We start from the raw sequence: 142,586 nt of genomic DNA, 5'->3' as shown, positions 1-142,586 counted from the left end.
TCATATCCAAGAACATGTCCCAGGCGTATGTCCGGTCCCATATGAGGTCCAGTCTCTCCAGTGCTGTCTCTACTTCAAGGCGCAGCAAGCTAGGCACCAGTGCCTGTAGGCTTTGAAGACCCTGCAGTCCATGAGGGTAAAGAAGCAGAGGCTCCTCCACACACCCATCTGCTACACAGGATGAAAAGGACAAGGGAGAAATAACACATGCAAGCAAATTTTTCACCCATCTTACACAACATGATGAAGTAACCATCTGCCACCATCTGAGCACTAAATGCCAAATTCCATTTAGCAAACTGACTACATTTTATAACATCATTTTACTCAAACAATACATCACTTAACAACTATTGTCACCCTGATAGTTTTATATTAAGTGTAGAAACTGCAGTGATCTCCATATTCGGTGCATTCATTTGAAAGTCTGCGGTGAAACTACATTTGGTATTGATTACACTACCAACTGAGCGCGTTTCACTGTCTTCATGAAATCCCATGATGATGCCTTCGCTTGTTTGCGCCGATAACCTTCTTTCCTGCAGACAGACAACACCTTACACACATGCACGCGGAAGTAGGATTGTAATAGCCATGACAGAAAAAAAAACCATGCTTAATACTGATGTTAAATCAAGAGCCAAGATGAAATATACACTGTAAGTGTTGGATGAAGAGGACAAGCAGGAAAGAAGGCGTACCCATCGGTGTTCTGGCTCCATTTTGACAGGGGCCATCCTGGACTCCTCTACAGGCTGCCAGCGATCTATAGGCCCACAGGCATTAGACCAAGTTCTTAACGGGGCTCGCCTCTCATCCGCCTGCAGGGACAACAGAAAGTCTTACTGGTGTGATCATGGCCTACCCATTTTTTATTACCACAACTCAGGCAAAAAAATGAAAATTGTCTATTGCCTTTAATAGAGTTTGTAGGCGGCTGCCGTTCATTCTCTGTATAAACATCAGTTATCAGTGGACAGTAATGACTCAAAATGTGGTAGTAATAGTGGTTCACTTCAGGTCATCAACATTGCCATGGTCCAATTCCACCAATTTAATCAGCGACGGCTTGACACGTGGGCTCATGACAGGTGAAGGCAATTACTCTCCTGACAACACAAACACGGAGCGGGCCTGTATGTAGGTAAAACCGTAGGCAATGAAGCACTTAAAAAAAAATAAAAGTATGATAGTTTACATAAGTTGAACTGAATAGGCACGAGTTACCTTGGGAAATTCATGAGTGAGATAAAGGGCATTAAGGTTTAATTAATGAGTTTTCTTCTGTTAACTTCCCCCAACTCATTGCTCAATAAATAAGTTAGAAATAAAAGTAAAATGTGAATAATTTGTTGCACATCTCAGGTTAAGCACTTCATGTCTAAACCTTTTTATTTATTTTTTAAGAAAATATGATTAAGACTGGAACCGTTGAGCAGATGCTCACCTTCTTGTGTAAGTCCAACAGGGGCTTGGAGTCGCAGAAACCAGTCTTGGCCATGGTCACAGCCGGAGACAGGGTTCCTGTGCCGGGCCGCTGCAGCTACTTATCCACGGGTGTCGGCGGATGCCTGGAGCAGAGAGCAGCCATGCTGCCGCCCGGACAACCCCTAATAAAGACAGGTGGGCCACAAACAGCGCACACTGATTGGGGTGGGGACACCGGTGTCAAGGTAGACGGGTTAGGATAAGGACTTCCGGTTCAGGCGTTATGTTGTATATGAATTAGTGTGAAATAGCTTGCCGTGCATTATAATGCAGCAATATTTTTTTTAGGCCACTTTGCATTCAAGATTTGTACAGGGAACCTTTATGAAGAATCGCAAACAAAATACGTCACACTTCTGTGGTAGCCGGTAGCATATGACATTAATTGGCAAATTAATTGGAAATTCATGCAAGTTATCGGTAGGCCTACTGTCTAATACAATCCATGATCGCAATATCGTAAACTAACATTCAGATTATTTTTTTTTTTTTTTTGGTGTGCTGGATTGTTTTGTCCACCTTTATTTACATATTTGAGGGAGACAAAATGATGTAAATATTTTTCTATTTTATGCAATCCATTTAAACGCTACTTGCAGGGGGCTGTACCTAGGTTTTTAGAAACAGCCCCCAAGTGCAACCCTTATTTTAAGTCTATGGTGCAACCTGACCCAAAACGTTTGTTATTTCCCCCCACATTTTCTAAATTAATTTTACTGATAAAAAAAAAGTTCTTGAAAATCTTATCTTCATCTAAACCTTTGCCTAAATTCAGTTTTCAAAGCCTTTGTGTTTCTGGCCTAAAACTGTCTCCATTTAATGATTTTAAAAAAAAAAAAAAAAAAAACTAATCATGTAAAACTTTAAAACCCTCCAATTTCCTGACACAACATCCAGGCCCTGGCCTCTGTGTCCTTGATGGTAGCTAAGTCCCTCATATATTGAACACTGCTATACAAAAATTGCAGAGCTGTTGTAGTGGGTTGGATAAGACTGTGCGGGTGTACAGTGTACACTGTAAACATAGCACAAAAAAAGAAGACACACAGCATTATTCAGTAAAAATGTTTACTGGCACATTATAGTTGCAAATGTTATAAGCTACCATATTGTAGCAGGTATCACCCCTTACATTGTAAAGTCTTGCAAAGGGGGGGCTGAAATTGTCTACCAGGACAATGTCCTCCCCTTAAAGATTGCTTTTTTTTTTCCATTGCCCTCTGCGCCTCAACTAACAGCAAAAAGCAGACAAAATCTTGTTACACCAGCATCAGGTGTGACATTCGTGACTGTTAATCACATTCAAATATACAGAGAAGCAAGGTAACCATAGTAAAGCTGCAAATCAAATACTACAAAGCTGCAGGCCTCCCCCTCTACGAATGCTGCATTCACCATCAAGCTCTTTTTTTTTGGTATTTACACAATAGTGAGGAGGCACTTATTGTGCCTGTGTATGCCTACAGGAGAGGTCAGGGGTATCAACTTGCATGTTCAGCTGTGAAGCATTGCTTAAAGCGTGGCTAGCAGCGAGGTTCAGAGTATGGCTTCACAACCAATATTAAAAAAGTTCAGCAGCACCCCCATATGGCCATGATAGCAATAAAGGCAAATCCACAGTAGAGTCCATCAGTGCAGTGGTTCTGATATCCAATCCTGCACGTTCCAAAGCAGGACACTAGGCTAGAGCATGATGGCTGTGCCTGAGCCAGTGAGAAGATGTGCTGGAGTTGTGAACTGTAAATCAAAGCCATTTGATCACATTATCATCTGCAGGAACTGGGGCCACCTGGTGCCCAAAGATTAGTCAAAAACCTGCTGCTTTTCTGTGTCCTTATCACCACTTTCACGCAAACATCACGCTCGGTCACTCACACAAACTTAATAAAAACAAATGAATGTGACATGAGGGTTATCCCAGAGAATGCCGATAGTTTTTTAAACATTGCTGTAGAATAAGTGCTCTGCAGAGAATGGTAGAAAACTACCAATTTCATTATTCACACCCCTGCAGTCAACTTTGAAGCACTGTCTGCAAAATATATATTTAGAGTACAGCTTTAAAATATGTTCTGCATTGGGATTATTTTCTCTCTAGTTTAATAAAAGAATGATCAAACTGATGTGAATTTCCCTTGATATTACTTTCCTTTTAAATGCTCAATTAGTTCAGCCTAAGGAATGTGATAATGCAAACCAAAAATGAACTGCCCACTTAAAATCAAATTACTGATAGTTACCATCTTAGCTAAATAAGCATTCCTCCCATGGAAACCCGTGATGAATGAAGAACGCAATAAAAATGAAAGCGGTTTAGAAACTTTTAATATATAATTTTTTATATAATGTATACTTAAACAAGACAATGTGTCTTCCAGAATTTGAGAAATAGATCGAAAAAAAAAAAGGAAAAAAATAAACAAAACAATGAGAAACAAAAAGATCTCGATGTTTCTTTAGTGAAGCTCAAAGAGCAACCAACATCTCTTCCAGCAACATGGAATATAAAATGCTTGCATCAATATTAGCACTTGTGTGTGTTCTCGTGTGCCATCATGATTCAATGTATGCAGATTTTCAACTTAACAATACAGCTGATGTTTTGATTAGTTCGCCCTGTCTGCAGGCTGAAGGTTGGTGGACCAGCTCATGCAGCATTTATTTGGATTTTAAACCTGCAGACTGTTGCTCCAGATATACAACTACGCAGATTTAAGTGCTGCAACAAATCATTAAAAGGTCCCATGGCATGAAAATGTCACTTCATGAGTTTTTTTAACATTAATATGCATTGCCCTAGCCTGCCTATGGTCCCCCAGTATTAGGGGACCACTAAGGCTTATATAAAAGCATCCAAAGAGCACCATGTCATGGGACCTTTAAAAAAAAAAAAAAAAAGGTTCTAAACATCAATGTGGAATCATTTGAAGTGTTAAACGTCCACCAAGTCAGTCAATTTTTGGCCTCTTCATAAAGACCTAACAATGATTGAAATTGGAAAAAAAAAAAATTTAAATAGGGGAACATTAAAAAAATATCTTTAAAAACATACATAGATATTACAAATAGAAAATAAACAAAAGATTTGTGCCTAACTCTCCAACTAGGGAGAGAGAATTACTGGATCGAGGACAGCGGATGGCTGTGTGCGTCTACATTGGTCTCTCTAGACAGGTTGGGGAACAACTGTGCTGAAGCGTCTAGTCTCTATTCTCCTCTTTCCTTCTATTCTTACTCTCTTAAACACATAGTGACTGGCCTTAATGAAAACTCGCTGTTACACCTTCAACCAGGAGCTAGATGTAGCTTACCATTTCGGTAAGTCAGTTTGGACACAGTGACATGGACTCTAAGAGCCTGACTGCTGCATCACTTCGAGTTCAATTAATGCAGCTTTTAAAGCAAAAGGTTAGCCATGCAAGAGATCCCAGTTTCTGTTCCTGACGGAGTCAATTTAGCGCCAAGCCGGTCACATCAATCATAAATTACATGCTTGTTCCCTTTTTAAAAAAAAAAAAAAAAAAAAAAAAAAAAAGGCCATTGAGTGTGTCGTGTAGTGTCCTCTCGTCAATATTCCAGCAATTGTTCAGAGCTTCAAAACATGCATGAACAAAGACACAAATGGATGGCTGAGAATCAAAATGGTTGTTCATCCATCATATGCACGCACGCATACATTCACACATCCACTCGTCCATTCGCTTATACACACATGCAGTGCAAACACAGAAATGGCAACCCTCCCCCTCTTCCCTATTTCCCCCTACTGTAGGAACAGTCCCACACTTGATTTGTAACAGCAAGTTCCAGAAAGAGCACTTGTTTTAAAAAAAAAAAAAAAAAAAAAAAAGAAATCACAAAAAAATGCAGAAATATGGCTTTACATTTAAAACCGTAACAATCGATGAAATAAAAAAAAATTTCTTTTCCCCCAAATCTTTTCCATTTTCCTAATTTTGATTATGTTTTTTTTATTTTTTATTCTATCAAGTACATTTGTGTGTGTGTGTGTGTGTATATATATATATATATATATATATATATATATATATATATATATATATATATATATATGCAGTCTATGCATGGGTTGGTATGTGTGTGTAGCATGGGTACAGCTGGTAAAGAGGTGGTACTTGCTGGCATAACCTGGTTTTCAAAGTGTCAAGGCTTTGATGTGGTACCCCAGTGTAGTGCAGCAGAGGTCCTGCAGGGAAGCCTAAAGCCAACCCTGAGAGGACGCAGAGACAAAGCTGCCAGTCTATCCACATAAACCTGCTGAGGTCAGTCATTCACGGCCTGTGTGTTCATTTCATACTCGATGATCCCTGTCTTGTCTGAATAGCCAGGATGTGTGTGTGTGTGTACGTGTCTGCGTGTGTACGTGCTTTAAAGACCGAATGAAAATGTGTCTTGTGCCAGTTTGTGTTTGTGTCGTTCCCCAGCAGTGCAAGTGTGTATGTGGGATTGTGATCGTGTGTTAGCCTGCCTGCTTGTTCAAGAGTCTGAGTGATCATTCCCGTATGCTGGCAGAGTAGGAGAACTGAGGGAAGTGCGTGCGCTGATCTGAATCCTCGACATCTAAACTGTCATCTAGAGTATACATAAAAGGGAGAGAGGAAAAAAAATACATCCACCAGTTCAAAACAAGACATAAATGCATACAAAAACATGTATAAATCCAAATGACAGATGTCGATATACTTACACTTGTCAGGGGGAGTTATTGTTATGGTTTGTGCTGTGAACTCATCATCAAAGTAACGCGTGTCCGTCTCTGATGTTACCTGGGGCTTGAAGGGTGGAATAAGCTGAGGAGACAAAAGATATCAGTCATTTTACATTTTGAACATCACATTTTAAATGTCACGTCCCCCCCTATGGTGGGAATATTTATTCATAATTCAAATTGAAAGTCCAAAGAGAAAACCAGGCAAGATCAAATTAAAAATAGTATTATTTTAATTAAAAATAGTATTATTTTAATTAAAAATAGTATTATTTTAATTAAGTCCTTACCCCAAGTGAAGGAGTTCAAGTACCTTGGGGTTTTGTTCGCGAGTGAGGGGACAATGGAGCGGGAGATTGGTCGGAGAATCGGCGCAGCGGGTGCGGTATTGCATTCAATCTATCGCACCGTTGTGACGAAAAGAGAGCTGAGCCAGAAGGCAAAGCTCTCGATCTACCGGTCAGTTTTCGTTCCTACCCTCACCTATGGTCATGAAGGCTGGGTCATGACCGAAAGAACGAGATCCAGGGTACAAGCGGCGAAATGGGTTTCCTCAGGAGGGTGGCTGGCGTCTCCCTTAGAGATAGGGTGAGAAGCTCAGTCATCCGTGAGGAGCTCGGAGTAGAGCCGCTGCTCCTTTGCGTCGAAAGGAGCCAGTTGAGGTGGTTCGGGCATCTGGTAAGGATGCCCCCTGGGCGCCTCCCTAGGGAGGTGTTCCAGGCACGTCCAGCTGGGAGGAGGCCTCGGGGAAGACCCAGGACTAGGTGGAGGGATTATATCTCCAACCTGGCCTGGGGAACGCTCAGGATCCCCCAGTCGGAGCTGGTTAATGTTGCTCGGGAAAGGGAAGTTTGGGGTCCCCTGCTGGAGCTGCTCCCCCCGCGACCCGACACCGGATAAGCGGACGAAGATGGATGGATGGATTATTTTAATTAATACTGTATTATTTTAATTAAAAATCATGCCATAATTAAATGTGAAATGTAAAAGCTTAAATGGAAATACTTAAATTAAAATCTTAAATATAAAAAAGAAATTTTATTTTAGCCTTTTCCCTTTTATAATTTTCAATTTGACATTTTATCTTTTGAATTTTATGTTTTACACTTGACATTTTAAGATTCACCTTTTAGATTTCAATTTAACATTAAGCTTTTCATTTAGAAGTGACAGGTGTCAATTTAAATGAGGAGGCGTGGCCCAACGGCTGGTGGGAGGGTCTGAAACCACTTCCAGCTGACAGCGGTTGCTGTGAGTAGGGATGCACGATGATATCGGCACGACATCGGTATTGGCCGATAAAAGCTTAAAATGATCATCATCGCAGAAATCTGCCGACGAGCCTTGCCGATAGGGTGGCTTGTTTACTATGCGCACGACGACCATGAACGTAGCATGAGCGCCAGCAACTTAAACTTCCAACATGTCAGCTGTGTGGAGGTATTTCGAGATATGTAAAACAGATAACAAACTGGCTATTTGCAGCACTTGTAAAGTGAAAGTGATGCGAGGAGGCGTAAAACAACTCTCGTTCCACACTACAAATATGATTACGCATCTCAAGAGCCATCATTCTGAGCAGCACTGAGACTTTGAAAAGTAAGAAGAAAAAACGCCGGCAAAAACCCATCAGTTCCGCAGCCATTCCGCATCTAGTGGAAATCCGGGGTAAGACTGGAGCTTCCAAGTCTGACAACATATCGGAGAAAATGTGCAATTGGCCATCAATTTTTGCAAAACTGCCCATATTCAAACTGTACACCGTTAATTTCTCGCATAAAACAGTCTCAGAAATGAATTTAGTGGTAAATAGCAGACGAAAAAAGCAATCAATTCTAGAATCTTGTGGGTCTGCTGCAGCTCAGAGAGATTCGGCATGTCCCCTTTTTTTCGTCTAGCCGTCACACATCCAGGTAGCGATGTGAGCGGGGAAGGGAGGGAGCCTGGTTCAGCCTGCTGGAGAAGCCAGTCTCCTTCCCTTGCCAGGGGCTGGGGCACAACGCTATGGGCTGTAGCGGCGATGATGCCGAATCTCTAGATGAGCCGCAGCTGAGCATCGCATGATTGAACCGCGCTTATAGTTAGATAAAGTTATAGGGAAATGAGATATGAGAAATGAGAAATGAAATAGCAGATGAAAATTTTAAAAAAGTTTCCAGTTGTTGCCTGTTGCTACTACAGCAAACCCCCGATCAAGATTCTAGAATTGATTGCTTTTTTCGTCTGCTATTTCACCACTAAATTAATTTCTGAGACCTGTCACTTCTAAATGAAAAGCTTAATGTTAAATCGAAATCTAAAAGGTGAATCTTAAAATGTCAAATGTAAAACAGAAAATTCCAAAAGATAAAATGTCAAATTGAAAATTATAAAAAGGGGAAAGGCTATTTTTAAATAAAAAAAATACTATTTTTAATTTGATCTTGCTTCGTTTTCTCTTGGGACTTTTTTTTTTTATTTTAATTATGAATAAATATCCCTCCATACCCCCCGCCCGAGAACCTCACCTTTTTTTCAAGAACATCCTGCCAGTTGATAGATGTAAAGAACTTGTGGCTCATCACTTCTTTGGCATCGTCTGGACCGCCACCAAGCCTGTAAACAAAACCGAAACACCATCACCACCCACTCACCAGCTACCTTTTCTTTGTACAGATAATTGTGCAAACACTGTCATACATACAAAAGTACAACAAGCACTTATGTTGTGTTGTTCCCTTTTGACTTGTATTTACCAATTTCAAACAAGACAGACACATGTAGTCCTCATTTCCTTACTACTTTCAGGTGCATGTCTTAGTAATACAGGCAGTGCTCAATGTGCTAATATTAGCCGTTCTTCGACTGTTCCCAGAAACACTGGGGCTCGACCAAAACAACAATCAATTATGTTCTTGTTTATGGCCATTACCCCGTGACAAAACTAATCAAGAAGGAACAAAGGCTTAATAATGTGGTTACTTATTTTATAGCTGAATATGTGGTGCCCCCGAGCACAATGGAAGATTCAGAAAACTAATCAGGTGCTACGGACGTGTTTTTCTTGAGCTGTACTGCTGCATCTTCAGGAGCCAGTTATTCAGCTGAACTGCCATGTTTTCACTGTGAAACCATACATAAAGTAAGCATTTTTCATCTTAAATTGTGTTGTTTAATATTGAAAACATTGTACCACTCACAATTTTAGAGTTTTTGGATGTTGCTGTGCATGCAATAAAAAAAATATTTCAGAGAACATATCAAAGCAAGCTTATAAATAAAACCAGAAGGGCACTCGTGGAGAGTGCAGACCTCCACCAAAGCATGCCCTATCTGACAATGTTAATGCGGTGTGACACCACATGAATTTCGGCACAAAACGCCCCATCTCGCAATATTAACAAAAGTGTAAAAGGGTAACAAAATCAGTTATTATTTAATATCAGCTTGACTGATCAGTATAGCTGACATTAGTTTATTACAGATATAGCCGCATTTGCAGTACAGAAATGCCAAAGTATCACAATTTTTGTTATTTAACTCTTAAAGATGCAGTAGGTAAGATTCATAAAACTAACTTTCTGTCATATTTGCTGAAACTGACCCTATGTTCGGGGGGTAGGGGGGGTGTCTAACTGCGTTTCAATCACTGCTCAGGCACACGCATTTATCATTCTTCCTTGTGGGAGGAGGGGCTTAGGAGACCGTTTTGGGCTTTAGCTGAAAGGGGGGCGGAGAGATTGAGATCCTGGATCTTCACAATCCTACCTATAGCACCTTTAAATATCAATATTGACTTTGAAACACTGCTTGATACAGTGAAATGCTTTTTCATGTCTTTTATGTGGCTGCGGCGAAACAGTGTACTGAATGTTTACAAAAAACTGAACTATAAAATATGTTGAATTTCAAGCTTTTATCAAACACTTGTTTTCATTTTGGTTAAATCTCTCAAAATCTTTGGCCAATTTTCAACTACTGATAGAATTAGTGATACTTGCCATAAACAGATCACGAACCTTTGTTTGGGATCCTTTTTGAGCAGGCCGGCCAGCAGGGCCTTGGCTTCCGGAGCCAGGTTCTTGGGGAAGCGGATCTCCTCCATGAGGATAAGCTCAAAGAGACGCTCGTGGTCCTGGTTGTAGAAGGGCAACCGACCACACATCATCTCATACATGACCACGCCCAGTCCCCACCAGTCCACCGCTCGTCCGTAGTCATTGTCTTCTAGCACCTGACAGGGTAGTGATGAACAGAGTTCAGAGAGAAAGGAAAACAATAGGAATATCAGCACAGGAGGGATTGTTGCCCTTGTTTTCCCAACTGCAGATACATTTCTGCTATAGGACATTGCATTTTTAAAGAAAATTTTAGAGAGCCAACATTCCCATCCCAGGAACCTGTTGATTGTCCGTGTTCTATAGGTCAAGGCGGTAGCGAATGGTAGGCAACCAGCTCTACCAGCTGAACTACTGACTGCCCTTAATAGTTTCACATAATGTCCCCCAGTGAAATTAACAAAGTTGCTCCAAAATGTTTAGAGCTGAATCTACCAACTTATCAAAAGTAGTTTCCATCATGTGCTCATCCCGCCCGGTGGCATAAGCACTTATTTACATAATCTATGTCACAAAACATATCGATGTCAGAGTCTAAAGCCTTTGTGTTGTGAGTTACCTCTGGTGCCAGGTACTCCGGTGTTCCACAGAAGGTTTTCATAGTGGCACCATCTGTGATCCCCTCTTTACACAGCCCAAAGTCTGTTATCTTTATGTGGCCATCCTTATCTAACATGAGGTTCTCCAGCTGTGCAGGGAAAGATTTAAATTAGAGTCAAATTAGTTGACAGCTATTTTAGATCTGGATTGTATGACAATCTAAGGTTATAGTATATTCAAGAACACCCCTCCATCTTATTTACAATAAATGAATACTATACTGTCAGAGCAAGCAGACGCCTTACCTTTAAATCTCTGTAAACTACATTGCGTGAGTGTAGGTACTCCAGTGCTGATACTATTTCTGCACCATAGAATCTAGCTCTGTCTTCTGTGAACACTCTGTCCCGGGATAAGTGAAAGAAGAGCTGAAAAGGAGTAATTTACACAGGAATAAGAGACAGAACAATTCCTCATGCTCCTTAAATTGACTATATGTAACTTTTAAATGTTTCTGAAACTGTGTAATTTTCCATCTGATGATCATAAATGAACTGTAACAGCAAATGGGACTTAACAGTGAAAAGAACGCTATTTTTATAGTTTTTATTAGTGTCTTTGTCCGGGTCCGATTTTCCCCGCAAAGTCACAAATATGATTTATGGCAGGTAGATGGCGCTACAGAGCACACATTCTGAACCGTCACAGATTTCGATGTACCACAAGCCTGTTATTGTATCCAGCCAGGTGAAAGGTAGCAGCAATTTCTTCATATAGGCCTGTATTTTAATTTTATTTTAGAAGTTATTGCTGTAGTTATGGCTGATCCTGGGGCGGGGCCATCATAGAAAAGGAGGAAATCAAACAAAGAACAACTAAAAGCTAAAAGGGAAAGGGCGAAACACGAGTCGATCTTGGTCAGGCTTTCAAAAGATGGAGACAATTACCGGATTGTAAATGGTTAAAAAACATCCCAGAATTAGCCCTCAGGTATGTAATACCATGTCAATTTCATTCATAAAATAACTTTACAATGCGCGATGTGGTTGTATGTCAGTAGCCTAGACTAAATTACGTCCCCCTTCCATTTAGCGCGGATGTTTTATTCCTTTTAGTCCACGTTGGTGTTGACCTAATATTTTCTTTTCCCTTGTCCCCCTGTACCTGTGTAGAGCATCCTTGGGTTTCATGAAATGCGTTATATAAGTTATTAGTTATCCAAAGGATTAACACAAAGATATGCAGATCAATTCAGATCACTTATGGATCAGTTCACAATCAGCAGATGGATTTAAAAGTAATTTAGCTTTTCAAATCATGAGTCCGCAGTCTTGGTCCGCTTGTTTGATCGATTGACATCTTTCACACCCAAATGAACCGCACTAACTGGGCAAATGCATCAGGGTCAATTTTTTATCGGAACCAAACAGGTTAGGAGTGAGAGCACCCTTAAACTGTAGTATCACAATGTGCTGGGTATCTTAGTTACACTCCGACTACAATACTTCATCTTCAAAAAGGTCATACATGGGTATATTAACACATCAGACACAACTATACGCTATATGAAGTAAGAGAAAAACTTACTTCTCCTCCATTTGCATACTCCATTACAAAGCATAGCCGGTCATGTGTTTGAAATGCATATTTTAGTGTCTGTAGAGAAGGAAAACAAATATTAGGGTCTGTAATTTACTGATTAAATGGTCCCTTAATTTTAGAAGACAAAAACTGAGGAAACTATACGGGCACTGGTAACTCACCGTTAGAAAGGGATGCCGCGTATTTTGGAGAACTCTGCTTTCTGTAACTGTGTGTGCCACTTCATCCTAGAGGAATACACACATATACACATTCGGTACATGCAATGATAGCAGGATCACATACTAATAGATAGCAATGTTGTTCAAAAAAATGTATAGTCAAGTTTTTACTGTGATGTAATTAGCACTAACTTTAGCAATGATGACTTCCTTGCGGAGGATTTTCATGGCGTAGTACATCCCTGTGGCCTTCTCCTTCACCAGGATCACTTTACCAAATGTCCCCTTTCCCAGCAGCTTCAGATAGTCAAAGTCACTCATGGTCTGTAGGAAAAATGGTCATGCCGTGACAAAGGTGCATCCGTGAGTATTTGATGAGATATAAAAATTTCACACACGTCTCTTGCATGTGTGAGACATGACATGCTGCAATATTTCTCCTCAAATTACAGAACTAAGCCTTTAAATTAACACTTGTGAAACAGCAGCGAGGAAGTGGAACATGTTCTACACTGGACAAAAACTAAAAAATACATTTGCAGGCCTCTAGTGACAGGTATGTAGAAAAGGTAGACACTCACTGATCACTATTTGAATAATATCACATACAATGTAAAGCAGGGAAATTATATAAATAAGTACAAGAAAAATGTCCCCAAAATAATCAAACTACTATGAAGAACCACAAACTTTTACTTGATCAGTAAATGTAAAAAGTATGAAGAAATGCAGTACATATAGCTATTAAGGTGGATTTATGGTTGTACGTAGGGTCTACGCCATAGCCTACGCCATAGCATACGTAAGTGGCCTACACCGTTGTGAGGGTGTGTTTGCGTCGTTTTAGCATATCTCTTTAAGAGAATAGCAGAGCCGCTATGTGTGTATGCGTGGGGAGTGTGTGTGTGTTAGAAACAGTGAGACAGTGGCAGGATTAGCTTCGGAGAAAGTACAGACTCCGGCGGTGATGACGGAGAAACTAAGTGTCTGACCACAGTGGGAAAGCTGTAGCAGGAACAGTTAACCCTCTCCTTGATTTCATGTTGTTTACAGAGAAGGAGAACCCAGAAATGAGTAGGGGGAAATGCGACGCTACCAAGCCAAGCAAAGCCAAGCAGACCAATCACAGTTGCTGCAGTCTGCGTTGCCGAGACGTGTGGTTACATTTCTGGGGAGGTGCATGCCAGGCTACGGCATAGGGTCCGTATCTGTGCGTACATACGGCGTAGATTCAACGTAGAACCATAAATCAAGCTTTACAAATACTGCATCTCTACATACTTCTTACGCTGCATGACGAAGTCGGCAGTAAATAGACAAACTACGTCTCTAGAAACCAGAGCCATTAAAAATCACTTGAAGTGAATCGGCACTAGACAAAATATACACACAAATGTTGCCCTCCACTCAAAAGGTTGCTTCACCAAAAAAGCTTTGAGAAAGAGGCTTAAAGTTTAAACAACTTGCTCAATAAAGATGAGCTTAGCTGAACAAACACAGCAAACACTCAGCTGCCAGGCACTGCTTGTGCAAATACTGACCACTTTTGTGCGGGATTTGGACACAGCAATCTCCATCTCCTCTGTGCCACTGCTGTCACTTGGTGAGCCAAATTTAATCTCCATGGGCTCCTCATCCTGATGCTGACTCTTCAGGCTATTTGCCACTGCCTGGATCGATCGCATCCATTCCTCCCTGACCCAGAAGAAAACAAACATTACCTTTATTAAATCTAGCCAAAGCCATGTATACATTACTCTGAATCTATTCTATAAACATTCGAATTTGCAGAAGTTTTGCCTCAAGGCACAAATTGTAGTTAACAGCAACATGTTATTTGTAAACTCGTTCTATTCAGACAGATGGTTTGGATGCTGTGCCAAAAATATATCTTAAAGGAAATACAGTAGTCTACCAATTTCAATTTAGAAGGTAGAGGATAATCTGGGGGGCTGCTGGGATTTGGTACTTGGCAGAGCCCATGTAAACAAAAATCAATGATGATAGCTTAGGTTAGGGGTGCATAATCAGGTCTAATCTGGCACTGAATTCTATTTCAAGCATGATGGTCTTTCGTACTCTTGCAAACTAAAATGAATTTCATTGCCTGTAGTTAACAATCCAAACTTCAGTTTAATTTTGTAAAAATGTTGCTCCCTTTGTCTTTCTGTCCTTTCTATGTGTTGAGTTTATCTCATGCAAAAACAAATTTTCAAACACATTTATAGGTAAATATAAATACTTCGGTCATTTCCATTCTAATCTACATTAGAGACAGAAGGATAGGACTCTGAGACTATGTCCACACTAAACTGACAATTTTTTTTCTCATTTTCATTTATTTGGGCCTTCTATTTGCACTAAGACAGTGTTTTACATTGCCACAATATCCTTTCCAAAGTTGACACATCTGAATTCAACGCTTCGAGGTGTTATTGTTGACCTGTATCTATGTTTATGCTGTGTTGAATCACACGATACACGATTTGACTGAGGTTTCAGAGAAAGGCCCTCCAAAAGAACGCCTTGGTTAACATTTGCTTTTATAAGCTTTGATCAAAGGACTTTTTTTTTTTTTTTTTTTTACTTATTCAGTTGTCTGACAAAATAAAAATAAAAAAGTATATGTATTTATATATAATATATCTCAGAGAACAACTACATAGGGAGTTTGGCTATCCTGAAACACCATACTGTAATTGATGGCGAGCAAGAGGCAACAGAACAGAGCTATACTGGGCTCATCAGTCTGTCTGTTCAGCTCCTAACCAGATTTGTTGTTTAGTTTGAGGAGGAAGAAGAGATTTAGCTATTTTCATATTGTCCCGGTATTCAAGTTTAGACATACCTTTTTCCGCATGTAAATTGAATGTTCAGATGTACTGGTCGCACACACTACAGGTGGCACTCTCACATTGTTTTTTCTACCAAAATGACAGTTAACACAACTAAAAATAAAACCCTTGGAATGAATGTGTCTTACCTCTCCTCATTGCTGTCTACATGGAAGGTACGCTCAATAACAGAGGTCCATTGCAGGCAACGGATAACAAACGTATTGGGCCTTGGGCGCTCCGTTTTCATCAGCTGGCATTCTATAAGGCAGAGACACGTCATCAACCAACACTGGAGAACTGAAGGCACTAACAACAAAACATAAAAACACTTCTCGGATGTTATTCTGACTCTTGGAAATTTGCCAGCCAGAAGGGAAAACTGACCTGCGACAGAGAAGTTGTTGAGTGGTGGGAGGCTGTGGTCACTGGACACCTCAGGCTTCTCTTTGTAGCCGATGAAGGAGCCGTCGCTCTTTAAGATGAAGTAACGAGGCCTCCATGTTTTAATGTATTCACCTAAAAAACAGACACGTGAAGAATTTTGATCCAACTGACTTTTAATGTTTGATTATCCTCATGTGTTTCGACTTTACATAACATGATGCCTCCGTGTCATAATGTCATTACAATGGGAATCCATTGTAAGGGACTGAACTACGCACACATCTGTTCTCCATAAATGAGGAAACTATAAACTTGACAGATACCTTACCTTAACTACGGGGAAGGGGGTATTTAATACTTAAAACATAGATGGACTATCACTTTTAGGTAGACTCAGATGATGGCCAGTGAACAAAAGGGGCCCCCTTACCTCTCTTTTGGAGCCATCCTTCTCTCACAACACTGACTTCATTCATGCTGGGGCAGAGGACTGTCTGGGTTGGGAGGGGGCTGCAGACAAGCTGGTGGAAATTGTGCAAACTGTTCCTATTGGTCAAGTGTCTGACAGTGGCTCAGATCAAAAACAACTATATCATGTAATACCTGAAGGAAAAGAACATAACGAAATGCTGTTAATGCAGAAGGAACAATGAGTTACAAATTGTCCATAAAACACAAAACCAATGCTAATTGTAGCCTGGTGTTGCTTTAACATGTAATTACAATTCACAAAGATCATCAACGTTCATTCATATGAAAAGGGCTATAAACCACCTGTATCAGAAAAAAATAAAACATCACACAGAAATAACAGAATGTCAAGTGGACACTTATGTCGTAAAAACTATTTTCTATTTCCAATTCATGTCCTCACTTTGAATAAAAAGTCTTGGGTAATAGTTTTAACAAATACAAATATGTGAAATAGGGCCTAAAGGAAGTAACCCTTGAGCCAGGAAGGCAAAGGAGAAGGCATAGATTTCTCAAAAAAAGTGTATTGCTCTTGATGCCTATCTGAGTGTTGTCACCACAGCACTGCGCTTGAATAAATTCCTCACCTTTCTCAGGCATTCTGTTGCCTTGAAACACAATTCCACCACAAAGAAAACTGCTGAAATCTGCACGTCTGCTCACCACTTCATATCGGATTATCCGACACTTATGACAGAGACATCCAAAATGGAACTAGCATAATGACTATCATGACCACAAGCTAGATTATTAAAACTCCAGGCACCTCCATAATCTCATGCAACTCTCCCTGACACACAGTGTTTTAGTTTCAACATATATTTAAATACGGTAGATATTGTTACTCTGGTGTTGCCAAGTACAAATAATGTATAGAACATTCCAATGATCTAATAATTAGCTAAATGGCTGCAAATCTCTGTATTGTCAAATGTAATAGCCTCCTACAGCTCTTGCTGAATGTTTGTGGAGAGGCCTTGGTAAACCAGGGTCAGCCCTGAATCAACAGCTTATGTCAGATAATAGGTTTACCAGAATTTCACAGTATTTCAGTGAAAGTGATGGGGTTGAATATTACAGTGCATACAGTCACCAGAACACAAAGAGTGTTTGAACTGCTTTGTTTACAAAGATAAAAAAAAAAAAAAAAAAAACAGATAAGGCTGCCTGCAACGGCCATCAGAGGTGCATCCACGGCTTTATACATAACTTTACACCTACTAGGCTAATTTGAATGGTTAGAGTAATACTGGCTGCTCTTTGACATAACTGAACTAAATATGAAGCACAACAACTTCTCACTGTACCTCCTGTTTTTATGTTATTCTTTTTATCACTTGTTTTTATTGTGGGTTTAATTTTTAACAATTTTGCTCTTGTAAAGCATTTTGTGACTTTGTTCTTTCTGTAAAAGGTGCTATATTAAATAAACGTATAATTATTACAACCTTACGTACTTACACCACTTAAATGTCCAATGGTCTTGGCATCTAACGTTACAATAATATCTAACGTTAGCCAAGCGTTAAGGTACTTGGTTTACATGTAGCTAGCACCAGTTAGATTATTAGCTACAGTTAATCAATGTCTGAAAAACACTGCCTAGCGTAAACATTAACGTGAAAGGATGAGGATGTGTTAACGACACATCCTCATCCTTTCAGCGTAACGTTAGCTAGCTAACTGAGGCAAAGTCAACAAACGTTAGTGTTACCTTCCAAAGACAGGCACATCGTTGGCTTTTCTATCGTTACGTTAGCTTAACAGTAAACACGTTGCTGAAACACTTCAACTACCTATAGCTAGCTAATGGGCAGTTTGGCCAAGTGGCGCAACAGACAGCAGTTAGGACACTGACCATGACGACCAAACAAGGCAGCTAGCCAAAAGCTAACAGCTAGTTAGCATGCACAACCCCGGCTTTCCTTACCTCGACTTCAGCGACAAAATATTCCCAGCTGGTCGGTTATTGAAGAGGCTCGAAAGTACGCTGCACAAAGATCCCACCAGTTATCAATTGAAGCGTGTGTGTATTGAACTCTGTCAATGATCACACAGCTTACGGAGTGTTTGCCGAGCTTGTTTTCTTCTCTCACAACAACAACAGCGGCGGCAGCGGCGGCGGCGTGCTTGGTCTGTTGCTGCTGCAGTGGTTCACAGAAGCGTATGTGAGCCAGCGAGAGAATATAAGTCCACTGAGCTCCAACTTGATGGATAGTTATGTCGAATACGAGTACTAATAATTTCCAAATCCAGGACAGATAAAACTGCTTCCTTAAGGGTTAAATGTGGTTAGTCGCCTGCTAGCGTGGAAGCCCCCCTCCGTCCCAGCCAGACAGACAGTAAGCTACAGCAGCCCAGCAGACTCGCACAAAAGGAAGTGACGTACGAGGCCAGAGAGGGTCCACTGCACCTGAACAGAAAGTACATAAAGTACTACTGTTATTTTTTAAAAACAAGTTTGCAGTTCAGGACAGAGAAAAGCAGGCTACAGATTTAAAATATTTACACAAAACCTTAATCTCACCCCAACTGCACAACTGGTGTACAGATTGTGAGAGAGGCAGTGTAAAAGACTTTAAAATGAATGCAAACTGTCCCAGAATGTGTTTTTTTTTTTTTTTACCCAGTGTTCCCACCTCCTCTTTAAACCAAACATTTTATTTTAATCTACTTAGTTTAAGTAAAAAAACACAGATTTTCTTTATATGTGAAAATTGTCAAAAGACAGATGAAACCAACTACTGCTAAAGCATTGTGTGTAAAGTGGAGGCATTAAAGAAGAGAGAGGCAATGTTATAAATGTAACAAATATTTATTATTCAGATATCATTTCCAAAAATGCTCCTTTGTGATATATTATATGAACCATATCCTCAAAAACAATTGCTTTCTGTCAAAGAGCTTTATTTTTGTTGTCTTTGTTGCTTTCTTTGCAGGTAGCGAGCACGAGCATCGCTGACAGTGACATCGTTGTTTCGCTTCTCCAGCTTCTTCATGACATCTTCAGTAGAAACCTCTAAAAAAGGACAAAGTTATCATTTGGTTTGTTATACATGACTTCATTCACTCTGTAAAACAATTAACATCATCATGCCCAAGTGCCTTTTAAGTCATCCTGTTTTCGATCATTTCATTTATTTTCATAGACCATTAAGCTGTACAACATCACAATTTATATACATATATATATAAAATAAATCATTTTGCAAACCTGGTTGTCTTTTGGCAGCTTCCCTGGTCTCCCATTTTATCATCTCCTCATCAGTCACTTCTTCTCTCGCCACACCGCTCAGCTCATAGACATCCACCTCATGGAGTTTAGGTAATAAGTCCTTCACCCACTCGTATCGAATAGGACACACGGTCCTGATATACACCCGTGAGGTCACCAGCACATCGTGGAAAATGACCCAGTTCAGCTCATCCTCCTGGTCAAACAGCTTAGAGCAACAAGGGATTATGATCAAAGGAGAAATCAGAAAGTATGAAAGCTTTGGTTCCAAACAAAATTGTGTCCTCTATGAAAACTGTGTTTTATTATTGAACCCATTTTTTTTTTTTATGCAATTACCGATGATGATGGATGAAAGTGAACCATGGATCCATGGCCATCCATTGTGCAAAACACCTTTCCAACGGACCTATGTGGGGTGGGGAAAAAAATGGACTCAACAATTATTCACAACCAGCAATAATTGACATTACTATGAGATACAGTAATAAAGGAATCACAAACGAGAGTTGAATATGGACCATTTTAAATTAACCTTGGGGATACCTTCTGGCAACGTTGGTGAAGTATCCTGTACACAGGCATCGTCTGAAGAGTTCGCTCTTATTGCCATCAAATGTGTCCACAGGGAATTCTTTCTTCTGAAAGGAAAGAGGGTCACACTCAAATTAATGATCATAGCAGTGTGATGGCAAACAAAACAATAAATTAATAAATGACAGAGTTGAACATCTGAGCCCATTGATCTGCAAGAGGTCCATTACAGTTATTCAAGTACAACATTAGTGTGGGGAGCAAGCATGGTCTAAACAAGTTAATACTAAACAGGCAGCATGGTGCATTGCAGTTAGTTGTAATATTTACAGCAATATGAAGCATTTAACAGGGCATGGACACACACCACGCTTGACTTATTGATGTAAATTGCTATACCTGTTGGAGGCGGAGGAGGATCTCTCGCAACTGAGTCTCCACACTAAAGGCTGACTTCAGCGCCCTCCAGTGGATCCAATTATCCTTACACCAGGCTGAGGGTCTGTCACTGCAGGATGCAGGACAAAGGATGACACTTAATACTATATATATCTTCATGCAGTATAAAATCCTGAATAAATGGCAAGTGATAGACTAACACTGACATTTCTTTGCACACACATAAATAATATTGATGCATCTTGTAGCATTAATCAGTAAAGTTTTTTACCTGGATTTACATGACTGAAACACACTGAGGAGAGTGGCAAAGTCATTCATACTGCCGCTCTTGGCAGCCAGCGCTCTGTGCTTTTTATCTGCCTCTTTCTGCTTCTCAGGGTGGCCTGCAGGAAGGAAGAGAGGTCTTCACACAACACTTCTCGGCATGTGTCATTTCCTGACACACTCAATAAATAACTAAACCAACATGTCAGTAAATAATACAAAACTTCCTTGGCTCTATTTTTAAGTGACATGCTACTGCTATTCCTTTAATAATATAAACCAATTATTATGGATAACAAAATAAATGTTTATTTTTAAATGTTTTGTAAGCTCTATGTTTTTCTCCCTCATAGTTTTTAATTGAACAGATGCTTTTTGTTCCCCTTTGAAGCTACATTGCTGACCTGGCCTGATGAAAATGTTCTCTACAGACAGCATGGCGGCCACAGGGAGCAGCAGGTCCTCACAGCCGAGCGAGGCGGCTTTGAGCACGGCCCTGGTAAGGCCTGGGTGCAGGGGGAACTCCACCATCAGCTCCCCCAGCTGGGTCACTCTACCTCTCCTACAGCCAACACACCAGACAGATAAGAGCTCATGAAGTTTCACAAAGAATTACTTAAAGCCACTACTGATTGTGCTTGGAAGTCCACAGGTCAACAGGTATAATCGCTTACCTATCAATGGCATCAAATTGGTAGAGCTGTTTTAATGCCTCGAGAATAAACCGTTCCTCTGGACAGTCTAGATAAGGGAACCTTTAAAAAAAAAAACACAACTCAGAAGTTAAAGACAACATACATAATTTTTTGTAAATATAAGAACGCAAACAAACTCAGAATGGGCATCAGTGTACCTAATGACATCATGAACACCCAGGCACTTGAGTGTGAGTATCACCGCAGTCAGACTTGTCCTCTGGATTTCCGGAACTGTATATTCAGGCATGCTCTTCTCCCAGAATTCCTTAGTGTAGATTCGAAAGCACTTCCCGGCTGAAGTTCTTCCAGCTCGGCCTGCTCTCTGTTGAGCCTCGCTCCTAATCACACACACACAAAAAAAATCCAGTTCAAATCTTTGTTGGCATGCTTTTTACATGGCATGGGTGTTAGCAGGAAACTCACGTTAACAAACCTATTTGCAGGTTTCAAATGACATGGTAATTATTTCTTCAAGAACTCACTTTGAAATAGGCACCACCTCCAAGATATCCATGCCCACCCTTGAGTTGTGGTTGAGTTGTTTCACAAACCCGCTGTCTATGATGTACCTTTATGGGGGAAGAAATGGATGATATGTTTTGCGTGAAATATTTGAATGATGTCAATAGCACACAAGTCATTGTTGTATATCTGATAAATGCAGCCTAGCGGTCAGCCAATAACCACAGGCCTCACTCACTTTATGCCATTGATGGTGAGAGATGTTGCTGCAATGTTTGTGGCCACTACACACTTCCTTATTCCTGCAGGTGGAGGCTGAAAGATCTGCCTCTGTTGATCTGGGATGAGACCATAAATGATAGATGTTTTTGTTTTAACTTTTGTAGTATCCTCACAAAGAAAGAGATTGACTTAATCTGGAAAAAAACAATTAGAATCTTCTTAACAATGAATAAGATGTAACAGCTGTATGTATTTACCAGTGGGCATGGATCCATAAAGAGGCAAAATAAGAAGGCCCTCCACTGTTTGGTCCTGCACATCGTAGCGGTAATCAATAGACTCAGCTTTTTCATATAACAAGTCACAGGCCCGCTCAATCTCTGACTGACCTGTCAAATATGGAGGATTAATGTGACTGATTTTGTCAGGGTTAAAATATACTATAAGCTTCTTAATTACAGTCTTGCATGGCCAGACCTTCCTCCACAGCGCTGCACATGAGGGTCTGGCTAGTCCACACAGAATCAGAATCAGCTTTATTAGCCAGGTTTGCATAAACAAACAAGGAATTTGACTCTGGTTAATCTTTGCTCTCAAAGTACAACATTTATAATAATAAAAACAGAAAGGACATCAAGTAAGAAATATAAGAAAATACAGTTAAGTATGCAGTATAACAATACAATACACAGCATTCTGGGATGGGAGAAAAACGTGCTCTGGTTTATTGGCATTTCTTTAAAACAATCACAATCGTCAGGAACTTGTTTTGGTGGAACGTGTACGTTCAAAAGTTATTTTAGTCGTGCAAAAGAAAACTCAGATTGGACAGATAGTCTAGCTAGCTGTCACGATTTACCATGCAGAGATATGGGGAGTAGTTAACCATAGTCGTCATAAATCAACCTGAGTTTAAAATTCCAACACAAAGAAAGTGGAAGGAAACGGACATCAGCGAAAAGACACGCATCCGGTGGAATTTGCTGCAGCACCGGAGAAATCCCGGAAGTGAAACGTCGTGGATACAGACTATTAATTATAACTTACCTGTCAAAAACACAAGAATATCCCCAGCCATTTCACTGGTATGCACATCAAGGGCCACTTTGACAACCTAAGGAGTAAAAGATGAAGGGCAACAATAAGCATCAAGCTATAAACACATATATATACTTGATTAACGAGTAATGATTAAGATGTGAAACCGAGTTAAAGTAAATGTTTTTTGTTCCTGTAACATCCTAAGAATAAAAAATAAAAACACCTGAATCAAAGCTAAAACTCAGTACCTCTTTTGCATAACCAGTGCTCTCTATGTCTTTAGGTCCTACAGCAAAACCAAATGTGCAGGTGACAGGAAAAGCCCTGCCTGGAATAGCAAAGATGGGACAGCTGCCAAGAAAAGCTGAAAGTTTGTCCGTTTCCAAGGTGGCGGACATCACCACCACCTTCAAAGGGATGGATCGGCCCTTGGGGGTCTTAGCAGGGTTGGAGAACATTTTCTTCAGTAAACCCAGGAGAATATCCTGCAACAAATAAACACTTACTCAAAGTGTGCATTGAAAGATTGACAAAGAAGTACATTTTGTATGCTGGCAATCTGTGTGCATCTTACTACTACAGCACAGAAATTTTAAATGTTAATGATATTAGGTCAATGTCATATTGACTCACTGTGTTAAGGCTGCGTTCGTGGACTTCATCCAAGACTACAACACTGTACTGAGAAAGTACAGGATCTGCCAGGATCTCTCTGAGCAAACAGCCGTCTGTCATGTACTTCACCACAGTGCTCTGGCTCAAACACACAGTCACATCTTTATGTTAAACATTTACAATAAACGTGTTGTATTTTGTACAGGGGATGAATCCTCTTTGCCTCTCACCGGTGATGTGCAGTCATCAAAGCGTACTTGGTAGCCAACCTCTCTACCCAGATTGCACTGCATCTCCTGGGCTACCCTCTGGGCCACTGTGATGGCAGCCACCCGGCGGGGCTGGGTGATGCCAATTTTGCCATCTTTACAAAGACCTACACAAAAATAAAAAGTAGTGGCTCATATTAGAATCCAGTGGACCGTGGTGAAGTTGGTTTTATATTGGACATTGGATATTCGACACATTCGAAAAATGTATAATGCGGCTTGCCATTTTGACCTATTCATGTCAAAATACCTCTGATGAACTCAGCTAACCCCCCTACACATAACACAAAGCTTCTTTTTAAAAAAAAAACATCCTTTGATTTTTAAAATATTTTTAATATTAAATAAATGATATAAATCTATTATGCGTCTTGACCTTTTGACCTATTAATGTCAAACCACTTTTGATGAACTCAGCTAACTCCCCTACACATTGCACAAAGCTTCCTTTTTCAAAAAACCCATCCTTTGATTTTTTTAATATTTTTTAATGTAAAGAAATGCTATAAATCTATTATGCAGCTTGACCTTTTGACCAATCAATGACAGATAACTTCTGATGAACTCAGCTAACTCCCCTACACATAACACAAAGCTTCTTTAAAAAAAAAAAAAAATCCTTTCATTTTATAAATTTATTTTACTCGTCACCAATATCCGGAGTTTCCTGCGAATTCAACCAATCACAGCCAATGACCAAGCGGAAGTGAGAACGGGTTGACGAAACACATTTCATTTCCTTGTTTTTGAAGACGACACGCGTGTGACTCGAACATCTCACATGTACTAATAAAACGTACAGCAAAAGACCGTGCAAAACATTTCAGACTGTCCTGCCAACCTGTATTCATTTTAACATCAATGTAAGCTGCATTGTTTTTTCAATGTAAAGTCGCTGAAAGCTTCTGCTGTTTCAATCCTGTCAGCTCTCTGCAGCGGGCTGGGCGGCTGCTCAGTTACCCCCTCGACTGATGTGCGTGTGTCAAGCTGCATAATATATTTATATAATTTATTAATATTAAAAAATATTTTAAAATCAAAGGATGTTTTTTTTTTTTTTAAAGAAGCTTTGTGTTATGTGTAGGGGAGTTAGCTGAGTTCATCAAAGGTGGTTTGACATGAATAGGTCAAAAGGTCAAGCCGCATAATAGATTTATAGCATGTTTTTTATATAAAAAAATATTTTAAAAATTAAAGGATTTTTTTTTCAAAAAGAAGCTTTGTGTTATGTGTAGGGGAGTTAGCTGAGTTCATCAGAGGTATGTTGACATGAATAGGTCAAAATGGAAAGCCGCATAATAGATTTTTCGAATGTGTCGAATATCCAATGTCCAATATAAAACCAACTTTACCACGGTATCCAGTGGTCACATTTATCCGAACTATCCTAATCCACATAGGCCGGGTTTTATGGTTTAACCAACAAAATCGCATTAAATTGTATATAAATGTGTTAAGAGCACAAACGCGTGTCTCAGTGTAGTTCTGATCTATGCGGTTTGTGTTTAGCATTAACGTTAACTTCATATTAAAAGGGACAGGACATCAAAATGACAGTTTACCTGCTTGATGCAGGTACTTTGGAAGTTGTGTGGTTTTCCCGCTGCCAGTCTCGCCGGTAACAACCAGGAAAGTGCTGTCTTTGACAGCCTGAATCAGTTTGGCTTTGTGCTGATAGATCGGAAGGTGTTCGGACTCATTTTCTTTTGAATCCAATCTCGTTGATTTGGACATAACTGAGTAACGTTAGCTTTACCAGCAGATAACAGTGTGAGGAGCTGAACAGACGAAACAAATACCGACGTTAATCATGCAGAACACGGTTAAGTCGGTGTTTTTGTAGTGATGTTACCCGTGAACCCCCTGCTTCGAGGCATGTATCGAAAACATGAACCAATTTGGAATGAAGCTTTGTATCGGAGCTTGATTCGTTTTGGGATAATCACGTGACCAGTGACGTCCGAAGCTTCGTTTCACACACACCCACGTCACTGCTTCGAAGTTGAATTTAAAAGCAGCGCGACACGGGGCTGGGGTTTGTTGCCATTATGTCTATGGTTGTTGCAGTAGGAGAGTCAACAGAGTCAGGAGAGTTAGTGAATAGAGAGATTATTATAGCGAGTAGAAAGTGTTTAGCCAGTAGAAAGTTCATAGCGAGTAGCCTAGTTTATAGTGAGTAGAGAGTTTATAAAAGAGAGTTTAGAGCGCCTTCTGCACTGCCTACCTCACCTATTTGGCTGAGGAGACAATGTTGCTCTAGGCTACGTAGCCTACTCAATATAATCACAGAAATGTGTGTGCAATGTGTTCTTCATTCATTTCCCTCCCAAATTGATGTATTTGTTTACAAACACAAGACAGTTCACAACCAAAATCCTATAGGTCGATTATTGTTTTGGCGGAGACAGCAATTACATTTATATTTATGCAAGGTCCCACATAGGCTTATATTTCTGTCATTATTTATTTATCAATGAATTCATACTCAAAATGTATTAATCTTCAACTCTAAAGTAGAGTTTAGATTCTGTGCCCGAGCCCGAGGCCCCCCCCCCGACTATCGGGCCGGGCAGTTATTTTCCGCCACTATCCTGGGAGGAGCCGGGCCGGGCCCTTGATCAAGCATTTGTGTTTTTTACTATAGCCTAATTGGGTGGGGAGAAAGCTGTTATAATCAGAAATAGGAGAATTATCTTTGAGAAAGTTTGGAGGAAAGTCGGAGGTAGGCCTATGGAACCATTTTAAACAAGTCGTGGGCAGTGACAACGTAGGCATGTGTCGGCTTTGTTGAGTGCATTAAGTGCGGCACGCTGTCGCCTATAAAAGCAAAAAAACGGGGACGATGACCCATGAAGCAGGCTCGCCGTGGCAGGAAAGATAGTCAGCCTTCAACATCCTTTTTTGTTACTTCTCCAAGCGTGATGAGAGGCAAGCCCTCACAGAGAAATACATTTTTTTTTTTTACGTTTATTTATTCAGATCCATTTACGATTCGTTCCATTCTGAATAAACAAACAGCGCAGTTTACATGCTTCGCTCTTATTGCATTATTCATTAAAGTCATTTTAAACAGATTTCTGCCGTTCAAACAACTCTGAATTGTATGAGAACGAACGTCAGTTATAACGGCCCACGTATTAAAAAAGTGTCGGGGCTCGGGTTTACTCTAAAGACATTCAGGGATAATAATTGTGAAACAGTTTGTGACACAATGCTATCCTTAACTTTACTACCAGATGTCTTCATAGAGTTCTGAAGCTTCGAGTAGTGAACCTTTTTTCGATACAATTGGATTGAAAGCTTCACTGCTTCAGAAAGCTTCAGTTCGCCATCACTATGTTTTTGCCCGCACCCACCCACAGACGGGATTAAACTTTACAATTAGCGACTTCTTTCCTGTTTCTCTCTGTCGTTTCCAACATAGATAGTATATAGGTTTCCAACCATAGAAAGTATAAAACCAACACGCTCGCCCACTAACTTCCGCAAACTAACCCATTCAGCGTTTCTATTGGTCGAGCGGCGGCCACATGATCAAAGCTCTTCCACCACAATAAAAGTCTGGCTGGATTCTTTTTTTAAACAAGATTTATTTACACAGAAGAAGTTGTTAAATCGATTTGTTCACGTGTATACATAAAAAAAATATATTTATTCTAATGAACAAATCATGTTTACCATGGTTATGGTATCATCATTGGTGGATGTAAAAATGTTACTCAAGTTAATTAAATGTATTTTGAGGTCTTCACTTTGAGCCCACCAACCATAATACATTTTTTTTCACAACCACCCAAAATAAACAAGTGCAACATCTGAAAAGGACTAGATTTATTTTCATTACAAATCATTTATTGACTGAACCGTTCTCCTTTGTGCTTCCAAATATAACTTGGTTATTTACAGTAGATAAAGAAGAGGTCCACCAGAGATTACACTGTAAAGAATGCTTTGCCCTGGCGTGCTTCGTCTTAATTTACGCCTTCCTGAAAGACATGGAAATACAGAGACAATCGTTCACAGTTACATGTAAGAAAATGAATAAATCAATAACCCAATATTCATTAGACCGGACAATAGCCTGCAGCTTAACTTACTATTGCTGCAGGACTGTAAGCAATCTGGTCCTTTACAGAGCTCTATATCACAGTGGAAATATACCTGTAGGAGAACATCCAATTGTAAAACAAATCACCAAGGCCAAAATACAACAGAGAGATTCATAAAACATCTATTTTCTTTTTTCGTTTTGTTTTTACTTTGTCTTACATACCAGGTTTTCATTTGTTGGAGGCTTCACAAATGAGAACAGCTTGACCACAAACCATTTATGAAGAGTTGGGTATTTCAGCTCCTTACTAGGGACAACTGGCAACACAACAGTTCTGTGCCTATCACCACTGTAAGGACATCTGGATTTGATACAAAGAGGAGTTTTGGTTGATCAAAGTATAGCCCAAGATTTTTACACGTAAATTACCATTTGGATAATAAAACACTGGTAAAATGTCTGGTAATTTCATGTGAATCCACCCTTTAACAAGCAGGTTCCATCTTTGAGGGTCATGTGGGTTTTTAGTCGGTGTTGCCCAGCAGTCTTCTAGCAGCAGCACCAAATCCTTGTTTTCATGTTTGAGAACAAACACCTCCACATACACAGGCTGGCCAAGCTCAGTTACTGGTGGAGGACCTCGAGAGGAATAGAAAGACTTGTAATTGGAGTCTGTAGATTAAAAAAAAAAAAAAAAAAGTTTAAAAAACTGTCCTTTTAAAGTAAATGTGATGGATTAATATTTCATGTTTTAAACACATTTTGATGGTATTTTACATGGCTAATACATTTTGTTGAATAAAAACACACATTTCGATGGAGTAAGTTTCATGAACAATAAACGTAAAAATTAGGAATAAAAAGCAAAAACTTGACTAACTTGACCTTTGGCAAACCTCATTTCAGTCCTCAGTATTCCCTCGCTCTTCAGTGTTGACGTGTACTCAGATTTTTCTCCCTGAACCTCGATGCCCAGTTGAGTAATTTGGGTAAGCGCAAAGCTACAATGCACAGTACAACTAAAAAAAAAAAAAAAAGAAAACGTAAATGAGTGTCCATTACCTTCAAAAAGCAGGAGAAGTGGAACATTTTCATTTCTTACTGGAATGGAGTGTCACGAAATATAGAGCCTTTCCGCAGTTGTTGTTGTTTCACCTCAATGTTGACCCAGTAAGTTATACTCCCATCTGCTATCTGTATCACATAACCAAACTTGTTATGGTTAGTCACAAAAATAATGTCTCAAGACTGTGGATGTGATCTATTTATATTTACCACAGACTGAGTGCCACAATCAGTAAATGGAAAGCTGAAAGTGATGGCATCCTTTGATCGTGTTTTGGGTTTACAGTTGTGGCTTTGGCTGGAAGGGATCCAGACTGCATCCAGGTTCAGAGGTGGTACTGTGGCATTCTGAGGGATGGTAATGTTGAACCCATCCTTGTTGCAGAAAAGAATTCTAGATATCAGTGGATCATCATTTTTGTTCACCTCTGTAACAAAACAAACACTAAAGAATTATTAATAAACAACATACATACTGTCATGACATTTATCTATGCTCGTAGAATCGCTACCTTTCATTTTTCTTTCACAGATGAGAGGTATTGACTTGACAATTTCAACTCTTCCCCTGTCTGCAAGTGCCATGATGACAACAGTCAGATTTGTTGTGTATTTCTATTAAAACAAAGGGTAAGATTAGAATATGAAAAACTTTTGTATAAATATGCATTAAAAATAGCTGAAGATATTTTTCAGCTTACTTGTCTTCTCACAAAACATCCGTGGGAAGCAACTTTTAGGAAAATAAAGGTGTCATTTCCTCCAAGAAAGTAGTGGCACTGTTTTGCTATAGCGATGGCTTGGTAATATCCGCTGTGATCATCTGTGTGTAATTTTGGGCACAAACAAGAGCATAGAAAACACCTCAAAGCTATCTGTCATCATCGATCATCATCATTTATTTTTAGCGTCTGACTTACCTTGAACATAAATGGTGAAAGGAAGACCAGCAAATTGCACCTTTGATATGTAAACAGACATGAACCCATCGTGGCAAATCGACGTATCATTACTCATAGTGTTAGCAACTGCTGCTTCAAATAGTTTTGAAGCAGCATGGGCTTCACGTTTCAAAAGAAGCAGTGCTAACAAAACAAATGTCACCAAAATGCAGTGTGTACTGTGGATCCTCATCTTTGGATACGGAGGACTATGACAGGTGGAGGTCATTTGGCTTAATTGGCACAACTCTCATGAGAGTAAAAGCAACTCTCTGTTGCCTCACAGCACGAGGGTACTGTGTTTAAATCAGTTTCTGGGGCCTTTCTCCCTGTATCCTCCCACAGTTAAAAGTTGACCTGTGGCCCTTTGCTGCTGGTCATTCCCCTTCTCTCTCCCCTTTCAAGTCTGAGCTGTCCTATTCATATAAAGGCCTGAAAATGCCCAAAAAATAATAATAATAAAAGACATGCAGGTGAACCTGAGACTCTAAACTGTCTGTAGATGTGAATGTAGTGTGGTTTATGGAATATTACTTTCATTTTGTCTGCAAGTCAAACTGAAAGTATAAAGCAATTTATATGGTCAAAAAAGTAGACCTACTGTTTTGCTTCTCACATGCATTCAGTGCATCTTGCATACACCGGTTTGTCTCATTTAACACATATATATCTTGATTTGTCTGTGAAGATCTTTATTTGATAGTCTTTACCAAACAGCATCACTCATTGTCTACTACATGTACATGAAATGCAGTGCAATTATACAGCAAACAAATATAATATAGGTATCAGGTATAATATGTAAATTGAAAAATCAATAACTGTCATTGGAAAGGATGTTGATACTGAAAATATCTCAACAGCTGTTTAAATTCTCCTTTACTCTATAGGCGGTTGAGCTGGTCTGTGCTCCTGTTGTAAATCGGGTTTTTGTATTCAGCATCTGACAGGGAAACAACGGAGAAATGTTGGGAAAGGGAAAAGCGGTTGAGCGCACAGTATGATTTCATCCCGAAAGATCTCCACAGATGAAGTCAGCACTCACTTTCTTTGGCTTTCTTCTTCCCCAGACCTGATGCAAAACAAAATACGTGATTAATAAGTGATTAATGTAAGAGATTTCTTTTTGCATTAGGCTATTTATTCTGACACACAGATAGGCTAAATCATTTTGACAAATTAAATTAAATCAAAATACCTTTGCGATGATTCTTTGCCTGAGTTGCCATGGCTTGTTGCTGGCTGATTTCACTTTGGTTAGCTGTATAATGAAATGAATAAGTGAAATTCCTTGAAATTGAAATGATGAAAAAAAAAGATGAATACATTACCGTAATAATGCCGACTGAGACTTGCTTGCCGTATTCTGCTGAAGAGTTCTGAAGAGGTGAGAGATAAGACTGAGTTTGTCAAGATAATAAGAGTAACCAGTAGTACAAAGAGCAGTAATTCTGCTCAATATTAAGCACCTTGATGAAATCTCTGTTTCTTTTTCTGACTTTCCATCCTCTCAAACTGGTTCAAGTTTGGATAAATCCCACTGGCACTTTGAATGGGTTGAGCCCCTTGCGGATCAGGCAGAACTTCTGATACTGGACTGCAATAATTTCTGATGGGGTCATCCTGCTGGTTGGATGGGCCTTGGTCATCATTTTCTGATATTTAGAAAAGATAAGCTTAAATATTGACTCAGACAATTGTGATGTTTTAGGTGGGATAACAAAGACATTAGCTTTTTAACAAGGTGAATCAATAGATGACACAAGAGCTGTGTGAACGCACCATAAACAAGTTGATCATTGCCTGCTCCTGTAGGAAAAGGAAACACTATGACACAGGTTTCTTGTCAATAAAACACAACAGACATATTACTTGTCCTCATCACATATATATAGTACCAGTTACATGACTGTGTGTGTTTTTGTGTTGTTATTGAGATAGATTACCTCTGTGCTGTTGCTCTACTGGTGCTCTGCCTGTTTCCGCGGGTGGAGCACTGGCACCTGCAGTGGGACAATATATGAAGCAACTTAAAGGAATAGTTGGGGTGTTGGGGGAAATATGTTTTGTCTCATATTAATCTTGTAAATACAATGCTACAGCTAGCAGCAGGTTAGCTCAGCTTAGCACAAAGACAGAAACTAGTCCTTTACAGCTCAGAAACAGGGGAAATAGCTAACCTGACTCTGTTCAAAGTCTTAAAAAATTTAACTAACAATTTTGCCAAATGAGAGATATCATCACTGTTAGAAATTTAGATTATCTCGCAATTACATCTCCAAGGCTAATGTGAATGGTTTTCCCGACTATAGGTTGCTCATAATTACAATTTAAACAACATGGCGTCACTGTGGCAAGAGCCAGGCAAGCTGTTTACCCGTTTCTAGTCTAATCGTCTCCTGGCTCTAGCTTCACGTTAAGTGTATGTACAGAGGGTGGTAATGATCTTCTCGGTAACGTGCACCCAAAAATAACTATTCATTTGAAAAAAGAATGTGCATCGTTGTGTATTTGCTATACTATTCATCACTGAATTTGCCAATGTGCTCTGTTGTGTGCATTTTCAGTGTCCTGTGCATATTAATATCTTCTTAAATAACTTTAACAGATGCAACTCCTTATAATTTAATTTGGATTTAAGATGCCTTAACTGGCTATAATGTACAGTACTGTAGGCCTATTGTACAGTATATTCCTGTGCTCTAATGGAAAAGTATTTGTGTACCGAGAAAGATTCTACAGAAGATGAATCTAAGGTAAATGGTAAATTGTGAAATTATTGCTTACTCTCAGTACCTGCACCTTCAGGATTATCCTGCTTTCTGTTATTGCAGCACACTGAAATAAAAAGTTTAATAATAAAGTTATTATTTTTTTTTTTTAAATAACCACCAAATCCATCAAATGAACTAACAAAACACAAACTTTTATCCTATCATCTGTGTGGTCTGAGAGTGCAAGACTGAGCAAATACTTACATTTGCACTTGGTGCAGCAGTAGCCACCGACGCTCAGCAGGATCAAAGCAGCCACGCCAACACAGATGAAAATCAGTAGCCTCATCTCTTCACTCAGAGCATCTGCATTATAAGTTGTGGTTTTACAAATATGTATTTCACAGGAAACTCTAGCTCATTCACTTGTCCTCTCTCATGGGGGAGGTTTGTGACCATGGAAAGGAAGGATGCCGCATGTTTCCGCACAGGCTGCTGCTCAGTATTGAGAAAGCATTACTTTAAAGGTCCCATGGCATGAAAATGTCACTTTATGAGGTTTTTAACATTAATATGAGTTCCCCCAGCCTGCCTATGGTCCCCCAGTGGCTAGAAATGGCGATATATGTAAACCAAGCTCTGGGTATCCTGCTCTGCCTTTGAGAAAAGGAAAGCTCAGATGGGCCAATTTGGAATCTTGCTCCTTATGAGGTCATAAGGAGCAAGGTTACCTCCCCTTTCTCTGCTTTGCCCGCCCAGAGAATTTGGCCCACCCATGAGAGAGAGACATCATGGCTTTCAAACGAGCAAAGTGGCAGTTGGTCAAGGCCACACCCCCACCCTCCACCTTGCCCCCCCCCTCCTCAATAGCTACAGACACAGAATGACACATACTAAGGAAAGCTCATTGTGGGACTGGCTATAGTGCGTGTAATTCTGCACCACGGCAGAATTTCAGCGAGCGGGCACATGCACCACTCGGCGGAAAAGGGAGAGAAAGAAAAAAAGAGACTGAGCTCACACACAGCTCCTTTGTCTTTCGTAAAAAATTAATCATTTATACATTTTTTAACATCATTTATTCATGAATAACGGAGGCTATAGGCCACTTGGAAGTTGGAATATAGAAATTAATTAAAGGAACACGCCGACTTATTGAGAATTTAGCTTATTCACCGTAACCCCCGGAGTTAGACAAGTCGATACATACCCTTCTCATCTCCGTGCGTGCTGTAACGCTGTCTGACGGCTCCAGCATTAGCTTAGCCCAGCACAGATCCTGCAGGTAACTGGTTCCAACTAGCCTACTGCTCCGAATTGTGACAAAAGTGACAAAATAACTCCATCATGTTCCTATTTACATGTTGTGATTTGTAGAGTCACAGCGTGTACACAAAACAATGTAACATGAGACACAGCCATCTTCTAACAGTAAACAAACCGGGAACTATATTCTCAGACAGGCTTGCTGCGAGCATATCACTCCGCCAAAGTACTATATTCTTCCGCCTGAGAATATAGTTCCCGGTTTGTTTAGGGATAGAAGACGGCTGTGTCTCATGTTACGTTGTTTTTTGTACATGCTGTGACTATACAAATCACAACATGTAAATAGGAACATGTTGGCGTTATTTTGTCACTTATTCGGAGCAGTAGGATTACTGGAACCATTCACCTGCAGGTTCTGTGCTGGCCTGATGCCGCAGGCGGCGTCAGACAGCCTTACAGCACGCACGGAGATGAGAAGGGTATGTATCGACTTGTCTAACTCTGGGGGTTACGGTGAATATGATAAATTCCCAATAAGTCGGCGTGTTCCTTTAAGTCCTCCAGAGACCAGCCTCCGTTTCACCTCCTCAGGATCCATTTTCACGCTAATCGAAACGCATCACCTGACCGCTCATATACCATGCAGCCCGAAACGCGCAAGCCCGAGCCCGGCCCGAGCCCATGAAAAATAATAGAAATTAAGCCCGGACCCGTCGGGTCCCGTCGGGTCCCGTCGGGTTCAGGCAAAGATCTTCAGCTCTACTAAGGCCTATATAAAATCATCCAAAGAGCACCATGTGATGGGACCTTTCAAACTGAAATCACCTACCTCTTTCAGCAACCACGTTCACTTGAAGACAGTCATATTTATGGTTACAGCGATAACACCCGAGGTCAGAGTTGTTAAGTCCATCGATGAAGATGGAGTAGTTTCCCTCTGAGCCCTGGTTAGGAAAGACTCTCACCCGACCATGCCTGTGGTCCAGGAACTTAATACGACCTTCAGATTTGATATGGACCAGATTCCCCTTAAGAGTGTGGACCCAGGACACCAAGTTGCGTTGAATTGTTGCAAAGTTGCATGGCAGGAGCACAGAGGAGCCAAGCGGAGCGCTGAGTGTGTGTGTCTCACAAACATTGGAATGCTGCTCACAAGAGTTCTCAAAATAAGGCTCTTCTTAACAGGAAAAGAGAAATACAAGAACAAGTTTCAACTTTAGGTCGCTTATGTCATATTCAAATAACCAAGAGTACCAACAGTAAAAACTCGTCCTCCTTATTACCGTAAATATTTAAAACATTTGTATGGACATCTTTAAATTAATCGTCAGGGCTGGGAATACATTTATTAAATGTGACTGGTAATACTTAAGCAGAAAATTGAGCAGAAAAAAAATATAAAAATTACAACTTTTTTAAAGACACTGATTAAAAACATATATAACATTGAAACAGATTTAAAAAAAATAATCTATAATCTGCCCACAAATTCTTACAAATTAGCCCAATATTACTAGATAAATTAATAAACTGTGTTTTAAAGGGGGGTGGGGGAATAATGAATATGACATATCATTTAATACATTACGAACATCATAGTCCACAGTCCAAAGTCATATCTTGTCTTGCTGTCAACAAATTTGCCAAGCTCTAAGTATGTTAACTTAAATATTTAAGCACGAGACTTCAAAGATTGAGGAACTGAAATTGACTGAATTATGTACAGATCAAACAATTATAATGTAGCAAAACAGGGGGAGTTTTATTCATGGAATGTTTTATATAAATTATATTTTCATTCTCTAATTTTATTCACAAAAGGACTTACCATTTGAAGACACACAAATAAAGCACAGGGCTAAAAGGACGATCCACCTGTCAGCAGTCATTGTCAGCAACTTGTACAGTGTGAGCAGCAATGTGGTAAAGCTGCACACTAACCCCTCTAAGCATCACAGCACAAAACCACAAGACCATCACGGGTCATTTTCGAAAGTGCTTTGCTGTCTTTTAGTTTCACATGAACGACAGCCATAATGTTTGACATAACATTTTTTCTTCAACTTGTAAGGCGATCATGTCAACTATTTAAATTTAAATCAATAAATATTTATCTTTTACACAATGAACATGTAGATGATTGTGAGAAAAAGGCCTGAAATAACTCCTCCTCCAGATCACTTCCTGTTGATGCTTCCAGAGAAAGGGGTCTTGTGATGGCATATGTAAAGGTTAATAAAAAAAGTTCATCACCAAGGCTAAAAAGCACAAGGTCTAAAAGACAAGTAGCATATTCTTAAACCTATATTTTATGTTTAGCTAAGATCAAATCTGGGCTTTTTGTAGGCAACGTGTAACACTACCCAGTTACATTTAACATTTGTACTTACATACATTTTTTTCTTCATAATTGCTTCATCAAAGTTATTTATTGATATTTCTGTTACGTTTAAATTAGCTCAACCTTGACCATCTGAAACATTTAAAGGCCACCCCAACATGAAAATCAGTAGCCTCATCTCAGAGCACCTGCATGACATCCTAGTTAGTAGCTCAAAGTTTGTTGTTGACCCAAACCAAGGGATTTTGAGAACAGCAACACACAGAGAGCAGAAGTGGAAGCCGCGCAGGATATCCTGGAAGAGTACTACCGTTGATCCAGACTATGATGACAATTATGATGTATAGGTATCCAAGAGAATAGCGGATGAAGAAGAAACAATCTGTCATTTGTTCTTTCACCATGTGTATGTATACTAAAATATTTTGGGTTGATGTTCAACAGCTTAAGAAGGAAAACTGTGTAATCAATTAAATTTGAGGATAAGACATTATTATTTGTTTTGAAGGCAATGAAATGGACAAACATATTGTCTAGTTTGTACAGTTAATCTTGTTAATGGGAAAATTCCACATTCACAAGAACAAATGGGCAGACTCCAAACCAAACTTTCAACACTTTTTTCAAGAACTGCACCAATATGGCAATATTTCAAGAGACATTGAGAATAAGAATGCAATTAAGACTGATTTTCTGTTTGATACATTTCTCATGTAGGATGATACATTTGTTTTAATATGCATTACATTTTCTATTACCTTTATTTATATTTTACATACTGTATATTTTATATATACAGTATATGCACCTCTGGTATTGACTTTTTGTGTATGTACATACTGGCGATGTGCCTACACGTATGTTCTTTAAATAAAAAATAAAAATGTAAATTAAATTTAATAAAAAAAAGAGAATACCGGATGTCATTCCATGTCCAGTCTTATTTTGAAAATCCCACCCGGATATTGTGCTAGTTGATTCTGACTTGAGGCTGATGATAATGAGCAGTAGGGGGAGCGTGCCCCACCTATGCTGCTGCAATGAAACTCTCTGGTGTGGAACACTGACTCCCAACTGTCCGTGGACAGCTGCAGGATGGCCGGGAGCTTCTTCAAAGGATGCTTCCTCTCCTTGTTCGACTATAAAACGGAAAAATACATTGTCGCCAAAAATAAGAAAGTTGGAGTTTTGTACAGACTTATTCAGTTATCTTTCATCGGTTACATTATAGGGTAAGTCAATGAATTACGTCGTGGCTATGTAGTTTTCTCACCTCATTTCATATGTGATAAATTGGTAAAATTGGTATAAATGAATCAACCCTAAGCAAATGTCAAATGTCTGTAAGGAGAACAGTTGTCACACAAAGTTTTTCTAGTGTCTAGTGTAGCTACTGGACTCTTGTGGCTTGTTCAGTGTAGGCTAACCTGTAGCAAAACCCAGAAATAAAAAATAAGATGTAGGGTGAGTATTGTCAAAATGGGACACTGTCAAAAATGGCACAGTTAAGCTTTGCAATGAATTACATTTTCAAGGAATACAGAAATGATCCAATATGCTTAAAAGGTATATAAGAAAAAAAGGTCACGTGGATTTGACGTCATATGAGTAGGCGTGCACGTGCATTGACACCAGAGACAGTTCTCAGAGTATCTGAGAAATCTAAAACCCAATACTTACTGTTACATTTAGGGTTGAGCATCGTTTAGATTTTAACGATTCTGATTCCAATTCCAATTCCGATTCCGATTCTTCCTTTCAATTCCGGTTCTTATCGATTCTCGATTCTAATTCTTTGAGTGGTGGAGTTGAAATGGGAGGAAAATAAGTGGAAAGTTTTATTTTGATTCAAAGGTGCGTTGCAGTTTGACGGGGCTTTTTCTATGTAAAATAAAGCCAGACTAGAGCACCGCTTACTGTGCTCCAAGGCTGCAACACAAGAAGTGCCTGGCCGCTACGGAAACCAAAACTTGCGCATGTTAAATTTGGAACCCATGATCAGATTTGAAACCAAATCCTCCAAACGATTCCAAACAATTCCAATAAAGAAACGATTCTGATGGAATCGGAATTTTTGAAACGATTCCAAGTAGGAATCGGTTCTCGATGCCCTAGTTACATTCCAGTATAGTTTCTAGTGTAATTCCAAAAGCCTTTTTTACCTTTTGGAAAACTCTTATTTTGATATTGTCCCATTTTGCCAGTTGCCTACTGTTAGAATGGGACACTCTATTATTGTCAAAATGGGACACTGCTCTTTGTCATTTTGACAGGGGAAAACTCCCCTGAGGATCATAAAATACTTGCCGTCTTCAGATAAATCATTTTCTAAACTAGATCAAATATAATTTCTCTAAATAGCTCATATGCAAAGAGGCATTTCAATACAAAAAGCTGTAGCTAGCTATTTTCCCTATAAAAGGGAAAGGCAGTAATTCCCAGAGTACAGAACTGAGATGTATAATATTGTAAACAAATATTACATAAATTATACTTTTAAATAAAAAGGTATATGAATAGTTTAAAACCCTCAGAATCTAAGGTAAGGGAACATGGAAAGGCAGGAGAAGAGAAGCAAGAGCAAGTAAAAAAGAATGGAAAAAAAAGATGTTCTAGAGATGCTATACTGTACTTTTGCTGTTGTATTTTATTAGGCTATGTGTGTTATTTGAAGACATTAAATGTTGAAATTGTTCCTCTTCTTCAATGTTCAGTCTTTTGTATCATAAAATAAGGTGTCCTATTTTGACAATGACAGTGTCCCATTTATTTTGTATCATTTTTTGTATCTCAATATAAGGTGTCCAGTTTTGCCAGTAGCACCTGTAAAAAAGTCTTAGGACACATTGTGTTTGAGATGGAATAATTGATTTTATTTTAAATTATTCTTATTTTTTTCTTTTGCATTTTTTAGTAAGGGGTTGATGTTTATATAAATGTATCATATTTGGAGCTTAGACATATGGAAAATTATGTAAATTGTTCAAGAATTCAAATTTTCAAAAAATGTCCCAATTTAACAGTACTCACCCTAGTAAGCCTGATCTAGCAAACACATTTGACGTATGTAGTAACAAAGTGCTTAATTATAAAAACAACAGGTATCAAATACAGTCAACATAAGAGTAAACAATAATTGTCTTATGGTACAGTGTTTCTGTAATAGTGTAGGCCACCATTTTAGTCCTAGACCCAAAAGTATCATAGCAATTAGTTGTAACTCCATATAGCCTAAGAATCTTATATGATAATGGCAACGACATACTAAATAAGATGCTTTAAACACACCTTTCAGCCATTACATTTTTCCTCTCACCCACAGGTGGGTTTTCGTAAGCAAGAAGGGCTACCAGGAGACAGACGAGGCCATCCAGAGCTCGATTATAACTAAACTGAAGGGAGTCTCAGTGACTAACACCACTGAGTCTGGTCTGCTGGTCTGGGGACCGGAGGACTATGTCATCCCACCACAGGTGAAAACATTTCCACAACAGTACAAGTATGTAGTACACACTTTAAAAATATGTAAAAGACACACACTTGCTACAGGCTCGACTAAGTTAACAAAATCATCCTTTCTAAGCGTTTGTTCCCTATGCCTGCTTGAATTAATGGATGAAGCAGGATTTAACTGAACTGCACCAGTAGTAACATGCATCAGTGCCGGCTGACATGATGTGGGACTGTTCAGGTAGTCTCACATTGACAGACCTTCCTTCACTGCGCCGCTGAGGAGGGTCTGGCTAGTCCACACCGCCTTCCATGATGGGAGAAAAACGTGCTCTGGTTTATTGGCATTTCTTTAAACCAATCACAATCGTCTTGGGCGGTGCTAAGCGCCGAGCGGAGCCACGGTGCCACTGCAAAATAGCCTCGGGAAGGAACTTGTTTTGGTGGAATGTGTGTACGTTCAAAGGTTGTTTTAGTTGTGCTGGAGAAAACCCAGATTGGACAGATAGTCTAGCTAGCTGTCTGGACTTACACTGCAGAGATCTAAGGAGCAGTTAACCATAGTCCTCATAAATCGACTAGAGTTTAAAATTACAACACAAAGAAAGTTGAAGGTAACGGACATTCGGCCAAAAAGAGTGAAATCCGGTGGATTTTCCAGCGGCAATCCTGGAAGTGGAACGTGGTGGATACAGACGGCTGTTCAGGCAGCAGGATTAGGACCCAAATACAGACAGCCACTCACACAGGAGTGGTTGAGTTAAAGAGTAGTTTGACATTTTGGGAACGAGAGGCGACACAGGGAGGTTTATATCAACATAAAACAGGTTTCTGGGAGGAATAGTTAGAACATGACAACTAACATAATGTAGCAAAAACGGTGTTGGTAAAATGGCTGGTACAGTATCACTGAGAGGGACAGGTCTGCAGGGTCAAGGGATGACCTGAAGAGTCAGTAGCATGTCCATTCATCGTTGTTTTTCCCATCCAAAGATGCACTTTATGTTTTGCTCTAAAGATCATCTTTGACTAAATTGTAAACAAGCTTAGTTGTAGTGTTTGACTGTGTTTCAATTCAAACCTAAATCTGATTCTGATTCCTTTTTAGTTTAGATTATTTAAATTTTGTTTCATCTGTATTCGAATGATTAACTTCGTTGTCATTGTTTTTTAATCATTTTGTAAAAAAAAAAAAAAAAAAAAGGTGTAGTGAAATTTTAAGTATAGAGGTAAAAATGGAACACCAAAGTATGGTTTTTGCATTTTGTACTACTGTACATTGTTGTTTGTAAATGCCTTCATCATCATAGTGTTAATTGTAAAAAGAAATGTTTTTCATCTACTTTTTTTCTATCTTAAGGTGTCCTCAGTATGTCATGGGAACATGGAAGGACCCCTTAAGATAGAGAGTCCTATGCAGAGAAGGAGAAAGGGAGGCAGCACAGGGGTCATCATGTTATGATGTCAACATAAAGACCAATGCACAATGTTTTCTCTACATCTAGGGTGAAGCTGTTCTGTTTGTCGTAACTAATTTCTTAGAGACGCCAAACCAGAAGCTGGGATACTGTGCTGAGGTAAGAAAACAGAATACAGATCCTTTCAGTGACTGTAATAGCAGCTGTCAAAATAAATCATATCTTAGATTTAATTTGCTAATCATAATGCCAGTAGTATTGATCAATTTATCATACAATGTAGTACAGAATAAACACAAACAGTGCAGTAGTTGTGTTATCCTTGCCTCACCAAGTCAAAGTTGTTCGTCAGGTGTACATCATTTTTTATCCTCCTCATTTAAAATAAATAAATAATCTAAATCCATCTCAACAATCCATTAAAGGAGCACGTCGACTTATTGGGACTTTAGCTTATTCACCGTATCCCCCAGAGCTAGATGAGTCCTTACATACCCTTCTCATCTCCATGCGTGTCGTAACTCTGTCTGACGCACCCACCGCTAGCCTCGCTTAGCACAGATGCTGGAGGTAACCGGCTCCATCTAGCCTACTGCTCCCAATAAGTGACAAAATATTGCCTATGTACTATTTCCGTGTGATTTGTATAGTCACAACGTGTACAAATAACAAGGTTACATGAGACACAGCCATCTTCTAACCGTATACAAACTGGGAACTATATTCTCAGAAGGCAAAGCACTGCTACTTCTGCTACTTGGGCAGAGTGATATTACTCCAACTCTGAGCGAACTCCAGGCAAACTCTCTGCTCCTCACCACAGGGCTTCTCAGGTGCTGCGAGCAAATCACTTATTGGGAGTAGTAGGCTAGATGGAGCCGGTTACCTGTTACAGTGCGCTTGCGACTTACAATGACTTACAAAGATACATAACAGCTACAAGTGTATGCACTACAGGATTTACCCTATTATACTCTATCAACAGGAATAGATAGGTCAAACAGCCACAAATAGTCTATAAACAAAGCATCAGGCTGGGGGGGTCAAGGCGCTATGCGACTTACAATGACTTACAAAGATACATAACAGCTACAAGAGTATGCACTACAGGATTTACCCTATTATACTTTATCAACAGGAATAGTCTATAAACAAAGCATCAGGCTGTCTTAGAGATTTCACCTGAACAACGGTTAAAGTTACTCAGGCTACCAAAGAATACCATAACTCCTCCGTTCAATTAGACCTTAGCGATGCACCCCAAGCTTCCATCCCTTAACAAACAGCCATGTATATATCGGCTCTTCCAGTCTCTCCCCTGCTGGCTGGTCCAGTTTAACGGGAGAGAGAAAGAGCAAGAGGGGTCAGGATCATCTTCAGCCAGAGAGGACATTATTTCTTCAGCTTCTCCTTGCGTTGTCACCAATTTCTTAGTAAAACCAAAATTAATTAAACTGCCTTGTTTTCTTTTTGCCATGGCTATATGATGCTTACTGCAGAATGGATTTCAAGGACTTTGCGCGCCGATTAATGGCCTCGTTTATATTTTTTCTATGAATCTTTGAGTTAACATGCACTAAACAGGAGTTGAATTTGCACCGCCGTGCCACCACGCCTTGACGCTCATAACAAGAATAGCATGTATAGTATAGTATATAGTATGTATACTATAGTAGCTATTGTTATCTTTATTGAAGTGAATTAGGTTCAAATCGCCGACATGCATGAATGATATTTTTGCAGTTTTACACATAATAATCCACGATGATCACATTACACAAAACTGAAATTGCACGTCAAAATGACACATTGTCAGTATTTTTAGAGACCCCCCAAAATTTCACAAATCACGTTTTCAGGGGAGCCCATGTCTTATTAAGGGGAGCCGAGCTCCCCCTAGCTCCCCCGTAATTTGCACCCTGACCTTGACCACAGTTTCCTGTTGAACAGGGGCCCAGTTCCTGGTATTGAGAGGGCAAACAATGTCTGAGATGTTAGAAAAGATGGAATCTAATCAGATACTTTCTCTGTCTTGCTCCTGTGATCTTTTTAGCAATTTTTATGCATTGTCTGAATTGCATTTGCACACAGTATTATCTTATTTTATGTTATAGAGAGCTGAATTTTCCTACAGTGCATCAAAGTACAAACATTACAATAGGATACTAACTGCTGTGAGTATCAGCTAGCTGGAGTGCCAGCCCATCCGCATCCAGAAAATGGTCGTATTGCACAACTATGCAAGCAGCTCATAATGACCCACAATTAGATCCACAACTATGTTTCTTGTTAGGCGGCAACCTCTCGTGGCTGTAGTAATTATCGAAAGCAATATTAAGCAAGAAGTGAGGCAACAAAGTATAAGAGGAGTTAGGTTGGAGAGGTGAATGGGGTCAAACAAACACAGGACCTTCACTCAGGAGACTGGGGTTCATGTCCCATGGGAAACCAAAAGTCAACTGTCATTTTAAAATGAACCAAAGTTTTACTGATCAGTGACATCCGTGACATCACATTACGTCCTAAGTTTTGCGTGACTCCTTTTAAGCCAATCCCTGATGTTTTACTAAACCTAAGTATTTTTGTCCATAAACTTTACTAGTTACTTTGACAACCTTAATTAAGAGTTTAAAACTGTGCCCGTTATGTTAAAAAAACGGGCACATGATGCAATCGGCACTGTGCGGCATTAAGAAGAATGGTTGTGTCGTTTGGGGTGTTGTTTAGTAGAAATCAACCTATAATGTTGGTGAAGATGTGTTGGGAGGGCTTGATGTGCTGTTTAGACGCTGTGTTCTCTCTCCATGATGTCGCTCGCTCGCAGTTTTGGGTTGTCTGTGACTAGTGTTTATCTTAAGGTTGCTTCATTTACTTTCCACTGTTTGACATCTCATCACCTGGAAACTATTCCAGCTGGCTATGTTTTAAAAATACAGTGGGCAATGTCTTGCTGAGGTTAGAGAAGAGATGTAAATGAAAAATAGAAACTTATCTACACTTAGATCCCCTTATTTTTTAATTTCAGTGAACAATAGAGACAAGGATGTTATCTCCCATGATAAATGGCTACTTGAGCCAGTCAGCTACCAGAAGTACCACAAATCAGTGTAATTTAAAAGAAAATGCCAGGATGAAGAAAACAGTTACACATTGCAGTAACCCCCTAAAGTCACTCTGTGTGTGTGTGTGTGTGTGTGTGTGTGTGTGTGTGTGTGTGTGTGTGTGTGTGTGTGTGTGTGTGTGTGTGTGTGTGTCAATTATACTGTTCATTCTCTTAGCTAAAATGTATAGCTACAAATTTACAAAGGGTTCCTGGTATGTAAACTTAGTCTCTTCTGGTCTCCTGCCTCACTGCATCTGCCAAGAAGAATAGCAGGCCTGTACAAGCACATGAGTACAAGCACACAAACCCATAAAACACCTCTCTTGTATATATTTTAGACCCTCACCAATAGCCCCTGGGTCTGAAAGGCTGCCACACTTGGGTAGGAACGGTAATTTAACATGTTCCAGCAAGGCACAGTCAAGTTTCACTAAAACAAGAAAAAAGGCACAGACATGCATCCATAAACAACCCCTAACTACATTTACATTACATACGGTAATGGTGTTGCAAGAAAAAAGCAACCTCTTACCTTTATTTGAAAGTTACACATTCTTTGAATGTTGGGATTTTACCCCAATGTCATTTCTTTTTTATTTTATTTATTTTCCAACAGCCAATATATGTGATAAGTATGGGAGCCCATATCTGCCAAGAAAAGTATGTAATTACAGAGTCAAAATTAGGAGGTAGTAAATTATATAAAAATTACAAAATACTTCAAATGTGACAAACTATCTCACTATTTTGAGTTAGCGTCTCATAATTTTTACTTACTAAGTTATAATATTGCCTTACTGTGAGTATTTTATTTATTATGTTGTGCACAGCTTTTCATGTATTTTATTTTATTTTATTTTTTATTTTACGAGCCTTGTTTGTGACTTGTAAAAAACTGGTCTGTTATGGTTCAATATTTCATGAACTTCTGCTTTTTTTCTGCGGCGTTCGTTCTCAGAACCCTAAAGTGCTGAATGGTCACTGTCGAGATGACAAGGACTGTGAAGAGGGGAAGATGATAGTGGCTGGTAACGGTAAGAAAGAAACATTGCTGATTTTAAATCGCCATTAAGTTTCATTGGCTTAGTGCCATTCTGATCTTAATTCAACAAGGTTACATTCTCTCTCATTGTCATGGTGTTTTCCAAATAAAGGAAATGAGTGCAGTATGCATGATAGATAACACAAGTGTTTAAGCTAATGATAAGGTATGTTCTAGGTTGTAATTGGTGGAATGGAATTTGGAAATAATAGCACAACTCTCATTTGAACTGATTATGCATAATCCATATCTTTGCAACAGAAATTCAAATATAGTGTCTTTTCACATGTGATACGCTGTGTGACTGTCTTATTCTGCTGTTTTTCTTCAGGAATTATGAGTGGCCGATGCTTAGGAAAAGATGAAAACTCCACTGGGACCTGTGAAATCTACGGCTGGTGTCCCATTGAAAGAATATTCAAACCACAGTAATGAGCAATGCAGTTACATACATCTCTTGCATTTTTGTATATATACTGTATATATATTGAACAACTCTTGGAACCCAGCAATGACACTACAAAGCAGCAGAAATCACCTTGATGTCACTGTGGCATATGTGTAATGGGGCCAAATGTTTTTCATAGAGACCAACAAAAAGCATTAGTCTTAATTTGAATTACTTTAAAAATTCTGTTTGACACTTATCAGGACACAGTAAGTCAAGTCAAGTTTATTGTTAATTCTGCAATATGTGCCAGACATACAGAGAAAATGAAAATACATTTCTTTCCAGCCCACAGTGCAATAAGGACACGCACGTAAGTATAATATAAAAGATAAGAAATATTATACTTGTTGTACGTGTCCTTATTGCACAGTGGGTTGGAGAGATACGTATTTTCAATAATAATAGTAATATGTGCCAAAAGTTGGGTGAACGTTTCTGTGGATGCACAGTATTCATGTTAAATTATGTTTTGGCCTACAGGCCCTGCAGTGGGTATCAGGCTGTGCCATAATAAATCTACTGAGCCTTTGACAGGCGACACTGTTCTCTTGCTAAGCTTTAAGCTGCCTTTAAAACCAGACCAGATACTCAGCGGCTTGACCTGGCCTTATCTGTTTAGGCTAAACTGCCTGTTTTACCAAATGACCAAGTTATTTTTTTAGCATGGCACTGAATGTGTGGCACTTAATTACAATCCTCTTTTTTTTCTTTTTTCTTTTGACAGAGGGCCTCTGCTGACAAATGCTGAAAACTTCACCATTTACATAAAGAATTTCATCCAATTTCCCAAATTCACATTTTCAAAGTAAATCCTCTTCTTCTGTGTTCAACACTCACCAACCTCTTGGTTAACTGGAAACAGTTGTGTACAATGAGCAGTGGAAACTCATACATTCTGTAATACTGTGCGTTTCTTAACTCTGAGGTCCAACGTTCTGGATACGGCTGATGACTCCTTTTTGAAGAAATGCCGATTTGACAAGGACCTTCACCCCTACTGCCCCATCTTTCGCCTGGGTGACATCACCAGACGAGCTGGATACAACTTCCAAGACATGGCCACATTTGTCAGTAATACACTTTTCAACTTAGATTGTATTTGATATTATTATTTTGTTTGTCAGAACCACAAGTGAAACAACAGTCCAGGCATTATCACATCTACATTACAGCTGAAAAAATAGGGACAACAAATGTTATAAAAAAAGAAGGGGTTGGTGTGATGGGTAAAGTTTGAGGGAGGCAAAACAGCTGTCATTTTTATTTAGTGCCAAAACAAATTAATTTCATGGTTCACCACAATCATTTCAATAATCTGGGCAGAACCCGACGCAGAGTACATTTGGAAATGCAAAGGAAGCACCACAAAAAAGGCAGATTAATTAAGGGAATTTGAATTTGAATGTTCCTATATTTGCATGTCTCATTCTGAAGTGAGCACCAATGTGTTGAAGGAGACATTCTTTGGGGACCATTGGCCCTGTTGGACTGTTGTTTGGAGATGTGCACCCACCCTATTTACCATGATTAGTTAACATGATTTAGAAGCCATGTGATTGAATTTGTATTGTGTTTCCAGGGTGGCTCCATTGGCATTGTGATAGAGTGGGACTGTGATCTTGACAAAGGCTACTCTAACTGCCATCCACAGTACCACTTTACTCGTCTGGATGTCAGCGTCTCCAACAAGACCATCGCAGCAGGATTTAACTTCAGGTCAGACTCACTGCAGACACTGCCTTATGTTGCTATGTCGCATAGACAAATATTTCTCATTTTCTTGAACAATGTAATTTTATATATTTACAATTGAAAACATGATTTGAAAGGAGAAAAGAATTAATTGTGTGTTATTTTTTTTGTATTCTCGTGCCTCCATATTTTCCCTTTTTTCTCCCAACAGACACACTCGGTATTTCAAAAATGCTGCTGGTGAGAGCTTTCGATCTCTATTCAAAGTCTATGGTGTCCAATTTAACGTCATGGTGCACGGAAAGGTGAATGCGTTTTAAAGGGTGAATGAATACTGTCTGCTCCGCCAAAGCCTTATGATGTGACATAAATGCAATACACAGCACATTAGCACATAACAAACTGACAAAAGCTTGTAGGGTCTTGGATTATCTACAACAACAGGATTAGGATGCATTGTGATCTTATAATTTCTTTTTGCGTCTCAGTGAACTGCAGGTTCTGTTAATATATCAAAATGAAATCACATTCAAAGACATTTTTAATAAAAGACAGACAGTATCTTTAGTGGTAAGCTTTTAAGATGATTTTTGCAATAAACCACATTTCTTATTTTTCTGCTGTTATTCATAGGCCGGGAAGTTCAACATCATCCCAACAGCCATCAATGTTGGCTCAGGGCTGGCTTTGATGGGTGCTGTAAGTATCATTAATCATAATGTGTTAAACAACATTTAACATTTTTAAAGAACTGCACAGGATTGTTTTTGTTGCATTTTGCCAGTTGTGACAGAAACTTTATGTAACAGGGAGCTTTCATCTGTGACTTGATCCTTCTCTACCTAATGAAGAAGGGCAACTCCTATCGAGAGAGAAAGTTTGAAGGATACAAGTATGAAAAGCAACACACGGGTAGAGCTGTAGAGTATTCTATGTCTATGCAGTTAAGCATCACAGTACTTTCTATACAGTATTGTTACCAGAGAAAAAGTTTACATTGTAGCAAAGAAACTGAAACATAATGTAGGTCCATTCAGCTGTAGTTGTATATCTAATTTAATTTATGATGTAATAAACTGGATAATATGTAGTTTAACATAATGGAGAATTGGTTAATGTAATGCTGGTATGATACATGGCTTATTTGCAAAAATGAATAATTATCTGTCGCTGTTCCACAGAAGTAATAAATCAACATCTGAAGACTACAGTGTGGAGGACAGAAAGGGTGCCAAGGAGCAGAAGAATCTGGCGTTGCTGTGAAGCTCTTGTAAGACGAGGCATCGTCTTAAAAAAATTATTTGGTTGAATTTGTTTGAGGATGCAACATATTTTGCCTTTGTAACAACTCCATTTTTACAACTTTAGAACTGTAACTATATGGTTTAGCCATGAAATGAGTGCGATTTTAGCAACATTGCCTGAAAGTGATGGTGCATCCAGGCCACTTTTATTGAAGCTTAAGTTGTATAATTCGTGAAGTTTTTTATTTTTTAACCAAACAACTATTCATTTATGGAATTTAATAAATGTGTTATATTTAAGATATTTTATGTGGATAAATACTCATTATTCAAGACATGCATTCAAATGTCATCTTCAAAATAAATAGTTAAACTAAATTAGCGAGGAGGATATAAGGAAATACTGACTTTTGTAATAGTCATTATGACATACTGTGCAAGGATTGTAATTCTGATTGCTGATTGAATGAAAGGAGATTTCTTTAGGTCACATGTGGGGCCTCACCATAAAAATGAAACAGGTATGGTGACTCGGATACACTAATATTATAAGGTTTATATATGCTGTATAAATGTCACTTAAACGTCATTGTTTAGATCAAATGCTTCTACAGAGGCCTCACACGGTGGCTCAGTGTTTATGCCACATATCACTGATATGGTTCTTCACCATCTTCTGAAAGGAAGAGTCATTTATGCTTGTAGAAATTCTCATTAGACTATCAGAGGCCACAGGATAACATGTGCTAGGTATTTTTTAGCCAGCAGATTGACTCTAGGGACTGCAATATTTTTTTAAATCCTCTTATCCTGCTTCTACACAGCAAAGCATGAGCATGTGGGAAAAAATACCCACTCCCACAGTAGGAGAACATGCAAACTTCACTCAGAAAAGTTAGCATTTTATATTTTGACAAGACTTAAATCACTTTTTTAGTATTTACATTGTTTGCTGCTTGATTTGCAATGATTCTTATGAATTATATACCTCAGATGTGAACCAAGCATTAAGTGCTAGTTTTCCTCCAACATATATGTGTGTGTGAGTGGTACATTATGTGATTTTGTTTAATCAGTTTACCAACCAAAAGTTTTATGTTTAAATTAATAGAAGAAAACGCTGTATGTAACCGAAATGTGCAAATAAAGATTTTAATAAGACACACAATGTCGTGTAATGTATGCATTGTGACTATTGTTTATTGTAATACTAAACACAAGAAACGTTTGGGTAAAAAACACTGGTCAACAGCTCCCACGTATTTATTTACAGCCTCACAAGGACGACTCAGGCATGTCTACACATGATCAGTGGCAGCATTGTTGTGTGACCGCTTTTTTAATGGCTTTTCTTCAGCACAACTTTAACATTCCTTGTTTAAATGATACGGTACAATGATGAACTGGTGTTGAGCTGAACTCTCCACACTGTGCCTGCATGCGTCAAGTGCAGCTTAGTCTGCTTTATCGTGTTTTAGGGACATCAATGATGATCAAAATGTTTTATTTTACATAGGAGTTTTCTTTGACATAAGAGCAGAGTAAGCCAGATGCTGAATTACCTAAGAAACATATTTGTGTGTGTATAAATACTTTTCCTGGAAAGTTACAGGTCCAATAGCCTATGTAATATATTTAGTGTAATAAATACAAAAATTACCCCATCAGATATAAAGGAATACATGCTAAGTTGAAATACTATCTTTTCTGACAACAATGCTAATGTCAGTATTATCTCCTTTTGAATTTCCGTTCTGTGACGGAATTTCTGTTTGTGTTTTGGCCTGTGTGTTGCCCATTTTGACAGCCAGGCCAAGTTGCCAGAAATATGCCTACCTGTAAAAACATAAACCCAGCGCGATTCAGCTGTAACGTCAGGACAGCCATGAAAGCAGCAAACAAATGAACAGGATCAATGAAAACGTATTCTACCCGACCTAAAAAGAAACGGCATGTTTCTAACAGTTGCGTGACCAGAGACGTAACAAAACCTGGGTAAATATTGGAGGTGTAGTATTTGAAAGATGGATCCAAGTTGGCTAACATTCCTCCTGAATAGGTAAGCATTAGCTTCAGGCTAATTTATCACGGAATATCACGGAATTTCAACATTTGTGTACTCACAATCGATTATATAGCTAGAGTACCCAAGTTGGTAACTTGCAAAAACAATTGAGACAGCCAGTAAAGTGATCCCGACTGGTCCTGGCTAACGCCGCCATGCTAACCCTGCTAACTACTAATGTTACCGGAGGAGGAGGCAAGCGTGCCACGGCTGTTTACAACGTGTAGCCTGTTCAGCGGCCGTAGCCGACAACGGTGAACTATTTTAAGCCAAGAGAGGGAGGCTGTAAATCGGGAGGACCGTGAGTTTGCAGTGTGTTGTGATTGTTGCCGTAAAGCCAATAAAGCGTGTTCAGTCGGGTGGAGAGGATGTCAAGGTAGTGTTATTTTTACCGGTTCCTACCGTAGCTAATTCTAAGCCGAGGAAGTGTGTGTCCGTCGGGTGGAGAGGATGGCAAAGGCATTTATGACTGTCAATATAGCCAGCATCTAACGTTAGCTACTCTGCTGTGCTGTGAAGTAATGTCTGGCTATTTGAGACTAGCGTCTAGCAACATTGTTGTGGATGCTGCGGTCTCAGCCTGGCAACCAACGTGAACTTTGAGTCTGGGGAGGAGGGGGCGGGGGAGACGACTCTCTCCAGTATTTTGAATTTGTACTGCAGTAACTATTTTAAACACTAGCTGTCAGTATTACATATTGCACCTTTAACTGTGAAAACAAGTCAAATGTGTTCTTTGTTTTTAATACAAAAATATTTTGTTTGTAGATGAGGAAGTGGGGGGAAGTAGAACTAACCAAATCTTACAGTCGCCACATGAATGTTCATATTTCTTGTAAGTGTTTCCATTACTAGTTGCAGAGGAAAACAGGTTGAGTTGAGGGGAAAAAAATAAATCCTTATGCACACACTCTTTTGCACTCCCACATTGTTGCCTACAGATGTCACTAAAGGGAAACTTCAAGTTGTAGTCACCCTCAGAAACATGTCAAAGCTACGTGTTGGAGAGGCTGCACAGGCTGTTTAACGGCATATCTCAATGTTAAATGTTTCAACAATGCTTAAAGCTCATATTTCACCTTGAATGAATGCACAAAATATTTGATATATTTTTGGAGGTTATAGACTGAGGAAGTGAATCACCTATTGATTTTCATTTGTCTTTAAAGATCCGACATGCTGCTTTTTGGATGCTTTTATATAGTGTATATAGTGGTCCCCTAAAACTGTATCTGAAGTCTCTTTCCCAAAATTCAGCCTTGGTGCAGAATTACAGCCACTAGAGCCAGTCCCACAATGAGCTTTCCTTAGTTAGTTCCTTTCTGTGTCTGTAGCTTTAAATGCTATTGAGGAGGAGAGAGTGGGGGCAAGTTGGAGGGTCATAAAGTGACATTTTCATACCATGGGACCTTTGAACATACAGCATCAGAGCTTTAAGTAGGATAAATTTATGAAACTCCTATGTGTCAACTGCTTTCCTGAATGATTCTGAATTAATTTCCAATAGTGGCAGTTGGTTGAGGACTTTATCCAAGATCAGTGGCTGAACTGAATACAACATTTTCACATTAAATTAATCTTTATAATATGGTTATGAAGTTTTTATTATAAGTTAAAATGTTCACATTTTAAATATTTTCAATGCTTTACAGCATAAAACCTAAACACATCCAATGAAACACCTGCAGAAGAACACAGAGTTAAAGGAAATATTCATAGCCCAAATCTTATTTCATTGAGTTACATCAATGATAGTTACAGTTGTTAATGTATAACAGGCATGGAGTTATTAAACACATTTGAGTGAGTATGAAATATTAATGGATATTACTTATTAAGTGACAGGCTTTGCGTTGTTAGGGAAATACTGTATTTTAATAATATGCCATAAAATATAGGATGGTGGATCTGACCAAACCATCTTACTTGCATTATAGATGTGATTTCTGTCTTATTGTCCTATTGCTGGTTTTTTTATAATTAAAAAATGTGTATATGTATTGTGCTTGGATTTGAAAGTGATGACTGGATGTTTGTACCTCACAGATACACTACTTTGTGTTTAGTGTAGCAGCATCAGCAATAGTTAGCTTGCTAACAAAAATGGTAAACATTATGTCTGCTAAACATCTGCATATTTCCATTTTAATTATGAGCATGTTAGCATGTTGTCATCAAAGCATAGCTGTAAATAATGTACTGTAGCCTTGTTGTTAATGCGAGGATAATGCTTATGTAACTTGTAAGGTAACTTTTGGTAAGTTATTTTAGTGACCAACCCACTGTATCCAAAGGGCAATGTTTCCAGTTACTTTTCAGGCTGTTTACATTGAACAGGCTGGAACTAGTACAGTGAACAAGGTCCAGTTTATCCAAATGTCTTTAGAAATGATGACACTTTGTTTTGGTAGCTGTATGAATGTAATGCATCAGGCCGAGAAAACCAAGACAACATACAAAACAGTTAGTTGTATGGTTGTGGGACGTGCCAGGAACAAATTAGGCCTCCAATGTTTCCGGGACGAGCTGCTGAAATCCATGACATGATCTGATATAATTTGTTACAATCTGAAATGAATGTATGGAATCCTGTTAAGAGGTCAGACATAAAGCCAATCTCAGGAATGTAGAGTTTACAAACAGCATCATTAAAGGTCCCATGACGTGGTGCTCTTTGGATGCTTTTATATAGGCCTTAGTGGTCCCCTAATACTGTATCTGAAGTCTCTTTTTATCACTTTTTTCAACATGCTATACTATGACTGTTCGACATACTATACTATGACTTTTTATAAATTTTACACAATGAGCTTTCCTTAGTATGTGCCATTTCTGTGTCTGTAGCTATTGAGGAGGAGAGAGGGGGAGCAAGGTGGAGGGTGGGGGTGTGGCTTTGACCAACTGCCACTTTGCTTGTTTGAAAGCCATGATGTCTCTCTCTCATAGTTGGGCCAAATTCTCTGGGTGGGCCAAGCAGAGAAAGTTGAGGTAACCTTGCTCCTTATGAGGTCATAAAGTGAAATTTTCATGCCATGGGACCTTTAATGCTTGCATGGGAAATTGTTGGGTCTTTGTAAATTGTAGTGTGGTCTAGACCTACTCTATCTGTAAAGTGTCCTGAGATAACTCCTGTTAGGATTTGACACTACAAATACAATTGAATTGAATTAATAACCCGCAGCCAGAGAGGGTTAAAAGCAACCCTACGATTCTCCTGAAACACAACACCTTGCTCTTCAGCAAAAGTATGAAGCAGATTAAATAACTCTTTGTTCGCTAAGGCTTTGTATTTTCTTTGGAACAGTGAAACTGAAAACAAAGACAGTTACTGGAATATTATACACAAGGAAGTGCATAACTCAGTTTGGTATGTGGTGTGTGCCAGTATAAAAGTGCCAGTGCGGGAGGTTTGTCCACATACCATCTGACAACATGAAGGTCCTGCTTCTCACTTTGCTGCTCCTGCTGTGCAGCACTCAAGGTGAGTGAACTTCTGTTTATACCCCTTTTTTTCAATGTTTTTACTAAAGCAAAGGTCAAGGATTTGATCACTGATGCATTAGACCTATCCGATGGACATTGTTTACTCGACGAGGAACTTCATTATACTGTAGCAAGTGAAAAATCTGAGTAAATGCTAATAGATTTTGTCTTCTCATCAGTGCTCACACTCAGATGCTACACCTGTGAAGGTGACGACCGCTGTAAGACGGAGACAGATTGCCCGCCATCAGCTCAGTACTGCCAGACCAAGATCAACGGTACGCAGGACTCATTCTACTGCATTTACTTCTTTTTTTCTCATGTCCACGTTATGGACACCATATTATTTACTACAGTGACAGAGGGATAGTTCAATTGTTGCATTTTTGATTTCTTTCAACAGGTGACGAACTTTCTCGAACTTGTGAGGAATTCTGTGCCGAAGACTATTCCACAAAATGCTGCAAAAGCAACCTTTGCTGAGCCTGAGTCATCCCTCAGCGTTCACTTTCACTTTCTGATTAATGAAAATAGTAAATGAAAAAGTAATTACTTAAATCTAAATCTGATGGAAGATGATTTGTTAGATTATAAGATTTTAATGTGATTTTCCTGTCTTTGATTTATTTTATTTTCAATGAAATCTACAAATGTTGAATTATTTAGTCTCATCTCATCTTCTGAAACTGCGCAACACACTGGTAGTAGCAGCTATGTTTTGAACTAGTACTGGTGCCGAGGAAACCACACACACACACACACACACACACACACACACACACACACACACACACACACGCACGCATGCACGCACGCACGCACACACACACACACACACACACACACACACACACACTTAATCCCTTTCTGATGTTACTTAGTGGGTCACTGCCAACAGCCTACTGCTATGTGGGTCGCTCTCTGTTTCTGCTGATATGTAAAGTTGGACTCGTGGGAGTCATCTGTTTCAAAATCATTAAATGGAATAATAATAAATCTTTTAATTGATCTCATCGATTTGTTTCAGATGTCTTTTGTATGAGACAGAAAAAAAAGTGTCTGTCTGAAGATTTACAGTGAGTCCCACATGGGTTCAAAAACATAGTGTCGCTCACATGTCTTCCTCATGGGTTTCTTTTGGGTCATCATGCTATTCCACTGATTACAGTAATAGTTGTTGGCGGAAGTGTGCATAGAAACATACGGCAAGTGAAGAAGAAGACTGATAGCGCAATACAGAATGCAGGCTTTTAAAATGTAAAAAGAAATCTGCTCTGCAAATGTTTAATGAAGAGGAAAATGTAATCAACATGTTTAAGGTCTTATTGCTATACATATCACGTTTTAGTGAGAAATGCTAAATGTAAATATAATTGTGTTTGTTTACAAGAAGGTCCACCTGGTACCTGGTAGCTTAGCTTATTTAAAGCTAATGTACTTGCACTTACTACTTGTTGTCTAGAGTTTGGACCTTCTCAGTTGAATGCACTTAATTGTAAGTCGCTTTGGATAAAAGTGTCAGCTAAATGACATGTAATGTAATGTAATGCAATGTACCTTTAAACTGGGCCAACAGTCAGTTGCATATTACAAATTTTATTCAACAAGGGGTAAATTAAACTGGTAAGTGGGGACCATGTGATCAATAATCCTTAAGGCCCCACTTTATAGTTTTGTGTGTGTTTATATTAGTTAATGAGAAAAAAGGGAAAATGCATGTTTAACCCATAGGGAAACATATACCCTACTTGGGTCCATAAAGGCTCCCCTGGACTTGGTGGTGAAGCGATGTTAAACCTTTCGTTTATCATCCCCTTTTCACCACAGAGCCAGGCAAATTGTTTCTCTTTAATATAGACAATAAAAAACACGAATGGATTTCACCCATGAGTCATATACAAAGGTGTTGCACACACCTGTGGACTGGCAACATTCACTCACTCTGCTCTGTTTTCCGAGTATCTGGCAGTCTGGACCCATGCCCAGAATCGAAACCCTGTGGAGCTGGTTTTAGTCAGAGACTGGTGGATCAACATGTAGCTAAAAATAGTGTACAAATAAATATTGACTACAGAGGAAGCATTGAGAAATACTATGCCGAGTAGTTTAACTATATGCAAAGTGGTCTGAAGTCAGTGAAAAAGTGATATTTAGTTCATTCATTCATTTATAAACCTATGATATTTCTATGATCATTAAAGCTCCTTCACATAGGACTCATGTTTCATTTCAGTGTGTTTCCTGTTGCTCAAATAACACAAAAGCATTCACACCAGATCCCAAACACAATTATAATACAACAATAAAATGACTAACATGAATGAATTGCATGGATTCAAAATACTTTCCAACATCACAGATTGTTTCACTTATAGCAAATCATACTGTCATTAAAATACAGGTCATCAGTGTTAATCTCTCTGGCTGTTCCTTCTTTATGCTAGAGCAGCTCAGATATCAGAGGTGGATGATTGGTGGATTAGTAGATCACAACCTTTACACTTAATGTGTTATCCAACCGGATGGAAGTACTACAGTACTACAGACTACTAGCATGTCTTTAGATGAAAAATAAAATTACTGCATGCAAAACATTTTTATTTTTTGCATCACTTTTGGGGGACTCGCCCAAAACCAAACATTTTACAACTTTCCATCATGTAAAGGAATTATTGTGATTGATGAGCCAGTATTGTTGTACAAAACCACATTTAGAACATGAAGGAAATACTACACTCATCTGCTGCCCACACAGGAAAGAACTGTGCTGCTGAGAATGTGAGAATAAGCATGCCCCATGCTCGGTGTGTTTGTTTGTTTTAATGTGTAAATGACAACTGCATGGGGGTATGGTTGTTGGAAATTCATTTATTATTGTTATTATCATTTTTCTATACATATTAGCAAAGCTCTTGCTGTCATTCTTGCACTCCTCCAGCAGGACTGCGCTGAGATCTTCTCTTTTTTATTTACTTAGTTTCTAAATCACTTGTTTGGTCCTGGTAATACTGTGGATACTATAGATATTGCCTTCATGGAACTCCTTTATAAAATAACCCAGTTAGTGTTGTATTTCTGATCAAATTTTCAATCAGTAGTAGAATATAACTGTGCAAGATGCGTCTAATGAAATAGCCATTAAAAGGATCAAGCCATGATTCCAATCTAACTTCAACTTTTTTCAGCACCTCACAGTTTATGAGGTATGATATTTTCCTAAAGATGGTGATGATGAAGGTGTCGGTTTGGGGCAACACCAATGGGGCATGCAAAGCATTGTGTAGGCCGTGGTGGAAAGAACATTTACTCCATTATACCTGAGAGGTACTTGTACTTTATTATAATAATAATAATAATAATAATAATAATAATTTGTATTTGTATAGCGCCTTTCAAGAAACCTAAGGACACTTAACAGTGGGCGTGTGAAAACAGTGCTTAGTCTGGGCCTCTCAGTTAAAAAAAATAAAAATAACATCTGTTTTTTTTTCTTTCTTAACCCATTAATCATCTCAAGACCCCAGCAGATCTATCTTGTGACCCTTTGGAGGGGACCCACTGGATTAAACTACCAGTATGTAAAGTAGTAAAAACTGTACAGCAATCAACAATCTAATGTTACATATAATATATCAGTCACAGGGGACATTTCAGGATTTTTTATTTTGATGCATTTTGCTGATAATACTGAAATGCTACTTAAGTAAGATTTTGAATTAAGGACTTGTACTTGTAATGGAGTATTTTTTCCATGATTGTTCTGCTTATTTAACATAAGTAAAGGATATAATAAGTTAAGGATATGATGCTTCTTTCACCACTGAGTTTAAGTTAAAAAAAGAGCATGGCTGCTGGACAAACAAAAACAAAGACTCACTCTGTTGCTCCACCAATGGTTGGCCTGTTGTCAAGAATGAGTTCTGCTTTGGCTGGTAAAGTATGGTGGTCCATCTATTGGATTAGTGGAGGGATTTTACTGTGGCATTAATCTGAGAAGACAGCAGGCGACCCAGGCTGGGCTCACGCTGAGCTGTTGTGTCTCTTAGTCTCTGGCTGTCACTCAGTTGCTGTTTCACCTCCATCAGACAACAGGAACAGCAGACCTATCAGCCAACATGAACCTTTTCTGCTTCTCGCTGGTAAGATACACTTTTAATGTCTGCATTTACTTAACGAGCTGTGTGTGAGTAGCTGAGAGGAACAATAACTTTAGCATTGTGGTGCAAATGTGGGCTTGGCCACATGCAATACATTAAATATCTGTAAATCATGGCATGCTGCGTAAGCCATTGTGTGGGAAAAAATGTACACGGTTGTTATAACAGTGTTTCAGCACTCTAAATAACCACACACAATCCTAAAGACAGGCGACTGTAACTCTAGTGAGACTCCTACCGTTAGTTCTTATTTGTAGTAAGATCGATAACCCACTGACTGTTTAATCATTAGAATATCCTTCTGAGATTTTGTCTCAAAATACATACAATACAAAAATACTTCCAAAAACTTGTCTGCTTTATTAAGTTTGCCTCAGATGTACCATCCATGTACTACACGAGAAGAGTGTAATGCAGTAGTACTAGATGGGTGTACTTTAATGCTATAGGTTATGTATTAGTTGATGCATTTTTGATGCTAGAGGAGAATGCAGGACGAAATTATTGATAAGTGAAGTGACCAGGGTAAACACAAGGCAGCATGCACACACACACACACACACACACACACACACACACACACACACACACACACACACACACACACACACACACACACACACACACACACACACACACACACACACACAGAGGCTTGAACAGTGATAGCACTGATTGTCCTCTATGTTGCTATTATTGCCCATAAGGTGTACGATGACTTCTTATACAAACTCATTCATGAGATATACAGAATATAAAAAATATTATATTATTATATTATAAATGCATGTAGTTTGGTTGTCATAATTTGGCGCAATGGTTAAAGACACAATGAGGAGTAATGTATATACTGTAAAAACTTAATTGGGTGAAATAAACATATACACATATAAAGAAAAGCTTTATGAAAACTCTATCTAGAAGGAGAATCAAATTATATCATTATATTCAAGATCACATCCCCAAATTCAACATATTACAGTAACAGAATAAAGGGAAGTGGTATTGAAGTGTAGAAAGGTACACATATTAAACATTCAGTCAAAAAAGGAAGACAATGCTATCCTACATGGGCCATTATGAGAGTTCAAACCTGAAACAGCTGAACCGATGAGCATTGTAAACTAAAACACCTTCTTTTATTGCCACTACAAATGTCCGTCTGTCCAGTGAGGAGATAAGATGTCATTGTACGGACAAGACAAGTTCCTAGAAGGAATCCAAACAAGCCAAACACATTTTAATCCACACGGAAATCTGTGCTGAGGAATTTCAATCCTCCAGTTCATCCATGGCTGACAAGCACATTTAAAAGAGCTTTGGAGCAGCATTAGCAGCCTGTCCCTAGAGTCATATCAAATCCTCATAACTCTAATTGTGACGCGTTGTGTCTGTTCACAACGCAACACATAGGCCTATTTATGTGGGCTATCTCGTACACTTCTTTAGGTTTTCTCAGTTTTATGCTCTGGGAACAACCATTATTTAAACTTCAAACTGATGTGTGTGCTTTAGAGTTGCATGGTATTACCTCACCACTGACATAACGTGTGTAACCTACAATAAATCCTTATGCTTCATCAAACCAAAGTACTAATCAGACTTAATCAATAAACTCAATCAACATGAAATCCATTCATAAATCAAGCCTGCTGCCAAAATTCAACTGTCTAACAGCTGTCTGTCTGTCTGTCTGTCTGTCTGTCTGTCTGTCTGTCCACATGGCATCAGGAGGGGTCTATGGACAGCCTGTATGAGGCGGTGCAGAGCTCCAGTGATGACCGCCCAACACCGCCGATCCCAAGCCGTTCCTCCAGCCGTTCCTGCAGCCGTTCCTGCAGTCCAGCGGTCCTGCTGGATGAAAACACAAAATGGGGAGGTTCTGGGAGATCTATTTCTATGGTGAGGCGGAAGCATACTGTGTGTCAACACACACGTGCATGTCTTACAGATTGTGGACAGTGGAGCCATGAGAACAATCATTACCAGATTGTATGGGGTCATTTCTCAGAGGAATTGGGACTTTTGGGCTTTCACCCACCAGATTGTACCTATAAAATAAAGCTGATTATAAAATGAACAGAGACAGTTGACAGCTGCTGCTGCTGAAGCCAGACCATTCAGATTGTTTGAGTCAAGCTTGTCATGTAAATTAAATTTCACAGAAAAATAATTTATTCATCAAATCCATTTGAATATGACGGGAAATTGCATATTTTGCACAGATTGTTAAACTAACATCTGACTAAAAATGCTTTGTTTTCTGTCAGGAGATGCCTATGCAGCAGGGGACCAACTCTAATAAAAAGAAAAGAAGGTGAGCGCACCAGAGAGTTACACACAAACATGCTTACATGGCACTAGTGGCACCAAGCTCACAGGTAAATATATTGTCTATTGGGTTACTTGCTCCTGACATACTACATTGACATTGTAGTCCTGCCAGGTATTCAGGCATCCCTCTGTTTCTTTTGTTGGATGTGTGTGCAAACTGCAGAGAAAATCGGCCATGCAGGGGAAAGCTTTACCATAGAGTAATAATATGGCTTCAAAGGAAAGGCTCCCTGTTTATTTTCACTGAGGGTTAATACTGTAAATCCTTCCTGCAGCAGAGCAGATGAGTTCTTCAGCAGTGCTCCTCTCCTCATCCTTATCTTTAGTTCATTTGGTCTGGTCAATACAATGTTGTGTCTTAATAAGAGGGATTGGCAGCTCAAATAAAAAAAAAGCTCAACATATTGTTTAGTTTGATTGCTGATGAATGTTTTTGAGAAGTGACCTGTGGCAACGGAAAGCAGAAGGCAGATTATAGCTTTGGGTTCGTTAGACTAAGCGGATTCAAGGCCCACCTAGTCCCCCAGTCGCCTCAACACCTCCACTCACCCGGCTTCACTTTGAAAGAAACCTCTGCACAGAATCTACTTGTCATGTGATTTATGTGCTCTATGGTTGTCTTCTTTACAGAGTTTCTGTCATATTTTGTTGTTGCATTAAATAACTGTACATTATAAAGAACCATCATATCAGTGGGGTTGTTATCAAACTAAAGAGCTAGAACAAATCTTCAAACACTAACTAGAAGGCAACTGTGTAATATTATATGTCTTTGTTAATTTTACTTTCAGGACGCATATATCCAAATCGGCATCAGATAACGAAACACTGGGTAAGTACAAACAATTTCCTTTGTGTTTTGTTATTGCTGTATGGATTTGTAAAATGTGCATTGTGTTCATTAGTGTTTAGGGGAAATAAACATAACGTCCAAAAAATCATATTCACCTGTATCATGAACTTAAAGGAAGACTACAGTAAAATAATTAACTTTTTTTAAAACTGCTAAAACAATACTCTACAAGGCTGCCTGTTCGAAAACAATTTCATTTAATGTCTCTGTGGCCTCCCCCCTCCCCCGATCTTGTGTGATTTGTCTCCCTACACGACAGATAACCCCGGCTGTAATACTGCAGTCTGGCAGCCTGCCAAAAACCAAGAAGATTTAGTCCACATCACCAACAATCACAATGAAGGTAAATAAAAATATAAATAGGTTTAAATAATCTATATGCCAATGTTCATTTGAATTTGGGTTTGCCAAACAATCAACTACCAAATATGTACTTCAAACTATTGGGTATTTAATAATGTTACACATGCCTGCAATGATCATAAATGATGCATAATCCAAAGCAGCGGTAGGCCTTTTCTATAGCTGCTGGGATTGTGGGGAAGAAATTCTCAAGGTACTAACGTGGTACAACAAATCACTGATCATTTACAGTGGTGTTTTAAATAATAGGTTCAAACACTGTCTGAGGGAACACAAAGGGATAATTTTATGGAAGATGTCCAGTTAATTTTTATTTACTCAGACTGATAAAGTCTTATACTGACTTCAGATAAACTTTGGAATACGTTTGTACACAACAAGGACTGTGGATTTTGTTCACCATCACTTCCATTGGAAGCACATTAGGAAGGGATCTTTTAATGTACAGTATGAACAGAAAGAATGAGTACAGCAAGCAAAACCTGTTTCAATGTCTATAAGGTTAACTGAGTGTTGTTTTAGGACAGACTTAAACGATGTAAAAATGTCCTCTAATCCTGAGGAGTAGCTGAAATACATGGATACATCAGCTTCCTCTGTAACCTCTTGTTGGGAGATATGGCTTTTCTTTTGGTTGTCCAGTGTTTCACTAACCTGTAATTATGTATATAGTCTAATATGTTGTGTCACCCTAGAGATGAGGAAGACTAAACACAGAACAGAAACCAAAGAAGGGAAAGGAGCCCATCATTCTGGCACAAAGAAAAAAGAGAAACAGCTTTCCAGCCAGGTAAAAATGAAAATCTTCACTGCAGTCTTGTCAGCCAGCTTCACTTATTGATGATTTATTATTGACGCTAACACTGTTATGTTACATTTAAACAGAAATATTTGGAATGCTTCCACTTACATATTTCATGGAATGGAAATGGGTAACATAGAAATATAATTAAGATCCAAGTGAAACCAGGGCAGGATTGGGACTCATTTTCAGCCCTGGATTTGCATGCCTTAGACCGGCCCACTTTACTTCACGAATAACTATATTAAAAAAAATGTAATCAAAACCTTAGTATATAAGTCTGCAATAGCGCCCTGTTCTCTACATCCTTGTAATTCAGTGTATTTTGTAAAATATCACCAAGTGTTGCTTCACAATGTAGATTTATTAGAAAAGTTAACATCTTAACAACAACCCAATGATGTTGAACAATATCAGAATCTGTTTCTGTGCAAATAAGTAATCACAGATTAAAAAAAGAACAAGATACATTGTATTGCACTTTCTAATGACACCATAATCTATTTTTCCTTTAAATATTAACAATAACTTTCATAATGGGTCACAAGTACTATTTGGGCATAAAAAGTGATTATATTGTAGCTAATCTGACCATATTTGCTTGTTAACACACTGTGATACAACAGCTTACAGTAGATGTGCCATCCTCACTGACAGCAGCTATCCCTAATGCACACTACTGGCTCTGCTTCTGACACTAAATCACATTTTATAAATTGTCATAATTCTCAGCATAAATCTCTCCTTTTTACAAAGCTTTCTGATCATGGTATCTGGCATCATTAATTATCCAAGGACATTTTTCATATAGAGCAGGTCAACACCACACTCTTATTAATTCTTATAATATTCAGTCAATGATCAACCCTAGCTGCCCAAACTGGAGTTCTGGGCTCATATAGCTGCTGCTTGGTAACCTTACTGGCTCTTCATTGTCACTGTTAGCAGCAAACTGGACTAGTAGCTGCTACTGAGGAGCTACAAGAACAAGTTTGATTCATAAACATAGACGCTGGTTTGCAGTCACTTCTCCTAACTAACTTAGCTTACCCGACTCAACGTCTTCATTTGGCGTTTTGCTAAAAATAGAAAAAGTTCATCTGGCCGCGTCACTTTCTAGAGCTCTACTTTTTTAAATTGACGCCTTTTCAGTGCCGTTTTGACCTTTCTACTACCCGTTTAAAACAGCTTCTTTTTGCTCGCGGTGGCATCCTCCAACAAGCACCAGTGACTTGTGTACACTGACTTTTTTTATTTTGTCAAGGTGCTGCCGTCGGAGGACTCGGAACATAAATAGGTCATCATTAACCAGGCTGCACTCAGCGAGTGGGCTGCATGAATGAAGTGAACGGTGCGCTGCAAGAAAAAATAAATACTGTAAATACAAAAAGTGGTCTGCGAGTGCAGGCAGCATAGGGACAGCATCCATAATATTCAACTATGATTTCAACCCAGTGCCATACCTGAACACCGGCCCTCACAACCAAACAACCAGACCGGCCCACCGGGAATTCTCCCGGTGCTCCCGATTAGCTAATCCGGGCCTGAGTGAAACAGTTAATAGTTTTGTAGTAAGGAGAGAAGTGAGAAATCTGAGAAAGAGGAAGAGCCGTGGGCTTGAAACTTCTACAGGGAGCTATTTGGAGTGCGGATCTATTTGTTTTCTATGATATAGAAAACACTCATCCCTTTGGTCACTATAGAATGTTCTTGTCTTCTTTTTTTTTAACTGGCCAAAGAGCAACCAACAAAGAAGAAATTTGAAATTCTTGTGTCCTTCTGTTAAAGCACATGCTCACCCTCCTTTATATTTCTGCACCACAGTTATTAATACAGCACTAAATTAAATAATTGTCCATCACAGATTAATGCATTTGTGTCATCCTGACGTTTTAGCTGCAGTAAAATAAACCTGTAGATGTGAGCCTGTTTGCAAGTGCAGTCTCATGGTCACACATGGCACACCAGGTCATTTTGTGTCAACTTAGGAGTTTCAAGCTGCCACCTGCTTGTGACATCCAGACTCTGGTGGCCTAAATGGCACAATAATTTAACATAAATGCTGATTGGGTTTTGTTCAAAGACTGGTTTTAATACAGAGCAGATGGTCTGAGGGTTCTGCCCTCTGTGTAATCGCTGGTCCACATGGCAGGGAGAGATGTTAAAACAACTAGAGGAGAACTTTGTCTGTGTGTGTGTGTGTGTGTGTGTGTGTGTGTGTGTGTGTGTGTGTGTGTGTGTGTGTGTGTGTGTGTGTGTGTGTGTGTGTGTGTGTGAGAGAATGTTTTGGGTGGTGAGGGTTTAGAGGCCACATGCCTGACTAAAGCCAATCATAGTGAGAAGCAAACAAAACAGAGCTTGCCAGTAGTGGATCAGCAGCAGCTCTCAGCGCCTCACAACGTTGGCTGCTGAAAGGACCAGTGACCCAAATGGGATTTGGTAGTGGATATTGTGTTTACCCTTTTTATAAATAACCACAAGAAAAAATGTGGGCACAGCATTGCTTTGAGCTAAATGGGAATATCAGCATGCTAACATTCTCAAATGATAATGCTAACATGTCGATGTAAGCCGGTATAGTGTTTGCCAAGTTCACCATTTTAATTCAACATGTTAGCATGCTAACATTTACTAAAGTGTTACCACTAATTGTCACAAACTACAGCTCATGCTGATGGGATTGTTTTAATTGTTTAGCAGGTATTTGGTCATGAACCAAAGTTGGCTATACTGGAAAATAAAAGTTTTGACCTGATGATGACGCTAGATGGAAAGTGAAGGAGTCACCAAAGTTGTTAAAGGGATATTTCACCGCTGGAAAAATGAATATGTATTAAAATGGGTCATTTATGTAGTAGAAATGTGATTTTTTCTTTTTTTAGAAAAGACAGAAAATGTATTTTTTTATGGCTTTTTTCCAGACCCCCAATACAGAGAAATCTAGTCTCAGGGGGACATGAGGGAGGGAAGCATGGTCATTCGAAAATACTACCGGGTTTCTACTGATACAAAGCTTAATGCTAATTGGTGAAGTATCCCTTTAAAATCAATCCTGTGGGGAACGGGAATGGCTGTACCAAATTTCATGGCACTCCATCCAATAGTTGTTTAAATATTTTACTAAAACACAAAAATGTCATTCTGTGGGGACCATAGAACGGTATAAAAATGTGATGGCAATTTGATTTCAATCTGGACCAAATGGTGGATTGACTGACATACACAATATAAAGGCACATCCCTGAGCCATGCCACTAGCATGGCTAAAAACTGAGCTTTGCTACATGAAAGTTTTCTATTGCAATAAAGGCTCATTTATGTTCTATTTAGCATTTAGAAGAGGTGTCATATTTTACAGATTTAGAAATGTAAGTATTTATATGTGTTGTATGTTGCATCTTTCCAGAATGTCCATGTCAATGGCGTGGTGACAGAGTTTAAACCTGCTGTCAAAAGAAACCAAAAGACTGGAAAGAAACCAGGTGGAAAGAGTGGCAAACAGGGGTCAAAGAAGAGTCACAACGCCACAGGTGAGACAACTTTCTAAAACAACAGTGAGATAAGGATACTGTTTCCCTACTCTGTTGATTAAACTGTCCTTTCTGACCTCTCAAGCGTCTGGATGACTCAATGCCCAAGCTGTGACTAAACTATACTCGTGCTTACAGTATTGGAACAGGCCCATGCAGCATTTGTATAACTGTTCTGATGAATTCTGAGTAATACTGTTGTTTAATTAGAATCGATGGTGCGTTGCTGTGTAGAGAGGAATCCGCCGACACTGTTTCTTGATTATAAAGGTTTATTTACATCAAAGAAATCAGCATCATGTACAAGCCCTGCAGAGCTTGGAGAGCGACAGCTACCCAGATTCTCAAAAGTCACTCTGGCTTTCTTTGTTCGAACATGGTATATATTCTATAACATATGTAACATAGATGGGGGAGGAAACAATACTTTGACCATTGGCTAAAAGCCAACTGGCCTTATCTCGAGGCTCCACTGATAAACATGACAGATGTTTTTCAGAGAGGTGTCTTCTGAAAGTAGGCTAAAGTTTATCACTTCTAGCTACATATAGATAGTTCAGATATGGCCTAAATACAAGTTATAGAATGATCAGAATAAAGTAGGATGTTAATATACCTCATTTCCCCCCTTTGAGAATTAAGTCTCGAAAAGAAAAAGAGTAAGATGATTACAAAATAACACAAGTTTTCATAGAGTGTGAACAATGTCAGGAAATGTAAACAAACATTTTATGGAGTGTAAGAGCGAAAAACCTTTCTGGCAGCTTCTTTCCAAATATCCATCAATCAATCTAGACAGGAAAATTCTCTCACTGCCCCTCTGCCCCAGGCGACCACCTTCAGTACTCCAGATCAATTAGAAATCTTTTTATCAATTCATGTAATGTCTTGGTGTACTCAAATACATATGACAGCCTCAGAAATCAAAATAAAATCAAAACAATGTCCAAATTCAGACTGATCAAATCTTCGGATCTGTAAAAGGACCTCGCCTGACCTAGACCCCACTGTCCCTAAGCGTCAAGAAAAACATAAAAACATCTGAGGTCTCCATGTGTATCCCGCAACAAAACATTATTCTTCGAACTGTTCAATACAAAAGAATATGACAAAAAGTAAACATTATTCATGCAAATATATGTATATATGTCAGAGAAAACATAAGAATGTATCCACTGCAGCTCCTTCGCAGTGTTGAACTTTCAGTATAGTGTTGATAGAATCTGAACATTCATCACTGTATCCTTGTTCAGAGTTCTCCAGTCCATTTTAATGTCCATATTCAAGTATCTGAATCCCCTCTGCACATTACCCCATATGCTCTGGAAGAAAATAAAACACCAACCAGTATCTTTGCAAAACAACACATAAAAGAAAACATCAAATAAAATATCAAAATTACTATGAATGAATCAAAAATAATATGAATGAATCACATATGAATCACGTGAATCACATTCCATTTCCCCCTTTGATAAATAAAAACACTAAACAATATTTCAAAGAAATGGAAAAATGATGGCAAAAGCAGATAAAAATGGATATCTTTCCATCACTATTGTTAGATTTATCCTCAAATGATAGGTTTCAAGATTACGAAAATGTGCATTGTCTCTCTTCACTGTTTATTTAGCAGATAGTGGGTGTAATAGATCTCTTTATGTTAAACACCCCTTTTTTCAACCTCATCTACTTGACATTCCTGTATAAACTGGACTGAGGCTGAAAAATAACCTGACACACAGCAATATACTAACATAAAGCAATGTAGCCACCTTGCCACATTATAAAATTATAACCATGCATATATTAGTCAATAGTGAATTCTCATTGCTCAATGCAAGCCATCATTGAAATTTAGAAACTTATCCTAAACTCTTCATACCAAGACTACTCGCAAATGTAATGTGCAGAACAATCGTTCCTCTCCCATAACATTGTTTCTGTAAGTAATAAGCCAAAATTGTAATCTCTATCAAAATTCAATGAATTGCTGAGCTTTACTCTGGAGTCTTTGTAAGTTATTTTACCTTCTAACCCTACAGGTTAGAATCCTGCAGGCTTTAATAACACCACTGCAACTTATGCAGAATAGTGAAATTCAAATCAGATTTCTAAACCTCTATATAAATGCTGATCCATCATTGGGCTGTAATAACTGATTTCCGTTCGTGAATCTGTACTTAGAAAGAATTATATGAACAGATTACTGATACACTATAAACAACCAATTAAACAATATAAAAACTTTTCATTTGACTAAGATATATCTGCGAGAGGGAGTTGTCTTAACTTTTCTCACATTGTTACTGTTACTATTTTCCTGCCTTCCATATGGTCCTAATGACACTTGTAATACACCTTGCCCTTCTTTTTGTGTTAAAGATAAAAGGTGCATTTACAAACTACATCCAAGAATAGTTTACTGATGTTAATGTCAGGCTATTTTCACTAATAGTCACACAATTGTTCTAAGCTTATTTTTAATGAAGTTTTGAGAACAGCACTGTCAATCTGCTGTTTTTAACAATTTTACATTAATCCAATTCAAATTTATACATTAGATCACTTCCCAATAAATTATCTGAGTAGCACTCAAATAATAGAAGTATATTCAAAAATTAATGTCCTTGGAGCACAAAAATAAAACAGTGAAATGTTCTTTTAACATTTCCTAACACACCAACTGAAATAACACGTTTGTCACTAATCTTGTTAGAAGCTGTCACAGGTCATTTAAAATTTAATAGAATGTATATCACCAGGTACTGACAAAATATAAGATTTAATACCAAGTTGCTTAATTTAGAGACATATCTTAACCCTTCATATAGATGTGTTCACATAAGAGTAACTCTATTTTAAAAGTAGAACCAATTACTTCTTTAGAGTATATGTATTTTCAAAATGTGTGTTGTCAGTGCATTACCTACTTTCTATTCGTCGTTATGTGTTGATGCATCAATTGCACAGAGCAAATCCGGTCTCGCTCCTCTCCTTCTCTGGTCAGTCTGCTGATGTCCACGCTCATCTGTGGGGATCTGTACCAACTTGTGACTGTCTTTGTCCTCAATTTTTGGATTTCTTTCCGGCCCTGATGACACTTCCTTTCAGATCTTCTGGGCACCTCTAGAATCCTGCCTCCAGACTCCTATGAGGGTTCACCAGTCCTCCAGTTGACGTTAACTGGCCACAGTATCTTCTTCTGTAATATCTTTTAAAAATCCCTCCTGGTATATTGCATTCACGGGAAAAGTGACCATCCTGTCCACAATTAAAACACGCCTGTGGAGATTGCATAAAATATGGATTAAATCTTCCAGCTCGTCCTCTTCCTCTTCCTCTGCCTCTTCCTTTCCAGTTCTGTATCTGTCCAGAAACTGGCTGTGGGTATGACACAACCGGAACCACTAATGGTGGCTGGGAAGGTTGTGGTTGAATTGGCTGAAGCTGTGATGATGTTTATTGGTCTGGGGACACTGGTTCTGCATAACCAGAGCTTGCTCCTTGTCCTTCTTCTTATTATCCACCAATTGTATTTGATTGAGTTTTCTGGGAGTTTCTCGATCTTGTTCTTTCTGCTCATGTTCATTTCTCCTATATAGCTCCACTTGGTGAGCTACATGATCTGCATAGACATTTTTTGCCATGCTTCCAAGTCCAACCACCTCTTCCAGTTTGCTCCTCACTGGTGATGGCAGCCCCTTCTGTAGTTTGGCTCGCAAAATTGACTGCTCCATCTGACTCACATCTGGATCATTTCCGGTAATATTTCTCTCTTCTAATGCACATTTGTTGGAAAAATATCTTTCAGTGCTTTCCACAATCGACCTCTACTTGCGGCCAACAGCTCAGGATCATATATAACAGTTCCCACATATCAATTAAGTCTAGCTTTCTGTAGAATTTCTTCCATTGCCGGAATCCCAATGAGATTAGTCAAAAGTCTCTTAATGTCTCCAATGGCATACTGTGTTCCCACCGTAATTTCTTCCAACTTTAGGATCCAAGGATGTGCTCCATCTTGAAGAACAGGCAACTTATCAAGAATATCTGACATATCGGTACTCTTCAATGGCTTATGCTCCAGATTCTGTCCTCGACTTATCACTGGAAGCATCTTCTTACTTGTCTTCCCTTTTCTTGACTTTCTCTCCACTTTTTGTGATCCTTTTTCCAGCAATTTGTCCCTCTGTATCTTCAGCTTCTCGTATTGCTCTTCCAATCGCTCCATGTCTCTTTCAATCTCTTCTATGCTAGACGCTGCAGGATGAAATCCCGTAGCCCCTTTACTCTCCAAATCTTCATCACCGTCTTCATCTTTACTCTTTGTTTCCTCCATTCTTCATCACCTCTTTTCTCCGCTCTGGCCAGCCTCCTTCTGATCACAGGATCATATTCATCCATGATCTCTCCTGAATCACTCTGATCATCATCATCATTTTTAAGTTCCATCCTTCTGAACCTCACTTTTCCCTTAGTTTCCAGACGTGTCGTTTTCTTCTTACTCTTGGAGTTTGGATTCATCTTTATGGTTGTTTCTGCTTGTCTTCTCTCTATTGTTCGTTCATCTTCATCCCTGATGCAATAATCACCCTCCTGAGTGATCACTGCCTCACTTTGTTCTATTGTCAGCACTGATCTGTAAAGATCTTTATCAATTTCAGCATCATACATCTTCTGAGTCCAGGTAAAGTTGGGCTGAACTCCTCAAACTTCAGTTAATCTGTGAATGTTCATCAAAGTACTTTGTGGGCATGTGTGACATTGCTTCTTTAATGTCAGTCTCTGATCATGCCCTGAAAACCATCTGGGTGTCCGCTTCAACCAGTAGCAAATCTGTCACCCCTCCTTTTCTGCTGCTCCAACTCCAGATGTGTTTCTGGTGCAAGTATGTGGGGGATGGGGCCAAAGTTGAACGCTGAATACTGTGTCTGTTGGATTGAGGTCATGTAGTTCAGGGTATGTTATTGTCCGTCACCGGTTCTGTAGCTCGTTGGGGGAGGGAGACAGGTCCGCTCTGACATCCATCGAGGCACACTGAATAAACACAAAATACAACTCCTCCAAGAGGCTATAAAAATATGTTGCTATAAAAATATTACCTAAGTAAGAAAAGTATCATAAAATATGTACTTCAAGTACTAAAAGTAACAACACAGAAAAGTCCCCATATTTTTTAAACTGGAAATGATCACAGTAGTTCTATCAATCAACTAAGTATTTAAGCAGCTAATCATTTCAACCAAACTTGTAGGCCTATATTTTTGTTGGGCAGTTTAACAACAATAAAACATCATATTTCATAAACATATGTTTTATCTACACAAATCCTAATTAAATTGTTTAATTTGTGATATGTCAGATCACAATAATATCTAAAAGCAATTCGTTTTGGAAATTACCATTAGTCATTTCTGAAAATTACCTAATTCGTCTCTTTTTCCTAGGTTTTGGTGCTTGTGATATAGCAGTCTTTACTATCCTCATCTAAACGTTTACCCTCCTGTAGATTGGAGCCCAAATACTGCAGTTATCTCTGTACCAACAATATTAATATGAACCCCATTATCCTAATTCAAAAATACATTTATCTCTTTCTTTGTCTTTCTGTCACTTTCACAACACTGTCTTTCTGTATTTAACCAATTTAGTACATTCTTGTACCAGTCCTCTCATTTCTTACTTCCAATCGAGGTATAGAGGCTGGAATTTTCTTATTCCAGGGTGATCAATCACTGGTCTGGGTTCCAGACGCAAATCACCTATGCCAGCTGTTAATCTTTTCTTTCCTTCCCTTTTTTCTCTTCAGGCCTGAGCCTTGTTCATGCCTACTTTTATCCTCAAATCTTTCTCCTGATTTTTTCTTTTCATGCTTCAGAAGCAAGCGTAGTTAAGGTTTCCTAATTAGAAGGACATTTTAAATTATTATGCCATTTCTCTAGATGTTTTATGACATTTTTCTATTTCTTTCTTTTTTTCTTTTGAATCTATCAACATAACTCATTTATAGATTCAATGGATCTCAATCAAATCAACCGCTACTTTAACAAACAGAATACTGCACCTCAAGTCTGAAAGTCTCCCCCTTTCTAATGTTTGCAGCACAGGCTGCAGCACCCCAGTGCAGGCAGGGAGTGGCTTAAACGTCTGTGGACCCACATGCGCAGTTGCCAGTGCAACTTCAGAGTGACAAGTTCTCTAAAATTGCACTCCCAACTCAGGAACACAAAACAAAACGCACAAACCAACATAAAAAAAACAACACAAAACATACAACACAAATCCTACTTTGAAGCTTCTTAATTTGACTATAGTCTATTTTCTCTCTTTTTCTTCTTCACTTATTTTACCTTAATCTGCTAACCTATACTTTTTTCTTATCTAAGACAAATCCTCTCATATATATCATAACGTCCTTCCAGAAGGCTCATACATTTTAACACATTTAAAAACGTTCTCTCAAGAGAGACTCATAGTTGTAACGGACTTTTAACAACGTTCTCTCAAGAAAGAGAGACTAATATAGTTTAACAAATGTGTTTTCTGAAAACGTTCTCACAAAAGAGACTCATATTTTAACAAACTTAAAAAACGTTCTCAAAAGAGACTCATAAACGTTAACCGTAATGGGCAGAATATCTTAACTAAAACTCCTGTTCCCAACCGAAACAGATATATGTATCTATATATCTAATACACAGAACATGGTCATGACATAGACCACACACACACAGTTTATCACACACAATGATAACAAAGCAGAGACACCGCTGTTCACACACACACACTGTCTCTCATACACACATGAAAACTATTCAGCAATAAGAATGCATTCATAATAGGCCTACAATTCCTAGATCATGATTCCGTTTCCTTTCCTTGAATTTCTGTTACATTTTGAGGAATAGATTACAATGCGATATTACCTCAGACATAAATTCGTCAACCCATGAAATCTGTAATTTCCATTGCAGTTTATTCTACACCCCCAGTTCCTAGAACTGACCTGAACTTTAGAAACCTATATCATCCAGGTTTTGTGGCCTGAGCTAGTCTCGCCTTAACCAAGGTCTTTAACCACATTAACATAACATACATAACATAACATAACATTACGTTATCACCCTTATTTCCTTATTCCCCTCATTTCCTTTATTTTCTCTTATTTCCCTTTATCTTTTCCAAGACAAATTTCCCTAGCCCTAGGGTTATCAACTCTTTTTTTTTTTTTTTTTTTTTTTTTTTTTTTTTTTCAATGTGATCCCTTAACTTTTTTCTCTATTTCCCCCTTTTTGTGTTGCCACACAACGCAAACACAATTTAAAAACAGACCCTCAGCCACACAGCACCACAGCATAGAACACAAATCAGCATCATGTACAAGCCCTGCAGAGCTTGGAGAGCGACAGCTACCCAGGTTCTCAAAAGTCACTCTGGCTTTCTTTGTTCGAACATGGTATATATTCTATAACATATGTAACATAGATGGGGGAGGAAACAATACTTTGACCAATGGAAACAATACTTTGACCAATGGATAAAAGCCAACTGGCCTTATCTCGAGGCTCCACTGATAAGCATGACAGATGTTTTTCAGAGAAGTGTCTTCTGAAAGTAGGCTAAAGTTCATCACTTCTAGCTACATATAGATAGTTCAGATATGGCCTAAATACAAGTTATAGAATGATCAGAATAAAGTAGGATGTTAATATACCTCAATACTTCTGCTTTTAAATGTTGCAACGCCTTTCAATGTATGTGTCTGTAGTGTCCCTACAGTATAGGTACACAGAAGACTGCTTTATAGCAAAAGAAGCGTCAGTTTAAACTACACATTTGGATTACAAGGGCAAAGGACACACCACAGGAACTCTAATTTGGCCATCTTCATTTCCTTTTACTTTCTTTCCGGTGCTGCCTCGATGTGTAAAGTGGTCTTACAGTCTCCATCTAGCACAGCTGTTTCTAGGGCAGAAAATCTCTTCACTGTCTTTAAATTTAGTCTCTTTTGAATGTAAATGTTTGAAGAGAGAAAAAACTGTATTTCTTTGCGTGACTGTGTAAATCTGCCAAGTAGTTTTGTGGTGGTTTTACGACACTCAGTGGGAAGCGCAAATGCAGAACTATAAATCACTCTGCATTGCTGTAATGAACAACATGACGCAGAAGTCTTACTCCAGTTTAAATATCAACATCACTGACATTACGCCAGTCTCAGAAACTTGTCAAATGTCAGTTTTTAATATATTATAGTATATTAAATGAATGTTTTCTTCTGTCACCTCTCTCAGTGCACTCCCCACCATGCACTATGAGCCCACCCATGGGACCCCACTATCTTGACGTGCCATACATGTCGGACAGGAGGCCCTACCTAGGCAAGTCCTCCACTCTACCCGCTCAGGAGAACGCAACCCCGGGACGCTGCATAGACATGGTCACCCTCCCTGGTGGAGCGACGCCAACCCACACCCACCACCAGCGCTGGAGCAACCCAGGTGACAGCAGTCCTGCCTGGGGGACCATCCAGCACACCTGCCACAGGCCACTCACAGAGTATCGTGTGCACTCCCGTGACTTCACCATGTCCCCTGGAAAGAAGTGGGAAGGAAGTCAGCAGCAGGAAACGGCCCAGGATGACAGCTTGAAACGGGACCGTAAACCCCAGATTCCCCCAAGGGTGCCGCGATCCATTACAGATGTGGATCTATCAGAACCAAATGTAAGTTTCTGCTGGTTGTTATCTGTATTAAAAAAAAATATTACTTAGTCCTTGAAAGAGATCAGAGCATGCTCTGAGTCTGATGCTTAACTTTTCATCATGCACATTTACACTTCAGAACTGCTTATGCTGCACTTTTGCCCCACATGCTGATACAATATGCTTGAATGAGTTGCTGATAGGCACCATAATATTAAACAGAGATGTCTTTTTGATTAAACAGCAGGTCTAGGCGCTATATAAATACTGTGAAAGTATCAAAACCCACAGAGAAATGTACACAGCCCATATTCAGAAATGGTGCCTTTAAACGAGCCGTTAGAACATCTGTACGGTTGTGATGTCACAACTATACTATATATATGTAGGAAGTGCCACTACAGTGTAGCAATGATGGTGCAGAGACTCCGAGAGTGCAGATGCGGAAGACCCGGAAAAGCTAATCAATCATAGCAGACTGGGCTTAGACAGTATCGGGAAATACTGTGTTTTTTTAACATTAAAGCATTCTAGTAAAAACCCAAAATACATGTATGAACCTGAAAATGATCATGATATGGGACCATTAAACCCCATGGACCCAGTGGCAGGTCCTTGCTGTAAGGGCATATGAAGGACAAATGTGTGATTCAGTTGGTAATTAATTTCTAGATTCATCTTAGACTCTCCTATTGGGATTATTTCAGTCAGTTGCTGTTCAATACAGCAGGATCATAGTCACGCAGTGTAAATACCACACAATAGTGCAGATTGACCTTAAAGGTCAGTGCCTTTGCGTGCACTTGAGAGCTCTCAAAGCATAAGACCTCTGCTGATTCTCAGTGAGCATGTGCAGTGTCCGCCCTGTGCGACACAAAGCAGTTAAAGCTTAACACGAGTTGTGGAGAAAATAGTCTAAGATGAAAAGGATGATCCGCTGTAGAGATTATAAAATCCCTATGGATCTATAGTGTCACTGGTTTGTTGGGGTAAAATGTCATTTAATTTGCCATGAAGCCTCTTAAGAGTAGAACGATGGTGTAGAGGTTAAGACTCTCTTGTACTCCCTCTTTACTGGACTTAATGCTCGTCCTACAAGTCCATTTTCTCTGCTCATGCATTTACTTTTTGGCCAGTAGTACCATATGGTCGATCAAATGTCTAATGACATGTTTCAATACTATGAGATTCTAAACATGCCATACTTTTACAAAAAACGACTTATATACTTTTACATACTTTTGCTGCATTTTAGAAAATCCAAATTCAATCCCCTTCTCCAGTTCTGGTTAAAATCTAACTAGGGACCCTCCCTGACAGTGCCTTAAAATATTTCAACAAAGATCAGGTGACTTTTTTAAATGGTAGATATCTTATTTTGAAATATTCAGATGAACAACTTCCTTTCCAGGGATCCAAGAGCCTCAGAGGTAATAGACTTGAAGGGTTAATCTGGATTGACAGGAGTTTATGGTTGATTGCAAGATGTGGGATTAGGCAATGTTTTTTTTTAACTGACGGATTGAAATCCCCCACAATGTAAACACAGCGGCAAATCCCCACATGGCAACACCAGAGGAATGACTGACAGTAATGTAGGATCCTGTGGAGCAACCAACTGCCTCACACTCACCCGGGAGGCCATGTTTTGTAATAGGGTTACAGGTGGTTATTTAGTGATTTTCAACCCTTGTCTAAAAACTAAAATCTACTATAGACACATCTCGTTTTCATGTCTTGGTTTTTCTAAGACATACAATGAAATATATCCACTTTCATATTGAGAGCAGAGATCTTCCCGAAAGTGTTTCGACACAATTTATGTGACACTTTCAGCTGTTCCTCTGTCATGCATCAGCACTTCCTCAAAAGTATTTACCCCACATTAGGAAATGACTGCATAGAATAATTACTCCAACATCATTTACCATAACCAAGTTCCCCATTGCTATTAAAAGGACCTTTTGAGGAATATCCAACTTTTTCTTTTTACATTTTTATGTGTCGTCTTTCCATTTTATCTATGAAATAAAAAAAAACTGCTTTTTTCCCTGTAAAGTTTAGTAGAATAATTATACTGCTGGTTTGTTCATGTGAATGGCACCTAATATATTATCACTCACTCCAGTGTTTTTTTGATTGAGCTATACAGCCCATCTCTGAGCAGATCAACCCCAGTAATGCAACACAGTAGCAGATATGACACACAACTACCACAAATATAAAACCTAACTGCAGCCGTTCCTGGAAGTGGTTCTTAATGTCTTTGTCGAGCAGGCCACAAAATGCAAACTCAAGCACTTGTATTTTTCCCTTTCAAAGCGATTCTGCACAAGAGACACAGTGTCAATTTCCTCACATCCTGTGTGTTGTAAGGAAGTGGGCCAGCCAGCCCATCAGAAAGGCAGCCTCAGTGTTAGTTAACACTTCACTGTCGGAGAGTGGGGTAAAGACAAGAGAAAAGCAAGGCCCGAGATTTGACAATAACCTTAAAAAAGGAGAAAATGTTACAGAGGACGGCGTCCAATGTGTCAGACAAAGTAAAGAGCAGCAAGCCAAAGGTAGGTGAAAATTGAAACAAATTATGAGTATAATAGGAGGCAAGATATGACATTTATTGGCAAGCAAAGATATCAAAGTGTCACTTTTGACTGATTGAACACTAAAAGACGAGTTGACATAATGTGACGTTTTGTCTACATAGTAAACTGTACTTTTCAAGTAAATTCTCAATGAAAACAGACAAAAAACAATGGCAATAAAATGCAAACGATACAATAACACAAAAACTAAAATCGGGGAAGAAAATGTTTAAAAAGAAATCATTCAATTCTGTCGCTGTATTTCAGACGAGGGCTTTCTAGCAGTATGGAGCTCATATTTAACCAGGATTTCCAGGGATTACTCATTTATATAATTATTTTGGAAATAATGGGGAGTCGGGAGGGATTATAATGACTTTTAGTTTGATGAAAAATTGAAAAAAAGAAGGAAAGAATTAAAACTGAGCCGAGAAAAGCAACTATGAGTCATGTCGCCAGTGTTGTAAATGTAACACATATACTCATTTTAAATACTGACATGTTTGCCAGTGCAGCTGTATAGAGAAAATATTCTCTCTGCTACCACATGACCTGCAACATGATTTTACATGACCACAAATGTACCGCATATTTTACAAGCCCTCATTTCAAACAATCGTGGAACAGACTGAATATTGGCTGCCTGCATATACAGTACATACACTGGAGGTGCCTTCCATTTGCTTTTACACTGTTATCTCGAATTAGTTGACTTTACTAGAAATTTGGTGGAAACCGGTGGCCTTAAACCCTTTAAGTTTTTACAGAAAGGTGAAACTTAACATGTTAAGTTGTATTAACACAAAGCGGTAAGTTGATGAGTAGACAAAAAGTTAGCATTAGTAGTCATTACTAGAAATCATTAGTAAACATAAATTATTTTTTTTTGGAGTCGTGTTGTCTAAAATAAGCATGTTAAGTTCAACATGCAAAAAAGCATTACAAATATTAAATATTGGGTTACTTATCAATGCATGAGAAATAATTTGTATATATAAATATTGTTTTTTCCTTTATGTCAGCATGATTTGAATAATGCATTCAACACATTTATTCCAAAGATAAAGAGGGAAAATAATTTTCCAATGTGCTGTACTGCACAGAGAGAGTAGCTCCAGAGACATTCAAAGATTCCCAATCTGATTTTATATAAAAGATCACTTTCTCGCTGCCCAGACCCCATCAGTCCCTACCCGGGTCTCGGTCATGGTGTAACAATAAATGTAGATAAACATGAACCCTAAATCAACCATACAAAACTAAAACCCAGAAAACATAAATGCACACCCCAAACATTAACACAACATTATAAAAACACACTTTAACTAGGACAGAAACCGTTCAGAACATGTATTTTTTTTCCCCATGAGCCTTTGCATCGCTTCAGCGCAGAACAGTTCAAACGACCTCCCATCCAGAAACTTAACATCCTAAGTTATCTTTGCTTAATATGATCTGTGCGCTGCAAACTTCATCTGATTATTACAAACAACGAATGTGATTTAGTAATGAATATGGTTCTAACAAAACATGAAAGAATAAGTAGTGACCACTAAAAGTTTAATTACAACTAAATCTGTGTTTACAGTGTATAAGCAAAACATTTGGAACACTTTAGCTTTCCTTAATAGACAGTATATACAGTACAAATAGACCATCCACCTGGGTCATAGAGTGAATACAGCAGGTATTTACTGGAAGGACTTCTGAGCCTTGGGACAGCTTCGACAAGGATTCAAAATAGCAATGACTTGATGTTATATATTGCTACACAAACGTGCCAGTTGTCTCTTTGACACCCTTTGTCTTTTAATCCTCCCCACAGCGCTCCACCAGCTTTGGCAGGTTTGAGGGTCTCAGACATCACTCTTCACAAGCCAAACTAGAGGAAAATGGAACAACTGCGGTTTGTAGATTTGTTTTTATTTCATTTGTATGTGCATAATGGCAAACCATGTCATATAATAGAAAAAAAAGTATAGTAGTTAATTGTCAGTAACCAACAAGTGGGCATGTAAAGTCATTGAAAACTTCTGCATTAAGGATTTTCCCCTTTTGCACAAATATGTGCAGCCATAATGCTCTGAGGTGATTTGTATTAAAAAATGTGACATTGGAAAACAAGGTTCATACTGGGAAAAACCCTTTACTGCACAGGAAGTGATGCATTTTACTCTACGTTGATGGAGCAGAGATACAAATTGTTTGGACAAAAAAGTAGTAAAAATATGAGGAGCCAAATTCTTTAATATCACACTACTACTATATTTAGTAAACCAACTCTCTTTACACAGCTTCCAGAAGAAAGTGAGATTTTGGACCCAAACAAATCAGCTGGACTTGGGAAGAAGATGAAGGCAATTTCTCTGACCATGCGCAGAAAAATGGGCAAAAAACACGCCAAGTCTTTTTCTGAGGAGGCAGTAAGTCACTGAAATACACACACACACACACACACACACACACATACAACACTCTCACACACACACACACACACACACACACACACACACACACACCAAAGCCCTTCTAGGGACGGGCATTGGAAATTAGCAATAGCTATACATGTTGTGATGCTGTACATTGGAGATTTGTTGCACAAATGTCTATGTCTAAGCATCTGTCCCAAATAAACATGAAATGAAAAACACACACACACACACACACACACACACACACACACACACACACACACACACACACACACATTAATCAACTATTTGAGAGCACAAATGATTAAAAAAGAAACCTTGACAGCTGTCACATCCTGTAAAAGTCCAAACTTGACGACAATTGGCCTCAGTTACAGCAAACCTGTGCTGTTTTTCTCAAGAGTATTATCGCTTTCATCACTTATAAACCCACATCCTATAACATGATGCTGTCGTTGCCAATATTTAAATGACGTACTTTGATCTGAAAAGCGTCTTCTTGCAGTTGCGTGTTTTACTCTAACACTGTTGAGAGATAAGAGGAGTGTCTCTGTAACTTTCACAATGTCTGTTTTAGTTTCCTTGTTGTCTTTCACTTTCATGTAGATATAGTTGATCAGTTAACTGGAGTTTGCACACTTTTGTTTATTTCATCTATAATCAATTAAGAATCATACGAATTACTGTATTCCATGACATGTCTCTCAATTAAAAAAACGGTGTATCTTTTCTTTCACTTCGCAGGGTGATGACACAGATAAAGACCCAGAGGCAGAGACAGAGAGTGGCCCACCAGCTGAGAAAAACTCTGCAAAGACAAGCAACTCCTTAGAGAGTCTTTACAGCGGCCAGAGCTCCTCTAGTAAGAATCTGCACATACGGCATACACTGCAAGTCACAATAGTTCTGGGTTGTTTTAGTCCACATAGTGAATGCACGTGTTGGGTTATACGATTCCACAAACGAAAGACTTTGGAAGTCAGCTGATCCAGGTTAATTATCCAGTACAAGGTGATATTCTTAGACAACCCCTACTGTGTAATCATACTGTGTCTTGTTGCGTTTGTGGGTTCAGGTGGTGTGACCAGCGAGTCCAACGGTTCTGGTCAGAGAGACAGTCTGAGGCTGGAGGAGGACGGCTCTTATCAGGGACAGTTCTGTGGCAGAGCTCGCGTCCACACAGACTTTGTCCCCAGCCCGTATGACACAGACTCCCTCAAACTCAAGGTGAGACACGACACTGTTTGTGCAGTGATATGTTGTGCAGTGACGATCCCCTGACGTCAATTATTATCTTAACAGATAAAGATTTTCATGATTCTATACGTTCACTATCATTTTTTTCCAAGGTCGGTGACATCATCAACATCATCAGTAAGCCTCCGATGGGCATCTGGACAGGCATGCTTAACAACAAAGTGGGCAACTTCAAGTTCATATATGTAGATGTTTTGGTGGAGAAAGAGGAACCAGAGGAAGCTCCCAAGATCAGACAACAGAAGCTGTGCAAAAGACCTCGGCCTAAAACGTTGCTGGAGTTACTGGAGCGACTGAATCTCGAGGTGAGGACAGCGTCACTCACTTGTTTTAGTCTGGTCACAAGTGAGAGGGACATCAGACAGTTACAACCATAACAAGAAAGCAGTTACCGTTTTTTTTTCCGATTGCTAAACGACACTGGGCACAACGGAAGCCACATGTGCAGCCAAACCCTATGAACAATCCTCATTGAGATGACACACACTGTCACTCAGAACACACTGAGAGTAAAAACACTAGCATCAAACACCAATACAGAAATTACAAACTTTTCATCTTTACAGTTTGAACAATTGAAGTGACTTTACACTACTTATTGTAAAAGAGTTACCTCATCTGTTAGGGATATGCCTTGATGAGTACGGAACTCCTCTAATGCTGTAAACCTAATCTAACAAAAATAAATCCGAAATGAATCCTGTTAAAGTTCTAATTTACCATGAAATGTTGCGATACTTTCATAACTCAACCTCAAAGATGTATATAGGTAAAATACCCATTACATGACATTATCAAGTCTCTGTGGTCTCCGATGCGAAACCAGTACCGTAGCTTTGCAAATACTTTGTACCACCCATGATCTGAAACTTGATGCGTAGAGAGATATTTAAGAGATGAAAGGTGAACGTGTACATCATTGTTTCTTTTTTTGTTTAACTCAAATACACTGTGTGGGTTAATGGTAATGAAGACACCTCTGTTGATGTAGGAGTATGCCTCTGCCCTGCTGCTAAACGGCTACCAGACAGTGGAGGACCTGTTGCACCTGCAGGAGAAACACCTGATAGAGCTGAACGTCAAAGATCCCGAGCACAGACGCAAGCTGCTTGCTGCTGCTGACTGCCGCTACACAGGTGAGCAACATACTAAGCAATGACTATCACTTGTATTACTGTAACAATTACCCACAATTCATTTTACAGATCAATAATTACCGTTTAATTAAACAGCAACATGGTCAACTAAAAAACTGATAAAAGTGTAGTTCATTTTCAATAAGATGATCATTCTAAGACAATAAACTGAGATCCGAAAGTGAAGGCTCTCCATTATTCGTAGGTGTCTTATTTTTGCAGTTATGACTCACTGTACATATTGTTATTTTTTCAATTAAATTCAATTAAATTGTATATATAGTATTAAATCGTTTCATAGCAGACAATTTTACTTGTCATAGTTGTGTCACAGACTGGCTCAATGAATGTTATGAGGTGGGTTACTTAAAACATAATTTATGAACTAAAGTTAACACAAAACAAATGTAGTGGGTAGATCAACAATGTCAGCGATGAAATAAGTGCATGGATGTGTGTCATGTGCTGGGGAGGTGTTGAAGGTGCAAACCTCCCTTCCTCCTCACAAGTGCCTGACAACACATGGTCTGCAGCTTCACAAAGCAAACTCCCAATGGCCAGTCGTCACAAACTCCCAACTAATAAATAGACAGAGCTGGAATGATCAAATAAATGCCGATCAAAGTAGCATACCCAAAGGTTCCTTTAAACCAAAGGCCCATCAGCCAATCAAATCATAGCAAGACACACATGCAAAGAGGTAACCTAACTACATCAACAAGGCTCACACAAACAAAACCAAACAAAGCATGCACTTCCTACCAAAGCTGCTTGACCAAGCTGCCAGGTTGCAGGCACAGCGTTCAAGGTAACTTAACAATCAGAACCAATCAGAAATGAGCATTCAACAAAGCCTTGTAACAAGAGTAATTTTACCAAAAGCTTTAGTGACTTTCGTGACACATAAAAAGCAAGAGTTGCCAAAGTAAATATATTTCGATTAACTTTAAGTTTAACATACATATAGAACAAAATAAATTATTTGCAATTTAATTTGTACTGCAGAATAACAAGTTTTTTATGTGAAAGCGGAGACTTTTTTGCCACACAGAAGAGAAATACAAACACACGCGCAGCGAGAGGCTTATAAGTGATTTCCTGTTACTCAGATTGAAAGTGCTTAATGGGGCAGAAGGTGTTCCTGTAATCTGATGTCTTGAAGCAGAAGGCTGCTCAGCGCTGTGTGAATGAAAACAAAACTACTTTCCAGTATGAAGAAGGAACAACATCCACTTGCTAGTTATGCTCAGTCTGCTCATGTTTTATTGCACTTGTAGACAAGGCAAATTTAAGGTCATTGTAATTTTTCTGTTTGGGTGACAGCGTGACTAAACAGATGGCATCGGCTGCAGTGTGACCCTGCCAAGCTTGTTGACTCACATGAGATGCCAGTAATTTAATCAAGCTGACCTCCATTAGGTTAGTAGATTGGCAACATGGACAGGAGGATTAGTAGCTTCCATCAATGAAGCAGAAATATAAAAAATATTGTGGAATATCTTTACTCTGAGAGAGGGCAAACTAAAAGTCAAAGAGGACATTTGAGGTATATCTAAAAGAGGAAGACATGTTTTCCGCTGCCGAGTCACACTGCAGAAGTTATTTCAATATTTGGGTTATTGAGCCAGTCGCAGTAAGCCACAACATCCTGGTTTCAGTAACTTTAGCAATAATAACCTTTAATCTTGAAATGAATGTACAGTGCTATTACAGAAATAATTTACTGTAATGTCAAAGAGAATCAGCCTTACACATTTAAATATGTTACTTTCCACTGACTAAAGCACTTCGCACATATTTTATCTTCTCTAATGTAGTTGTGGAAACAGAAACTTGTAATAGTATGACATTTGATTTAATTCCATTTGGTTTGTGGCCGCAGGTGATGATGTCAGGGATGCAGAGGAGCACAGATCTTCCCACAGTCTACAGGAAGAAGACAGCGACTGTCCCAGAGACTCAGGTTGCTTCATCCCATCTGAATGTTCAGATAGCAAGGAGGACACAGAGCAGCTCACAGAAACTGTGCACTCTTAGTGTGATTACTTTTTAGATAGATACTTTGAAAATTTGAATTCAGTGTTGGGTATTTTCTTATCATGGTTTCAACAATTATTGCCCAATTTTCCTCAAAATGTCATGTTTATATTCCTTATTACAACAAGCCAAAAGCTAATGCAAAAGCTTGTTAAAAGTGTGATAGGAAGAACAAACAACAAATATTCTATCTTATCCATATGTCACTTTATCAATTTATTACTCACGTTGTAAATTTTGATTTCCAGAGTTTTCTTTATTCTATGTTGTTGAAAAAGTGATATTTCATTGATTAAATGTCACTTGTATTTATTCAGTGTTTTTCTCTCCATATAAAGTCTTTATTTATCACATCTGCATCATTTTGATCTTTCACATCAAATCCAATCTCAATTCAACATCCAGTGTAATCTTTTTTTCTTTTTCTTTCTATGAATGAAGGGATGTTGGTGAAGGGATGTTTTTGAAATGTAGTGTCTGGGTTTAAACATTGCTTATTCAAATATTGCCTGTAATGTATACTGTACAGAAAAAATGTATGTTATTTTCTGAACGTGTGTGTGTGTGTGTGTGTGTGTGTGTGTGTATGAACCATAGACTGTAAAAATTAGGTATGAACCGATGTGAAAGTCAGTATTCAACTGTTTTCACATTTTTTGGAAATAAAATCAAAGAGATACAATCAAATGTAATTTTGTGTTGTTTTGTAAGTCGGAATTATTTATTTCACCACCAGTAGCCTACTTTCCCTGATATATATATATATATATATATATATATATATATATATATATATATATATATATTATATATATATATATATATATATATATATATATATATATATATATATATATATATATAATTGCTTTATGCCTAAACAGCCATGAATTAAATATAAATTAATAAAAAATATAATATATATATATAATATATAAAATATAATATAATAAATAATTTGATAATTACAAACGTTAGTTAAAATATTTTTTTTTAATTGAAAGTTTTCTACTTTAATTTTGATTTAATGTATTAAATGTTTTGTATTATTATTGTTTGTTTCATTTTCTTTAAAAAAAAAAATTGTAATCAACGTCAACTTCCCTGGCTAGCCTAGAGCATCAGGTGTGTGAAAACATGGAGGCCACAATAACAAAAGATTTGCTGCGGTTTTCTTATACGAGCATCCAAACAGCACATCGCCAGGTGTTTGTTTGTGTTATCTGCAGAAGAACGAACGGAAAAGACACGGATAATGTGTTGTTTTTTTATACATAGGCCTATTCATGAATAATTTGAAACATATTATGTCTGTGTATGTTTATTGGCAGAGGCATTTGTCCACAATAAACAGTTTATTGTCATTAAAATATGTTCAGTGAACCAAAGTCGCCTCCATCAAACGTCAGTTGTCAACAACGCGTCACCAACTGGGGAACTCGGTTAACAAAATACTGTCAAAATTCACGAATCAAAATCATTGATCAAAATCCTGTTCGAGGAAACTGCCGTAACTTCCACAGGAAGTTACGTGATTGGTGACGTTTTCACTCGGAAAAACGTTTTTCCGATGTCCATGAACGTACGGTGAGAACACGGAAACGTCACGAAACTTTCGTGTTACGTTGCATGTCGCTAGCGTTGATGGGAACTGTAGTTCAAGGCTGGATGTGCGGTATCCATGGCGTCTACTCTCACCTTGCCACACATCCTCTTTTATATGGATAATATAGATTAATCAGTATCAGATTTAGTCAATATGATTATTCTTATGGGTAAATATCATATTAATGGCAGTAAGTGGAGATGTTCTAAGCCTTCATTTGTTTGGTTTATAAATGATTTAGAATTGCTTTTTTCCTCACTGAAAAAGATCAAATCTAGCAAAATTGCAAGAAAAATGTGTGGTGACATATCTAGGAAACTACTGTTTTGATTAATCTCCCCTTGTGTGCCGCTATAAATGTTAATTTTATTAGCCTTTTTGCCTTTGACTTAAGTGTATTTTTAAGTAGGCTAGCGCCCCCTGTTTTGGTTTGTTTTTTGTTGTTTTCTGCTTAGGTAATAATGTCTTGTACATTGACAACATTTGTATACGCATGTATATTCTCTTTCCCCTACGAGAGTTTTGTATGTTGCTGTTTTATTTATTTTTTTGTCAATAAAAAAAAAAGTATCCGTGGCGTCGATTGTGTATGCCGTTAACTACATTACCCAGCATCCACACGGAGCCATGCTATGTTGACGTGTAGTTTGTTGGTCCATCCATATGGTACTAGTCAGTTGTCAAAGCCGGACATCATTTCAGCTTCTGACGGACGTTTTGTGAATTTTAACCTGTGGGTGACTTCGCAATTGGGCGACGATGTCCGGAGAAATGTCTATGATTGGTAAGTTGAATGACAGTTTATATTTTCTGGTAACTGATCGCTGACTGGACTCGATGCTAACACATGAGCTAACCGGTTTGGTCCATCTGTAATACGCATGTTGTCGCCGTGCCACAGGTTCGGTGATCCTGGCCCTGTTCCTAGCTGGCTATCTGGGCCAGCAGTACTTGCCGCCCCCGAAACCGAAAGTGATCGGCCTGGATCTAGGCACCACCTTTTGCTCGGTCGGCGTCTTCCATCCGGGCAGCGGGGAGGTGGAAGTGATAGCAGATGAAGAGGGTAGGAAGAGCATCCCCAGCGCCGTCTCATTCACTACCACTGCGGTGCTGGCTGGACATGAAGCCGTGGACCTGGCCGACAGCAACCCTCAAAACACCATCTACGATGCCAAGAGGTTCATCGGGAAGATATTTGAGCCGCAGGTCCTGGAGCAGGAGAGTGCTCGGTACCCGTTTAAGGTGGGTCGTGGTGGGATTGGTTTGACGTTAGCTCGCCGTGAACTACTTTGTTATTGCAGATTGAGTGATTTCTGTGGTGCGTCATTAATGGTTCCTGGAGTCACTCTGGCAGACCGGCAGTGGTGTTTTTCTTCATGTGCTACATCATTCATCAGCCCTTATCAAATGCAGTCAGATATACACAGAATAAAAGCATTCTTGTAGTTAGAGTAGAAACTTTAAGAAACCATTGGCTTGATCTACTATCTGTAGTTTGTTTTTCTCAATTAATGTCATTTAGTCTGTAAAATTCCGAAAAACAGTGACAGATGTCCGCCGCCCGCAGTTTCCAAGAGCCCAAATTGACAGCCCTAAGCCCATAGATATTCAATTCACAATGAAGTTAAACATCACAAATCTCCCCATTTGATAAGCTGCAACCAGAGAATGTTGAAAAATGATTGATTATCAAAATCGATTCATTGATGAACTCAATTTAGCTCTACTTGAATTGAAAATTTCAACCAAATCACGATGGTATCGTGCCTATAACCCCGTGTTCATCGCCTGTGGTCTGCTCTCAGTTTTTATAATCTCTCCATCCTTACTTACACGGTTTCTTTGCACCTCTTCCAGGTGATAAATAACAATGGAAGTGCAGAGTTCCTGATCTCCACCAACCACACCTTCGCCATAAGCCCCGAGTTCATCGGCTCCAGGCTGCTGCTGAAGATGAAGAAGATGGCCGAGCGACACCTTGACATGCCCATCCAGAAAGCTGTCATCTCGGTGCCAGCAGAGTTTGACGAGAGGCAGAGGAACTACACTATCAGGGCCGCCAACCTCGCTGGTCAGTTGACAAAGCTGCACATCAGGCACCTGAGTTTCTTTCTTTATTCCCCAAAAGCATTCAATATACAAGCTACACATACTGCATTAGTAATATAACTGGCATATAGTGTACAATCTTTTCTTTGTCTTGCAGGCCTGGAGATCCTGCGTGTGATCAACGAGCCCACAGCAGCAGCCATGGCCTACGGCCTGCACAAAGTGGATGTGTTTAATGTGCTGGTGGTGGACCTTGGGGGAGGAACCCTGGATGTGTCTCTGCTCAACAAACAGGGAGGCATGTTCCTCACCAGAGCCATGGCAGGTAATGTGTTTACCCACTTCAGTACAGTAGGAGGTGAGATGAGCCCACTGTTGTCTGAAAAAGGAGCTTCACCTTTTGTTGCACAGTTCATGTCCCAGTTAAAGGTGCAATATGTAATACTGGCAGCTAGCGTTTTAAAATAGTTACTGCAGTCCAAATTCAAAATACAGGAGAGAGTCGTCTCCCCCGCCCCCTCCTCCCCAGACTCGAAGTTCACGGAGGTTGCCAGGCTGAGACCGCAGCATCCACAGCAATGTTGCTAGACGCTAGTCTCACATATACAGTACAGGCCAAAAGTTTGGACACACCTTTTCATTCAATGCGTTTCCTTTAATTTCATGAATATTTACATTGTAGATTCTCACTGAAGGCATCAAAACTGTGAATGAACACATATGGAATTATGTACTTAACAAAAAAGTGTGAAATAACTGAAAACATGTCTTATATTTTAGATTGTTTAAAGTAGCCACCCTTTGCTTTTTTTGATAACTCTGCAAACCCTTGGTGTTCTCTCAATGAGCTTCATGAGGTAGTCACCTGAAATGGTTTTCACTTCACAGGTGTGCCTTGTCAGGGTTGATTAGTGGAATTTTTTTCCCTTATTAACAAAAAAGCAAAGGGTGGCTACTTTGAAGAATCTAAAATAGACATGTTTTCAGTTATTTCACACTTTTTTGTTAAGTACATAATTCCTTATGTGTTCATTCATAGTGTTGATGCCTTCAGTGAGAATCTACAATGTAAATAGTCATGAAAATAAAAAGGAAACGCATTTGAATGAGAAGGTGTGTCCAAACTTTTGGCTTGTACTGTAGCCAGACATTACTCCACAGCACAGCGGAGTAGCTAACGTTAGATGCTGGCTATATTAACATAAAAGGCCGTGCTCACGCGGAGCTCTGTACCCGACTGACAGACACGCTGTCTCGGCTTAAAATTACGGCAACAACCGCTAAAACATCATGACCTCGCCGTCCTCTCCAGCCGACTGACAGACCCACTTTCTTGGTTTAAGATTGCGGCAACGACCGCTAAAAAAACAGCGCAAACTCACGGTCCTCTCTACCCGATTTACAGCCTCCCTCTCTTGGCTTAAAATAACTCACCGTTGTCGGCTATGGCCGCTGAACAGGCTACACGTTGTAAACAGCCGTGACCCGCTTGCCTGCTCCTCTGGTAACGTTAGCAGTTAGCAGGGTTAGCATGGTGGCGTTAGCCAGGACCAGTCGGGATCACTTTACTGCCTGTGTTTCGAGTAACCAACTCGAGTACTCTAGCTATATAATTCAGTGTGAGTACACATATCTTGAAATGACATAAAATGCTCGTCCCTTGTAGTTGTGATAAATTAGCCTGAAGCTAATACTTACCTGTTCAGGAGGAAATTGGCCAACTTAGAAACATTTAGGTTGGGTAGAATCTATTTCAGTTGATCCTGTTTGTTTGTTTGCTGCTTCCATGGCTGTACTGCAGCTGTAGCGCGCTGGGTTTACATTTTTACAGGTATATCTGGCAACCTGGCAACTCACAGGCCAAAACACAGACAGAAATTCCGTCACGGAATGGAAATTTCAAAGGAGAAAATACTGGCATTAGCATTGTTGTCAGAAAAGATAGTATTTCAATTTAGCACATTTCCTTAATATCTGATGACGCATTAGGGTCATTTTTTTGTTGATTAAATGCAGTAAATATATGACATATTGCACCTTTTTAAAGGCTTAAAATATCGTTTTATTCTGTGCTCTCAACAGTTGAAGAGAATATGGAATCTTTCACCTGGATTCAGTTAGTCAGTCTGCGTGTCGGTGTTTCCAATATCCGTTCAGACAATAATCTGCTTCAATTTTAGCATCTTTAATCTGAAATTTTGCAAAGCAGCATTTGCCCAAATAAGAGCCGTTATTGACGGAGGGAACTGTAGCCTAATCTTAAAGCGGACTGTGTTTTTTCGGCAGGGAACAACAAGCTGGGAGGTCAAGACTTTAGCCAGAGGTTGCTCCAGTACACCATAGAGCGAGCCCAACAGGAGTTTGGCATCCCACCCACTCACAAAGAGGACATCCACCGTCTGCGACAGGCCGTGGAAGCCGCCAAGCTCAACCTCACCCTTCAGCCCAGCGTCACCATCAGGGTGCCCCTGCACCTTCACGCCCACGGCAGCTCCGTGTCACCAGAAGGCTCGGCTGCTGCTCCGGTTCTCTTCCAGGCCGTGATCACTCGCGAGCTGTTCGAGGAGATCAACAAGGACCTTTTCCAGAAGATCCTTGCTCCCGTTGAGACGGTGTTAGCCGAGGGCCACCTGGAGAAAGAGGACGTGGATGAGATAGTTCTGGTCGGAGGGTCTACCAGGATCCCGAGGATCAGGATGCTGATCAGGGAGTACTTTGGGAAGGAGCCCAACACATCAGTAGACCCCGACCTGGCTGTGGTCACAGGTGTGGCCATTCAGGCTGGCATCATGGGCGGCTCCTGGCCTTTACAAGTGAGCGCTATAGAAATCCCCAACAGACACTTGCGCAAGACGAACTTCAGCTAATCTTTTATCAATGTTATTTATTAAGATCAAGACTTCCTAACTGTTTCATGATTCTCTTATGTGCAACATTTTCAAATCTGCTGAAGTAAAAAAACAAACAAAATTGCCAACAAAAGACACCTGAATGAAGAAATGCAAGATGCTCAGGTTTTTCTAGTTATCTCATGCTCTCTTGTTTGGGAAAGGCAGCGGTGGCAAAAAAAAAATATTTGATTGCGTGTTGAAAACATTCCTCTTCGACAGATAGTGACTGATAACAGCTGCAGAAGCGGACCCTCCTGTTTCCATTTTTAAAGCGACCGCTGCTTTTGTTGCACACGAAGCTTCAGCAGAAATAGCAAACACATACTGAGGAAATGTGTATCTACTGATCCATTAAGCTTCATTGATGCTTATTAATGGTAGATACTTTTAACCCTTGTGTTGTTTTCGGGTCAAATTTGATCCGTTTTTTAAAATGTCTGTATCAGAAATATGGGTTTCTTTTTAACTACCTAATTTGGAGGATTCCATACATCACGCTTTGCAAGTACTACAAAAGATAGGAACTCTACTTTCATTGACTTTTGGGTGTTTTATAAAAAAAAAAATAACATTTAAAAAAAAAAATGTTTCAAAACTAGACTGAACATTGACATTTACCCTTCTGTAATTATCCTTCATTTAATGAGTCTAAATAATTCATAATGTCTGCTTTTTTAACTCAAGCATTAGGTATAATTTCCTATAAATGAGGTTTAGTGACCATGAATTCCAAAAATGAGTGTAAAACTGGTGATAAGTTGGTGTTAGTGGTGTTCATAAATGGTAGTGAAAAGAAGTGTTAAAAAAAAAAAAAAAAAAAAAAAGAAAGCGACAAAAACATTGAAAAAAGAGACAAAAACGTCAGAAAAAGTGTTGATTTTTAGGATGACAAGTACATGGTCGAATGGAAGACAACACAAGGGTTAATGGTGTTCTGTTCAGGGAACAACCTTTTAAATGACTTACAGACTAGCCAGTACATCTTCAGCTATTTATTTATTCTTATTACTTGTGTGTATATGTGTTTTGCAAAAAAGACAATGTTGTGCACATTCATGTAGTTCCTGGTGCAAGACAAAAAAAGTAAATTTTCAAATAAGGTAAAGTCCACACAAAAGTTAAATGCTCCGAAAAAAACCCCACTTCAATAGTGCAAATAAGGCACACAACGAACAAATTGTGGGCCGAAACGTTGTTTGCACTATTAAAGTATTTTTCGGAGAGTTTAACTGTTGTGTGGACTATACCTTATATGAAGATATGTGTTTTGCAGACATCTTTCCATCAAAGGATGACACACAGTGTGCTTGGGCCTGTTCAGAAAGCTGCTATGTTTGAATTGAAGTTTAAGAGGTGAACCGCTGCAAGTTAGTGGTTCCGTCAGAGGACCTGCAGGTCAGGTGTCCCAAAGAGGACGTTATGTCCGCTGGAAGTCATTGGGACAGAGGGAGACCTTTGTATAAACATACATTTATATACAATTCTATTCAAACAAATTCACTGCAATACTGACTACTCATCTCATAAATAAGGTGCTCTGGTGAGCTGCAAAGTCCACAGCTAATAGATGAAGTACATGTTGGAGAAAGCCTTAACATTCGCACAGTACTGTTAAATCTTAAATCATTAGCACCACCCCTCCCTTTGAATTTAATACAGACCGCATTATTTAAGAGTTCAGACCAGTCATGCTCAGTGCTGCACTTTGAGGACGCCCACTTGTTGGCCAACTTTACCTCTTTTTTTGTGCAATAGTGCATGCTTTAAGTGGCAGTGACTTACACACTTATGTAATATTTGTGCTGCATATCCGAGGTAAGAACAACCGCCTGCTTTTGCTGCTGTAGGTAGAGAAGGTCAACACTGGTAGTCCCGCAGAAGGACTAAAGCACTGCTTACTGTGCCTTGTGTATAGAAAATGTGTTGTTACATTTAGGATGAGAAATTATTTCCATTTCTGTTCAGATGGTCCAATATAACCATTTTTCTAAAGAACTTGTTACCTACATTCCTTTTTTTTTTTTTTTTAATTGTAACATTTTTGCCAAGTCATTCATGAGTAGGTGTATTTATTTTATCTAATTTTTCTTTTTAAATGTATTTCTCATGTTGGAACTGAGATTGTGATATAAGAGAGCCTTAACTAAAGATGAAGCTAATTTGAGGCTATGTTTGCCTTTGATACTGTACAAATCATTTATCAGGAGAAAAACAATAAGACTATTTTTATATAAACATGTTGTACTCACTGTCAGTCTGTTAAATGTTTACAACCTGCATTTAGCCAATTAAAATTCAATTTCTCAACTTCTTCACGGTCTTGTTTATTTTAAGTCTCACATTTCTGGGCAACATATACATACAAAGCACGTAACATGTGTTAAGATCTTTCATGTGTTGGGAACGATATATATATATATATATATATATATATATATATATATATATATATATATATATATATATATATATATATATATATATATATATATATATATATATATATATATATATATATATATATATATATATATATATATATATATATATATATATATATATATATGGCCCTAATACGCCATATGTAAGTCAGTCTGGAGACAAGAGGGAATCCATATAAATCTTAAGCAAAAACTCACCACAAATGAACTAGAAAACTCAAAAGATTTTTTTTAAATGTTTATTTCTGAGGCACAGTAATACAAAAAGAAAACACAAAAGGCAATCTGTTTATTGACCCTGTGTTACCTGTAGCGTCCCTTCAATTAGCTTAGAGCTTTATTTTCACATTTAGCACCTACTTCATTTACCTTACAGCAGTCAGTTTTACACCAGCAACCAACATTTAGATGCATGTTGTCTGTCAACACTTAAATACCACAGAGGTAACTGCAATTCAGAAGCTGTGTAGGAAGGCTATGACTTCCATCTTGACCAGGCTATTGCTATTGTAATTATTACTCATCAGTCACGTTGTTCAAATGTAATGCTTAGTTGGCTGGAGCATCTCACACACTGGTTCACCTTTTATGTACAATAACACACTCAACATAGCACTGCACACGGGGTAAAAAAAATATACCCAGCCAGAAGACACACAATACACCGTTCACATCTTTAAAAAAAAAGAAAACAGTCCAAACACATTCACATGAACCATAAACAGACAGCACAACTCCTCATCCCCAAACCGTTTTCACTGTTCTTCTGGTGCTCTGGGAGCACAGCTCACAGATATCAGTCAACATGATCATCATGGTTACATACACTGGTCAAGAGTAGGGCAAGGATGGGGGGGGGGGGGGCATTCAGCATTTATCGAAATAATTATCTTACATACACCTTGTGAATATTTCACTTGGAGGAAAAGGCAGGATTGTGTAAACGGCGTGTTCATGTTTTTCGTTTCTCTCTTTAAATATAAATATTAATGTTAGTACTATTAAGAACAACCGCACAATGGTGTGCTGACGGGAGGCAAAAGCATAATGAGCTGTTAGCGTTTAGTCTATTGCTGCAATAAAGCCGTGTAAAAAGCCTCTTTATAAAGGAAATTCACCTGCTAGGAGAGAAGAATATCATGTACAGTGGTTAAAAACAAGGAACTGCTTTGGAAAATTAGCTTAAAATAATAAAGAATCTGGAAACCTCTTTAAAAGAAGCAGGCCTTGGTAACTCAGAGGGGCCTCTCGGGTATTCGGATGTGAGAGAGGAGTCCACAGATTTGGCAAATTCCATTAATAAAAAGTGCGTGCAGTCCTGGGTGATAAACAGCATGTCCGAAAAGCAAAACACAAAACTATTTACAGAATGTACACAAAGCAACTGGGTGGTTGTTTTTCTCCATCCGATACAGCAGTAGTAACTGTTATTCACTGTTATTCACTAGAACAGGAGGAGGAGATCAGACATTACACAGACTAGAACGGGAATCATGTGAACACAGAGCGTTGTCGTCTCCATCTCGCTACAGCAGATTCACTCAGGCTCAGTCCCGATCATTGGCTAATGCCCTGATTGGTGTAGTAGTCGTAGCCATTGTCCGCATACAGCTCCTCAGCACTGCCGACTCCATTCCCCACCTCTGGAGGGCGCCAAAGGATAAAAAGGGAAAAAGAAGTCAGTGAACTGTAGGATTAATTTCACACCACATCAGTTTGCAAGAAAACACTCAACTTTGGTCCAAAAGATGACAAAATAAAAGCTATTGAGTGAAAAATTAAAAGAAAAATGAATGGGAAAAACAATAGAGAGCCTCAAACAGCTGGCACTGATGATGGCTTACCTTTGACCCCCAGCACTAGAGGCTGTCAAGACAGACTGGGGCGTCTATAAGCCCACCTATACATGAAGGTGTCTCCAGTGGGAGGGTGGTGGGGGAGGCTTGGTGCATGAAGGGATGGATGGATGGATGAAGGGGAGAAGGGCATAGTAGGCAGAGAAGTGGCAGGTAACGAAGGATGCATGGAATAAAAAGGAAGAAGTCACTGCCGGTGGAGGAGGTGGTAGCATGGACAGGAGGTGGTGCACATCACACAGGCCGCTACTGGGGAGGACCTTCAACAGGGAGGAGAAGAAGAGTAGGAAGAGGAAGAGGAGGAGCGAGGACATTCACAGACACTCTGACAGATGCATGCTGGGATGCAGAGACATGCTAGCCGGGCACCTGAAACTCCAAATGGCTCATTCTTCATCTTTGAGTTAACAGATGGTTTGGTAAATCAAACGTCAAGCACAAAGAGAGGAATCCGTTTCGGAGTTCTGGAGCCCAAACCAACCAACTGACAACAACAACAACACACTACAAAACATCCAGGAGTGACACACATGTACACGTCCCCCTCGTCTCAGTGGACGGTCTTACCAGAGAAGATAAGTTTCTCCTTCATGACGTTGAGGTCTCTGCTCGACCTCCTGACTGCGGCGCTCAGCATGATCTGTTCAGGGTTGTAGCTGCGCATCCCGCTCATCCGATACCTGCGGAGTTACGGGTAAGGTCAGAGATCCTCTCGAGACAATTAGGATATCACTGAATACTGCTGCCTCTGCTCACAATATGCAGTTCAGGGTCAAGTTTGGGTCCATAGGGGGATAACATCTACATTTTCAGAAGGAGCTATGGAGTTGGTGTACATGCCTAACTCTGTTTTACGGGAAACAAACCTGTTGAATTAGTTCTACTTTGAGCAAACCGATTCCCGGATTGCAGCTACGGTTTGTTTGAATGTAGTTATAAATGCAATGTAATCTAACCCATTAATACATGCTGAATCATGTTAAAGGTGCCCTGCCACACAAAACTGTTTTTCCTTGTATTTTTTTTAAATACGTTCGGGCCATATGTGTTTGTGTTATGTTGTGAATGTGAAAATGAACTGCTACTTCCTGTGTCAGCTCTAGCCACTGAAAAGAAATAAGCAGAAAAAACAGGCCAATTACAAAAGCTGGTCAGTCTGACATATTGCCTGAGCTTATTACTATTTATGAGCTCGTCCAGTTGCGCTGGGTAAAGGATGCTGACAACCAGGCTCTCATTGGCTAGTTGTTATCCAATCAGATTCAAACAGCTTAGCTTGTTGAATATTAATGAGAACTGGCAGAAATCAAGCTGAGTCTTCCTGCAGGCTTTCTATACCAAACTAGAATGGCTTGAAACAAGGTAACCAAGGCATTTTTTCCACAAAGAAATGTTACAGAGTCCATGGTAGAACTTCAGATATTACCACAAAGTAATGAAATACGTGTGGCAGGGCACCTTTAATGTTAATACACAATGATTTTTCAGAAGGCAAATGGTCGAATCAATCAAAAGGGATTTTTAACAATCTGGCAACCCTAAACTTGTTTTTATTAATGGCCTAATCTGTTAGGCATTACTGAATGACCCATTGCCCATTCACAAAACTAATGGTTACAATTGTAATGCTAAATAAAGTATGTATTTTTTTGGATAGAACTATTAGAATAGTGGTTTCAAATTAGTCAAATATAAATAAATACAGATCAATTTGCTTTATTCTGTGTTTATTCATTTAATCAACATTTGTGAGTTCCACATCAGATCACTCCCTAGACCTAGCTTTGTGTGTCAAGGCAGAGGAATTAATTTCCTGTTTGGGAAAACTGCATCTTTGCTTAAATGAAAATGTCACTTAACTGAAGAGCATTAGTCCCAATGAACTGGGATAAATGCAAACAGGAAAGCTCTTAGTTCATCAGCATCAATAAAATCCAATCCTGAGGCACTTCCCTTGATGAATGCGTATCCGTGCTTCATTTTGGACATTTAGTCTTTTGGCTTAATAAGATGAATAATTAATTAAAATCTCATTGGTAACTTAATGCTGGGGGTGTTTTGTGCTGTGTGGGTGGAAAGCATTCATTTTATTTAGCCCACAGGGACAAAGACGTGAGCTCCTCCCTCTAGAGGAAAGTGGCAGCAGTACAGTACAACGATTCCGGTGAGACAGAGAGAAGTGAGAGAGAAAAATAATATAGAAAGACAATGGTAAAGTGGAGCGAAATATCTGATGAAATGTGATGTCAAAATAAAGAGCGACAAAAAAAAAAGAGAAAGAATGGAAAAAGATAGAGAGAAGGCAGAAGACTGCATCAATAAAGGACGATGGATAAAGATAATGAAAGACGGTGAAAGGAGAGAAAACTTTGGGTCAGAAGAGGTGACCCGGTTACCTGATCATGTGATAGCTGAGAGAAGATGCCAGAATGCAGCAGAGGAGGAGAAGAGCATGCACATCAGGCAGAGGAGAGAGGACGAGGAAGAGGCAGAAGGACAAAACAAGGACAAAAGAAGGCGGGAGACAAGAAAGGTCAGTTTAGAAGCCAGCAGAAGCTACTGAAGAGCTCGGCTAAGCAGAGCAAACCTGCACCGGACAGTTCAAAAAAAAAAAAGAAAGAAAGAAAGAAAGAAAAAACATAACTGCCCTCCATCCCAGAGACGACAGGAGGACAGGCCATCTGTCTCTGGAGTTATCACAGAAACCACTCGCTCCAACAGAAAGAGGAGTGGAAAAGGTGTACACATCTTTGCTAATAGAAGACATGCTCATACAAAGCACATCTGATCCTTCACAACACTGAGGTGCAAGGGGAGAGCAAACAATACATCAGAACAGCTTGTAAAAATGATATAGCACATACATGTCATTTTGTGTCCTTTCTACCCTTTTCTTTGAAGGTCATTATTAGCAAAATCATTTTAAAGTGAAAATGATCAAAACACAAGGGGAACAGCTAAAATATGTATGAGCCCTTATTTTTTTAATGACCATTCCAGACAGAGAGATGTCTACTAAGTTGTAGAGTGTGCCACATTGAATGAGAGATGTAAGTGAAGGGTGCTTGTTAAATCAGCAGTAATTGGTGGTATGTACTCCACATGTGTGAAAGAGCACAACAGGAGAGACACAAACAAAAAAAATACAGAAGAAGATCAGTGTTTACACACCAGCAGACAAGATTGAGAAACATTAAGTCTTGCGTAATTGCGTAACTCACTATAATGACTTTACTACAATTATATCATGGAGTGGCTGTACTTACTTCTGGAAAATGAATATTCCTATGACTACAGCAAAGGAGAGGAGGTCCACAGACACCCACATCAGGCAGTATTCATCTGGTCTCTGGAAACACAACATGCACAAGTTTATGGCAGAATCCGCCACTGGGTGGCATTATATGTCAACAATACAATTCTTTTTATCTTCTATATATGTCACACTGTTTTCTTTTTGTCATGTTTCTTCACAAATAATAATAATAATAATAATAATAATAATAATTTGAAAAGAAATAATACAAGCTCTTGCATGTGCAGCTTCTAACCAAATCTCTGTGGTTTAAAGTTTAGTTTCCATATCTGCTTTATTTGACCGTTTTATGTTCGCTCATAGGAGTCGTGTTAAGTTACTGCCGATGAAGACCCAACATTTTTCTGATTTGGCTACTTCATAATAAAAGTTTTCAAATAAAAGCATTTTTATTGTGAAGAATTTATAGGAAAGCTAACCGTTTTACAGCTGCTCCTTTAACCACTAAGGCTCGCCGGCTTCTAAATAGCAACAGCAGACGTGATGTCAGAACAGGAACGTCTGTAGTAATATCCTACGTATTCCTGAATTTGTGTAAGTTCGGGGGATTGTGCAGGTAGCACCGACAGTATGATAAACACATGATTCACTCTCTGTGGTTTCCATGACATGAGAAATACTTTGAATGATTTTGCTTACAGTTGAATAGGCGGCCCTTAATGTGGCCTAGGACACATTACCGTACACACTGCTAAAAGAATGTGGTCATACAGTACGTGGCCCAGACCACCTCCAAATGTGGTCTGAATGACTGCATCTCAACTTGTCCTCAATGCATCCTAGGTGCATTCACCCCTGCACTTAGAGCTGTCCACCTGTGATCGGATCACTCAATGTTAATACCTGGTAAGAATGGGGCCTTAGATTCATAGTTGACACTAACAGACAGCACTGCAAATACCACGGCAGCTTAAACTCTCCGTGAACCACAGCAGGGGGCCGGGGTCATGTCCACATGTTGTCATGCAGAGGCTATGCAGCTGAAGGAGAGGAGACCGGTTTCATCTAATACCATCTACACCGATTCCACCTATAGCCAGTTCATGAAAGTTATTACATTTGCTTTTAAAAACCTGTTACCAAGCAGATCTTTTCCAGGCTGGGGTGGTAGAATGGGCACATAGAGAGACTATGACAGAACAGAAAAGGGAACAAAGAAAGCCACACAGAAACTCAAACTTTATCCACAAAGAGAGACCAAGAACAAAACAAAAAAAATATATTTTGCAAACAACAGTGCTTGATTGCAAAGTGATATCTCAGAAGTTCCATGCAAAGAAGAAGAAAAAGCTAACAGTATGCCGGGGGTCCTTACCATGAGCCAGATGGGGTAAGGCACCTTTTTCAGGATATGCGAGGCCTCTGAGGAGACTGAAGACACCCCACTGCACCAGAGCACTGAGTACAGCCAGGGCTCATTGATGGTGTAAAGGGTGAGGTTGATGTTGCTCTGGGAGAAATTTCTGAAAGTGGACACATTCAGACACGTCCATAAATCTATGCGTTAAGGTGCCAACCTGACAACGGTATCAGGTTTGTGTGTGTGTGTGTGTTCCTACCTGATTTCCAGAGGGCTGGCCTGGTTGTATCTGAGCAGCAGCCGGCTGATGCCGTACTGATGGAGAAATTGAGGACTGCGTTTCTCAACTGAGGTCTGGATCAGACCGGGTGCCAGCTGTCTTACCTGAGCTCGGTGTTCATCTGGAGTCCACATCACCTACACACAGCACAATGCACAGGATTACAGTTACACTTGTCTCAATGAAACTTTGTGTTATCAACATGCATGAAGTGACAGGGTCTGAATGCACATGAATAGAACTAGGGAACACTCGCTGCCTATCGAGTGTATTTGTAATATTATCAGATTGATTCACAATTGAACCAATCAATATTTGCATGGTATATGTTCAGAATAGATAAACCGATATCATTCTGTGGAGAATACAAAACACAATGTGGGCTGTGCATATCTAAGCGTTAGGTTCCTACATACTTACCAGACCCTGAGGAACCCCAGATTGTTGCACAGCCTGCAGCGTATCATTGACCCAGCTGTGGTAGCAGGGGTGCTCTGGAGGAGGTCTCCTCAGCCGGAAAACCACCGTGCTGTTATGATAGAAAGCCATCTTTAGGAGCTGCTCCAGGCTGCACACAGTCTGGTTGGCAATCAGATCCTTCTCACGTGGGGACAGGTTGTGCACCGTCCAGAAAGGGTCATCCTGAAACACAGAGACAGGACATGAGGATGAAGATCACAGCGGAGTAATGTCACTGTTATTTCAGTTTAAAATACAATTATGACATGGTAATAACATCTCTGCTGCTAGAAATTCAATTTTACACACACACACACACACACACACACACACACACACACACACACACACACACACACACACACACACACACACACACACACACACACACACACACACACACACACACACACACACACACACACACACACACACACACACACACACACACACACACACACACACGAGAACGGTTGGACAATGCCTACAGGAAATAAAAATAGGATTTATTTTCCCCTTGTTTCCTTCACATCCTTTCATGCTTCACTGCTCCTTTGCGCCTCGTCAAAACCCACAGGAAAAGATCATCATCGTGATGTGCTTCTCTTCTCTTCACTGACTAAAAAGACACTTTAGCTTGTTCATGTTAATAGAAATTTTATTACAAAATCAGGACAGATTAGGGCATGTTTGGGCACATAGAAATCAGACTATGACAGTGAATTGTCATAATTACGCACAGAAGTAGTAAGGTTTTTTTGGAATGCAATCTCCAGCCACAGTGACCTCACATGCAATGCAGATAGACTGAGAAGGAGAGTGCAGAAAACAATGCAGATTCAAACAAATGGCGACATAGCTGAAGCATCACAGCCAAGTGACTTTGCACAGCAATCTGATCTCATTAAATATAAGCCTCAGAAGAAAATAATTAACAAACTCATATATGAGTGTAACCCTTACTTTAGAAACAAAACTACCCAGTTGTGTTTACAGATTAGAAGAAACACTTGCCATAGCAGTTTTTGAGTAGATATGTTTGTAGAAAACAAATACTTGATTGGAGGGTACTGTAGAAGGATTAAAGTAGAACACAGCAAAGTAGCACAGTGCACGAAAAGCAATGTATCTACATCACTGCATCTTGCCCCAGATTCTTCATTTACACATATACACGTAATGGCTAAACAAGGATACAACAATGGTTCAGGTCATTCCTCCATTTCTTGAAGATGGTGCAAAATCATATGCAGGAAAGAATAAATGGGTACCAGCACAGGCAGCATTTCTACACAATTCTCATGGCTCGTTTGTCAGTGTCCATTCATTTTGTTTGCCCCACTAGTACTTCAAGCAGGTTGAAACAATTATTTTGAAGCACTAGCTGACCCTGACCCCCTTTGCAAACAGGAGAGCATCTGTAAACGGATCTCAGCATTTAGATGAAACCAAAAGGGACCAGAGTACTCATGACTCAATGGGCTAATGGCCTTTATCACACCTCACCGCGCCACGTCACACTGTCAAACAAAGCTGAAATGGCTTCATCAACAACCAACAACTACCTTGAGGAACCACTGTCCTGCGTTGAGTTGTTGCAGATCTGTCCAGTTGAAGAATGAGGCGTCTTCCATTTGTCTGTCTGGGAAGACCTTCTCCACATCAGTGGTCCTCCGCAGGGTGCGGTCGTGCATCAGAAAAGGCACTCCATCCACGCTAATGATCAGAAAGGAGAGCAGAGTTATAAGATGCCAGTCAGGTAGTTTATATTATTCAGCATTGTAACAGAGAAACCTTAATGCTGATTGGCCAGAGGGTGGTAGAACCGAGTGCTAATATGTGTTCGTGGTTGGACAGTAGTGTCCATCTATATCATTTTCTATAACCCCACTGACATCAAATACATCTGATCGCCCAGCTACTGTCGCTCACATTGTTATAATAATTAAAACTCTGCAACCGTTTATGCTGAAAAAAAAGGAATCAAAAGGATGACCAATCGTAAGAGCAGAAGAGACATGAGTTGGTTAGAGAGAGAGAGAGAGAGAGAGAGAGAGAGAGAGAGAGACGAGCAAAGGGTACTTTTTTTGTTTTTTTAAATGCTGCTGCTCAGTGAAATCTGCTGATACTATGCAATTCTTAATAAAAGAAAAAAGAAAAGATAATGCTGCTGCTCAATATTTGAATACCAAATGACTTCTCCTTTTGTTATCCAGTAGAAATAAGCCAACAAGATAAACAAAAAAAAAAAAAACCCTCCCATTTCTAAATATTTGCTTATCAAATTTGTGGCTTAAAATAAAAATGATTTTCCTGTGTGGATATGAGTGTGTGAGTGTGTAAACTGATAAATCCCAAAATACATGTATATGGCATAAAACAAATATTTATACAAAGTTCATCAGTAAAAATCTCGAAATGATAAAATGAAATAAGTAGTGCATAAATAATAAGATGTTGGTATATTGTATGTGTACGTCTGAGCTGCTGCAGGAGTGGAGTCACTGTCGCTGTCATCAAGTCTAATTACTCTGCACAGCCAGGAGCTCACCCGTCAGCGGCCTGCACCAATCACACACACACACACACACTCAATCACCTCTCTATTTCATGAAAGTTCATGTCACGTTTATCAGTTAACTGGACTTGCACACTCCTTAGAGAGTCTTTACAGCGGCCAGAGCTCCTCTAGTAAGAATTTGCACATACTGGATTCTGGGTTGTTTTAGCCCACATGGTGAATGAACGTGTGGGGTTATATACACACATGGTTGCTTGTAAAGAAACTGGCTGCGGCTAATTAAGATGCAAGAGTAATTGGGCACCCAGATAGCTCTGTTGGTAGAGCGGACGCCCATATATAGAGGTTTACTCCTCGACGCAGCAGCCATGGGTTCGACTCCGACCTACAGCCCTTTGCTGCATGTCGTTCCCCCTCTTTCTCTCCCCTGTCATGTCTTCAGCTGTCCTGTCAATAAAGGCCTAAAATGCACAAATAAAAAAATCTTTAAAATATGCGAGAGTAATTGACAGTGACCGTAAATACGCTACAAAACCACAAACACACACCCTGCAGCAGCAAAGCCACACTCCCCCACCTCTACACAATCACTCATCCTCCATCACTGCACATGCATGAGTAGACACGTACACCCACTATCCATCATATACCATGAGCATACAGTACCCACCCCCCACTTCCTCTCTTCTTTTCTTCCTCCAAGTGTGTCTCTCTGAACGCAGCCTGTCACCTCCCATTATGTTTGTGATGTCATGCCTCTATACAATGCCTGCTGAAAGACTGATTTGCTGTTGCATCACTCTAGCTTGTTCAGTGTTAGTCATGTAATTGTTGTAGAAAGTATCCCAAGTATGCGTTTATATTGTTATTTCCTTGTTTTTCTTCATTGATTGAATATTATTGCTTTGCAGTTTCTCTTTGACGACAATAGTTTGTTTAAACTACGCAAATGTTACTTTAAGATACACTTTTGTCTGATATTTAGAGTAGAGAGTTAACCAAAGCAACACATCATGTTTTGATTGGTAAGGCAATATGTGTAGCCCACTGTGAGCTTTTTCTAATAAGGGTTTTAAGATGTTCTGGGTAAACCAATGTTTTCATAATCTATGAAAGGAAACCAAACAGTGAGGCAGAAAATAACCCTTTCTTTGACTGTCATTTGCTGTATTAATCGCGTGTGTGCATGCGTGCGTGCGTACCTGATTGCCACGTCTGCCTCAAACCCAGTGACATTCATCTGCAGAGCTCGCTGGAAGGACCATAGTGTGTTCTCTGGAGCAAGCTGGAGACAGACACAAACACAGACAGACAGACACACACAAATGAGGTTTATCGCAGATGTATGTGAAAACAGACTCCTTCCTCTGAATACAAAGAATTGTTGTGAGATGTAAAAGAGCATCGCTGTGGGTTACTGTTCAACTCTTCAAGTCAAGGTTATGACCAATACCACATCAATATGTTAATCATCACTTACTAGATAAGCATCTTCCTAGAATACCCTGTGAGTAAAGCTAATGACTGGGAAACACACAGGATAGGAATGATGCTGTAATCCATATGGAGGTCCTTCTGGGAACAGAGTCCAGTCACGTGAGTGAGTTTCTCACAGCCTTGCAGAGCCACGCCCAATTTTAGATTCCACTGTTAGGATCGATCGCTTTACACAAATACCACAAAAAACAGGGTGTGTTTTGAATCGTGTGAGTAACCAGGAATCCACCTTAATTTTCTTTCCAAAGTTTGCATACAAATGCTGAGCCAGACATTGTGCCAAGTACATAACATAAATCCAAGCACATCAATCAAAATTTAAAAAGCATGTGCTATGGTGCGCATAAATCAGATTGTAACGTGGCCTCCCGGTGTATACTTAACAGGCTCTAACAGGCTTTTAACACTGTGGTAAATTGGATCTGTGAGTTAGATGGTGTAACAGAAAACAGCCCGTAGTGAATCTGATCATAAGCAATCTCTAATCAATGTTCTTTCACAACAAGCTGCCAAGGCTTTGTCTTTGCCAGGCAGAACTATTCAAAATCTCACAGAAAATACATCCATGCCATACAGCAGGCAGTGAGATCTCCTGGCTCCCACTGGGTTATGTTTGTGGACTGACTATTTTCAGTTGCACGACCACAAGGTCAGTAATATACTAGAATAGCCCTGGGAAGTGCAGGAGAAGAAAAATGAATACAAAACAAGGGGAACAAATATCTATAAGGGAAGCAGAGTTTTTCCTCTGCCTTCTTCAAATGAGAATGAAGTTGTCGTTGACACTCTGGATTTAAGGCTTCATATTGTGAGTGGCTCGGTGTCTGTACCATCATCATTGATGTTCTGGGTTTTGCTCTCTGTGAAGCCAATTTAATGTAGCTAAAAGTGTGGGGCAGCGTGAAAGCATATGTAATACAATTTGTATAAAGTGGCCTGTTTCATTATACCACATTCTGATTGGAGGGTAGAGATCAGCTGACTCACCATGGGGGCTCCCTGGTGGCCAATGACATCAGGGCGTTGTTTGAGGGTGGTGGGGTCCATGATGCAGGGGGAGGTGATGTACATGGGCACAACGTAGAGTCCCAGTAACACACTGAGATAAAGCAGCACGACCACTACCTGAAACACTGGGAGCAGACAGACAATAATATAGTCACAGCTGTTATCCATGTTGTAAATACAGAGGTAAAAAAGGAATAGTTTGAAAATTTGGGAAATATGCTTATTCACTTTCTTGGCGAGACTAAGCTGAGAAGATCGGCACAATGCTTATATCCGTATGGTAAAATGATACAGCCTAATAGCATAATAACTGGAAGCAACAGTTAGCCTAGCTGTCCAGAATCAGCTGACCAGCCGCTCTAAAGCTCACTAATGAACCTTTGATCTGTACAGAAGACAATTAAAAAGAATATGCAAACAAATTACTGCTTTCAATCTCTCTATTTAATTTTCATACATATTAAAACAGGATTTGTTTTTGGCAAATAACTGCCATGGTGAAATACATTTTTGCATTATTAATATCATTATCAGATTCACTTGGGTGACCAGTGACTAATGCAGTTCATATGCCAAGCTAGTTTGTCTCTTTCAGTAATTATCCTAAGCATGAACAGAAATTAACTCATAAAACCAAAGAGAAAATGTTTTTAAATATTTTATTTCATTTGAACCAAAAAGAAAATCTTTGTGCGATTTAGGAGTCTTAGTTGTCAAAGAGATGTGTTATGTAACTAGTTGCTGTGAATGTTCAGTACCGTTTTTAGCTACACACAGTGGCAACAAAACACTGACATCAGAGGCCAAGGAGATACACATTCCCCTGTATCCAACATGGTGTAAATGAGCAATGAAGGCACACACACACACACACACACACACACACACACACACACACACACACACACACACACACACACACACACACACACACACACACACACACACACACACACACACACACACACACACACACACACACACACACACACACACACACACACACACACACACACACACACACACACACACACACACAAATGTATTTGTTTCAAGGTCAGCTCTGGGGTGGGGTTGAGTAGACAACTCTTGTTACACACAGGAGACTCGCAGCCTTCATCCACACACACATACACCCTCACATCCTCTTTGGTATTCATTCCACTCTGCATTACAGCAGAGATGCTTAAGTGGGAGAAGTATGGCCCAGATCTTTCCCTCTCATCAAGTCTCTTCAACAGCAGAACCTAAAATGTAGCTAATGACTTTTATTAGGTTTAAATGTCTTCCACAGTACGAAGTACAAACTGCCTTGTCGGATATAAGGACAGTCATAAGTAAAATAAAATCCTCTTAGCTGATTTACATTACTGACTGCATTTATATAATCAATATTGCTATTTAGCTATAATGTCTTCAGAAGACAATAAAACTGGTACATAAATGACACAGACTTTCAATTTCATTGTACAGACACCAATGGCAGAGAGTTAGAATACACACTAAGAGCTGCTACTTCCCCAGAAAGACTCCTGTACTCGAGGAGAAAACAATCCAAGGTGTCCTGGCTGGAAAACATCACATGAGCCCGTAGGAATGTTCGTTATCTCAAACACCCTGGGTGGAGGTCCTGGCCTCTGTCTACATAGTGGTAATCATTCGCCACTCTTCCTGTGTCTTTATGTGTGTGTGTGTGGCAGACGAGTACAGCAGGTAAGAGTAACTTGTATTCTGTGTTGCAGAAGGAAGCGTACTTGTTTTTTCTGTGCGGGCGACCTGTCCAGCCACAATCCAAGACAAGGCTGTGACCGCAGCGAGAGCCCCTATGTGCAGGAACGGACCTGTGGCCTGGACAGAGATGTGAGGCAGAGACGAGAGGATGAAGACCGGACACAAAGAAACAAAAAAAGAATATATAAAGAAATGGAGACAGGGGGGGGAAGAGAAAAAACGTATGGGAAAGAGAATCAGGGTTTAAGAGAGATGAGAGTGAGCAAAAGAGAAGAGAAACAAAAATAAAGAGAGAGGCAAGGAATAACAGACATTATCTGGGGTAAAGAAGACAATGGTAACAGTACTCAGCGATAATAGCTATAATTTGTAGAGGCACATCCACTTCAAATCACACATGCATGGTGGTGCAATAATCTCACAGGGACTCACTAATTATGAGCTTCTCACAACTCCTTGGTTATCATTTAGCAGGTAATTGTTAGTAGGAACCAACAAAAGCGATCGGGAGTGACACTTGAATGGCTCATTTGTGATGTGTCCGGTTGTGTTGTTTAACCCCCCAATGTAGCAGAAGTACACTTTATATTTCCCAATATTGTTTTCCGTCAGATTGTTTATAGATCTCGACATTTCCGACTGCACTTGAAAGCAGCTTTATTTCACAGAGAAAGAAAAGAGACGGAGCGACTGTGCTTTGTTATTGCAGGAAACAGTCAGTTGTTACACAAACTCCAGCGCAGTTCAGTAGCTTGTGTTTTGTTTTTTTACCCTCATGGTGTTTAAAAAAAAAAACTCTCACACCGCCTCCAAATGGACTGACAAGTCTGATTACATGACTGGTCACCGCAGCATGACGTCGGGGTTGTGTTTCTCCAAAAGTTGAATCTGTCTCAACTTTATTACAGTATTGAAGGAAAAACTAAACAAAACACGAATATTCGAATCCCGAAACTGAAAAACAAATACCTACCCAACGAACCAGTATCCGAATATTCGGATCCAGCCCTACTCAGTTTATTGCTCAAACTTAGAATCAGCAGTGATGTCAAGTTGTCAAAAGTGGCTTTGGGATTTTACTGTATTTCAGTCTGCTGACCTGCAGGGAGATGGGGATGACATCCCACTCTTGCCCCCATGTTTGATTGACAGATATCACCCCGACAATGGTGGTGAACAGAGCAGCAGCCACTCCTATCTGTGTAGACAGAGAGATACAGAAAATTCAGAGAGGATGTCACTTTGGATACATGCACGCATACACCCACACACCCACACCACAGAATAACCCCAATAGCTTCCTAGTCCTTTCACACCCCAAACAATGTTTGGTTTGCCGATAGCATTTTAGACCAGGGCATTTACTGGGTTTTCACAACCCTACTGAGAAAATATGATCCAAACTGTAAGTTCAGGACAAGTTCAGCTCAACAGCAATGAATGAGCACACACGCATGCACCAGGCCAAGAGATTAGTGTACAAACAAATCCCACCAGATGCATTACAGAGAAAGATACAAATGTAAAACTCACCCACCCACTTCCACCTCCCAATTTTCACCACCCACACTAACAGTCTCATTACCTTATGGAGCCAGTGTAAATTCAACTGTTGCCCAAGTGCAACGTGGCAAAGTGCTAAAACCTGAAAAGAGAAACATACACATAAGAGTACAACTTTCAAAAACAAGTCTGCTGCTTCACAGATCTCAACTTGCTTACCATCACCACGGTCTGGTTACTATGTCTGGAAACACATGCAAACAATTCAAAAGCTGCTCAATTACTACAGAGGCATTACGATGAACACAACATGTTTAAACACCTCTACAGTGAATACTTGAAGTAGGACTGACCATTAAAAATGCGATGTAGGTGAAGCCAGCAGCGGTGGTGGCCAGGATGGGAACAGTGCCATCACTCCACTCCCCAGAGCGGTTGTAGAGGAACCTGCAGGAACCAGAGGGAATAACACTTCTCATACTGAGGAGAGCTCACCTGCATTTCATCATTACTAACAGGTGTGAAGACTTGGGAGAAGTGTCTAAAATCTAAAATTTCTTCTAATGTAATTTTGTGTGCCTTTTTGCATTGGTTTTTTTTAGGTTTCTTTTTTTGCCATTATTACTTCCTTCAACCATGCCTTTTAAGTTGACAATAATCAAAGAATGACACTATGTCATATTGACAATAACACCCTGAAAATGTGATTTGAAGGTTTTCTTAAGAGGAGAGTTAAAAAGGAGAGTTGAAAAAACGAGAACAACAAAATAAAAGCCTTGTCCGTGACTCGAAAACTAGACTATTGGTGTTTTAAAAGGTCTTCATGGGCAAATGATTGACTGCTGGTTTTTCCTGCAGACAGAAGCAGCCAGACATAGCTGTAAAAAAATATACATCCATGTCAGTCTGAGCTGTAATGCTCAAAAAGAGTGACACTGGGTGTATCAAAAGGTTCACATCTGCAAAGCAAAGACTAGTGTATGAGTCTGTGTACATGTGTGTTTTGACATGACAGCTAGGGCCTATAGCACTAACTACTTTCAAAGCCTTATCAGTGATTTAAGTGGCACAGAGCCACAGCAGGGTCACTTAGCGCTGATGCTCTTAGCCCTTTGTGAATAAATTCATAGTGCAGATGGACTGGGACACTCCCTGCTGCTCAATCACTAGAACACATAAGGGCAAGGATGTCATCTCTGTGATTAACTATGGAAACCCCACAAAAAGCAGGAAGGAAAAAGCAGGACATTTGTACACTTCCTATTACAAAGGAATGGCAAATGTCTGCCCACCATAACTGACATCCAGAGATAAATAAACACTGGTGAGATTGCTGATTAAAGTGGACTGGAGTGAGGAACAAAGCAAAAGATGTTTTATAAAAAAAAAAATAAAAAAAAAAAAAAAAAAAAGACCTATTACAAGGTACATGAGAAAAATAACAAAGGGCTAAATGAGAGAAGGAAAAGGGGACTGGGATATCAGAAACTACATTGGGAAAGGAATGTGAGAAGAGGTAATGGAAGGCAACAGACGATAAGAGGAAAAGGTGACATTGTAGAGGTTACTAAGAGCAGGAGGAGAGGGGGATGGGAAAGGTAGCTGGGGAGAAAGGGTATGTGACAATATGAGACACAGCCATTTTAATAATTTTGTGTTACAGCACGTACAAGAACATGCCGGACATAATTTTTCTTTTTATTACTAAAAGAATTTGGGGAAATAATGTCTTGAGAGCTGCCTGATCCACATTTTGAAGGATGTTGAAACTTTGTCCATCGTATATAATAATATTTGTGGTCGAATAAAAGCGGCACAAGGCTGAGTCATTTACAAAATGTTGGGCAAGCCATCTCGGTTATATAATGGTGTAATCTGTGGAGGCCCGGGTGGTCTTTGCTCAGATTAAGGCAGAGGATGGATTAAACTGATGATTTAGGAAATCAACAAGCCGACAGGCATGGACAGAATTTATTTACAGCCGAAACAATATGGTGATAGGCGTCTGGCTCCAGTTTGACCCGACAACACACAGGAGCTTGGCTGTGTACTCACCAGTTGAACTCATTGTAGTCGTTATGTGCCTCCCACCAGAAGTAGAACCAGACCAGCAGCAGACAGAAGGTAAAGAGGAGGATGAAGGACCACAGCAGCTCCCACTGCACACACACAAATAAACCATTCATTGTTTTTGTGGATCCCCTATGACTAATTAGAATTGACAAAGGAAGCACCACTTAATGCGGAAGAACTGAATGGTGCCAAAAACAAGGTAAAAAATATAGTTATTTAATTGTGCTGTTGTGGACAGAAAGCTAATATGCTGACTGTCTGTGGAATGAATTTGTATAATTTGGCTTGATGAGCACAACTTCAACTTCTCCAAAAGATCTTAAGCTGCTCAATAGCAGTGAACTTTCTACAAACTTAACTATGTGGAGCACATTATGTCATCCTGGCTGCTGACCTTAAGAGAGAGTATTCCCACATACACTTTGCTCATCATCAAGGAATTAAGCCGACTTATTACTGTCCTCATCTGTCGAACTATGGCAAATCTTAAATTGGCAACATCTTTAGATAACAGTAACAAACCCCTAGGCCTTTCTCAGGAGGATACATGCAAGCAGGCATGCTAACCACTTATATCTCAGCAAAAAACACACACACACACACACACACACACACACACACACACACACACACACACACACACACACACACACACACACACACACACACACACACACACACACACACACACACACACACACACACACACACACAGTTTGGACAAAACACGCAATTTGAAGAGGTCACTTTGAGTTCCAAGAACCTAGTGATGGTCATTTTATAAAATAAAATGAAGAACCATTTTGAAGACCAATCCATATTATTTAGTTGCTGTCTAAATGTCCTTGAAAAACCACATGTACTGTATGTGGGGCATTGTGTGTACTGTAGTGTCAAGATACAGACACTCAGTTCAGCAACCTTAGCATATCAGCTTGAATGCACCATTGTGTGTGTGTGTGTGTGTGTGTGTGTGTGTGTGTGTGTGTGTGTGTGTGTGTCGAGGATCAGATTATTATCGCCTCGTCCAGCTGATGCGACACACAGGTAAGACAGTCTGCCTGACCGGTTTACATCTGGTCTCATTCTCAGTAAATTTGCTCTATGGACTAATCTAAAAGCTTTTCAAAAAACTTTATGAATCACGATACAATCAAAATCCACCGCCTGTAATTATTTCAGTGCAGCATTTGAAGGTCATGTTTAGACCTCGAGCTTGTTTAAAGAGCTTTCCCACATTTCAACATTCAGACCTGTGGTCAGACTTAAGTGGAAACCATGATGGTATAAATATGTATTATTTAATTTCTGGGCATGGTTTTGCGGCATAACAAAGATCAATTGTACAAAAAAGGGAAACAAGCCCAAAGGAATGCTGATTCAATCCCCTCTCATATTTGGACATGTCTTCTGAAGGAAATTTCCAACTTTATTATGCAGGAAGGTTTTCTTACATCAGATAACATGGGCACCAGATACGTTTGGCTGCACTGCAGAGAAATGACCTTAAAAAGTAAAATCAGTCTTTCTAAAAAAAAAAATATTTATTTTCTTAAGCAAATAAAACAAATACGGTTTGACTCTTCAGCTTTGTTCGGTTTTATCTTTGATTATTAAAAAGGTCAAATGTTTAACCCCACACACAGTCGCATAGGTCTTATAACAAAGAACACAACCAATCACTTCCAGTTTCAAAAAGGTTACCATGGTCTCGGTGAGAGGCAGATCCGTATGTGTGACAGACAACTCTGCTGATTGATGAGAAAGCAGCACCCCTGGGTCCCATGGTCCTTAATGACCATGGGAAAACACCTGGGAGACCCCACCTTGTTTTCACACACACACACACACACACACACACACACACACACACACACACACACACACACACACACACACACACACACACACACACACACACACACACACACACACACACACACACACACACACACACACACACACACACACACACACACACACACACACACACACACACACACACACACACACACACACCAGGATTATGATGGAAGTGACCGGAGATGCCTCAGAGAGATGGTGTGGTCAGTACATTACATACACTGAGGTGTTTTTAAATTATTGGATCACCTCATAAACTGAATCCATCATAATGCATATTTCGCATATTTCTGAGATCTGATGCTAAAGATGGAATTTTGTTATCTACTATACTGTAACTCACACTACTATATTGGCTTGAATATGGCAATTACATCTCTCTCGTAGCCATATTAATGTTTGCAAGTGTATCTTTTCTGCTCCATCACCATTTCTTATAATTACTTTTATGCCCATGATAAAACCTCATTAGCTCTTTGTTCTTAAGAAGTGGACATTTTCTATATTTTACCTAAAGGTTCTACTGATTTTGTTAAATTCAACTATTTATGTTCTGCACAAAAAAAATTATTAGCCGAGACAGTGTTTTAAAACTAAAACAAATGTGTATTGAAGAAAAACATTCTCATTTACTGAAGATGTCCTCTTCCTGTTTGCCAGCTAACTCAGCAGCAGACCTTGTCTAGCCTGACATACTTGGCCTGCCATGGTGACATCACATTACCATTCTGCATGGCTGGCATTTTATCCAGGCACAACGCCCCATGGACAGACTGACACTGCAATGAACACCACAATCTCTGCAAGTGTTTGAAGAGCAGTGTATGCCAATAGTCATTTGTGCTTTGTTCTAATAATTATTCTGACTAGTGTTATGCCGGTCGCCCCTTGGAGAAATCATAAAAGACAGGTTTTTCTCTGAAGATTCAGATATATCAAATTAATTTTAAATAAATAAAAAAAAAAAACTGTAATTAAAGCTGTAATTAAAAAGTTATTAAAAAAAATTGAACTGCTGAAATGTAAATTATTAAAAAAACTTTTCAAAACCATCAAAGACCCTGTAGCTAAGACGTACAGCCCTTTTTAGGCACTTTCGAATCAAATAGTGTTTTTTATTATGGGATTGCAGCACCATTTTGCTCGTGCAAAATGATGTTGGGGGTCTGCGAAAAACTCTAATAATAGAGTGACACCGATGTATCATTGCTGACTCACCACAGCGTCAGAGGAAATTGCATCAGTGATTTAACATCTGGGAAAAGCAGGTGTGAAGAGAGGGTGAGAGACGCCAACTTTGGCCTTTGTTCAGAAAGCAGCAGCAAAGGTGTGTATCAAGTCATTTTACAGGAGCCATCTGTTCAGAACCACCGCAGTGCAGGACAAGAGAGTAGCATTGCAATAAGAGCCAACACAATTTTACCTTTCCGCCTCCCTCAGTGGCTTTCTGCCTCTAATTTGTATTTATCTTGCCTTTTAGTAATGGCTCACAGCAAGTCCAGTACAGTGGATTACGATTGAAGCAGCCAATAATGTATTCATTAAATAGGCTTAATGGATTTTTAAAATCTGTTTACAGCAGTAAGCTTGTGAAGTCTAAAATGTCTCACATAATTGTGGGAGGCCTTCTTAACAAGGATATATCACAACTTTTCTTGTTGAGCTATCACCATCAAACAATGTAACTAATATTTTATCACCGTTCCAAAATAGTGTTTTACGCTCCGTTGCTTTCCACGTGGCTAATGAGTCTAACACTGCCCAGAGTTAGGTCTATTAGAATTAAATATATTGAATTTAATAAACTGACTTCTAAATACTTAGCATTTTTGTGTAGACTTTCTGGCGCTTTTAATGTGGTCCTTAGGGACAATCCTAATCAGATTGAAAACAGGCAAATGAGGCATATAGTATTAAGTAATTTATTCTATAATGGTAGCAGTGATTTCTCGGATATTTATTTGCCCTAAGTGGACTCCCTAATGATAACACAAACATGACTGAACAATCTGTGCGTCTTCCATTATCCCTCTAAAAATGCTTCAATATGTCAAACAGGATCTAGGCTACAACATAGTGTCATATCCAAAGGATGGTTATTATTCATGCTCAGCAGCTGCTGTACAGCACAAGTTATACATGCACCGACAACATGAGCATACTTGCTTACTCAGATACACGTAAGAAAACACATACACATGCTGTATGAATATTTTAATTAAGCAAATGATGGCAATACTAAATACTTTGATTTATATCTGATTTGCAAGTCCACCTATAGGACCATGGAGCCAAGATGCGACGTTCTTGAGAAGTGATAGAAAATAAATACAGTCATACAAAAACTAATCATTCTACAGATACACACAAGTTTTTTTTCTCTCTCTCTCTCTCTCTCCATACATACATACACAAACATAACCGCACACATTTATACCAGAGCATTCTTCTGTGAAGCTACAGTACGATAAAAATACAAATATTTTTTTATAAAAAATAATTAAGCATGTTTGGGTCTGTGCTGGTTACTTCATGCACAAGGACTACATGAATCATGTACATAGCGTCACTATTTACAATGACACACTGAATGTTACCTTCACCGTTATCAAAGGACAACTTTCTATACGCTGCGTCCCCATTTACAGTGACACGCTGAATGTTCCCAACACTGATATAACAAGACAACTTTCTAAACACTTTTTGTGCTCTGCTGATTATGTGCTTCTGGCTGCGATATAACTGGGAATTGCAAACTTGTGGGTAAATTAGTCATCAGAAGTAAGATAAATAGTAGCTAATGTATTGGCAATCTACTAAGATATGTTGAAACTATCTGTAGAAGCATAATACCTAAGCTTAGAGAAGACGTAAATCAGATGAATTTATTATTATTTACTAGTTTATTATCCATTTCAATTTGTTCAGCCATTTACTCAATGTGATATGCTTGTCGTATCGCATATAAGGTACATTAAGTATATTATGAAGTATATATTGATAGCCAACATAATGATTTGCATGATAGTGTGGTAGCTTGACTCAGTATGCTGCCATCTAACATGCCAACACTGTGGAGAGAAAATACGCCGTGAGATGGTCCAGAATAAATTTGCCATCAAAAAGGTACAGACGGATACAAATAAACAAACATGTTGAGTGAATAAACTTAAAAACTCACATAAATGTAAGAGAGATAGTTATTCTTTCGCCAACGTTGCTTCTTTCCCTGTGAGGCACAGGCACAGCCTAACATGCCTCTATCTTCACTGGATTTAACATCTCAGTCCATTGTCACATTCCTGAGCATATCCAGATAAGTCCCTGGCATTTCACACTGCTTTATAATGCAGCCATACCACCAGAGCAATGTACACAAGTGCATGCAAACATATGATCGTGGTCCTGATAACTGCAAAAAAAAAAAAACTTCTAATACTGAAGCTGGCTGACCCTGCATTGCCTTTTCCCCCATTTTAAACCTTTTGATGTTGTTGTTTACCTCTCGTGCAAGACCAACACTCTGGCTCTAAACTGAAGTCATGAGGACTGGCAGTACCAGCCAGTCAGAGGGTCCACAAACTTCACGTCATTGAAATATCAGTCTAAACATTCCACATGTGTTTTGCATTTAATGGACGCTTGGGATTTCTTCTTTAAAAAAGGTAGACCACGAACCAGACAAAAACGGCACAATTCACTTATTGCATTCATCACAGGGTTAAACAGCCACTCACCAGGGCGTAGCTTGGGGATTTTCTAATTACGGCAGATAAGGTAAATATGTTGTTCAGCATCAGAGCACTAAGTAGCGTTAACAGCTGGATATTTTAGATTCAACATAGTTTCTTTCAGTCCCTTAGCAACAACTGCTTTGATTCTTCCGCAGTGTGTTACACATTAAAGTGACTGTCCTAAAACTAGAGGCTAGTGTAAAATACCAAATAAATGACTCCTATTCCTAAGAATAAAATTGCAATCCTTCCTTGCTATGTACCGACGTTCTAGCAAGCTACATATGAACCCCTTACCCTTTAAGGCCTTGGTTTCACCATCTGGAACATGTGAGTGGATACTGCTTTAGGGACTGGCTGCATCTTTTCAGGCAAGATGTGGGAAACAGCAGATCACCTGACACATCACCGCATATTTATTACATTTACAATGATACTGCCAAATAATCTTTTACTAAAAAGACTTCAATGACTAATTCATTATTTTGAATTACAGTACATACATTCATCATTGATTAATCTGCATTAATCTGCATTAATCTGCAATTTCCTAAAACCCAAACTGACGTCTTCAAAAGTCTTGCTTTGTCCGACCAAAACCTTTACAATTTTACAATCACATAAGACAAAAAGCAAATTCTCTCAACAAGAGAAGAAGAAGAAGCAGAAGAAGCTATTAAAAAAGGTAATAATACCAGTATCGGTATCGGCTCCGATACTGCCTAAAACGCTGGTATCGGTATCGGGAAGTACTGGAGTTCATGCACCGATCCGATACCACGTAATAAAGCCCAAAAGAAAATCTATGTTAAAGTAGTTTATTTATGTTCTTTTTCCGTTCTAACTGACTGTCAAACTGGATCATAAAAGAAAGTTCTGTGGCATTCATTGTTTGGGTTGGTTCATGTTCCACAAAGAGTTTAACCTGAGCCAGACCGACAACAAAGATAGAAATAATATTACATCCATACACGGATAGTAGTATACAGTTAGTAAACATAATAAAATATATGACGGACTGGTATCGGATCGGTACTCGGTATCGGCCAATACGCAAGTTCAGGTATCGGAATCGGTAACCAAAAAATAGTATCGGGCCATCTCTAATTTAAATGTTACGAAGCACAACAAATCTCAATGAAAACTTTGCCCTGCAAGACTATCATAACCCTCTTTGCTTTTTAAGACAAAATGATACAGCAGATGGATGTCCCACCCACTTAGCAAAAGCACTACTACTACTACTATTTATAAGTAAAATGGATATAATACACATAACAGCCTCTTGACAAGCCAAAATCCCTATTAACTATTACCATTTCCTACATGAAACACATCTCAAACTATCCCTCAGCCTAATCACTGAGTCACCTCACATCTGGTTTATTGAAGTCTATAACCTTTCAGTCTGAAAGTAAGAGGGACAAGTATGTGATCATACAAGCACACACAATACAGAAAACCAGCTGAAATGTTAAATGTCCTTTAGAAATGAATGCAAGTCACCGGTCTAAAAACTATTTTATGATCAACATCACTACAGCAGTTTTTTTAATTGATTTGCATTCTGCTCATGTGATATTCTATTTTAACTGTGGTTATCCAAAGCAAATTAAACAATATGCCACATTGTGGAGTCGCCATCAGTGTGACTTTTTGTTCTAGGTACAGTAACTCTGTTGTCTTATTTGTCCAATATTTCCCAGGCCAGGGATAATAAAGACCACAAGATCACAGACAAATGAAGGCAGAGCAGCTTTGCCTCTATTTTTGAAGCCTTTGTTTGACTGAATGGTAAAGACTGGCTAAATGGAAATACTTTCAATTATTACTGAGAGGCCAGATCGGCTTGCACTGCATGACGTGGGCTGTCTTCCTACAAAGCACCTTGAACACAGACAGAGGCAACTTCACAAGGACAGCCAGTAAACCTGAATGGCTCTTACAGTACAAAGATGAAAAAGGGGAGAAATGGCGTGATCCATTTGTAGATTATGAATGACTCTACAGTTGTTTCATCATGACATTTTCAGTTCTCACGCTTCTGTGATTCGCTCAGGTCCAGTTACATGTAGCTGATACCTGCCCTTAATTGGTCACCGTTTGTTTACTGGGATCGTTAAAGATGCAGTCCTATATGACATCACTTTGACCTATGCTAGAAAGCATCCACAATGGAAAGGACAGCTCTCTGTTTCTAGTAGACACTCAAATAAGTACGTACAAACAAATAGCAGATTACACAGTTATAGGGCTGGGCGATATGGAGAAAATCAAATATCACAATATTTTTTTACCAAATGCCTCGATACCACAACAATATTGTTTGTTTGTATATTGGCTCATTCACCAAATATTCACACAATGATATTTTTGATAAATAATCATAAATAATGTGGATATAATGAATGAAGTGGGTAAAGGCAAATAATAGAACAGTAACAGTCTGGTAAGTTCAGAAAATGACATCACTTTATTGTAATGCAGCCTTTAAAACCAGGAAAAGACAACACTTACAATATTACTATTCCGATATATTACGATATCCAAAATCTAAGACGATATCTAGTCTTTTATCACGATATCGATATAATATCGATATTTTGCCCAGCTCTACATAGCTATTACCCTATTCTTCATAGTTATTGACAGCACTACAACAAAGCTGCACTCTTAGTAGTCTAGATTTACAATGATTCTAAAACACATCATTTTGGCTCAATCACTCATTATTTAAACAAATTAAAAGAATGTTGAGGGGAAAATATCCACTTCTTGAATCAACTGAACAGAAATGGAGTGCAGCCTGCAGAGTGCATGTGCCTGACTGTGTGTGCTTCTTACACTGGGGTCAAGATAAGTGCTATCCACCACCACACGGTCACATTAAAGGATGGGCACCATGAACAAAGAACGCTGACTCTGCACTATACTATTCTATTCTATTAGTTGGACTGAAAGGCAACTGCTTGCAACAGGAAACAGAGCTACATGGTGTCCAGTTTCCTACAAACAGGAGGGGGAAATAATAATCTATATCTCTTTATATAGTTCTGCAATGCTTTTTATATGATCCAGGAGATCAAAACACAACCACCCCCACCCATCTCTGCCTGTGTTTTTTGGGACCGTTTGTTTACACAACTAATGTAGGTTTAACACACGCCACATATTTTCTTCGGCATCTGTGTGCTGAGTGACATGAGTCTATTGTCTGTGTCCTAGGTTTAACCTAGTGTCTGAGTGCATGTAAGTGTACACATGGCTATGTGCAGTGTGTTTGAGTTTGAGTTTGTTGCAGCAACATAACCTGTGTGTCTATTCTAAATATGGAATACAGATAAAAGGGAAAGGTCAGGACAATGTTCATGTGTAGGCTGTAATACTTATCCTGACATGTGCCTAATACTAAAAAAAGCAATGCAGTATTTTTTTGGTTGAGAGTTATATGTGACTGATCTGGGTGCACACTTTGCCTTAAATTTTATCAAGAAAGTTTAGCTATAAATTGTTAAAAATTATGAAACATTGATTGGGATTATTATGGCACACCTAAGAATGGGACCATTTATAGGCTTACATTTCAATGCTTAAAAATAATTGATATGCCAAATATACAACTCTAATAACAACCTATCATTGTCAGCCATAGTATCATAAATGTGACTGCTATACGGATGCACTAAACAACTGCCAGGCTTGTGGCTCTACACAAAAAACACATACAGCAACAAAAAAATATATATATTTATAACAAAATCTGATTAAAGTAATTAAAAATGTGCAGAATGTATGAGATGATAGACCATGATTCAGAAACAGTGGAGTATTGTAATGTCAAATTAACCTCTATGTCGAAAGCTCAAGGTTATTGAATGGGGGATAAGCCAGCAAGGACATATTTGGTCAAAGATAATTGTTTGCTGTAAATCAATGTTGAGAGACAAAGGTATCTGGGGACTACACGCTGCAAGAGCACACAGCTATAGATGCCAAACACAGACGGCTCCATGAGTTTTATTTTGTTTTCCTCAGTAGTACATTCAGCATAGGCGTATATCCCAGGTGGGCTATTTAAAAGATTGAAAAGTATTCATGGACACAACAGTTATAAATTGAAATGATACATTTCATAGAGAACGACATCATCATGTCTTATTCACTGCCAACCAATGTGAGAACATGTGCACACGTGTGTGTGTATACACAGCTTATAATTATATTGTGAGATAATCAATGACAGCAAGGGCAGCCTCAAATCTATTTCCTACCGCTTTGCTAATCAGTGTTGTTTTAACAATTCCATGTGCCCGAGCGTCGAATCAAACCATGAAATGTTTTTATTAAAAAAAAACGGAAAAGGTAAAAACCCACAAATGTAAAACTAAAAATATGTAAGATGTGAAATACTTGCAACGCCTCAATGTCAGTCAGATGTCATTCTAATGCATTAACAGACTGGCACACGTGTGATGTGTTTTAGCTAGTGCATTAACATTCAGTACTGTATCTTGCACTGTATGCAATATGTGTGTATGTTCTGTATTTTATTTTTTTTTTTAAATGACTGACAGCCAGATGTACAGCAATTCTGAATGGTGAAGTTCACCTACAAAAAATGAGTTTCTTTCCCCCTCTCACCTTGGTGGTGTCATCATGGGAACGCTGATAGCGTTTCCAGCGGCAACCGTAGATCCCAGTGATACATGACAAACACAGCTGGCGCTCATAGACCTGGAGGGGTTGGTGTTTCACCATGCTCCTTCAGTCAGTCCTGCTTCCAGAGCTCTAACATCCCACTGACTACGAAGTGTCCTGGAAGAAAATAAAAAATAAAAACATATGAAATGTTAGCATTAATGTTGATGAAAACACATGATTACAAAATGTTGAGACCAAAATAAATAAATAAATTGCACAATCCATGGAACAAGCTGTAACTGGAGTAGCAGGTCTGGTGCTTTGATAGAAAAAACATGCTGGCCTGAAGAGCACAATGCTTTGATACAAAGCCAAGCCTAAAATTAAGACCTTTTCTTCCCAGCTCCCGTTTCCAATGACAACTGAGACTGCTAGGAGCTTTCATCAATATGATCAAGAAAATAAATTAAATTAAATTGAAAAGGCCTTGGTGAGCCCACCATCTTTTGAACATCACATTAAATTACAGTGTCCATGAATATACAGTATCACACAGTCACTACATATCTGGGTCAAAAGACAGCATGCAGGCCCCATCTCTCCCTTTTAATGTCAGGCCTAGAAAAAGGCCAGGCAAAGAAAAGGTAAACAGGTGTAACAAGGATGTAATGTAACAGTGACAATTAAGCAAAACCCTTCAACTTACAGTATAAACATGTATGCATGCTGATTTGTACAGCTTTATATGGTCAACATGGCAACGTGGTGAACCCAAACAGCTCCATTACCCCCTCCCAATGTGGAGGCGCAGCAGAGTACCATGACACTTTAGAAAAGACTCAGCACCCCTTCCATGCCTGTCTAATGCTGTGTTAGAGACCATGGTACAAGTACCAGGCTGTGTTGGCTGTAAATAATCAGAGTTACAACTCAGTCCTCCCATAATGTTGCTGCTGATGATTCAGCACTGAGACTCTAATAACAATAATGGTATTACAGCAGTGATGGCTGTTATCACAAGTTTATCTCACTCTCCAGGTGCATGATGGAGCCTGTTGTGCTGCCTGATATCAAAAGCATAATTAAACCATGCATAATAAATGGAATCTCTCTGCTGATGAGAGTCAAACAAGATAAAATGGCATACAAACATACAAACGTTTTCCTGAGTATTTTAACTGGGAATATTCATATTTCCTCACGGTTTGTGAAGCACAGCTAGCATACGGCTAAGTCCCATCTGACGTTTTAGAGCACTTCTGCATGTTAACTACACTCATCCTGCTGTAATCAGGCTGTCTCAGGCTCTGGGCAGCTGATCATTAGCATCTGCTGCAGTGGCCAGGTTTCCTGTTATTAGTAAAACTGCTGAGGAGGGCGTGCCTGACCCGAGGGTATAATGAACCTGGCCCACCCCAGCAGGAACACAAGGGTCTTGACAGGCAATGCTCTCTGTGCCTTAAGTGTTATACTTTAATCAACATGAGCCAATGTCTTATCAATAATCACCTTATCTTGCTTTGAGTCTGCACTAATGTATCCTCATCAAGCTGTCATGTGGGCAACCAGGGATTTAGACTTTGATCAGATCAGGAACTGCTCGACTACTAGCATAGCATTTATGCTTTTCTGATGCTTCTTCCGAATAAATCATGCCTGTCGGATAGATGGAGATCACAGCTTTGTGAGCACATCATTTTGAGTCTCGAATCCTGCTAGCAGCAGGAATGGTGTCAGCAGTTGCTCTGTCTGAGAGTCAAGCAGTTAAAAAAAACAACAGGTGAACATTCCACTAGTCTGACATGTTTGTTCACAAGAAATGTCAAAAAAAGTAAATTATGCGTCATCAAGTGAATAATTTTGGTCATCGCCTTCACTGTTTTGAAGTAACACAAGGGACAGATGTAGCCTTTGTTCACTAAATATATTTCAACTTCGACAAGCTGTTCTGTCAGTTGATTTTTTTGCCAGTTTATTAGCTCTCTTATATTTGTGTTCTTGTGTGTGTTTGAAAGGCTAAGTGTTGGTGTACTAATTCTAGTACTTTGTCACATTAATTTCAATTCAAATGGACTGAAAAGGTACTGTATATACAGTATAGGACCCATTTACCATTCTCACCCAATTGGGTACTTCACCATATACAGACTTAGTGAGATCAATTTATCTTGCAATGCATTACCTTTAAAAAAAAAAAAAAATAATAATAATAATAATAATAATTAAAAAAAACTCATCTAGGAGGACAAACCCTTTTGATTTAGCGAATGATATGGCATCTGATTACTATAAACCTACTTTACACCTACTTTCACGTCAAACTTAAAAAATTTTGCCCAAGTAGGTAAGGTAAGGATCTAAAAAAATAAAAAAACATAATTGTTTACATTTTTCATTCATTCAGTATATAGGCATTAGTAAATATACTTCAGACAAAAATGGAAATTATTATAAACATGACCATTAACGTTTTTTTAATAATGTATCATGTACACACAAATACCACATCACATGTCAATTGAATTAAATTATTTAATATAAATATTGGCAGGCCCTAACTTCAGTGACGGTTGCATATAATCAACAGCTGCTAACATAATAAACAAAATGCAAATATGGATATGTGTCTGGGCATGCCAACCAAGACTGTAAGACAGAAAAACAATGGTGCAGCTGACACAGTCCATTGGTGTGTTCACCAAGGCAAAGTAACAACCACTTTTTGCACATCATGATGTCACTTGTTGACAAAAATAATAATGTTTAAACCTCTGTCCACAGCAATGCCTCCATGCTGTTACTGCGAAGTGGCTCATGTGGTTAATGTCGCATCATGTTCACACACACACACACACACACACACACACACACACACACACACACACACACACACACACACACACACACACACACACACACACACACACACACACACACCTTTAATTACAACTATTTGATGTGGAATATTATCATAATTATGGCAGAGCACCACTGAGGCCACAGATTTGTCACTCTGAGATAGAAGGCTCATCCATTTTTTAATATGCCCCAACCCTCATTCGAGCTGTATAAAGGAAAAGCACTGCAATAAATCCCTTTATCAGCATGTCTTACCAGAAACTCATTAGCTAAATATGACCCAGTAGAGACATTTAAACCTAAAGAAACTGCAATGAATTGGCCAAGCAAAGTTAAATACAGCACGAGCAGTAATGTGCTGCACTTCTCAGAAAGAAATGATATGCATCCAAGAGTCTGCACTTGCACTGTCCTATTTTGCCAACATGAATGTGACACCTCAGACCATAGGTGCAGAAGTGTGACCACAATGCGGGCTGCACGGTCACAGACACAACAACAGAGCCATACAAGCTGAGACGACTGAGCAAAACAATAAGAAAAGACCGCCTTCCTTATTCCTAGTTTCACATCAAACTGTCTATTGAATACATCTGCTTTGCTAACCCTTTAAAACAACTTTTTAGATCCCGTGAGCAGCATTGCCACATCGTGACTGAAATAGATTTAACAGGTGAAATCAACAAGTGATCAAAGATTTTCCCCACAGGAGAAGCACCGTTTCTAACAGGCATGGGTCTGTCACAAGTTGTCTGAACGAGGATATAAGGGTTGTAGGAAAACCCTTAAACGGCTGCTGTCATCCCATTTTCTGCTGCCTCATTTCCTCCAATCAAAAGACACAGCGAGGGAAAACAGTCTGCAGGGGAGGAAATGCTTCAGCAATTTCCCAGCAGAAAACTTTGTCTTCTCCTGACCAGGGAACTAAGAGGCCAAGCAGCCAGAACTATGGGATTGAAGGCCAACCCACTTATGACAAAGACAAGAAACTTAAAAAAAAAGAAAAAGAAAAAAAAAGTAGTTCACCAAAAAAAAGAGGCAAATCATACTTTCATAACCAGGGCAACATCACTCAAAACACCACTCATGTAGAGAGAGTGGACAAAATGACAGTATACTGCCAGTTTTCCTTATGCTATGAAGTCTGTAATGTTTAATTAATGACATTCTCACAGAGGAATATTTTACTTTCCCCAACTGGTCATTTTCTTTTAACACCAGGGGTCCGAGGGTGTTCCTGTATTGGATTGCATTATAGTGTAAGGTGTTCTTGTTCAGGAACTACTTTACTAATTTCAGGTAGTTCTTGTCAAGGTTATGTTTATAGTAGGGCCAGCTGTCAACTGTTCTTTGATATTTTATTGAGCTCTGTATGCGAATGGAACAATATCTAGTAAGCAGCTGCAGTTTCATTATCTCCTTGTCAAATGTGTCCGATCAGAGTTTTCCCAAAAATGTCAAAAGAAAATTACTCTAACACTAGGGACCCTCTTGCGATGGGATCACACCAGCCCAGCACCAAATTGGGCCAGAGGGCGTTAAGCGAGTGCGTGTGTGTGTGTGAGTGTATGTATGGGGGGGGGGGCTTCCCTACTTCCTATCCCCCTACTTCTGGTGCCTTTGCTTGGACCACACCCATTTTTGAACTCTGCCTTCATTTTGATGTCAACCCCACTTTGGGAACCAATGAACTAACATAGTTAGAGCTTTCCACTTGTGATCGGATCACTCAGAATGGATTGTGAAAACCACTTACTGTTAAAGGTATACGGAATCTGTATAATTTGGCTACAAAAGGCCAAAAACTTAGCATTTTAGGATTTTGCAGGCAAAATTAGACACCTTGGTGACTTTGACGGTCACTTGAGTAAATCTTTACATAAAGAAAATAAATAAATAAATATAAAACAGCCAGGAGTAGATTAGGGAATCTATTTATTCTTCTGCAAATGGGCCTCCACTTATTCTTTTCCCGATCCCTGTCATGTTTGAATGATCTGAATGGCCTGTTGAGATGTGTAATGGATACCAAGCAACGAAGCACCATGGAGACTTGGCTAAACCATGGGGCATCAGAAGATGCCTGTGAGAGAGTTGATTAGTGACACATGGGTGATAAAGCCCATTATAACAAGCAATGAGAGAGTCATTATATCAGAGCTGTTAAAAGCTGGCGCAGCACTGACAGCGGAGTGCTCTCTCTGTAGAAAATATACTTGGCAACATTTAAAATTAAGTAGTCTGGATTAGGGCTGGGCGATATATCGATATTATATCGATATCGTGATATGAGACTAGATATCGTCTTAGATTTTGGATATCGTTATATCGTGATATGACATAAGTGTCTTTTCCTGGTTTTAAAGGCTGCATTACAGTGAAGTGATGTACTTTTCTGAACTTACCAGACTGTTCTAGCTGTTCTACTATTAATGATTATTAATCTAAAATCTAAGTGTGAAGATATTTTGCGAGAGCTCCAACTGTCAACTCTAGAATATATTACCGTAATATCGATATCAAGGTATTTGGTCAAGAATATCATGATATCTGATTTTCTCTATATCGCCCCAACACTATATTAGAAAATATAGGATGTAGAAATAAGCACTGAAAATGTGTAGAAGAAAAATTTACAATTTAAAACGTTGGAAAAAACTAAAACAAACTGAAACATTTGCTCTTACTTTGCGGAAAAAATATCGGGATATATATCGTATATCGATATTCAGCCAAAATATATCGGGATATGACTTTTGGTCCATATCGCCCAGCCCTAGTCTGGATCAGTACTTTTCTAGGGTGTCGGCTCTCTGTGTTGCCAATATCAAAATCCCTTCGCTATGGGAAACAACAACAACAACCTTCGAGCTAGCAAGCTACACGCTAAAATGGCAAGTTTTGAAGAATATTTGGACCGGGCAAACAGGCAGGCCTGCTTGGTTCTTCCTTAATTTTAAAGATTTACAAGAAATATGTATACAACATTTACTATCTAACTGGGACGTTTTGGGACTGATTAGTGGGGATGACTTGAGACGAAGTATACACAGTGATACACTAGTAAGGGCTAATTACATTTAACTACAGTATGTATTCAACAATTTCAAATAGCTCACGTTACTGTATTTTGTGAGTAGAGAACACTTTGAAAAACGCCATATATGTTATGTGGGGTTTTCTTTTGCAGGGTGCAAATGTTCCACCAAAACAAGTTCCTTCCCAAAACTATTTTACAGAGGCATCGCCGCTGCGTCTGGAGCAGAGTCCTGTGTGCGGAGTTAGCCCAAGACAAGACAATTGTGATTGGTTTAAAGAAATGCAAGAATGTGTGTGTGGTGTAGCCAGACCTTACTCCACAGCGCGGTGGAGATAGGTCTGGTAATGAAATTAGTGGTAAGGGATGAAAAATCCTTTGCCTTCTAAGCAATGCTCTCGGTACGGTTAGCTCATGTTACTCACCTCTTCTTCTGTTTGAGCTAAACAAATCACAATGTTTCAGTAAACTTGCCGGCTTTTATAAATTGGCCATTGGTTTATTGTATTGCATCAGTTGGCAATAGCATAGGAAACTGTATAGCCATATAAAGAAAATGAAAAAAACATGTTTAAAGTTTAACTTATATAGTATAGTATAAATCATGTTACAAGGGCACATTGTTCACTGTATTACACAGCAAATCTCTGATCAAATTATCTAAAAAAGCAACATGACATCATGACTTCGCATAAACATACACGCCACTTTCCGGTGTGGCGTGATATCTGTACGCTTTTTGAGCTATCCGCGTGTATGTCTACGCCCTATTGACAATGAGGACATACGTCATGGTAGCTGGCTGTCATGTAGGGTTGTCAACGAATATTCTAAATTCGATTATATATATATATATTCGAATAGTTTTTAAAAAACGAATTTCGAAGGTGAAAATTAATATTTGAATAAAAAAACAAAAGTGGAAAAAAACGCTTGCGGTAGCAGAGGCTGTCTGGCTGTCTGCTTTGCTAGCGCGCTTGAAAGCCGTTACATACTGGACGCAGCCCAGCTGGCGCGTACAAACATGACTGGCGTGACACCATGAGATCGCCGTGACTATTTATACCTGCGCTGGTGCTCGTGACACTAGCTGCAGTCTTCTCCTGAACAGTGGTGGCGCTAATGAGCAAATGCTACCGACGCTGCCAGGTGAGTTTACTGGGAAACCGAAAATCTGGAGACGTGTTCTAACTGGCCAGGCAAACCTTGTGTGTACGAGCGTGCACACTGTACAAAATAAACGTCCTTCAACTGTTCTGGTAATGCAAGGGGAAACTACGGTCACTAAATAATTCTGTTAAATTAATTCAGAGTGCAACCATAAATAGTATCAGCTCAACACAAGCTATCAACATAATTCTAACCAAACCCTAATATAAAAATCACTCCCATGAGTTAGTGTGGTGGAAGCTGGAAGGCCAAGAATTAATGGACACAGCCTCTAGCCCACAGCATCTGACATTAAGTCCCACCACAAATCACTCTCCAACTGTCCAATCAGCTGTGCCAGTTAGTGACAATTACTGCACATAAGAGGGAAGCTGATTTGTGATAGTGATACAAACATCATCTTTAAGTCATTGGTCCATCGGGTGAGATTGAAACTGAGCAAGAAAAAAAAAATAGGCCTACTCACAGCCTGCTCAAACTTTTCCATCTAAGCAAAGTTCTATTTGTACTATGCATGTCTTCATTGCTTTGGGACACAAATGATCTAGATCTGGCAGAATCAATCACCGCCATTGATTCCACATTGTTAGCGCCACCAAGGGTGCACCTACACAGGAAGGGGTTATGATTAATTCACACAATATTGGAAGATGAAGGCAGGGGATACTGATTAGGTAGCTGCAAGTAAGCAAAAGGCAAGTCAATAAGCACTGACAATGCAGAATAAAGTGCATCTGCACAACAAGCAGGTTGCTTTCATGTTAGGAAAGGTTGATGTCAGTTGAACATTATTCCCAAGGTTCTCATTTTAAACTGGATGCAAGGGGGATTTCTTTTTGAGTAGGCTTTTCCAGATTCAACTACACATGGTTAGCTGGATTTGACAAATTGAGAATGAACTGGCATATACATGTGAAGATGTCTTATTTATTTATCTTTGTAAATATCTCAGTATTGGCAGATAATCAATATTAAAATACTCTGATCCAGCTGGGGCAAAAAGATGATTTGCAGATAAACGGTTACTTTCTCTCATGCAGGTCAGGTGGCTATGGGTGTGGTGTGTCTTTTAACAGATGACAAGGCAATGTGATGAGACACCTTGATGGGTCTTGCCAGCACTACTTCTTTGAAGTCAGCTTGGTAAACCTTGAGAATATTCATTGACAGTTCCTTAAGAATATTCATGAGAATGAATGCAGTTTCATTTCAAAGATGAATGAATGATGAATATTCAGTAACATTACATCCACGTTTCTCTCTCTCTCAAGCTTATGACATCAAGATATCAAAAAAACTAAATCAGTTATTCAACACATACTTGTTGAGAGGAGATTGTGCCACAACTTTCGGGCCTGACAAATGATGATAACGGCTCTTGGGTGTAAATGTCCTTCCTGTGCTCATGATGCTGGACAGGTCATGATTTGCATTTAATGACGACTGACTAAAACTGACAGTTCCATTTATACCAACAATCTTGAGTAAATGTTTTCTCTGTGGCATTAAGAAAGCTTTAGAAAATGCAACATATTAATATAAGCAATAAACAGATAACATAAGGGATATACAGTATATACTGTAGCTCACTGCAGCAAAGAGCAATCAGCAACAAAATATAGTAAAGCTGGTAGGAGGAGTATGGTAGAAGAACATCCAGACAATCTGACACTTTGCTCATCAAAGTGACAGCTCATCAAGCCGAAAAATATGGGTCAAAGATAATCGGAGGAAAAGTTAATCTAATCGCACTCAGTCTCTTCAAATTAGAACATTGACAGTCGGAAGATGAAGTGCCATTACGGTCACTTATTTTCATTATTAGAGCAAAACAAAATGAAATAAATGATTGGAAGAAGAGAAAGAAATCCACCCACTCATTTCACTGTGGACAAAACCACAGGAGGTATAAGTAGGTCAAGTGATATGTGAAGATATTGCTCTCATTTTTCATCCGAAAAAGGTAAAAAGCAATATCTAAAGAGTGGTATTCACCTTATGAAGCCTGCTTTATGAACTAAAGAAAGGTTTGCTGTGAGGTTTGGTGTGTGTGGTCCAAGGTAATTTGATAGAGAAGTGGGCTGGCTTAATGCTGCAGGGACAAAGCAATGTGGATACAGTGAACATAAAGTCATATTAGGAGCTTTGCGGAGCCTTGTTGTTGGAGAGGTTCTTCATCATTGAGGTTGTTGTTTTGGGTACTGCAAATGCTGTGTCTCTCTTAGGCCTCTCCCAGTGTACCATGAAAATAGGAATCTACAGTGTTAGCAACATCTATTAGGTTTCATCCACTATGTATCGAGGCCAAAGGTGGGAGAATTCCTGTGTTTTGGAATATGCCGTAAGGGGACCCCCCCAGACACACGTTTTGGTGAAGAGGTGGAAAGTAAAAAATGTCCCAAATTCACTAAAAAATGCCACTTTGTGGGGTTTTAGCAAAGCAAGGGCACAGCTTCCTGCTGTGATGTGACAGTGCTAACCTCTGATCCACCATGCCACTGTTTAGGCAGCTGATGGTGTGTGGGTTTGAATAATTATCACCTTAAAAACTGGACAACACTGACTCTTGTCAGCTTAATTTATATTTGCACAAAGCACTTTCCTCATCAACTTTAGTACAGCCTGTGATTTTGAATGTCTGGAGGCAAAGTGAAGGGAAGCACTCAGCACAGGAGGTGGATTCCACAAAGAAGAGTGCCAGGCTATGAAGAACTAGTAAGACTGGTGTGTGGGAAGACCAGAGCCAAATGTTATGTTACATTACATGTCATTTAGCTGACACTTTTATCCAAAGCTACATACAATTACTATACATCATAGGGTCACAAGCCTCTGGAGCAACTAAGTGTTAAGTGTCTTGCTCAGGGACACATTGTATCACAGTGGGAATCGAACCCAGGTCTCCCACACTAAAGGCATGCGTCATATCCACTGTGCCATCACAACCGCTATTGTCTATGCCAATGCTGCCCACATATCTTTAATGCTGACAAGAATCCATAAATTAAAGCTACATTTTCTGATGTCACTTGGCAAAATGTTGTTCTACAGCCATGCTAGCATCTCTTTGAGGCTGTACTTAAGCAGTAATTAACATAAGTCATTGAAGCTATATGCTACTATCAGCAATGTTATCATGTTAATTAGGGATGCTAAATTAGATTTTTTTTTTTTTTATGACCGATAGCCGACCCTCATTAACCTACATATGCAGCCACTTTCCTGGAACCGTTTGTGTGTCCAACGCAAGTCTGCAGCTGTCCGCGGAGCCAGAGCGTATATGTCAGACCCTGTCTCCACCGCAGCCACCCACCAGAGAGGCTGTCAACAGTGTGTCTGCCTGGCATACTCTGTGTGTAGGACGGCCGATTTAACCCGCTAGTCCTTATCAATGTAGTGGCATCTGTCACATAGCTCTCCACTGTGAGCACCGTCCCACAGAAAAGACATAGCAGAAGAAAAAAAAAGAGCTTAAAACACAACTTGTTAATTCAAGGTTAGCACTAGTAAGTTAACTTGCAGTTAAGAAATAGATTGTATAGCCTATTTTTCTTTAACATGCAAAAAACTTTGTTGTTTTAATAATGCTTTTAACTGTTTAAATGATAATCAGTCAAAATTCTAATTGTCAGTTAACGGTTGAACGGTTAATCATTAACATCCCTAATGTTGATGCTAAACTGATGTTATGTTTACCATGTTCAGCATCTTAGTTCAGCATATTAGCATGTTAACATTAGCACTAAACACAGTACAGCTGAGGCTTAATGGGAATGTAATTAGTTAGTATAGTTAAGTTAGTCATAAACCTGATTTCAGTCTGGACCAAAGTGTTAGAACAACAAACCGACTGATATTGCCATCCATAGAGCCATGCCACTACAATGGATAAAAAAATGCAAAAGTATTAAGCACCCAACAGTGACGAGTGCAGAGGTGAAAACCAGAGTTTTCTGACATCTCTTCTGTATTTGGTATGTCTGGGAGAGAAAGACAGCCAGGACCAAAGGGCAGGGGGATAAAGGGAGTTTTGGGGGGGAGCGACGGGTTAGAAGATGGGAACTTTGCCTCTTTTGTCAAACCAACTTGAGTGTTGGTGTAGTAACTAGCAGCAGGTGTATGACATCTGGATCCTATATTCAAGCCTTATATGAAGAGGGTTTTTTTTTTAAACAGCCTTTTAATCACACTTTCATTTGGATTTGATGTTCCTTCTGTCTGATTATTAAAGCTTTGATTATGAAAGAGAACAAAGCTTTGCGCTAAAGCCCGTTTTATGGTCCTGCGGCGGCTCCATGCAGAGCTTTCGCCTACGCAAGTGGCCTGATGTTTATACTTGTGCGCTGGTGTGTGCGTCAAGCCGGCATGTGTGTGTGGGGAGTGTAGAGCGAGGGAGAAGTGAGAGAGTGACGGCGATTAGCTTCGGAGCGAGTAGCGACTCTAGAGTCATAGTGAGAGAAACAAAGTGTCTTCCCTGTGTTTTCTGACCACGGTGGGAAATCTGTAGCAGGAAAAGTTAACCCTCTCCTTGAATTTGTGTCGTTTATGGAGGAGAACCAGGAAATGAAGTCAGGGGAAATGCAACGCTACCAAGCCACGGCTGAGCGACACGCGTCGCTGCAACGTGTAGTTACATTTTTTGAGAGGTACACGTCAGGCTACGGCGTGGGGTCCGGCGTAGACACAGAGGGGTCTGCGGGCAGTGCGGGGGTAAGCCGTCAATTCAACGCAGAACCACACAACAGCCTCAATAGCTTCCATGCCTAGCTCACCTGGCGTATTAGCAATTTCAGCCTGTTCCAGCTATCCAAGCAAGCATATCATTGTTAATTCACCAAACTGTTCATAAAAACATCCAGGAATTAAGTAATGACAGAGACAAACACAGGCAGATATTGTTTACTTATCCTATAAAGTTAATGGTCCATTTTACATCTACAAAATGCATATTGTGTGAAAGAGAGTAAGAGCAACACATTATAAGTACAACAACCACTTGTCATAGCTCTTCAGCCTACTTAAAATGCTGTTCAACAAAGACTCCAATTACTTTTTAACAGTCCCCCCATAGAGTTGAAACCACAGTATTTCATTCAACAAATGTTTCTGCTTTCACAGCTGCTTTTGCCATAAAATGCCAGTCAACAGAGAGGGGGGCTGTGGGGCCCCTGACCAGTCGAAATCACTGTAGCAATCAATCGCTGAGAATTGCTTTCTTTCAACAGTAGAGACGAGTATGTTTCAATGGAGGCAGAAAGCAGTCCGATTTTCAGGTGATTTAAATCAGTTCTTTGTGCTGCAAAGTTATAGTACTCGGTGAAATCAGTGACCGATTACTTCAGATGGGACGAAAACTGTGTGTATGCCACTTTATTGCACACATTATTGTATCATAGTGCCATAGGGACAGAACATTTTGGAACTACTTTATACGTCACCGTTTCAACCTGGAGCAATGCTTCCTAAATGAATTTGCTGTGAACTAATGTTCCCTGCTTTCTGCTGTGAGGCCTGAATAAATATAAAGCAATGGCAGAAAGGTATATGGACCCCTCCTGGCCTGTCTGCCTGTTCGGGTAAAGAGAAAGCATTCTGGGGCTGGTTCCGTATCACAGGTGATACTGTAGTGCTGATACTGTGGCCTGGAAAGCAAACAGCTGACAAAGACATCCGTGGCATGCAGAGACATGGTGGGAACCATTGTTGTACTGTGTTTGGCAAATGGACAACTCCATTGGCCCAGTTCACTCCGGCCTCCTCAGTCTGACTGTTGTGGGTGGACTAGTATGTTTTATCAAGGTGCCATCTGCAAGTCTACATGAGGGCTCTTCACAACCATCTGTGTGTTGACATCACACCGAGTTCTGTCCTCTACGGTGACTGGTGCCTGAGCCTGGGAGGCAGGGCCAGACAAGCAGGTGCTACTATGGTGAACTTGGCTTTCTGAGAGGGAAACAGAGCTTTCTCCTTATACAAATGTTTGGCTTCTTTAATTCTATTACAGGGATGATTACATAAAGGCCACACAACTATAGAAATAGTAAATACAAGTACAGTATATGTCGGAAATAAGTCAGAATATTAAATCACCTGAAAATCAATTTTCTTTCTCCAGTAAAGAGGATTAGGTGAACCTTAAACACGTCTCACAAAAAGGGGTGATGTAGGTGAAAGGATGGGTCTCAAATGGTGGGAAAATCCCCTAGAATGAAAGAAAAACAAGCAGACTTGTTATCTAGTCAAGTAGGTATTCTACCGTTTTTTCAAAACAGAGCCTCAGCTTTGCCAAAATAACTGTGCACCTTCCAGTTTGTCTGAGCCTTGGACTTGAAGAGAGCTCAAGTTGCAAACTAGCAAAGACAGCGGACCAAAGACTCCTTTGTTCCCATCATAGACTGAAAGGTTCCTATGGAGGGTTAAATTAATAGCAATTAGCCTTGGGAATGTTACCTGTACCAATAAAGGTGAGGCAGAGAAACTCAAAGTTTTCTAAATTTTCTTTAACTTTTATTGTGGGCTCCTATTTGAAACCACAGTGCTTCACGTAGTGTCCTCACACAGATTGCATGTACACTGCTGAACTTGTCCATTTGACAGGATCTGCTACGCATTGCAAATATCAAACATGTTTGACACAGAGGGGTACTTTTTGGGAACAGCAGGGCTCCAATCTTCTCGGAGCAGGGTGGAAATAATGCTTTGCAAAATGTAAAAATATTACAAATATTCCAACTATTCTACTTTTGTTGTCTGGAAGTGTCACAAACAAGTTGTGTCTGTACTCTGTAAATGTGAGCAAACCCTTATTTAAACTCGCAATTCTGTAGTACAGTGTAAAAGACCATTTCAGGAAGCGTTGCACTGAAAGGAACTCTGTCAGTGTATGCCGAGCAGTTAGACTCCAATTGTTGCTAGCATGCTCCATTATGTTTATATTAACCAGAGATGGGAAGTAACGAAGTACAAATACTTAATTACTGTACTCAAGTAGATTTTTCAGATATTTTTACTTTACTTTAGGCTACTATTTACTTTTGTGGCGACTTTTTACTTTTACTCCTTACATTTTAAGGAAAATAGGTTGCAGTAAAGTAGCGGTGTGACGTACAGTACTGTGGAAATTATAGTCTTTGACTAAGTCAAGGCTGTTGATTTTCCATGATTTTCAATATTCTAACAATATTTAAATCCAATTTAGTTACCCATTACTTTTGCATTAAATGTTTGCTTTTGCTTCAGCAAGTAGAACCACGTGGAAATCCGATTTTTATTTGATGTGGGTGCTACAAATTAATAGCAAGCGCTTTCAGAGCGTGCAAACTGTTGGTAAAGGTTCATTGGGCCTCATTCACCAATATCTTCCTAAGTTTCCTAAATATGTTCTTAAGAAAGTCCCTAAGAAAAGTCTACATCTGATTCATGACGTGTTCTCAAACAGCAGAATTGTTCGCAGGTGTGTTCTTAGAATGATGAATCCCAATGTCTTCGTAAATTGAAAGCTCGTGCCCGTTGCTCCTATTTAGCATAGAGTATAATGACCCCGTTAATTCCCATAACAGAGCGTGAGATGGCAGGGCTGTCGGGTGCACACTTAAGAGAAATGTCAAAAAGACGTGGCAAAGACGGTGGAGGCCTCGACTCCAAAAGAAAGAAAAACTTTAGTAATTCTGAAGTGGAGGTACTGCTGCAAGAAGTTAACGAAATACTACTGCTTAGTACTACATACTAAGCAGAAAATAAAACTGATGCACAGAATGCAGTTACTCATGCAGTGAACGCTGTATCTGGAGAAAGGCGCGGAACCGATGAAGTAGAATAGAAATGGTTTGATCTGAAATCTGAGGCAAAAAAATAATTACTTCAAAACATAGAAGATACTCTTGGCGTATAAATAGCAAGATCAATCACTTCTTATTGGAGGGCAGGGTTCCCCGTTGACATAATTGATGTTAATTGAAGGCAAAGTAAGGCAAGTTTATTTATATAGGCCTAGCACAATTCATACACAATGACAATTCAAAGTGCTTTACAAATGAGCAGTAGTGTGTATTTATTAAAACAAACAAACGTATAATTATGTGTAAAATAATGAAAATAATTAGCTACAAAATGGAGAGAAATTTAAAATTTTAGAACGGACGAAAAGGTATAGCGATTTGTTTTGCGCAAACGTGTCAGCTCTAAATTGTGCATAAGAGTGCTCTTGAGTGTGCGTAGATTCTGTTCTTACCTAAGAACAAATCCCAAATAAGAAAACATTGGTGAATGCCAGAATCTTCGTGAAAACTGCGTAAGTGGGGTTTAAGAACACATATGTTCTTAAGAACGTTTGGTGAATGAGGCCCACTATCCTTACCAGATAGGCAAAGAAGATGAGTGTGTGTGAGTGTGAGAAAGACAGAGACCGAGAGGACTGGACTTGACCTCACTGCTACAGGGCATTCAATTATAACAGGTGATTTTTTACAAGTCAGACTCACTCGCACTCCCTCTTGATAATTCTGCACAGCTTTGATGGATCTTACATACGAATACTTTCGGTATGAAGCTAGCAAATATCCTACAGGATATTACTGTTGTAGGATGGGTATGTTTCTTGTCTTGGAAGCAGCTATTTAAGGATGCAGTACATAAACATAATTACACAGTGGCAGTTATATTATAAGCACTACTGTCTACACAGTGCAACTCTACATGTCTAATCAGCAGTAACATGCATGAAACTAGATAAAAAAACAAATTAATGGTCTAAAAAATCTACAATGCATCTACAAAACGGTGTTTAAAAGAGTCCGTAACCAGTAAGTGGATTACTGCTGTGAACACAGCACCACATTCCTCCCTGTTCTGACCTATTATATCTCCCTCTATTTTCCACTTATTCATCTAAAATAACATTTTTGGGGTGATCTTTAAAGCACTTTTCAGCATGGCTGCCACACCTTACCTAACCCTATCCCACTCAAATCGAAGCACTTTTGAAGAACTGTAGAAATGTATACATTACATCACAGTTCTTGCAGCTAACCCCAACATGTCTATCAACGTATAATTTTGTCAAAGTCTTTTAGCTAAAACTGGAGCAATCTGAATGTCCGGAGTGAGGTTTATGCCTCACTTACGATGGAGAAGCATACAGTACTGTACGAGCCAAAGAGAAGCTCAAAAACATGGCATTCAACACACTCCATTCCAAAGCCCTTCAATCCATTTATAGATGTTGTAAAAGAGCAAAAAAAAAAAAAAGAAACAGCCTTGCATAGACACATCTAAAGTCTTGACACGTTCTGAGTCATCCGTATATTAAAACCAAACAGGTTCTTATCCCTTTAAAAGTAAGTATTGGCATGCTTAGAGGATTCAAATACATGTCATCTGTTAACTGGAAGCTTTACCAAAAGCAAATAAGCATTACTGGAGTTAAGAAATGACTGATAGGGAAGTGGTAACACAGTCAAAGTACCTGTAATGTACATGTATATGAAAGCATGTTTTGTGTTTTGTTGAGAGATGCTTATATCTGTATTTTGTGTTGTCTTTGTAAACCTGCGGAACGGACAGAGTCCAAAACAAATTTCCCTTCGGGGACAATAAACTATATCTTATCAAAGGATCGATGTACCAAATGGGTCCTTCCCAATGGCCAGTTTTAAAATGATAAAAGTCCTACATGTTTGCTAGATTACTAGATTAAACTACCTCTGATGAAGTGCTACATAACATAATAAAGTAGGTTAAGCCTATGCTCTGCACAAGAAGAAATATTTCTTGAAATACCAACATACCAGTAACAACCCAATGACAAAAGAAAAATTAATGGCGTCATGAATTATGCAAGTAAGTGGGAAGACTGGTGTATACTGTGCATATGAATGAAGGAGTCAACATTAAGCCTCTGTAGCTTGCATGTTGCCGCTACACGTGCATTCATTATTATGTAGTAGACATAACTGATTTAGGGGGGTGAATCAATCCATACTTTCACCAAAAGGTAAACCCTAGCTTTCATAGGATACAACATAATAGGCGTGTCCCATATGTCTTTGGGTGCACATGAGACCACCAGCGAGCAGTGGGATAAGTAGCTACTGTGATGTGTAAAAAGTAAAACCCTATACAGTCAATGGTAAAAATACATAACGTTAGCTACTAAATAGGAATAAGTGAGAATGCCAAAAGAGAAAGTGTTAGCTTGTAGCGTGTAATTGTAGGCACGTTACAGTAATGTTAGCTAATGTTATCATGGTAAAAACTCTCACTAACATGTTTTAACATATATAAATGAGGTAGCTAGGCTATGTAACTGCAAAAAAAAAATGTTTTGAAGAAATAAAACAGTCACACGTTACACGTGTTGCTATAAAACTAGCTAACCCACAGGTAAATGTGACAAACACCGCAAACAAAATACCGTTACACACTCACCCGTTACACACTCACCTGTCTGAGGTCTGTTACCACTTTTCTTTGATTTCAGAGTTAGCTTTGCGTCACACGGTAAAGTTGAGGCTTTTTTTTTCCCTTTCTCTCCAGTGAAATGCCTCCCCCGAGAGTCAAACGGGAACAACCCTTGTCAAAGGTAACGTGTGAGAGGTGGGTGGTCGGTAACGTAAATGCTGACAGAGACGAAGTTTTACATCGAAAACAAAGGAGAAAGGAGCAGGGTGAGTACGGACGGTATCAGTGGCTTGGGTCTAGCTATTTTCAGTTACTCCGTCCTCTGTGTTTTTTCGTCCCATCTGTAGATGAAGCGTGCCTCCTCGTCTCCGTGTAGGCAGCGATACATAAACCGACAGGGTAACTCAATGTAGTTTACTGAATGAATGGTGGGAGGAGTGTGTCGGTCTTTTTTTATTTCCAGCCCCCTTGTACAGTGAGAGCGTCACCGAGCTGACTTTACTGCGCGTTCAGGTCACAGCGAAAGTAACCGTTGTTCGATTTACTGTCTCGTTGTTCTACCCTAAACCCGTTGACGCCGTTTTAATTTAGTGGAATTACCAACATGTAGGCTACATTAAATGATGTTTATGAGGTTTCCAATGTCATTGTCCTAATTTCTTGTCAGTTAACACCATATAGTTAGAGAAATCGAAGCCAACTTCCATCGTGTTTCCCTGGTCGACTGATCGTGCGTAAGCAAAACTTCCTATGTGACTTGAACGCAACAACGCGCAAATATAATTTAAGCCAAAAAAGGCATTTTATCAATCTGTTTATTTTACCAGCATACCTATAATACACTTAGATGATAATGAGAGACAATAAAGACTATGCAGCTTTGCTTGTTGACACATGACAGAGGTCATGAACAGTGATGTCTGCTCGGAGTTGGAGTGTTTGGTCATTCCATATACACACCAAACAGAGCAGTTCTACCTCTGTCAAACCAATATTTTTATCAGTTCTGTTTTTCAGCTTTTTATTTGCTCTAAAAAATAAGGGTTTTTCTTTTTAGTCAGATTACTCATTTGTATTGCATGTATTAATATCCTTAAATTATGTGATCATTGTACACTGTAGCAAGGGGTGAGGTCTAATTTTCAAATAAGTCTCATTCATCCACCAGGCAAATAGGAAATGAAACAATCAAACCACCAAAAAGTCACAGCCACTCCACACTCAAATGTTTTTTTCCAGGTTTAGACTTTGTCACCTTCGCTCATATTGACACATACCAGATGACTGATTAAACAAAACTGATTTATTGATTTTTGTCACAAGAACACCTTCTGCAGTCATTATCAGCAACAACATGTAATGTCAGGACAGGAGTACCTCATAATCAACTAATTGAGACACACTGTGACACATGACCTATATTCATTCATTCATTGTTTAATTACAATGACTCTAGTTTGAACAGATTTTCCTGCGGAACCATAACATCAGAGATCATTATCCAAAAGCTAGAAACCTAGCAGAGTGGTCCACAGCCCACTCCCTCAACTGCACACATTAAAGTGCATTTGTTATGTGGTGATATGTTTAGTTAACTGTTTATTTCTCATGTTCCCATTATCGTTGTTATTATGTATCATGTAGGATAACTATGTAAGTTGCTGCTGTGTTTCTCTGCACCAAAGCTACATCGAGAAATTCCAATTATTTACTGTACGAGAGACAATAAATACTGGACGTGGAACTTATTCAGACTGTGTTGATCGTCCTAGTCATGGCAGGTAGTCAGCTGGTCTCGGGTGTGTGAAATGACTTATCAGTTGGTACAGTGTTTGAAGCATTCAACCATTATCAGATCAGTTGCATTTAAGTGGTTAGCCTGCACATTTCTATGTCAAGTGGAGTAGGATGTGTGGTTAAAAGGAGTAAAAGATCAGATTTATCACCAAGGAAATAGTCAGTGTAGTGCTGTTGCTAGATAGACTAGCATCACTGTGATGGAAATTAAGAGTTTATGTACGTTTGTGTGCATGCATGTGTGTCTTTCTTAAGATGTGTTGCATAAGACTATATTCAGATCAAACAGCACTTCAACTACCACTTAATTCTCTCCATGAGCATCTATCGCTACACGTGGGGAAGCTAGGGAAATGATCCTCTTTAGAGATGATTTCCTGTGGCATATCCTAGTTTGATGTGGCAGAGTTGGGCTTCCCTGCTTCTCTCTCCACAGGTAGGCGTTAAGTCAGCAGCTCCAGCTGCTGCGCTTTGTTATGATATTCACCTATTTTAAAATGCCAACCAGAATCCACAGGCAGGAAGGGTAGGACGGCTGGTAGGGGTCTCCTCTGCAGGTGGTGTTACAGCAGGGTAAAGAGTTTGTGACTGTTACCATTTGAAAGGGCACAGAACGTGACTGGTAGAAAGAGGGGGAACAAAAATGGAATAATGAGAATAGCAAGGCAGACACTTGTGGACTGTATCGTTGAAATGACTTTGAAGGTCTGCTGGAATTTCACAGCAAGTTACGATTTATTCTAAGGCTTCACTGCGTCAAGTCTGTGGGGGATCTGAAACAGCATTGACTTAACATAATTCTCTATATCTGCCAAATTAAAGACATCTACTCAAATATCTACTCAATATATGTGACAGCTATCCCACAGGTAGAGACAAATGCTGATGTCAGGAGCCGTCCCACATTCGCTGAACTTGTTTCTGTGTATTTTGAGTACAATTTTGTTCAATTTTGCCACACTGGAAATATGAAAACAGAGACATGTGTCAGTGGTCCCGGAACAGAAAGTGAACTAGAACTCCTCTTATTGACTATCAACAGATATCTTCTCTGGCCAAGGGGGTGTACTTTATTTGGTTTCTTTGTACCCCATCTAGTGGTTGTTTGTCCATAATACAATTCATTAGCAAATAAAATAGCTACAGTACAGTGTCTGGCAAACCATTACAGATTGTTTCCACTGGTTCTTTTAATTCTGTTGACATTCAGAGTTTATATCCTAAAATCCTAAGGGTTTTTTGTGTGTCTTTAGTTTGTGTGCAAACATTCTTCTTCTTGCTTTTTTTCTTAAGCACATAGTTATGTAGATAATGGGAGATTAAACAAAAGTCCATCAAGAAAAGTTACATTAATAACATCTCAAGAGTAAAAGAAAGAATACAAACTTGTTTGACCTCAATTAAGACTTTAATTAAAGAAAACTTTAATGGCTTTGGAGGAAGCTTTCAAACTTTTCCCAGCAGGGGGCATCTTCTGTCAGTATTTAATCCATTAAAAAAGATTCACCTGAGTGGAGCTGCCCCGTCATCATGAACTTGGACTGAAATAGACTGTTACTCTGTAAAACTGACAAAAAGTTCTGTTGATGTTTTTTTTAATTATATAATTTGTACTTTCATTCAATAAAGATTTTAAACTTGGTCTACATGGCCAGCTTGGTAATTTTGATGGAATATTAATTTGCCCCAAAAAGTAATTAATTTGATATTTTGAATACATTTTAAATCAGACAGATGGGTATCAATGTTAGTCACTTAATCTTTCATTATAAATGAACTTAACTGTTTAGCGACAGTTGTACGATGATAATACTGTTTTGCAATAATTATCCTAAAAATGTACAGTACAGGCCAAAAGTTTGGACACACCTTCTCATTCAATGTGTCTCTTTATTTTCATGACTATTTACATTGTAGATTCTCACTGCAGGCATCAAAACTATGAATGAACACATATGGAATTATGTACTTAACAAAAAAGTGTGAAAT

The 142,586-nt window shown here is 39.3% G+C and overlaps 10 protein-coding genes across 33 annotated transcripts in view; 4 read left to right on the top strand and 6 right to left on the bottom strand.

Moving 5' to 3' along the window:
• Nucleotides 1-1,677, bottom strand: part of ccnp (cyclin P) — a 4,249-nt gene extending 2,572 nt beyond the window's left edge. The window contains exons 1-4 of one of the 5 annotated variants that reach the window (XM_028573524.1): nt 1,448-1,677; nt 702-821; nt 464-539; nt 1-171 (exon numbers count right to left, since the gene is read on the bottom strand). The exon at nt 1-171 is cut by the window's left edge and continues 2 nt beyond it. In XM_028573524.1, coding sequence (XP_028429325.1) covers nt 1-171; nt 464-539; nt 702-821; nt 1,448-1,501 — 421 coding nt within the window. In that variant the 5' untranslated portion in view covers nt 1,502-1,677. Of the gene's footprint in view, nt 172-463; nt 540-701; nt 822-1,447 lie in introns of those variants that run through there. The other 4 variants (XM_028573525.1, XM_028573526.1, XM_028573528.1 and 1 more) reach the window with 4 other exon arrangements.
• An 894-nt stretch (nt 1,678-2,571) lies between these two features.
• Nucleotides 2,572-18,672, bottom strand: LOC114552505 (RAC-beta serine/threonine-protein kinase). Of its 2 annotated transcripts, XM_028573358.1 has the most exons (15): nt 18,240-18,672; nt 16,269-16,441; nt 15,839-15,970; nt 15,601-15,712; nt 14,159-14,312; nt 12,810-12,941; nt 12,618-12,683; nt 12,442-12,510; nt 11,160-11,282; nt 10,874-11,002; nt 10,216-10,430; nt 8,725-8,812; nt 6,197-6,299; nt 5,978-6,081; nt 2,572-3,225 (listed from the first exon to the last, which is right to left on the bottom strand). In XM_028573358.1, the coding sequence occupies exons 2-14, from the start codon at nt 16,312-16,314 to the stop codon at nt 6,002-6,004; spliced, it is 1,449 nt and encodes a 482-aa protein (XP_028429159.1). In that variant the 5' UTR covers nt 16,315-16,441; nt 18,240-18,672; the 3' UTR covers nt 2,572-3,225; nt 5,978-6,001. The 2 variants fall into 2 exon arrangements, with proteins under 2 accessions (XP_028429159.1, XP_028429158.1); XM_028573357.1 differs by lacking the exon at nt 2,572-3,225 and having other exon boundaries at nt 5,567-6,081.
• Nucleotides 18,673-19,199: 527 nt separating this feature from the next.
• Nucleotides 19,200-26,366, bottom strand: dhx40 (DEAH (Asp-Glu-Ala-His) box polypeptide 40). The gene is made up of 17 exons (XM_028573255.1): nt 25,614-26,366; nt 24,013-24,158; nt 23,801-23,920; nt 23,416-23,652; nt 23,174-23,240; nt 22,384-22,515; nt 22,143-22,242; nt 21,925-22,011; nt 21,598-21,780; nt 21,419-21,499; nt 21,149-21,306; nt 20,749-20,863; nt 20,478-20,586; nt 20,091-20,185; nt 19,884-19,953; nt 19,524-19,752; nt 19,200-19,328 (listed from the first exon to the last, which is right to left on the bottom strand). Exons 1-17 carry the CDS (start codon nt 25,783-25,785, stop codon nt 19,216-19,218), a joined length of 2,214 nt encoding a protein of 737 aa, XP_028429056.1. The 5' UTR covers nt 25,786-26,366; the 3' UTR covers nt 19,200-19,215.
• A 1,499-nt stretch (nt 26,367-27,865) lies between these two features.
• On the bottom strand, nt 27,866-30,427 carry LOC114552823 (zona pellucida sperm-binding protein 4). Of its 3 annotated transcripts, XM_028573905.1 has the most exons (10): nt 30,088-30,421; nt 29,869-29,990; nt 29,680-29,782; nt 29,378-29,595; nt 29,205-29,296; nt 28,988-29,121; nt 28,585-28,774; nt 28,325-28,463; nt 28,149-28,212; nt 27,866-28,037 (listed from the first exon to the last, which is right to left on the bottom strand). In XM_028573905.1, the coding sequence occupies exons 1-10, from the start codon at nt 30,335-30,337 to the stop codon at nt 27,952-27,954; spliced, it is 1,398 nt and encodes a 465-aa protein (XP_028429706.1). In that variant the 5' UTR covers nt 30,338-30,421; the 3' UTR covers nt 27,866-27,951. The 3 variants fall into 3 exon arrangements, with proteins under 3 accessions (XP_028429706.1, XP_028429707.1, XP_028429708.1); XM_028573906.1 differs by lacking the exons at nt 29,680-29,782; nt 29,869-29,990 and having other exon boundaries at nt 30,088-30,427; XM_028573907.1 differs by lacking the exons at nt 29,680-29,782; nt 29,869-29,990 and having other exon boundaries at nt 29,378-29,542; nt 30,088-30,426.
• Nucleotides 30,428-30,914: 487 nt separating this feature from the next.
• On the bottom strand, nt 30,915-35,990 carry LOC114553227 (uncharacterized). 5 transcript variants are annotated; one of them, XM_028574442.1, is made up of 11 exons: nt 35,920-35,990; nt 34,921-35,265; nt 33,087-33,188; nt 32,896-32,946; nt 32,055-32,111; nt 31,891-31,935; nt 31,578-31,763; nt 31,440-31,487; nt 31,307-31,369; nt 31,154-31,180; nt 30,915-31,051 (listed from the first exon to the last, which is right to left on the bottom strand). In XM_028574442.1, the coding sequence occupies exons 1-11, from the start codon at nt 35,978-35,980 to the stop codon at nt 30,993-30,995; spliced, it is 1,044 nt and encodes a 347-aa protein (XP_028430243.1). In that variant the 5' UTR covers nt 35,981-35,990; the 3' UTR covers nt 30,915-30,992. The 5 variants fall into 5 exon arrangements, with proteins under 5 accessions (XP_028430243.1, XP_028430242.1, XP_028430245.1 ...); XM_028574441.1 differs by having other exon boundaries at nt 34,921-35,268; nt 35,920-35,982; XM_028574444.1 differs by having other exon boundaries at nt 31,891-31,917; nt 34,921-35,268; nt 35,920-35,982.
• A 1,432-nt stretch (nt 35,991-37,422) lies between these two features.
• LOC114552633 (P2X purinoceptor 5) lies at nt 37,423-50,000 on the top strand. Of its 6 annotated transcripts, none has more exons than XR_003692198.1 (12): nt 37,423-37,664; nt 39,755-39,905; nt 41,388-41,459; nt 45,362-45,437; nt 45,777-45,873; nt 46,621-46,701; nt 46,822-46,963; nt 47,476-47,612; nt 47,800-47,828; nt 48,222-48,287; nt 48,398-48,480; nt 48,770-48,859. XR_003692198.1 is itself a non-coding variant. In XM_028573589.1 (12 exons), exons 1-12 carry the CDS (start codon nt 37,528-37,530, stop codon nt 48,849-48,851), a joined length of 1,218 nt encoding a protein of 405 aa, XP_028429390.1. In that variant the 5' UTR covers nt 37,423-37,527; the 3' UTR covers nt 48,852-50,000. The 6 variants fall into 6 exon arrangements, 4 of the variants coding, with proteins under 4 accessions (XP_028429390.1, XP_028429388.1, XP_028429389.1 ...); XM_028573589.1 differs by having other exon boundaries at nt 47,800-47,893; nt 48,770-50,000; XM_028573587.1 differs by having other exon boundaries at nt 47,800-47,893; nt 48,398-48,500; nt 48,770-50,000.
• Nucleotides 50,001-50,786: 786 nt separating this feature from the next.
• On the top strand, nt 50,787-55,146 carry ly6d (lymphocyte antigen 6 family member D). Of its 4 annotated transcripts, none has more exons than XM_028574214.1 (4): nt 50,787-50,891; nt 54,283-54,378; nt 54,560-54,658; nt 54,784-55,146. In XM_028574214.1, exons 2-4 carry the CDS (start codon nt 54,330-54,332, stop codon nt 54,861-54,863), a joined length of 228 nt encoding a protein of 75 aa, XP_028430015.1. In that variant the 5' UTR covers nt 50,787-50,891; nt 54,283-54,329; the 3' UTR covers nt 54,864-55,146. The 4 variants fall into 4 exon arrangements, with proteins under 4 accessions (XP_028430015.1, XP_028430013.1, XP_028430016.1 ...); XM_028574212.1 differs by having other exon boundaries at nt 54,202-54,378; XM_028574215.1 differs by lacking the exon at nt 50,787-50,891 and adding an exon at nt 51,131-51,273.
• Nucleotides 55,147-77,502: 22,356 nt separating this feature from the next.
• samsn1a (SAM domain, SH3 domain and nuclear localisation signals 1a) lies at nt 77,503-85,259 on the top strand. Of its 2 annotated transcripts, none has more exons than XM_028573334.1 (8): nt 77,503-77,684; nt 79,531-79,611; nt 80,000-80,128; nt 80,882-80,999; nt 81,213-81,364; nt 81,487-81,699; nt 82,386-82,530; nt 84,413-85,259. In XM_028573334.1, exons 1-8 carry the CDS (start codon nt 77,628-77,630, stop codon nt 84,565-84,567), a joined length of 1,050 nt encoding a protein of 349 aa, XP_028429135.1. In that variant the 5' UTR covers nt 77,503-77,627; the 3' UTR covers nt 84,568-85,259. The 2 variants fall into 2 exon arrangements, with proteins under 2 accessions (XP_028429135.1, XP_028429134.1); XM_028573333.1 differs by having other exon boundaries at nt 81,207-81,364.
• A 1,540-nt stretch (nt 85,260-86,799) lies between these two features.
• On the top strand, nt 86,800-91,832 carry hspa13 (heat shock protein 70 family, member 13). Its single transcript, XM_028573364.1, has 5 exons — nt 86,800-86,957; nt 87,075-87,415; nt 88,031-88,244; nt 88,380-88,547; nt 90,509-91,832. Exons 1-5 carry the CDS (start codon nt 86,933-86,935, stop codon nt 91,087-91,089), a joined length of 1,329 nt encoding a protein of 442 aa, XP_028429165.1. The 5' UTR covers nt 86,800-86,932; the 3' UTR covers nt 91,090-91,832.
• A 2,260-nt stretch (nt 91,833-94,092) lies between these two features.
• Nucleotides 94,093-139,291, bottom strand: gdpd5b (glycerophosphodiester phosphodiesterase domain containing 5b). Of its 4 annotated transcripts, XM_028572169.1 has the most exons (17): nt 138,843-139,291; nt 134,493-134,604; nt 121,337-121,510; nt 111,081-111,184; nt 109,379-109,472; nt 109,108-109,167; nt 108,622-108,720; nt 107,546-107,639; nt 105,771-105,916; nt 104,489-104,571; nt 102,331-102,481; nt 100,727-100,948; nt 100,286-100,443; nt 100,042-100,189; nt 98,677-98,759; nt 95,978-96,090; nt 94,093-95,197 (listed from the first exon to the last, which is right to left on the bottom strand). In XM_028572169.1, the coding sequence occupies exons 3-17, from the start codon at nt 121,451-121,453 to the stop codon at nt 95,112-95,114; spliced, it is 1,758 nt and encodes a 585-aa protein (XP_028427970.1). In that variant the 5' UTR covers nt 121,454-121,510; nt 134,493-134,604; nt 138,843-139,291; the 3' UTR covers nt 94,093-95,111. The 4 variants fall into 4 exon arrangements, with proteins under 4 accessions (XP_028427970.1, XP_028427962.1, XP_028427979.1 ...); XM_028572161.1 differs by lacking the exon at nt 134,493-134,604 and having other exon boundaries at nt 138,843-139,290; XM_028572178.1 differs by lacking the exons at nt 94,093-95,197; nt 134,493-134,604 and adding an exon at nt 95,405-95,670 and having other exon boundaries at nt 138,843-139,289.
• Between the last annotated feature and the right edge of the window lie 3,295 nt (nt 139,292-142,586).

The sequence above is a fragment of the Perca flavescens genome, chromosome 3, assembly GCF_004354835.1.
Source record: "Perca flavescens isolate YP-PL-M2 chromosome 3, PFLA_1.0, whole genome shotgun sequence".
NCBI lineage: Eukaryota > Metazoa > Chordata > Actinopteri > Perciformes > Percidae > Perca > Perca flavescens.
This window is presented reverse-complemented; position numbering and strand designations above follow the sequence as displayed.

Excerpts from the sequence above, each read along its gene's own strand:
- LOC114552505 (XM_028573358.1), bottom strand. The coding sequence starts at position 16,314 with ATGAATGAAGTCAGTGTTGTGAGAGAAGGATGGCTCCAAAAGAGAG. Across the intron at positions 12,942-14,158 it reads CCAAATCCCGCACAAAAGTG|ACCATGAGTGACTTTGACTA; the intron begins GTCAGTATTTGC and ends TTTTTCCTACAG. Across the intron at positions 11,283-12,441 it reads AGTATGCAAATGGAGGAGAA|CTCTTCTTTCACTTATCCCG; the intron begins GTAAGTTTTTCT and ends ACTCCTTTTCAG.
- dhx40 (XM_028573255.1), bottom strand. The coding sequence starts at position 25,785 with ATGTCCAAATCAACGAGATTGGATTCAAAAGAAAATGAGTCCGAACAC. Across the intron at positions 23,921-24,012 it reads TTGATGACTGCACATCACCG|AGCACTGTGGTGAAGTACAT; the intron begins GTGAGAGGCAAA and ends TGTTTGAGCCAG. Across the intron at positions 20,587-20,748 it reads TTTCAGTCATGTAAATCCAG|TGACAGACCCTCAGCCTGGT; the intron begins GTAAAAAACTTT and ends TGCATCCTGCAG.
- LOC114552823 (XM_028573905.1), bottom strand. The coding sequence starts at position 30,337 with ATGACCTCCACCTGTCATAGTCCTCCGTATCCAAAGATGAGGATCCAC. Across the intron at positions 29,122-29,204 it reads TTTCGTGACACTCCATTCCA|TTGTACTGTGCATTGTAGCT; the intron begins GTAAGAAATGAA and ends TTTTTTTTTTAG. Across the intron at positions 28,464-28,584 it reads TGGAACCTGCTTGTTAAAGG|ATGTCCTTACAGTGGTGATA; the intron begins GTGGATTCACAT and ends TATCAAATCCAG.
- LOC114553227 (XM_028574441.1), bottom strand. The coding sequence starts at position 35,980 with ATGACTGCTGACAGGTGGATCGTCCTTTTAGCCCTGTGCTTTATTTGT. Across the intron at positions 33,189-34,920 it reads GAACGTGGTTGCTGAAAGAG|ATGCTCTGAGTGAAGAGATG; the intron begins GTAGGTGATTTC and ends CTTATAATGCAG. Across the intron at positions 31,181-31,306 it reads GGCAAAGAATCATCGCAAAG|GTCTGGGGAAGAAGAAAGCC; the intron begins GTATTTTGATTT and ends GTTTTGCATCAG.
- LOC114552633 (XM_028573587.1), top strand. The coding sequence starts at position 37,528 with ATGGCCGGGAGCTTCTTCAAAGGATGCTTCCTCTCCTTGTTCGACTAT. Across the intron at positions 37,665-39,754 it reads TTCATCGGTTACATTATAGG|GTGGGTTTTCGTAAGCAAGA; the intron begins GTAAGTCAATGA and ends TCTCACCCACAG. Across the intron at positions 47,894-48,221 it reads ACGTCATGGTGCACGGAAAG|GCCGGGAAGTTCAACATCAT; the intron begins GTGAATGCGTTT and ends TGTTATTCATAG.
- ly6d (XM_028574214.1), top strand. The coding sequence starts at position 54,330 with ATGAAGGTCCTGCTTCTCACTTTGCTGCTCCTGCTGTGCAGCACTCAA. Across the intron at positions 54,379-54,559 it reads CCTGCTGTGCAGCACTCAAG|TGCTCACACTCAGATGCTAC; the intron begins GTGAGTGAACTT and ends TCTTCTCATCAG. Across the intron at positions 54,659-54,783 it reads CTGCCAGACCAAGATCAACG|GTGACGAACTTTCTCGAACT; the intron begins GTACGCAGGACT and ends TTCTTTCAACAG.
- samsn1a (XM_028573333.1), top strand. The coding sequence starts at position 77,628 with ATGTTACAGAGGACGGCGTCCAATGTGTCAGACAAAGTAAAGAGCAGC. Across the intron at positions 81,000-81,206 it reads CAGCGGCCAGAGCTCCTCTA|GTTCAGGTGGTGTGACCAGC; the intron begins GTAAGAATCTGC and ends TTGCGTTTGTGG. Across the intron at positions 81,700-82,385 it reads TGGAGCGACTGAATCTCGAG|GAGTATGCCTCTGCCCTGCT; the intron begins GTGAGGACAGCG and ends CTGTTGATGTAG.
- hspa13 (XM_028573364.1), top strand. The coding sequence starts at position 86,933 with ATGTCCGGAGAAATGTCTATGATTG. Across the intron at positions 86,958-87,074 it reads CGGAGAAATGTCTATGATTG|GTTCGGTGATCCTGGCCCTG; the intron begins GTAAGTTGAATG and ends GCCGTGCCACAG. Across the intron at positions 88,548-90,508 it reads CCTCACCAGAGCCATGGCAG|GGAACAACAAGCTGGGAGGT; the intron begins GTAATGTGTTTA and ends TTTTTTCGGCAG.
- gdpd5b (XM_028572169.1), bottom strand. The coding sequence starts at position 121,453 with ATGGTGAAACACCAACCCCTCCAGGTCTATGAGCGCCAGCTGTGTTTG. Across the intron at positions 107,640-108,621 it reads TCATCCCCATCTCCCTGCAG|GCCACAGGTCCGTTCCTGCA; the intron begins GTCAGCAGACTG and ends ATCTCTGTCCAG. Across the intron at positions 104,572-105,770 it reads GCCACCAGGGAGCCCCCATG|CTTGCTCCAGAGAACACACT; the intron begins GTGAGTCAGCTG and ends GTCTGTCTCCAG.